This window comes from Bufo gargarizans, chromosome 2 (genome assembly GCF_014858855.1).
Source record: "Bufo gargarizans isolate SCDJY-AF-19 chromosome 2, ASM1485885v1, whole genome shotgun sequence".
Lineage (NCBI taxonomy): Eukaryota > Metazoa > Chordata > Amphibia > Anura > Bufonidae > Bufo > Bufo gargarizans.
In genome coordinates, this window is record NC_058081.1 from 651,605,681 (window position 1) to 651,749,859 (window position 144,179).

Sequence of the window (144,179 nt, forward strand, 5' to 3'; positions counted from 1 at the left end):
ACCTGGAGCTTCGCAAGCACCATCAGCGACCACATCCACTTCCGTGTCCCAGCGTAGGGTCCAAATGTCCTTACCCCAGGCCTTTGAACGCAAGCGGAAATCCCCAGCCACCTACCCACAGGTCATAGCACTAAATGTATAGATTTCCAAATTACTGGCCTTGGAAATTTTGCCATAGTGAACACTGAGGCCTTCCGCAGCCTGATGTCGGCGGCCGTCCCTCGTTACACAGTCTCCAGCAGCCACTATTTTTCAAGGTGTGCCGTGCCCGCCTTACACCGACATGTGTCCCTTAACATCACACGTGCCCTGACCAACGCAGTTACTGGGAAGGTCCACTTAACCAGGGACACATTGACAAGTGCATTCGGCCAAGGACGCTACATTTCCATGACGGCACACTGGGTGAACGTTGTGGAAGCCAGAAGTGAGTCGTACCATGGGATGGCACAGGTGCTACCGACGCCAAGGATTGCGGGCCCTACGTCGATCAGGGTTTCCGCCAGCACCTACGTTAGTGGCTCCAACCCCCACTTCTCCTCCTCCTCCACTTCCACCTCCGAATTATTCGCGTGCTGCACCCGTAAGACATCAGTCAGTAGCTGGAAGCAGTGTAGCACTGCAGTGGGGAAGCAGCAACAGGCTGTGCTGAAACTGATCTGCTTAGGTGACAAACAGCACACCGCCGCAGTAATGTGGTAGGGGATAAGGGACCAAACTGAGCTGTGGCTCTCACCACTCAACCTACAACCAGACGTGGTTGTGTGTGATAATGGCCGTAACTTGGTTGCGGCTTTGGAGTTCAGAAAGCTCACACACATCCCACGCCTAGCCAAAGTCTTAAACTTAGTGGTTCAGCGGTTTCTCAAAACCTACCCCAATTTTCCTGAGCTACTGGTGAAGGTGTGCCCATATCCGCAACTCATCGACAGCTTCCACCGGCCTGTCAACGCTGCAGCAGCGTTGGAAATTGCCAGCTCACCGGCTGTTGTATGACGTGAGCACACGCTGGAACTCTACGTTCCACATGTTGGCCAGGCTTTGTGAGCAGCAGAGGGCAGTAGTGGAATACCAGCTGCAACATGGTCGTCGCCTTTCCAGTCAGCTTCCACTATTCACAAGTGATAAGAGGGCATGGATGTCTGACCTCTGTGAGGTTTTTAAGAAACTTTGATGAATCAACACAGATGGAAAGCGGCGATAACGATATCAGCGTCACCATCCCACTGCTGTGTCTACTCAAACGCTCACTACTCACAATTAAGGACGACGCTTTGCATGTGGAAGAGGTGGAAATGGGGGAAGACAGTACACAGGGTAATAGCCAGACCACCCCCCGTTCGTCTTCTCAGCGCGAATTAGAAGATGTAGAGGAGGAGGAGCAGGAGACGGTTGCCTCCGCTACAGAGGGTAGTACCCTTGGACGTTTAATTCCATCTGTTCTGCGTGGTGGGCAGAAGAGGAGGAAGAGGATGAGGAGATTGAGAGTGGTCCTCCTGATGAGGACAGCGAAGTCTTGTCTGTTGGGACTCTGGCACACATGGCTGACTTTATGTTAGGCTGCCTTTCCCGTGACACTCGCGTTGTACGCATTTTGGCCAACATTGATTACTGGTTGTTCACCCTTCTCGACCCCCGCTACAAAGAGAACTTCTCATCTCTCATTCCTGTGGCGGAGAGGATGAGCAAAATGGTGCAATACCAGAAGGTCCTTGTGGAAAAATTGCTCCAAAAATTTCCAGCTGACAACGCTGGCAGCAGAGTCTGTAGTTCCTTGGGCAACCGAGGAGGGGAGACGGGAACACACAGCAGTTCCTACAGAGGCAGGGCAACACTCTCCAAGGCATGGGACAGTTTCATAACACCCGGCCAGCACTCTCACCCTGATGCGTGGCCTAGTGTCACAAGGAGGGAAAAATTTTGGAAGATGGTGAAGGAGTACGTAGCAGACCGTGTCAGCGTCCTCAATGATCCCTTCTGTGAGTAACAACTACTGGGTGTCCAAGCTGGACACATGGCATGAACTGGTGCTATACGCCTTTGAGGTCCTGGCCTGCCCTGCTGCCAGCGTTTTGTCTGAGCGGGTATCCGCCTGTCAACTGAAAATGCTGACAGGTTGACTCTTATCAAAATGAACAAGGCCTGGATGGCCCCCGACTTCTCAACTCCACCAGAGGAAAGCGGCTGAACATAAAGGCACTCTAAATGTGGCTTTTATGGTGTATTGAATACACTGTATTCCCATGCACCCCTTCCACCACTAAAAAGGGTATATGGTTCGATCTTAATTTTCTCATCCTCCTCCTCCTCCATCATATCAACATGCGTATTAGGCTACCCTCGCTCCTAATGTTTTAGAGGGTCAGCTCAGCAGCAGGCCCTCACCCATAATGTTTTAGAGGATCACCAGCAGGCCCTTGCCCATAATGTCTTAGAGGGTCACAAACAGGCCCTCGCCCATAATGTTTTTGGGGGTCACCAGCAGGCCCTCGCCCCTAATATTTTAGATGGTCAGTTCAGCAGGCCCTCGCTCCAATAGTTTTTCAGGGTCACCAGCAGGCCATTAATAATAATGTTTCAAGGGCTGTGTATGATGCCCTCCTTTATGTGTAATAAAGGGTGTATTGGAGTGCCGGTTACTTGTAATTTTTGGCAGCCCTTTCACTTAGTGCATAGGCTTTATGAGTGTAGGAGTCCCACTACCTGAACTATTGTACCACAATGTGAATGAGGCCCTCCTTTATGTGATATATACAGGTTGTATCGGAGGGCCTCTAATAATTTTTGGCAGCACTTGCACTTTATATACAAGTAAATATACAGGAAAGAATGTTTCATAACAATTTTTCCTCTAAAATCGATTTTATCTTTGGTTTTGTGCGCATTATTGTCAGTCTGTAAAAGTAGCGTACTACTCGGACAACATCGTTCCCAGCAGCGACCTGGGAGTCCAAGATGCATCCAGACATCCTCCCCATGCTGTTCCTGAACCATTTCACTGGTGTTTCCATCAATTTCTAACCTTTTCCTATGAACCAGACACCCTCCCCTCTTCAGAGCAGGGGGTGCCTGGTTTAATGCTCGGGTTCTCCCATTGACTTCCATTGTGCTCGGGTGCACAGTAGAGCACCTGAGCATCTCAAGGTGTTCTACTCGAGAACCCGAGCACTTTGGTGCTCGACCAACACTAGAGGTCATGTTTTTCCACAAACAAATGGGGGGCTTCTCAGTCACTAACTTTATAAAGTGTTATACAGCAGCACGACTTTCACAACTCCTCCTTGTCCATGGTCCCTAGAATCCTCTATGCTCACGACATGTCATGGCCTGCACTATTTTGGGGTTCAAGTTCAATTCCCGCTGACCTTAGGTCTAAGGCCCTTCTATCCTTTCATACCTTACAACTATGGCGGTCAGTAAATTTCAAGGCTGAACTCCAATCACAATCTACTCCCCTTACCCCTTTATTGGATAACTCGGACTTCCCACCAGGTATGGATTCGGGGGCTTACTCCTGGTGGTCTGCCAATCGTTTGACCCATTTACATGATCTTCTCACTGATAGGAAATTGCTCTCAGCCTTACAGTTGAGATCTAAACACTCTCCTCCTTGATCGGATGAATATAGATTAATGCAGGTACTCTCCTTTTGGCAGACCATGACACGGGCCTCCCTAGCCATTATATCTACCCCTTTTGAACGTTTCCTTTTATACTCTTTTGAGAGTGTAGGATTGGTCCCTCGCCTGTATAGTTGGCTGAATACTCCACCAGATGAACGCAAGTTGCCGTTCATGTCTAAGTGGGAGGAGGACATCCATTGCTCACTGCCCCTATGTAAATGGCGTGCATGTTGTGAGGCTATTTGCTGAGGTATCTGGCAAGTCTCCTTAAGGTCCTGCATAGAACTTACCTGGTGCCCACCAAAGATTATACCGTATCTACCCATCGGTCTTGCTCTTGCTTCCGTGGCTGTGATTCCATAGGATATGTATCATACCTGGTGAGCATGCCCTATAGTCAGCACCTTCTGGACACTTATATGTTCAGTTGTCTTAGATGTTCTGGGCACTACTTTCCATAAAAGTCAATCTGCATATCTACTCGGGGACAGACCGCTAAGGCTAAAGTATGCACCGTTTACATTGGCCCAATTTCTTCTATTAGCGCCACGCATACACATTGCTGCCGAATGGCGTACTGATAGGTCAATTTATCTGAAGTCCTACAGCGCATGGATAGAATCGGCATATATGAAAATATTGCAGCTATTGAAGGTGACACGGTTGACTCCTATATGAATCTCTGTCCTCCTCTCACAGGCTGCCTCATGTGACTTTATGAGGATTTGTGGTGCGGGTCCCCTTTACTGTTTTTATTTCTTATATACTGTATGCTGTGGGTGATATGAGGTCACCTCCCTGCTGCCCTATTTGCTCGGTAGATCTAATGATGCCCCACTTCCCATGGGATATCCTTCTTTTCCCATTTTTTTCTTGTTTTGATAATTGTTCAGTTATGATTTCGGCTGTGGATTCAAGTGACCATTAGTCGCCCCCTGTGTGGGGCTTATTTTGTGGTGTAGTCTTTGTTTTTTTTCTTCTCAGATTTGTTCAATTTTCAAATAAAATTTATTTGAAACTAAGAGAGAAGACATGAGACATGTCAATAAAACTAGAACAGTCAAACCCCATTAATCTGGCACACTGAACCGCCCAGTAGGTATAGCTGACTACATTTCACAGAATGCGGCACGTCATTTACATCACTTCCGGAACCGGAAGTACCGACTCCGCCAAACAGGTGATCCATGTGGACTGTTAAGGGGAAGGGTCCGGTGACTTATGTGGGTATTTAAACCTTACCTGGGAACTCATGCAACACGCCCCCTGGAAGAAGCTGAAGGGCGAAACGCGTGTCGGGGAAGTGGCGGTGGTGCATCAGTGCTGCGGTCTCTACTCTAGCTTATTACTTAGGTTCTTGTTTGCCTCTCTACTATGATTTGTATATAATCTCTGTGTAATAGCCATTGACTCACTACACTGTGGGGCTCTGCTCCGAATGGAATGATTGCCTGCACAGTGGTTTATGTGAGTGGTATGGGTGAGGTTACAGGGACGTACCTTATGTATTGCGTATTTGTATACATGCGTATCTCCCCCTTTTCTTACGATTTCCCCCCCTGTCTGGACATGTTATCCTATTGCCGTTTGTGCAGGCTATCGGCTTATATAGTGGAATTGTGAGGCTTCAGGGGGATATTGAACCGATTGCGTATTTGCACGTATAAGAATATTTTTTTATCTCCTCTGTATTTGACCGAACTGCTGCTGTTCCATCGCCTACTGCTACATTGGTATCCATTGTTATTTATATTATGTATTGTCATTTTAATACATGTATTTGAAATAAAGACGTTGTTCAATATTTAATAGTGGTGTGGTATAGCTGACTACATACAGCCTGAAGATACCGCAGAGGATCTCATTGTTTTTCTTTTTTACTTTGCCAAAATTTGCCAAATTCCTGACTGCACTGTCTACAGATCGTATGCTCAAGGTTCCATGCTTGTGCCCGTTCGTCTACCAAACCAATGGTCCACATCCAGTAGTCTGCCATTTTTTATAAACTTCCATCTAGGTGGACCCCAACGCGCTTCAGTCCTGACACTTCTAAACTTCTTGCACAGATCATCGGAGTAGACTGCACGGAATGGACAGTGGCCGTCCGACCTTCCACCAGTGTCCAGTTACAGGAACAGTCAGACCATCCATTGGGGCCATTCTTCTCTTATGCTGGATTACAAAGAATTCCAGAATGTGGGATCCAGATTATGGGAACTTTACTGCACCAATATTTTTACCTTTTGCTAAGGATTTTTTTTTTTTAAAGTAGTTTATTTTTCAAAGTTTACATCACAATACAAGGTCGTTTCTTTGACTTCTGACTCTGTAAACTATTGATCTCTCTCTGCAGAGCGTTTATTTTGTCATGAAACCCTGCATTCATCATCATTTCTTGCTCCTAAAATTGAATACAAAAAAGAGATGAGACAAGGAAGAAATGTATCAAAACACCTGCAAAATTCTAAAGCTGTTGACTACTGTATACTTGAGCAGCAAGACACCACCAGTAAGACTCGAAGTGTCAGCAACTGCTACTCAGACGGAACTGATGCACAACCCCCGAGAGATGGCACAAGAACAATACCACTTAATAAACTGTAGGCATTTTATGGTGTTGACCAGTTTTGGGTCATGCTCCACCAAGAAACATTTAATGTCCGCGGGCAGCTCTACAATACTCTACCTTAAGCTTCTGCTTGATCAGCAGTTCGTTTTGCTGCATCATCATCTTCCTCTCTCGTTCCATGTTGTCCATGACCATTTGTTTATGCTGCTCGAAGCTCCTGTTCTGGTCGTCCATGCGTTCTTGCAGATTTCTGTTATTTTGCTCCATAATTTCTCTCTCCCTCTCTGCATTTTCCACTTGAGCCCGTTCCTCTAAAATAGTGAGTACATACCGATAAGTATTAATAGATAAATATCAGAGGGTCCCCACCGGTGGAACCCAAGAAACTCAATATCAGTTGGTTTATCCGGTACAGGGAACCCCACCAATCCTAATAAAGAGGGTCGATTCATCAATGTGGCCCCTTTTTAGTTTTTTTCTGCACAGTTTCTTACTACACACTTGTCAGAGTTTTGCAGCGTATAGTTAGGGTCATAATGTTTTCCCTTTTCTAAGCACAGAGGTCCAGAGACCTCAATGGGTCAAATATCGGGGGCCAGGACATTACAGGTTTCAGAAGCTGCCCGTCTCTCACCTGCTAGCTGTCTCTCTTTCTCAGTCAGGGTGTTGTCTGCTTGGATGATGGAAGCTTCAACGTCCTTCTTCTCAGAGACGTACTCCTGGATCACTTCCAGAGCCTGTGGTTACAAAAAGTGAAAATGCTTAAGAGGACGGGGGGGGGGGGGGGGGGGGGATTTTACCTGAATAATGCAGTTGTAGTTTGACTATTTTTAAGGGAATCGTATTTCAGATATCCAAAATGGTAGTGAAGGGGACGCTCCAGCCCAATCGGAATTTCACATTGTAATTATGTATTTGCTAATTGTTTAGGATTCCTACGACATCGCTGTTTGGAAGGTCAATGGATGTGATTCTTATTTTGCCTTCATCTGTTTTGTGAACCTGTTACCTTTATGCCTTTTCCAGGTGTTACGTTGTAAGCTTCCATAACCTTAACCTTCTCCATTAAATACAATTTGTGTCCCCCAGGTATGGAATATCTTCCGGCCAATATGTCATCCTCCATAGTCAGACTCAGCAGTCGGAGAAGTTTCCTGCAGAAATCTCTTGAAGCCGTTTCATTCTTTGTGGAATATTCATTCATTTTGTTATCAATCAGTTCCTGTTAGAAAAAAGTGAAATCTTATTTTTTTTTTCAAATACTCTGCAATCATCATCGGAACCACCAGTATTGTGCAGGACTGTGCTGGAGCAGGTGGTGAGAAAAATCTATTAGATCTTCTCAAACTTCGGGGTGAATACAAAAGATCTGCAATAATTTGGAAACTTTGGAAACTTTTTGATCAGTGATTGTGAAATTGATTTTGATTGCATCATGGGAACTTGTTGACAGAGTGAATCCCCATATTGTCCCATGCTAATGTAGAGTAGTCACTGTCTTAGGGCCCCCAGACACATTAGGCTATTGTCAGACGAACTCACATGGAACCTGTCAGCCGATGCCAGTGTGTATGTGCATAGAGAAGTCCGGAGATGGACCTGTCAGCAGATCTGAGTGTGTATGTGCATGGAGAACTCTGGAGAGGGAGCTGTCAGCAGATCTGAGTGTGTCTGTGCATGGAAAAGTCCAAAGAGGGAGCTGTCAGCAGATCTGAGTATGAATGTGCATGGAGAAGTCCAGAGATGGACCTGTCAGCAGATCTGAATGTGTATGTGCATGGAGAAGACCGGAGAGGGAGTTGCCAGCCGATCAGAGTGTGTATGTGCACGGAGAAGTCCAAAGCGGGAGCTGTCAGCAGATCTGAGTGTGTCTGTGCATGGAGAAGTCCAAAGCGGGAGCTGTCAGCAGATCTGAGTGTGTCTGTGCATGGAGAAGTCCAAAGAAGGAGCTGTCAGCAGATCTGAGTATGAATGTGCATGGAGAAGTCCAGAGATGGACCTGTCAGCAGATCTGAATGTGTCTGTGCATGGAGAAGTCCGGAGAGGGAGCTGTCAGCAGATCTGAGTATGTATGTGCATGGAGAAGTCCAAAGAGGGAGCTGTCAGCAGATCTGAATGTGTATGTGCATAGAGAAGTCCGGAGAGGGAGCTGTCAGCCTCTCCACCTTTACAGTGACCATGGACTACAATTTTGGGGACATTTGGATCTGGGACTGACCTTCAACTTGTGTTGATATTTCTGGTCCTTATCATTCAGTGATCGTCCCAGGAAGACTTTGATGGCCTCTTTCTCACATTCCATGTGTAGGTTCAGGAATTCTTGCTGTGTCTCTGTTGGGAACTCCAGGACATGGTTGTCCATCTCACATTCATATTTGGACAGTGCGTCTTGTAAAGCTCCTGTGTTTTCAATCTCGGACAAAGCCAGAACCGCATTCTCCATGCAGGGGACTGTTCCGCTCTGAATTGCCTTCACATAGGAGTCAGCGAGAACCGCTAACACTGGAACATACAAGTAAAGATCCAACATGGAGCATTGTACGACCATCATCCCTGAGCTGTTAACGGCAGTCAGAGATTTGCTTTACAACAGTTACATGGACTATAGGAACCTGCAGACTTCTATGGGAGAGTGTTGTGGGCATGCTCCTTGACGTGCAGAGGTCATTGTGCAGGGAGGGGAGGAGATGAGCTGTGATCATTTGTTTTCAAATGGTGGACCCTGAGTTATATAGGTGTGATCTGCTATTGTATTCCTGCCTGTGATGATAATGAGATGACTGCTAAGAAATTATCTCTACAGTTACTGTCAGTCTATTATGGGGGTCAGTGTAAAAACGGAAAGATTTCAGGACTTTTTATATAGATTGGATAGTAATATGAACAATAGAACAAATCATTGCATAAAAACGTGATTCAAACAATAAGGTAAACATTGTCACGCCTCGCCCCGTCAAGTGGAGAAGATGCGGCAGTTGCAGAGAGAGCAGAGCCTCTAGGTGTAACGGCAACGCCCCCATTGCTCCTAGAGGCTCATTTGCATACATTAAAACATAATTTTTCTCCGCAATGCGGGCAAATATGAACATGAGACCAACACAGACGCCTTCAGCTGCCAAGTGCTATGGTAGAGGTCAGCCAGTGTCAGAGGGACAATTCTGCTGACAGATGACCATTAATGGAGGGCGTGCATACTTATTCCTCACTATGTGACTTACTTCTCCCGGTGACTTCCATTCCTCCAGCCAGTGTCTTCACGCGGCTCTCGGTGATCATGTAACTGTAGAATTTTGTTGCCTGATCCACAAATTCCTCATCCAATTCACTTTCTTCTAGTTCTTCCAGAACCTGAAGTTTTTTCTTTGACGCCGGTCGGTCAAATACGAAACATTTGTGCGTGTGGAAGAAATGTAGAATGCACTCACGGGGTAAATTATAGTTCTTGGCTTCCTTGTCAGTACCTTGAAGAGAGAAGTTATCAGTGTTACTATACAGTAAGTGAACGCCGCTCTGCTCAGGGGTGAACCGGCCGAAAAGCTTGTCGAGATTTCTCAATGGGGCTTCCTAATTGTTGGCAGCTGCAGGTACCAGTATGCACCATACATTGGACACCGGGGTTGTCACAGTAGAGCTGACACTTGGTACCAATCAGGACCACATGATTGGAAGTTTATATCAGACTGAGGACCACGTCACCATCACTTGGCTCTTGAGTCTAGATCTTATAACTTGGTTCCGGGATCTGCTATCAGTATCTCATCACGTGGGGTCTCACGGCTGTAGACACCCCCGATCACTAGAATGAAGGGGCAGTGATGCTATCGGGTTTTTGTTGGCTTTTCTAGACTTTTATCAGAGGCCACATGGAGAGTCCATGGCCTCCATATTCTGCTGCCATTTTGATCTTGTGATTGGCCAGCGGGTTACAGGGGTCTGACCCCCACAAATATTACATTGATGCCATCTCCAGGCAATATGGCATCAGCGTCATACGTGGGAAATGCCATGTCTTAGCTTATTCTTTATCCCTAGAACTGATCATGGACTGTATCCTCCCCTTCACCACCCCCATCCTCTATACCGCTATATTACATTTCACCTGACTATATTAGCATTACACAAAGATAAACTTTACTTTATATTTTTACAATTTTAAGTACAAAAACAAACAATATTTTTGTTCTACTGCAGCCTGAACATTGGGGGGGGGGGGGGGGGGGGAGTCCTACTGCAGCCAGTTGCACGAAGAGGAGGAGGAGGTGGAGGAGGACATTTTTTGATACATTTATCATTTTTAATCCCATAATGAGACAAAATAGGATTTAAGGAAAGGAGAAGATGAAGGAAGCACTTGGAAGCAGCAGAAGGATAATTTCTTCATATTTTTTCAGTAATGAAGTTCTTAATTTCAAGACAAAACAATTACATGAAAAGTCCAATTGTACAGCAGTCGGTGAGACTTCATCTCTACCGTATCACTAATTTGATTCGGCCCCTGATGAGTTGCCACATATCGTAATATAGTGATGAACATGAAGGGAACATAGACAGGACGTGTCATCGTCTACTCTACTCTCATCAGGAATTCCTGCTTTATCTACAGCATTTAGTCCTTAGGAAAGGGAGAAGTGTGAGAGCGGAGCAGTGATAATAGAGTCTTGATGACCAAGAGTTTCTTTCAAGTTGAGCTCAAGTGTTTCTTTATTTTAACAAATTACAAATTATACAAATTATTTTTAACTAGAGGTTCTCCAGTCCCATAATAACATTTTGTCTGCCTAGACTGCCCCAAAAATGCCATATTTTTTCCCATATTCCTGTTTTTCATCTCAGCACTTTCCTTCCCCTGTTCTGAGCATCATGGTAGGACTAACCAGGCCCAGCATGCTTTACTCTCAATGTTTCTGAGGGATTGCGCCACTGTTCCCTCCCATCTTCATGTGATTTAGGTGAAGCAAGGCATGCTGGGATTGGTTAGAAAACCCAACAGGAAGCTGAAGAAAACAAGAAGTAAAACAGGGCAAGATCCTGCCAGGATGCAGTGATGTGGAGAACAGGGGAAGGAAAGAGCTGGCATGAGAAACAGGAAGATGAGGCAAAATTATGCAGTGTTTTGGGAACTCTATTCTTATTTTTTATTCTAAATGTGGCAGAAATCAATAAGAATCCAATCTTTGGATCAGTGAAGTACTAAAGAAGAAGTCATGAGAGTCAACCTGCAGCTGGAACTTCACATCCAGACACATTACCTAGACATGAGAAGTCCACCCCCACCCTGGTCCGGCACCCCGAGCCCTCACACCTATCAAAACTTACAGAAATTATTGTCAACAAATGCTTAAAATGAGAAATGTTACCTCTCCTCATCTGCAGAGATGTCATCAGATACTCGTCTTCTGTGATGGGTTTACCGTCCTTCTCCAGTATTAGAGTGAAGTCTCGAACGCACCAGGTGAATGACGGGAAGAATCTCTTATATTCGCCGGTGTCGTCTTTTGCTCCGGAGGACGACTTCAGCTTAATCAGTTTTGTCAGTTCGGTCACATAACTGGGAGATTGTATTGTTAAGGAAAAGATCAAAGGACGTGCCCATGCCACCCAGAGCACCATAAGCTCTGCTGGCCATGGAGGCCAAAGCTTGAAGCTTTAGGAGCCATGAGGAAAGTTCCCTGGCATAACCTCAGTCAGACTACTAATTGAAGTGCAGGTTACAGAAGAAGCTGAGTTATACAGCCAGCCTGTCAGTACAGCAGAGTTAGAGAGAAACAGATATAGCAGAGTGGAGTTTGCCTGCCAGTTTCATGCTAAAGCCTGCTGGAACTAAGACAAAGCCTGTAAACCATTTTGGAGAACGTTTATGCAAAGTAAAGCTGCCATTGAACTTCATCTCAAGGTCTGGACTCCAAATATTATTTTATCCCTCAATTATTCCCCCTATTTAGTGCTTTGGAGCCAAAGCCTGGGGTCCAGCCGTATCTAGGTAGGAGCACCGTGACACACATAAAGAGACGTCTTAGGCCACAACATACCACTCGGCATTTCCTAACACCTGGGATGCACGCAATATAGAGAGGGCCCCGGGGGAAGGCGCCTGTTGAAATATAAATATATATATATATAGATATATATACACATATATACACCATCAGGTCTTCTAGGTAGTCATTTTGAAAGAACTTGGCAGGGAAGTTTTTCCTAACATCTTGGAGAACAGATCTTCTGTGGATCTAGGCTTCCTCAGATCCTTCTCAGCATTGAGGACACCATTAATCCTAAATTCCCAATGCTATTTGCTGAAACCTTAGTGCAGCAGATGAAAGACACATCAGAATGAGATTGACCCGGTGGGATGTAGAAGATATATACTGCGCCTCACTGTAGGAAAAGTAGGATCTGTCAGATAATAAGCTGAAATAAAAAGACATTTCTTTACAACTTGTGGGAATTCTTGGAATCTACTAGCTGGAACTGAATGGACCCCATCTAAACCACCAGTGGATGGATGAAGGCATACTGCTGTAAAGATGTCAGGGGGTGCTGCCCCCGGGGACCTGGAAACAGAAGTGACCTAATAGTATTGTAAGGCCATTGGAGGATGGGAGGTCTTGAGGCTTTTTTGGCATCTCTTGTGGGTTTGCTATGCAAAGGTGTAATTACAGCACATTACACTGCGTGGTCTTAGAGTCTATGTGGCACCAACAGGGAATTAACCACCGAAATGGCACGCTCAGTTGCATTCTACCAGTTTGAATTTCCACTAATTTCTATGTGAAGATTTGTCTTTTCAGGTGGAAATAGAGCAATAAGTCGGCAGATAACATTTAGGTGTAACCTGAATATTTGGGATTCTTTTGTAGAGTTTCTCTCTCCATGCCTGTTGAGTAGATGGACCCATGTGATGTGAGAGCCGTCATTAACCTTCTGCTCGCCCCTCCCTTCTAGAGCAGTAAACTGAGGCAGAGACAGTGCAGCTCCATCCCCCTCCTCCCCCAAACTCTTCTCTCCTGTTACTATTTCACATCATTTATATTTCTCTGTGACTGAAGAGGTTTCTGAACATTTGGGGAACCACAGCCTAATAGAAGGTGAGGAAGATGACCTCCCCGAATAAGGTTCAGATATCCACATGGATTGCAGATAAATACAGTAAATGGAATGATAAAATCTAATAAAACTTATTACCAAGGGAATTAACTACATAGTGGCAGACTATGCGACTGCTATGGGGCCCAGGGCAAGAGGGGCCCAGTCTTAGTTGGGATTATCTTCTCTTCTACTGGAGGTGAAAACTTGGTCAGGACTCTTCAATCTAAAGGAACAACTTTTAGCAAATGAAGCAGTGGAAAAATGAAAAGGGTTTAGGCAGAAACCCTCCAGTCCTGTGTGGGGGCCCTGGTTTGATCCTTGCTATGGGGCCCTTACTTCTCTATGTACGCCTCTGATTAGTCCTAAATGAATGTGCATTAAGGATACTGTAGCTGCTCCATAGATTGTTGGTCAATGGTCCCCAAGCTATTAAACACGAAGGCACTGCTCAGCAGCACCGCCAAGGAGAAGATCCAAGCGTCGTTCTTACAGTCTCCCTGTCGTACAAGAAAATAATTTTAATGCAATTTCTCAAATCACCAAGAATTACCGATTGTAGATTTCTAATGTACATAAGCCTTATGCTGTGACGTCATTGCTCGAGCAGCAGAGGATTGAGAGAGTAAGTAAATCCTGGACATGGCTCCTCACTTTCCTGGTATTCAGCCCTGACTTCATTTTCACTCCTAGCACAATCCCAGCGATAGTTACAGTGAGGAACAGAAGTATTTAAACACCCTGCAATTTTGCAAGTTCTCCCTTTTAGAAATCACGGAGGGGCCTAAAATTCACATTGTAGGTGCATTCCCGCTCTGAGAGACAAAATTTAAAAAAAATTCAGGAAATCACATTGTATGATTTAAAATAATATATATTTGTCTTGCACTGCTGAACATAAGTATTTGAACACCTGAGAAAATCCATGTTAATATTTGGTCCAGAAGCCTTTGTTTGCAATTCCAGAGGTCAGACGTCTTCTGCAGTTCTTGACCAGGTTTGCACACAAGGCGGCAGGGATTTTGGCCCAGTCCTCCACACAGATCTCCTCTAGATCTGCCAGGTTTCTGGGCTGTTGCTGAGCAACACAGAGTTTCAGCTCCCTCCAAAGATCTTCTATTGGATTTAGTTCTGAAAACTGGCTAGGCCGCTCCAGAACCTTGATATGCTTCTTACAGAGCCACTCCTTGGTTATCCTGGCTGTGTGCTTCGGGTCGTTGTCATGTTGGAAGACCCAGCCATGACCCATCTTCAATGCTCTGACGGAAGGTGGTTGCTCAAAATCTCACAATAAATGGCCCCATTAATCCTCTCCTTAATACAGTGCAGTCGTCCTGTCCCCTTTGCAAAAAAGCACCCCCAAAGCATGATGTTACCCCCCCCCCCCATGCTTCACAGTAGGGATGGTGTTCTTGAGATGCAACTCATCTTCTTTTTTCTCCAAACATGACGAGTGAAGTTTAGACCAAAAGGTTCTACTTTGGTCTCATCTGACCACATGACTTTCTCCCCGGCCTCCTCTGGATCATCCATATGGTCATTGGCAAACTTCAGACGGGCCTGGACATGTGATGACTTGAGCAGGGGAACCTTCCGTGCAATGCATGATTTGAAACCATGACGTCGTAGTGTTCTACCGACAGTGACCTTTGAAGCTGTGGTCCCAGCTCTCTTCATGTCATTGACAAGCTCCTTTGTTGTAGTTCTGGGCTGATTCCTCACCATTCATATCATCAGTGATACCCCATGAGGTGAGATCTTGCATGGAGCCCCAGTCAGAGGGAGACTGACAGTCGTCTTTAGCCTCTTTCATTTTCTAACAATTGCTCCAACAGTTATTTTCACCAAGCTGCTTGGCAATTGCCCCGTAGCCCTTTCCAACCTTGTGGAGGTCCACAATTTTGTCTCTGGTGTCTTTTGACAGCTCTTTGGTCTTGCCCATTGTAGTAGTTAGCGTCTGACTGAGTGTGGGGTGGACAGGGGTCTTCAAAGAGCTCAGACAGGTGCTACTAAGTTAGATTAATGAGTGGAGTAGAGGTGGACTTTTTAAAGGCACAGTAACAGGTCTTCGAGAGCCAGAATTCTTGCTGTCTCTCAGGTGTTCAAATACTTATGTTCAGCAGTGCAAGACAAAAAAAGTTTGCCAATGACCATCTGGATGATCCAGGAGCGGCATGGGAGAAAGTCATGTGGTCAGATGAGACCAAAGTAGAACTTTTTGGTCTAAACTTCAATCGTCGTGTTTGGAGGAAAAAGAAGGATGAGTTGCATACCAAGAACCCCATCCCTACTGTGAAGCATGGGGGGGGGTAACATCAAGCTTTGGGGGTGCTTTTCTGCGAAGGGGACAGGACGACTGCACTGCATTAAGGAGAGGATGAATGGGGCCATTTATTGTGAGATTTTGAGCAGTGGGAGAACTTCTGTTCCTCACTGTATTTCAGGGAAAGCTTTAACTGACGACTGTTCTGATGCCCGTAAAAGACACAAAGGAGGCCATACACATTAGACTAATGGTGGCAAAACCTGCCAATATCGGTGGGTCAGGCTAATGGGTATGAGATGTTTTACAGAAATTTCAACAGATATTGGGGAAAGAAGGATCACACCTGCTGAATTTCAACAAGCAATCCTTTGTTCTCAAGGGAGATGAGCAGCCAGAAGTTCCTGTTAGTCCCTTATTTCCCTCTCCCCAGTGAGAAGGCATGCACGTTCGACTGTCCAGACCAAGTCTGCATGTGTATTGGAGGGGGACTGAAGGAAATAAGTGTTTGGCTGATGACTATTGAAGACGTAGGGCCACCTTAAAGGGGTTGTCTAGTAATTTCAAGTTATCTTTTATTCAATATAGAGGATAACTATTAGATCAGTGGGAGTCCTACAGCTGGGACCTTCACCGATCATGAGAACGGGGGGCCAAAATGTATGGAGCATCAGGTCGAGCATGCACACTGCCGATACATTCATCTCGATGGGACCTGCCAGAAATAACCAAGTGGAGTAACCACCGACAATCCCATAGAGATGAATGGAGCTGCAGTGTGCATGCTCAACCCTGCAGGTAAGCGGCCCTTGTTCTCATGATCGGTGGGGGTCCTAGCAGTAGGATACCCAATGATCAAATAGGTATCCCCGATCCTGTGGACAGGATATAACTTGAAATACTGGAGTATCCCTTTACGTGAATGAAGCTGGGAGAGAAATTTAATAAAGAGTACAAAAAAAGTTTTTCTCCATGGACTGTGTCTCATCTCGGCGTTCAGCTCTATTCACTTAAATGGGGATAAGCTGCAATACCAGACACAAACTAAGGATAAGAGGGGCGCTGTTCTTAGAAAAAAGCAAGCTCATGAGTAATCCACACTACAGAGAGCCCTACATATCTGTCCGATTGGTGTAACCCACCTTCTCCACATCGCCCAGTCCCTCTGTATCCAGTAGAATAAGGGTTTGTCCAGGGTTTTGAGGGTGAGGAACGCACCACATCCAGATCCCTTTGGTCTTTGACTGGATGCTGGATCCCAGAGCAAAACCTGGAAAGATTCACAAATAAACTCAAATAAGACAGAAATCTGAAGCTTTAAAATTGACCAGGTCTAGGACAGTGAAGGGGTTAATGTGAGTATGACTGGTGGTATAGTTGTGGCTCCTCAAGGCCGATCAGCTCTAACATGACGTGGGAACTCTTCACTTTACTCAGAGGAGTGGTGGCGAGGCTCTGCCCTGCTGCTGTGGGTGATGGGAGGATGTCCATGGAGGAGGACAAGCGCCTGGGGTGGGAACCAGACCCACATTTACATGGAGGTATCAATAAGACCTTCTTGCTGTTTCACTGCTGCTGCCCAAAACATTGACCCAGTGGGCCGCAAAAGACATGTACTGTCCTTGCCGGTAACAGCTGCTCCTGGTGGTGATGGTGGGGTGCACCTTGCAGCACACCGAGGCCCACATTCCTTCCTACTTTAGAGTACAGGCAAATAACGGCAGCTAGGTATCTTCTATCGAGACTAAGCGCCATCAGCTCCCAAATTCACTGCTAGCAACTTGGCCAGGTGGAGTTCAGCTTGTGAGTGCAACAATGTCCAGAGTGCGTTATATTATATGTTGTGTCAGAATTAACCTCTTTCTAGAATAATATTCATTTGTCTTCTTTGGCCTTGAGATAGTCTGCAGATGCTCTGCAGACTATCTAGTCATGATTCTGTGAAGCGCGCCAGGTCTGGGTGTGCAGTCAAAGAGTGAATAAACAGAAAACATAGATAAGAATAAGCGGAGTTTACGGGCTCATCCCTCTTCTGTACCAATCAATGTGAATGTCAAATGTTATGTTTCTGGTTTATGAAGGTCGGCTTGTATCCGCCGCCTTATCTGTAAGTGTTATATAATCTGACACACGGGTTCATTAAAGTGGAATGATCTTGTTGGACACATACGTGATAATCAGTGGAACCTGATTAAGGTTCGATAACAAGATTGCACATGAGCAGATTGCATTGTCAGCTTGGAACTGGTTATACCATTGGATGTACTACAACTCCCATTCTACACTTTAGTAAAGAGACATTCATGTTCTACAACTGGCCTGGTTACAGATTCTGGCACCATTACCCTACACCTCCTGCCCTGAACCCGTACACACCAAGGGCGCCCCGACTACTATCAGGCAGGAGCCCCAACATCAGGGTGTCACAAGGGAAGAAAGGGTGCACCCTCCGATTACTGCCCAACCATAGGGAGACTCAGTGTGAGGAATGGCACTGTGAATGATTATTACAGCCAGAGCCACTACCACTCCCATCCTCCAGGGCTTATCTCACCCTTATTGCAATGCTCACATATAAACTGTAGAAGACACAGATTACACTAACCGCCCCGATTCTGTCCCTAATGAGAAAACCCCAACTTCTAAGTCACAATCCCAGGACCTTCTAATGGAGACATGGCGGACACATCCGATTACATCAGAGGCGGAGCTCAGAATGGCGCATGTGCTTCAGGGTTAGCATAGAGCCTGAAAGACCGGCCAGTATCCTCCCTCCTGATTGGGTGTTAGGCTGACTGCAAGGCATTGTGGGCCTCCTTCCGGGTCATGTGATCCCCCATCTTCATCCTTCCTGCCCGATTTCCCTCAATACTGAATTTTAAACGTAAAATGGCGAGCACCTTTTTGCATGATTTGCATTCATTTGGAAGAAGAATTTGGGTGAAATTCGTGATGAAACTGATCAGTTTTGAATGGATTTACTCATCTCTACGACAAATCCACAGAAAGAATCTCACGGAGATAAAAGGTCCAGAGACAATGTGTCTTTTTCTTACTTGATACAATAAAGTATATGATTCTGACTCTCTGCAGTCACCACTGGGGGGCGCTAACTACATATGGATTTGTGCAGCTAGTACTGAAGTCACGAGGATTGCGTACATGCAGTGACCCCCTCTAGTGGCGGCCCTGACCCCCCGTTATTTGGGTTACAATCCACTCTTCATATAACGCTCCTTCTCTAATACTCTACAGATATTATATCACATGTGACGGGTTCTGGGCGTAGCATTTATAACTCACCGCTCCGTTTCCCGGCCAGTTTGTTCATCAGATAGGATTTCCCCGTCCGGTATTTTCCTACGATTGCGATAACCACCACCGGCTGCGAGATTTCCAGAAGGATCTTCTCGGCATCTTTATTAATGACCAGCGTATTCCCGTTAACATTCTCTATCAGACAGATAGGCTGCGGCATCGAAAGCACCGGCGGCATCGTCAGCAGCGGGCGTGTCCTTCAGAGCCACAGAAGAGAGACATAAGATATATATACGGTATATACACAGAGGGGCGTGAAAGTTTGTGAACCCTTCAGAATTTTCTATATTTCTGTATAAATGTGACATTGAAACGACATCAGATTTTCACATAAAATTACAAGAAGAACCAAATCAAAGAAATGAGTCACAGATATAAGACCCGGAGGAAAATGCTCCAATATCTAATGTCTGTGAGTGGTAAAGTATGTGAACCCCTGCTGTCAGGACCTGGTGGGACCCTTGATTAGGACATTGGCTAGTGGGAATTTTATCCCATTCCTCCATACAGAACAGCTTCAGCTCTGCTATGTTGGTGGTCTCCTCCATGATCTGCTCGCTTCAGCTCCTTCCACAACATTCCTGTTGGATTAAGGTCAGGACCAGGGCCCCATGCCAAGAATCTGAGTGACCCATCGCACCCCTTAGGGTACGTGCACATCTGCTGCAGAGGTTCCAGCCGAAGCCTCTGTGGCAGATTTTGGCAAAAACAAAGTGCAAAACACCGCTGCAGGTGGGATCTCGAATGACCCCATTATTGTGAATGGGATCCGGACGGTGTCAGCAGTGTTTGGCATATGCTGGATCTGGTGATTCTGGTAATCTGCTGGTGGCTGGAACAGAATACCAAAATCTGATCGCAAGTGATTACCAAGCCTTCCCCATGAACTGTGCCCGCTGCTGCTACTTCTTATATAATGTGCCATCCTTCCCCATGGACTGTGCCCGCTGCTGCTACTTCCTATATAATGTGCCATCCTTCCCCCATGCACTGTGCCCGCTGCTGCTACTTCCTATATAATGTGCCATCCTTCCCCCATGCACTGTGCCTGCTGCTGCTGCTACTTCTTATATAGTTGTCACCCTTCCCCATGAACTGTGCCCGCTGCTGCTACTTCCTATATAATGTGCCATCCTTCCCCCATGCACTGTGCCTGCTGCTGCTACTTATATAGTTGTCACCCTTCCCCATGAACTATGCCTGCTGCTGCTACTTCTTATATAGTTGTCACCCTTCCCCATGGACTGTGCCCGCTGCTGCTACTTCTTATATAGTTGTCACCCTTCCCCATGAACTATGCCTGCTGCTGCTACTTCTTATATAGTTGTCACCCTTCCCCATGGACTGTGCCCGCTGCTGCTACTTCCTATATAATGTGCCATCCTTCCCCCATGGACTGTGCCTGCTGCTGCTACTTCTTATATAGTTGTCACCCTTCCCCATGAACTATGCCTGCTGCTGCTACTTCTTATATAGTTGTCACCCTTCCCCATGGACTGTGCCCGCTGCTGCTACTTCTTATATAATGTGCCATCCTTCCCCCATGGACTGTGCCCGCTGCTGCTTCACCTCCTCCCCAATGCTGACTTACTGGTTGTGCTTCTGGCAGAGCGCGGTCAGGGCCAGGGGCAGATCTTCACGGAGCTGGACTGGAGTCTGGACTGGTGACGCTGCTGGATCAGGTTAGGTCCGGTCTGGTCAGTCAGGTCACAGTGCAACGCGTCCTGGCAGAGGAACAGGACAGGGACATTTTACAGAGTGCAGACACAGAAAACAATAGCATTTAATCCAGTCACTGATGTTTCTCTGACTGCTGCAGAACCTCCTAATACACACCTCAGCTGCTGCAGAACCTCCTAATACACACCTCGGCTGCTGCAGAACCTCCTAATACACACCTCAGCTGCTGCAGATCATAATACACACCTCAGCTGCTGCAGAACCTCCTAATACACACCTCAGCTGCTGCAGCTCATAATACACACCTCAGCTGCTGCAGCTCATAATACACACCTCAGCTGCTGCAGCTCATAATACACACCTCAGCTGCTGCAGAACATCATAATGATGCTAGAGAACATATAAGGCTTTGGTCACATCTGTGTTGGGGCCTCATTCGCACATCAGGTCATGAATGCTGGACACGATTTTATAGCCTGGCAGATGGAAACTATCAGACCATATCATGGTCAGCGGGATCCGTCAGGTGTTGTTGTCCATGAAGCACCAGAACCAGAACTATAATAGTGACAAGTGAACTACAACTCTCATCATCACCAGATTGTTGTTATTGGAAATTAGGGGGCAACAAAGGGAGAGGTAAAAGTGGAGAGAACTACAACTCCCAGCATGACCAGGCTGTTATTATTGGATACAAGTGGATATTACACACAGAGTATAAGGCCGGGTTCACATCACCGTTTAGTTTTCCGTCCGTCTGATCCATCAGAAGAACAGAAAAATAAAGAAAAAACAGATCCTGTATTTCAAGCATCAGTTCTGCATATTCATCATCCGTTTGAGTCTGAGATCCGGTATTTTAGATGGAAAAAAGCCCTGCACGCAAAATGGAAAACTAAACGGTGATGTGAAACCAAAGAAAACTACAATTCCCAGCATGTCCAGATTATTAGATGGCATCATCCAGATTTATTAGGTGAGAGCTTTAAAAGGAAATAACTATAACCCCCAGTATGGCCAGACTTATTATGGTGCATCAGTATACATTAAGAGGAGAGAACTACAATGCCCAGCATTACCAGACTGTACTAGGGCAAAAATTGAAATTACATGGAGAGGGATACAATAGGACAGAACTACAACGCCCAGCATTACCAGACTGTACTAGGGCAAAAATTGAAATTACATAGAAAGGGATATAATAGGACAGAACTACAACTCCCAGCTTTTATAACACGTTATATGGGCTATCCCAGGACACCACTAACCTCTCCTCCAGGCACAACACAGAAGCTCCGCCCCCTCACAGAAACATCCCATAGGTCTTTCATTAGGGCTCTGCACTGGTCACATGGCTGATGACATCACCAAAGGTCCTTCTCTACTTCTTAGATTCTATTTTAACAGATAGTAGCTATATAAGTGTAATTAGTGGGCGGGGCCTATTCTCCACTGCGGGCCTCCTTCTCCCGGGGGCCCCATAGCAGCTGCGTGGTCTGCCTCTATTGTAGGTACGCCACTGGTCAGGACGGTGACTCAGACATTGCAGGACTCTCTCTTTCTTTTCTTTACCCATTCTTTGGTAGAACGAGCCGTGAGCTCAGGGTTGTCCTGCTGTATGGCCCACGTTCTCCTGAGATTCAGCTCATGGACAGATCTCCTGACATTTTCCTTTAGAATTTGCTGGTATAATTCAGAATTTATTGTCCCATCAGTGACGACAAGCCATCCTGGCCCAGATGCTGCAGAACAGGCCCAGGCCAAGATCCTACCAGCACTGTGTGTCAGGGATTAGGTCTTTATGCTGGAGGCCCGATTTTCCTTTCTCCAAACATAGCATTTCTCATTTACACCAGAAACTTCTATTTTGGCCTCATCCGTCCACAGAACATTCCTCCAATACTCTTCTGGCTTTGCCTGGATGAGCTTTAGCAAACTGCAGATGAGCAGCAATATTCTTTTTGGAGAGCAGCGGCTTTCTCCTTGAAGTCCTGCCATGCTCACCATTGTTGACTGTCCTCCTGATGGTGGAATTATGGGCATTAATACTAGCTAACGTGAGAAAGGCCTTTAGTTGCTTAGAGGTTACCTTGAGCTCCTTTGTGACCTCAAAGATTATTACGTGTCCTACTCTTGGCGTGATGTTTGCTGGTCAACCACTCCAAGTGGGGTAATAATGGTCTGAAATTCCCTCCATTTGTGCACAATCTGTCTGTGGAGTGGTGGAGTCCAGACTCCTTAGAGAGGGTTTTGTCACCACTTTCAGCCTGATGAGCATCTTCTGAGGTCTTCAGAAATCTCCTTTGTTTGTGCCATGTCCAACCATGTTGTGACGATCAGACTTTGATAGATCCCTGTTCTTTACATAAAACAGGTTACCCACTCCCACCTGATTGTCCTCCCACCTCACTGACACATCATCTTCTAATCCTGAGGGTTCACATGCTTTTACCGCTCACAGACATGTGATATCGGAGCATTTTCCTCCAGGTCTAATATTTTTGATTCCTTTGTTTGATTTGGTTCTTTATGTACTTTTAGGACAGTAGCTTTAGGTCAAGCACCACTTTATAACTGCGCACATGCAGATGAGGTCTGGTATGTAAATCACACTCACTAGAGCCACCAGTTGTCACAGGTGAAGGGAAAACACCAAATACACACCACAACGAATAGACAACAATCTAAACCTCATAAGCTAAGGAAGAGGGATGGTGACCTCCTAGTAATCCCTAGGCCTTTCCCTAACTCCTGCCAGTATGAGCAGATCCTGATGGTGGAAATACTCATACACCGGAAACCTAAAGCCCTGCTAAAACTGACAAGCCCTATGATAGGTAGCAGGGAATGAGAGGAACCTGCGTCTCCCTGAGGCCTAGAAACAACACACACCAGATAATAAGAAACAGCGAAGGCAACAAGTACTTAGCTTAGAGATGTATGGAGAAGCAGGAGATCCAAGACAAACAAGCTTTAGCAACTCCAAGCAGAAACTATCAACCGCATGGTCAGCAGTGTGAGGTGGATCTAAATAGAGCCTCATCACTGATAACGAGCGGCAGCTGAGGAGAGGTGAGATCCTGCCAAATAACATACATAGAGAGACCTGTCAGATAGCCTCACGTGCAGCAAGTCTATCCGATCTTCTCACCTCTCACAGGAGGGACTGTGACACCAGTTCCTGTTCTATTCCTCCCCCATGCTTTTCACTGCAGCTTTGTTTGTTCGTGTTAGTTGCTGTGTCTAGCACAATCCTCAGGCAGTAAATTAATTACTTCTCCAATACTGATATATAACATAAAGCTACACCCCTTAACCCTTAGTATACTAGAGGTTTTTTTGTTTTCATTTTTCTTCCCTATTTTCCTTGAGCCATAACTATTATATATTTCCGGTCACATAGCTGTATGAGGGCTTATTTTTTGCGGGACAGGTTGTACTTTCTAATGCCACCATTAATTATGCCATAAAATGTAGTGGGAAGTGGAAAAGAAATTACCAAATAGGGTGGAATTGAAAAAAAAATGCAATTCCTCCACCATTTTACGGGTTTTGTTCCCACGTCGTTTCGTTTACGGCAAAACTGACCCACGCCCTTCATTCTCTGGGTCGATTACAACGATACGCCATATGTGCAATTTCTTTATGTCTAAATAGTGTAAAAATAAATTTCAACTTTGATGCATTTTTTTTTTTTTACATCACCATATTCTGACCCCCATAACTTTTTTAGACTTATGTCTACTGAGCTGTTTAGGGGGTCATTTTATGCGGCACAATCTGTATTTTTTACTTATACCATTTTGGAGTGTGCGTGACTTTTTGATCACATCTTATAAAAAAAATTTGGGTAAGAGAAGCAATGAAAAAATGCAAAATCGGCTATTTTGACCTTTTTTTCCGTTACGTCATTCGTCGTATTGGATTTTTTTTAGTATGGCCATTTTTGGTCGCAATGATACCCATGATGTTTATATTTATTGTTATTTAGGTATTAATTTTTTAATTAGACGGAAAGGGGGGTGATTTAAACTTTTAGATTTTTTTATATATGATTAACTTTTTATATTGTTTGCAATGAATTTGTGGCTCATATATGAGCCTATAAATTATGTTTTTTTATTTTTCATTTTGTTCTATCATGGATTTTTTAAAATACCATTGAAATTCAATATTGCTCATTTCTTATCCTGGCCTGCCATCTGGTGGCCAAAATAAGAATTGCAGCATGAACACTTTCAGCCTTGTTAGCGAGGCTCAAAGTGTTCAGCGCAACTACCGATGCCCCAATTGGCCACACGGGACCACGGTAGCAAGCTTAGAAGCGCAAGCTTCCGGGTTTTTGCGCATTTAGATGCTGTGATCACACTTGGTCACGGCATCTAAAGCATTTAATTACCGCTATCGACATTATTGCCGGTCACGGTAATTAGCTGCATGTCTCTGCTGTTTGAAACAGCAGAGATCTGCCGGCCATGGCGCCCGCGGCGCATGCGAGCAGGTGCCATGTTTACACATCGATCCAGCACCATTCATGTACGGCGCTGGTAGCAAAGGGGTTAAAGGAACTTTCTGGGATTTCACATTGATTGGCTATCCTCAGGGCCACATCTCGCCAGTGGTCATCCAATTCTTGGCCCCCCGGCCATACTTCAGCCTATTGCACACGACCGTATGGCTTTTATGTATTTAGCTGTCCGCAAAAAACGGATCCGCAAAAAATATGGATGATGTCTGTGTGCATTCCGTTTTTTTGTGGAACGGAACAGCTGGCCCCTGACAATAATATGACATGTTCTATCTTTGAACGGAACGGAAAAACGGAAATGGAAGGCATATGGAGTACCTTCAGTTTTTTTTGCAGATCCATTTAAATGAATGGTTCCTTATACGGTCCGTATACGGAACGCAAAAAACGCAACGCAAACAGAAAAAAAGACCTAAGTCTGTGACATCACGTTTATCAGTCACATTTGCATTCAAGTCAATGGGCCTGGGCTGCAATACCGAGCACGGCCACTACACGGTGCAGGGCGCTGTCGTGTCTGGTATTGACGGGGGGGGGGGGGGGGGGGGGCACCTCCGCTGATCTTCATATTGATTTCCTGTTCTGTGAATGGCCCATCAGAGTCTTGGACAACCCCTTTAAGGAGGTCGTCCAGGGCGCAGCGACCACACACGGGTCTCATAGAATGGATTACAATTGGACAGTGAAAATTAACATTTTTTCCATATAATCTGGAGCTTTAGCCCAAAATTAGTGATTTTCACAGGGATTAATAGTAGAGAAAGCGGCTCCTGGTACCGAGTAATCTACAAGCGTCATGGAAGCTTCGAGGACGCAGGAGGATGACCCCCCATACTGCCCGCGCCGGGGGAGGGACGCACAGCATTGTAGTAAACACTCCAGTGAGGATGATAGGAGTGATCATCTCCTTCCCACACACCGATCAGGGTACAATACACAGAATAAGGGCTCATGCACAAGAACGTATTTTCTTTCCGTGTCCGTTCCATTTTTTTTGCGGACTGTATGCGTTCCACAAAAAAATATAACATGTCCTATTATTATCCGCATTACGGAGAAGGACGGGACTGTTCTATTAGGGGCCGGCTGCTCCGTTCCGCAAAATACGGATTTTTTGTGTATCCGTTTTTTGCGGACTGTAAAATACATACAGTCGTGTGAATGTAGCCTAATCCAGTGAAATATAATGGAAAGGTCACCGATAACTAGACATTCACTGACGGAGGGGGAAGTGACGATCTGCAGGGGGGGTGACGATCTGCAGGAAATGTGCGGCATCTAGATGTAGAGAACACTGCTGCACCTAGCCAAAAAGAGGGAAGGGGTGTGAAGGGTGCAGACAGCCTGCGTAACTGTCATCTACGGGGTTAATAATCCTGCCTCATGCTTACAAGTGGGTCCTGGGCCCCCTGACAACTCCCCTGACAACATCAGCACATACCTGGTGACTTACCTCGGTGATATTGCTCTGCGGGGGGGAAGAGAAGCCCCTTACCGTGCAGCACAGATCTGTCCGTCCGTCCGCTCCTCCTGTTTCTTCTGCCTTTTATAGAGGCTCAAAAATGAAAGTGAAAGTGACAGAAGAGGCTGAGATGGAAATTCCTGGAACTGCCGTGTTTCCCGTCAGCTGCGCACGTTACACAAGGGGGGGGGGGGGAGGTTAGTGTATCTTTCTTATATTTGCACATTGACATATTGCTGCTCTGTGGTAACCGGAGGGCGCGGCTGTAACGCGTTGTCCATGAACCGTCCTTGTCCGCGGCTCCTTCCAGACACAGACACAGAAGTCTATCACACCTATCGATAGCGCCCCTATACCCAGGGCGTAGCTAAAGGCTCATGGGCCCCGGTGCAAGAGCTCAGCTTGGGCCCCCCTTCCCTCAGTGCTTTGTGTGTCTTCTTATGCAGCACAAGTGTCTTTGGGCCCCTCAGGCTCCTGGGCCCGGTAGCGACTGCTACCTCTGCACCCCCTATAGCTACGCCCCTGCCTATACCAGTCCTTAGAAGGACTTTTGTGGCCCTATTAGCCAGCGTTTGGTGGCCCTAACAGCCTGTCCCTGCTCCACACAGCAGCCTCTCCGGATCGGGTTCTGTTATAGGGTGGGGGTGGGGGGTGTCCATGTGCTGAAACATCTCCATCCTGTACCACCTGATGGATGTGTCATGGAGCAAGGTTTGGCGCTATGCAAAAAAATATTGCGCAGGCGAATATCGCCATATGTTCGCATGTTCGGCGAATCGCTAACGAGCAAAATTCGCAGCGAAACGACCGCCGGGCGAACCACAAGGCCATCTCTACTAGGAGCCAGCGGTGGCCTGTGGAGACACCAGTAATGGGAACAGAGCTCCCCTCAGGGTCAGACTGGCCCCTCAGTGTTCCAGAGGATCCTCCAGGGGCCCCGGGCCCCTGGAGATCTCACCTGCACCAGGGTCTGTCAGCCTTTACTGGGGGGGGGGACCCTGAGAATAGTTTCCTCTGGCGGCCGAAGGAAGCCCCGTCCGACCCCAGTAGTCACAGCAGTGACCCTTCCCCCCAGTCATCGCAGCCATCTCCCCCGCCTCCCGCTCTGTACCCCTCAATGTACCCTCACAGGATTGGTCACTTCTATGGACGGCTCTGCAGTGATCACTTCTATGGACGGCTCTGTAGTGATCACTTCTATGGACGGCTCTGTAGTGATCACTTCTATGGATGGCTCTGTAGTGATCACTTCTATGGATGGCTCTGTAGTGATCACTTCTATGGACGGCTCTGTAGTGATCACTTCTATGGATGGCTCTCTAGTGATCACTTCTATGGATGGCTCTGTAGTGATCACTTCTATGGACGTCTCTGTGGTAGTCACTTCTATGGATGGCTCTGTAGTAGGGATGAGCGAACTCGAACTGTATAGTTCGGGTTCGTACCGAATTTTGGGGTGTCCGTGACACGGACCCGAACCCGGACATTTTCGTAAAAGTCCGGGTTCGGGTTCGGTGTTCGTCGCTTTCTTGGCGCTTTTTGAAAGGCTGCAAAGCAGCCAATCAACAAGCGTCATACTACTTGCCCCAAGAGGCCGTCACAGCCATGCCTACTATTGGCATGGCTGTGATTGGCCAGAGCCAGGGGCGTATCTATCACGAGGCAAACAAGGCATTTGCCTGGGGCGGCACTTGCCAATGGGGCGGCAAAATGCCTTGTTTGCCTAGTTAGTTTTTCCCCTTGCTTTGTCCGATGCTTGCCGATCCTTCACTATGCCGCTGCGAGCGGCAGCCTCGCCGGCGCCGCATAGTGAAGGAGTGACTTACTACTTACTTCCTCCTCCCTGTGTTTCCGGAATTTTCACCTACCCTGCCTTGCTACCCACATCACTTCTAGTAGTGACGTGAGAGGTGCGTCTCTCCCCTCGGCTCTGTTTCCTGGCTCTTACACTTCAGGAAGAGTCGGGCTGGAACGCACATGCATTCCACATATGACTGGAACCAGCATCCGGATGTGGTCTAACCGGAAGTGCCGCTTTGGAACGCAAATGCGTTCCACGAAGGTCCGGCACCGGAAGTGCCGACCTCTACAGCTCGTTTTTGGAACGCAGATGCGCTCCACCTGCACTTGACTTCCTCAGGCGTCCCTCATGGCTTCAACACTACAGGACCAGGTCCAGGCAGAGGAACAAATGTGAGTGAGACGAGAGAGTTAAAAAGCAAATAGTGCACGTGCACAGTGAGACTCATAAATAAATGTGGTATGTGTGTCAGACTGTCTATGGTGGCCCTGACCTCTCCTTGAGGCTGCCCCATACAGACTGTATGGGGCAGCCTCAAGGAGAGGCCAGGGCCACCATAGACAGTCTGACACACATACCACATTTATTTATGACACAGTGCAGAGTGCACTATTTGCTTGTGGCAGCCCCCATACAGTTTAGTGTCTCCTTGTTGCTGCCCCGGTCCCCGCCCCCCATACAGTATAACGTCTCCTTATGTCTGCCCCCATACAGTATGTATAATGTCTCCTTGTGGCTGCCCCTGCCCCCATACAGTATAACGTCTCGTTGAGGCTGCCCCATACAGTATAACGTCTCGTTGAGGCTGCCCCATACAGTATAACGTCTCCTTGTGGCTGCCCCCATACAGTATAACGTCTCGTTGAGGCTGCCCCCATACAGTATAACGTCTCGTTGAGGCTGCCCCCATACAGTATAACGTCTCGTTGAGGCTGCCCCCATACAGTATAACGTCTCGTTGAGGCTGCCCCCATACAGTATAACGTCCCCTTGTGTTTTTTTCTTTTAAACGGGTATTTATTGCGATATATATATCGTTATCGTGATAAATTTCTTAATATGGTTATGCAAAACAGGAAAGGGTGGAGCCTAAAGAGGAAGGGTGGGGTTTACAGAGGAAGGGGTTTGGCCGTGACAGGAAGGGGTGGGTCAAATTTATATTAGGGGGGGTGCCCGAGTTTAGTCTCGCCTAGGGCAGCACAAAACCAAGATACACCACTGGCCAGAGCACCATGTGACCCAGCCTCTATTTAAGCTGGAGTCACATAGCGCCGCCCGTCACTCTGCTCTGATTAGCGTAGGGAGAGGTTGCGGCTGCGACAGTAGGGCGAGATTAGGCAGATTAACTCCTCCAAAGGACTTCACTTGATTAATCGATCGATCTGCAGCTGTGCATCATTGAGCTGCTGAAATTCAAATGCTCACTCACTGTTTTTAGGCTGCCCAGACCGTTTGTCAGTCACTTTTTTCTAGGGTGATCGGCGGCCATTTTGTGTCTTGTGCGGTGCTGCGACCAAGTGCATCCAAGCTGCGACCAAGTGCATTTAACCCTCAATGGTGTGGTTGTTTTTTGGCTAAAGCCTACATCAGGGTGAAGCTGTCACACCAAGTGCATTTAACCAGCAATAGTCTGTTCATTTTTTGGCCATATACTACATCAGGGGCAAGCTGCGCCCGTCACCAAGTGCATTTAACCCTCAGTAGTGTGGTTGGTCAAGCTATCACACCAAGTGCATTTAACCAGCAATAGTGTGGTTATTTTTTGGCCATATCCCAGTCTAATTCTGTCACTAAATCCATACCGGTCACCCAGCGCCTAAATACTAGGCCTCAAATTTATATCCCGCTGAATTTGAATTCAATACATTGGGCCAAATAATATTTTTCTTATTGTGGTGAACGGTAACAATGAGGAAAACATCTAGTAAGGGACGCGGACGCGGACATTGTCGTGGTGGTGTTAGTGGACCCTCTGGTGCTGGGAGAGGACGTGGCCGTTCTGCCACATCCACACGTCCTAGTGTACCAACTACCTCAGGTCCCAGTAGCCGCCAGAATTTACAGCGATATATGGTGGGGCCCAATGCCGTTCTAAGGATGGTAAGGCCTGAGCAGGTACAGGCATTAGTCAATTGGGTGGCCGACAGTGGATCCAGCACGTTCACATTATCTCCCACCCAGTCTTCTGCAGAAAGCGCACAGATGGCGCCTGAAAACCAAGCCCATCAGTCTGTCACATCACCCCCATGCATATCAGGGAAACTGTCTCAGCCTCAAGTTATGCAGCAGTCTCTTATGCTGTTTGAAGACTCCGCTGGCAGGGTTTCCCAAGGGCATCCACCTAGCCCTTCCCCAGCGGTGAAAGACATAGAATGCACTGACGCACAACCACTAATGTTTCCTGATGATGAGGACATGGGAATACCACCTCAGCACGTCTCTGATGATGACGAAACACAGGTGCCAACTGCTGCGTCTTTCTGCAGTGTGCAGACTGAACAGGAGGTCAGGGATCAAGACTGGGTGGAAGACGATGCAGGGGACGATGAGGTCCTAGACCCCACATGGAATGAAGGTCGTGCCACTGACTTTCACAGTTCGGAGGAAGAGGCAGTGGTGAGACCGAGCCAACAGCGTAGCAAAAGAGGGAGCAGTGGGCAAAAGCAGAACACCCGCCGCCAAGAGACTCCGCCTGCTACTGACCGCCGCCATCTGGGACCGAGCACCCCAAAGGCAGCTTCAAGGAGTTCCCTGGCATGGCACTTCTTCAAACAATGTGCTGACGACAAGACCCGAGTGGTTTGCACGCTGTGCCATCAGAGCCTGAAGCGAGGCATTAACGTTCTGAACCTGAGCACAACCTGCATGACCAGGCACCTGCATGCGAGACACGGGCTGCAGTGGAGTAACCACCTTAAAACCAAGGAGGTCACTCAGGCTCCCCCTGCTCCCTCTTCTGCTGCTGCCGCCTCGGCCTCTTCTGCTGCTGCCGCCTCGGCCTCTTCTGCTGCTGCCGCCTCTTCTGCTGCTGCCGCCTCGGCCTCTTCTGCTGCTGCCGCCTCGGCCTCTTCTGCTGCTGCCGCCTCGGCCTCTTCTGCTGCTGCCGGCTCGGCCTCTTCCTCTGCCTCTGGAGGAACGTTGGCACCTGCCGCCCAGCAAACAGGGGATGTACCACCAACACCACCACCACCACCTCCGTCACCAAGCGTCTCAACCATGTCACACGCCAGCGTTCAGCTCTCCATCTCACAAACATTTGATAGAAAGCGTAAATTCCCACCTAGCCACCCTCGATCCCTGGCCCTGAATGCCAGCATTTCTAAACTACTGGCCTATGAAATGCTGTCACTCAGGCTGGTGGACACAGACAGCTTCAAACAGCTCATGTCGCTTGCTGTCCCACAGTATGTTGTTCCCAGCCGCCACTACTTCTCCAAGAGAGCCGTGCCTTCCCTGCACAACCAAGTATCCGATAAAATCAAGTGTGCACTGCGCAACGCCATCTGTGGCAAGGTCCACCTAACCACAGATACGTGGACCAGTAAGCACGGCCAGGGACGCTATATCTCCCTAACTGCACACTGGGTAAATGTAGTGGCAGCTGGGCCCCAGGCGGAGAGCTGTTTGGCGCACGTCCTTCCGCCGCCAAGGATCGCAGGGCAACATTCTTTGCCTCCTGTTGCCACCTCCTCCTTCTCGGCTTCCTCCTCCTCTTCTTCCACCTGCTCATCCAGTCAGCCACACACCTTCACCACCAACTTCAGCACAGCCCGGGGTAAACGTCAGCAGGCCATTCTGAAACTCATATGTTTGGGGGACAGGCCCCACACCGCACAGGAGTTGTGGCGGGGTATAGAACAACAGACCGACGAGTGGTTGCTGCCGGTGAGCCTCAAGCCCGGCCTGGTGGTGTGTGATAATGGGCGAAATCTCGTTGCAGCTCTGGGACTAGCCAGTTTGACGCACATCCCTTGCCTGGCGCATGTGCTGAATTTGGTGGTGCAGAAGTTCATTCACAACTACCCTGACATGTCAGAGCTGCTGCATAAAGTGCGGGCCGTCTGTTCGCGCTTCCGGCGTTCACATCCTGCTGCTGCTCGCCTGTCTGCGCTACAGCGTAACTTCGGCCTTCCCGCTCACCGCCTCACATGCGACGTGCCCACCAGGTGGAACTCCACCTTGCACATGCTGGACAGACTGTGCGAGCAGCAGCAGGCCATAGTGGAGTTTCAGCTGCAGCACGCACGGGTCAGTCGCACTACAGAACAGCACCACTTCACCACCAATGACTGGGCCTCCATGCGAGACCTGTGTGCCCTGTTGCGCTGTTTCGAGTACTCCACCAACATGGCCAGTGGCGATGACGCCGTTATCAGCGTTACAATACCACTTCTATGTCTCCTTGAGAAAACACTTAGGGCGATGATGGAAGAGGAGGTGGCCCAGGAGGAGGAGGAGGAGGAGGAAGAGGGGTCATTTTTAGCACTTTCAGGCCAGTCTCTTCGAAGTGACTCAGAGGGAGATTTTTGGCAACAGCAGAGGCCAGGTACAAATGTGGCCAGCCAGGGCCCACTACTGGAGACCGAGGAGGACGAGGATGAGGAGGAGGTGGAGGAGGATGAGGATGAAGCATGGTCACAGCGGGGTGGCACCCAACGCAGCTCGGGCCCATCACTGGTGCGTGGCTGGGGGGAAAGGCAGGACGATGACGATACGCCTCCCACAGAGGACAGCTTGTCCTTACCTCTGGGCAGCCTGGCACACATGAGCGACTACATGCTGCAGTGCCTGCGCAACGACAGCAGAGTTGCCCACATTTTAACCTGTGCGGACTACTGGGTTGCCACCCTGCTGGATCCACGCTACAAAGACAATGTGCCCACCTTACTTCCTTCACTGGAGCGTGATAGGAAGATGCGCGAGTACAAGCGCACGTTGGTAGACGCGCTACTGAGAGCATTCCCAAATGTCACAGGGGAACAAGTGGAAGCCCAAGGCCAAGGCAGAGGTGGAGCAAGAGGTCGCCAAGGCAGCTGTGTCACGGCCAGCTCCTCTGAGGGCAGGGTTAGCATGGCAGAGATGTGGAAAACTTTTGTCAACACGCCACAGCTAACTGCACCACCACCTGATACGCAACGTGTTAGTAGGAGGCAACATTTCACTAACATGGTGGAACAGTACGTGTGCACACCCCTCCACGTACTGACTGATGGTTCGGCCCCATTCAACTTCTGGGTCTCTAAATTGTCCACGTGGCCAGAGCTAGCCTTTTATGCCTTGGAGGTGCCCGCCTGCCCGGCGGCCAGCGTTTTGTCTGAACGTGTATTCAGCACGGCAGGGGGCGTCATTACAGACAAACGCAGCCGCCTGTCTACAGCCAATGTGGACAAGCTGACGTTCATAAAAATGAACCAGGCATGGATCCCACAGGACCTGTCCGTCCCTTGTGCAGATTAGACATTAACTACCTCCCCTTAACCATATATTATTGGACTCCAGGGCACTTCCTCATTCAATCCTATTTTTATTTTCATTTTACCATTATATTGCGAGGCTACCCAAAGTTGAATGAACCTCTCCTCTGGCTGGGTGCCGGGGCCTAAATTTATGACAATGGACTGTTGCAGTGGTGGCTGACGTGAAGCCTGATTCTCTGCTATGACATGCAGACTGATTCTCTGCTGACATGAAGACAGATCCTCTGTTACGGGACCTCTCTCCTCTGCCTGGGTGCTGGGCCTAAATATCTGACAATGGACTGTTCCAGTGGTGGGTGACGGGAAGCCAGATTCTCTGCTATGAGACCTCTCTCCAATTGATTTTGGTTAATTTTTATTTATTGAATTTTTATTTTAATTCATTTCCCTATCCACATTTGTTTGCAGGGGATTTACCTACATGTTGCTGCCTTTTGCAGCCCTCTAGCCCTTTCCTGGGCTGTTTTACAGCCGTTTTAGTGCCAAAAAGTTCGGATCCCCATTGACTTCAATGGGGTTCGGGTTCGGGACGAAGTTCGGATCGGGTTCGGATCCCGAACCCGAACATTTCCGGGAAGTTCGGCCGAACTTCTCGAACCCGAACAGCCAGGTGTTCGCTCAACTCTACTCTGTAGTAGTCACTTCTATGAACGTCTCTGTAGTAGTCACTTCTATGGACAGCTCTGTAGTAGTCACCTCTATGGATGGCTCTGTAGTAGTCACTTCTATGGACAGCTCTGTAGTAGTCACTTCTATGGACGTCTCTGTAGTGATCACTTCTATGGACAGCTCTGTAGTAGTCACTTCTATGGACGTCTCTGTAGTAGTCACTTCTATGGATTGCTCTGTAGTAGTCACTTCTATGGACGGCTCTGTGGTCCTCACTTCTATGGATGGCTCTGTAGTAGTCACTTCTATGGACGGCTCTGTAGTAGTCACTTCTATGGACAGCTCTGTAGTAGTCACCTCTATGGACGGCTCTGTGGTCCTCACTTCTATGGACGGCTCTGTAGTCCTCACGTCTATGGACGGCTCTGTAGTATATACTTGTATAGGAAGGAGCCGTCCCACAGAAATGAGGGTCCAGGGTTTTACCGTATAGGAAAAGTTATTGGAGAGTCACCAGACATGGAATTAGTGTTAGTTATGGGAAAGTAGGACAAAGGTGAAAGTTTATAGGATATGACTTGGGGGATGGAAACAGGATGAACTCAAGGGTAAAGTTGTGACTGAGCCGAGGACGTGCAAGGACGGCACATTAACATCTTCAGTAAATATCTAACACTAGCAGAAGGACGCGGCTTCGCACCGTTATATTTAATATATTTAATGTTTGTGTGTCATTAAAAGATATGAACAGTGTCCACTATAACAGTGACCTCTACAGCACCCGCCCCTTAAAACTGACCCCCCCCCCCACAGTGCCCTGTCCCTTAAAATGGGACCTTCACAGCAGCCCACCCCCTTAACTTTGACCCTCACAGCAGCCTGCCCCTTTAACAGTGAGTTCCATATCACCCCACCCCCTTAACAGTGACCTCCACAGGGGCCCGCCCCCTTAACACTGACCATAGGTTACAGTTCCCCCTAATCAACCTCCACAATTGCCGGCCCCCAGAGACCTCCAGAGCGACTGCCCCTTTAATAGTGGCCTCTACAGTCCCCTTCCTTCCTTAACAGTGGCCTCTACAGCTATCTGCCCTTTAACCAGGGCCGGCTCTATCATAAGGCAGCCCAAGCGGCTGCTTGAGGGCGCAGAGAAGGGGGGTGGCAAACAATTAACTTGTTAACTTACACTTGCCCCGCTAAGCCTGTGTGCCAAGCAGCCCATTTTTTTTAAGTAGCTGGCTATACAGCTTTCATAGCTATGTGGGTAAGTGCTTTGCCTCTGATACAGAAGGTCATGGGTTCGAATCCCAGCAGGCTAAATAAGAACACGAGCACCAAATCTTCAACACTAGAGGCTGGTGGGAACACAGGAAGAGGCTGCATCGCATCGCTGACATGGAGGTAAGTATAAAAGTGTTTATGTTTTTTTTTTTTTTATACCGGACTGTTACTTTACTGGGTAGGGGGGGGGCTACTGGCACATGGAGGGGGGAGGAGAGAGGCACTTGATACTGGCACATTAGGGGGCAGGGGGAGAGGATGGCACTATGATATTAGCACATGGGGGGCAAGAAATGGACATGAATCATGAGGGGCAGAAATGTGAAATGATGGGGGGGGGGGGGGGGAATGGAGATTCGCTTGTGTTGACAAAAATCCTTGCACCGACCCTGCCTTTAACACTGACCTCCACAGTGGACCGTTCCCTTAACTGTGACCTCCACAGCAGCCTGCCCTGTTCTAGGCCGGATAGTCTGGCTTTCAGACTCTCTGTCCTCCCTCCGGTGCAGGACCTGGACGGACACAGGGATGTCCTTTTGAACAGCTCACTCTCAGACAGCAGCACAGTGCAGTCTGAGTGTGAGCTGCAGGGAGAAGGTCTCCCTCCCTCCCTTGACCCCTGCAGCTGACAGAAGTAGATTTTTACCTTCATTTTCTCAATCCCCGTCGGCTGCTGATTGGGAGGGGGCGTGGCTTAGCGGGACATGGGAGCGGGGTTTTTAAGTCCGTCTTTTGAGGGAGGCCTGAATGGCCACTTTTAGTATATATATCATAAAATACATCCAAAAAGACGGGTCCCAACAGGACCGATAAAGCCGTAGTACAGCAATTGAAGTGTAACTGTCATTTCACTACCAAAAATGAAATTGCTAACAGATGTGATGCTGAGGGGACGATATTCATGAAGCTGCATTTTTCAGCTAATTTTACCTTTTCTGACTGTCTGTATTCAGCCCTTAGCAACCATATTTCTCTGTGCCTCTATTTCAGCAACTTTCTAAGATGGCCTCTGCTGCACTTCCTGCGATGATCTTTGCCCTTCCTTGAGGCCGTCCTGTAGTTCCCTCACTTCCCATAAACCCTTGCTCTCCTCACATGAACTAGCAGAACCAATCAGAACGCAGATAACTTCCCACAGTACCCAGAGCAGTGTGTATCCTCACATACAGCTAACCAGAGACAGGCCCTGCAATTACATTACATCAGTAAGCATTTCTTTTAACCTCTTAATAGCCAGCTGTCCCTCATTCTCTACCAGACTGACGGGGGGGGGATAGAAATATGGGCTTTGTATTGTCCAAGCTTTCAGACAATACCAGAATGACATAAATCTGTTCAGTACAGGGGAAGAAAGCAATGATAGAAATCAGGACGCTGTGAATGAAGCTGAAAGTAAAAGCAAAAGCAGATTTTACCCGCGATTATTCCCGACTCTATTTCTAACAGTGGTTTCTCCTCTGTTGCTTGGACTAGAGCGGTCATTCTGGTCTTGTATGAAAGCCTGGACTGTCAGCTTTCAAACACGACTGGGTATGCGCAGCTATTGGGTAAGCTATCCCTCAGGCTCCTCCCTATGTTCTCGCCCCTAGAACTCCCATTATGTTCATCGGGAAGACAAAGTGATATACAGATGTGTTCCACGTCAGATACACGTGGCGCGCGCACACACATGCGGCAAACTGAGTAACCGCATTAGAGAAGCGAAGCGCGGGATCGCATAGTACGCGATGAGATCCCGCGATATCTCGCTGGACGGGCATGCAGGAAGTGCAGACGTGTTGCGATCACATGATGTACTCACCTGATCGCATCAAGGATGGCCGTGCGTTCCATCAACATCAGGTGTGGAACGCAGGATTCTTGATGGCAGGGCATGCTGTAAGTGGGGGAAATATACAAATTAACCCCATAACCACCACATCCTATAATGATCACATAAAGTGATGGTCATACTATATCCCTAGATTACATAGACAGGGGCAGCGAAAAACAGGAAATGAATAATCCCACATCCAAAAGGGACAATATGCCAGATATAACTGACTGCTGACCCGCTGTGAGAGATAGAACGCCATCTTGTATATCCTATATCTATCTGAACCAGAGTTCAATTAGAGGTTATTACAATTTTAAACAAGTGTCATCTCTCTGCAGGCACGCTGGGCGGGGATTCAGCAGACAACTCCCCCCTCCCCCCCCCCCCTCCCCCCCTCCTGTTCTATTTGTATAAAGGCTAGCTTCTGCTGCTCTAAGTTTAAGATCCTCTTTCTGCTAAAGAGGTTTCATTTCTTCTGTCTTTTGTGGTTTATGTGTCGCACGGCTGTTGGTCGTCTACCAATAATCATGGTATAAGATTGTCTGCTAAAAATTCTATAAAAAATTCAATTACCCCTGCGTCTAGGATTATGGGTTCCGAATTCAAATAGCGTAATGTGCACAGAGAAGGCTGATACACACAATAGTTGTAATCAGTAATCTCTCAGTGCAGGGGCCGCCGGATATTTATGACTGGCGGCCCGCACTGCCGCACCGCCCACACTGTGGTGAGCGGGCGCGCGCCACCATCAGGGACATGTGGGCCGGCGCAGTGAGATGACGTCACTGCGCCAGCCCGTGCGTCCCTGCATGATCTCCCGCCTGTAACACTTTCCATTCCGGACAGCGCAATAGTAATCGCGCTGCCGGAATGCATAATTATCTCCAGCAGCGCTTGAGATAATTGATACAAAGGACTCTGATTCTATTGAATCGGAGTTCTTTAAAGCATACAGGACGACTGGACCCTTGTCCGGTCATTCTGATGCAATTAACCAGATGGCATCAGTGCGAATGCTTGGGGCACATTCACACTGATACCTTGGGTTTTAGGTGACATTTTTCCTATAAGGGGATAAGGGAACATCATATATAATATATATGTGCCTCTATTTCTGGGTTGAAATACAATTCCCAACTTAGCAATTCTCTAAATCAGTGGTTTCTGCTGTATCAGGCCAAGTGTAAATCTATTCATTAAAGGGTATATTAGATTCAAGGTGCACATTGGGTCATTCAGAATAACTTCACACACCCGCTACTGTGCATATCCCAGTCTAATTCTGTCAGTAAACCCATACCTGTCACCCAGCGCCTAAATACTAGGCCTCAATTTTATATTCATCTAAATCTGTCGTTACTACTGTGCCTGTATTAGGCCTCATGCACACGACCGTTGTGTGCATCCGTGGCCGTTGTGCCGTTTTCCGTTTTTTTTTCGCGGACCCATTGACTTTCAATGGGTCCGTGGAAAAATCGGAGAATGCACCGTTTGGCAGCCGCATCCGTGATCCGTTTTTCCTGGCCGTGAAAAAAATAGGACCTGTCCTATTTTTTTCATGGCCAACGGTTCACGGACCCATTCAAGTCAATGGGTCCATGAAAAAACGCGGATGCACACAAGATTGTCATCCGCGTCCGTGATCCGTGTCCGTGATCCGTGTCCGTTTTTTCCTATCATTTCAATGGCAAACTTGACTTAGATTTTTTTTTCATTTTTCATGTCCGTGGATCCTCCAAAAATCAAGGAAGACCCACGGACGAAAAAACGGTCACGGATCACGGACCTTAAAAAAAAACGGTCGTGTGCATGAGGCCTTAGTGTAATACGGTACCTAAATAGATGCCAGATAGTGTTAGGTGTCTGTAAAAAAAGGCCTGAATTTGAATACAATACATTGGGCCAAATAATATTTTTCTTATTGTGGTGAACGGTAACAATGAGGAAAACATCTAGTAAGGGACGCGGACGTGGACATGGTCGTGGTGGTGTTAGTGGACCCTCTGGTGCTGGGAGAGGACGTGGCCGTTCTGCCACAGCCACACGTCCTAGTGTACCAACTACCTCAGGTCCCAGTAGCCGCCAGAATTTACAGCGATATATGGTGGGGCCCAATGCCGTTCTAAGGATGGTAAGGCCTGAGCAGGTACAGGCATTAGTCAATTGGGTGGCCGACAGTGGATCCAGCACGTTCACATTATCTCCCACCCAGTCTTCTGCAGAAAGCGCACAGATGGCGCCTGAAAACCAACCCCATCAGTCTGTCACATCACCCCCATGCATATCAGGGAAACTGTCTGAGCCTCAAGTTATGCAGCAGTCTCTTATGCTGTTTGAAGACTCCGCTGGCAGGGTTTCCCAAGGGCATCCACCCAGCCCTTCCCCAGCGGTGAAAGATATAGAATGCACTGACGCACAACCACTTATGTTTCCTGATGATGAGGACATGGGAATACCACCTCAGCACGTCTCTGATGATGACGAAACACAGGTGCCAACTGCTGCGTCTTTCTGCAGTGTGCAGACTGAACAGGAGGTCAGGGATCAAGACTGGGTGGAAGACGATGCAGGGGACGATGAGGTCCTAGACCCCACATGGAATGAAGGTCGTGCCACTGACTTTCACAGTTCGGAGGAAGAGGCAGTGGTGAAACCGAGCCAACAGCGTAGCAAAAGAGGGAGCAGTGGGCAAAAGCAGAACACCCGCCGCCAAGAGACTCCGCCTGCTACTGACCGCCGCCATCTGGGACCGAGCACCACAAAGGCAGCTTCAAGGAGTTCCCTGGCATGGCACTTCTTCAAACAATGTGCTGACGACAAGACCCGAGTGGTTTGCACGCTGTGCCATCAGAGCCTGAAGCGAGGCATTAACGTTCTGAACCTGAGCACAACCTGCATGACCAGGCACCTGCATGCAAAGCATGAACTGCAGTGGAGTAAACACCTTAAAACCAAGGAAGTCACTCAGGCTCCCCCTGCTACCTCTTCTGCTGCTGCCGCCTCGGCCTCTTCTGCTGCTGCCGCCTCGGCCTCTTCTGCTGCTCCCCCTGCTACCTCTTCTGCTGCCGCCGCCTCGGCCTCTTCTGCTGCTGCCGCCTCGGCCTCTTCTGCTGCTGCCGCCTCGGCCTCTTCTGCTGCTGCCGCCTCGGCCTCTTCTGCTGCTGCCGCCTCGGCTTCTTCTGCTGCTGCCGCCTCGGCCTCTTCTGCTGCTGCCGCCTCGGCCTCTTCTGCTGCTGCCGCCTCGGCCTCTTCCTCCGCCTCTGGAGGAACGTTGGCACCTGCCGCCCAGCAAACAGGGGATGTACCACCAACACCACCACCTCCGTCACCAAGCATCTCAACCATGTCACACGCCAGCGTTCAGCTCTCCATCTCACAAACATTTGAGAGAAAGCGTAAATTCCCACCTAGCCACCCTCGATCCCTGGCCCTGAATGCCAGCATTTCTAAACTACTGGCCTATGAAATGCTGTCATTTAGGCTGGTGGACACAGACAGCTTCAAACAGCTCATGTCGCTTGCTGTCCCACAGTATGTTGTTCCCAGCCGCCACTACTTCTCCAAGAGAGCCGTGCCTTCCCTGCACAACCAAGTATCCGATAAAATCAAGTGTGCACTGCGCAACGCCATCTGTGGCAAGGTCCACCTAACCACAGATACGTGGACCAGTAAGCACGGCCAGGGACGCTATATCTCCCTAACTGCACACTGGGTAAATGTAGTGGCGGCTGGGCCCCAGGCGGAGAGCTGTTTGGCGCACGTCCTTCCGCCGCCAAGGATCGCAGGGCAACATTCTTTGCCTCCTGTTGCCACCTCCTCCTTCTCGGACTGCTGGTACCAAAATGAGGATGGGGCAAGGGAAAACTAGGAAAAGGAAGCCACCGGCCCCCTATTAACTTTGAACAAATAAAACTCGGACAACTTAGTTTATAAACCAAACTTTTACTGGGTGATGATCGGCCACAGCAAATTGTTTCCTTATTACAAAAACGGTATCAAAACCCCACCTCCTCCACGAATCACTTCTCCGATGCGGTATACCACCCTGGGTCCCCAGGGCGTACGTTCGCCAATAACTGTTTACCACGATCTTCCTTTCCAAATTCCGCCACGGAGGAGGACCGTGTCTCACACGGGATTCCGACCACCACCCAGCAAACTAAAAGCTTGTTCAATGCCATCCTGCAAACCCGACAAAAAGATATCCAGACCTATATCTGTGAGATGTACCCCATCCGGCCTCATCAGAGGTCTATTATCGCCCTCTAACTGCCAATGCCGGACCACTATTCCTCCCTTTGAACGCACAAATCGGGACATTCGGGCATTCAATGTCCTCCTGCATTTCTCCATAGCCTCCCCGTCCCTGGCGCCGTGCCAAACTATTCTCGGCACAACTTCCGACCATACAATCACTAGCTCCGGGAAGAACGCCGGGAAGCGCTCCAAATCAGACCTCATCAAAGCCATTAGCTCCAACATTCTCTGGGAACACAGGTCATTTCCCCCCGCATGTAATACCAGTATAACCGGCCCCACCGATCTACGCCCAATCTCCACCACTTCTGGCAACACTTGCGCCCATCTCAGCCCCCGAAGACCTCTCCATTGCACATCTACTTCCCTGAATCCCAGGCTGCGACCTCCAGGCCTGCATTCCGCCCTCTGCGCTGCCCAGAATATGTAGGAGTGCCCCACCAACCAAATCACCGGACGACCGACTCCTGCGAAGAAAAGAATCAGTAAAAAACACCATAAGTCAAACACATCATATATATATATTATCCATTCTTTATATTATTTTTTTTATTTTTTTTTATTTTAACTAACTCACCAACAAATCCGGCCTTACATATCGCGCAAAGCAGGACGACCTCCACCGCCCAATTCGCATAACTTCCGATTCCGGCAATCCTGCCCTAGCCGCCTCCGTCGCCGCACCTATCCTAAAGGAGTGAGTACCGAATTCCCCCGGATCCAACCCCAACTGCTCCAAGCATTTACGCAACACTGAGGCGAACTGAAATTTCGTCAAGGGAAACCCGTCGGCATGAACGAAAAAATTCCTCCCACTCCCCCTTACAGCCATGTACTCCGAAACCAATCTAACAGGGCACGCCCCGCTATCAACCGGGTGGATAGGCAACCATACTCCATTACCGAACTGATCGGTCTTTGAACGACGAACCCGGACCCGCAACGCATTATTGTTCAAAATCACATCCGACCATAACAAACCTCCCGGCCGCGAGCTGGAAGGGGCAACCACTTCCCCCACCCGTAACGCTGCAAAAAAGGCCACGCTAAAACACGCCGCCACCAAAGCCCTCTCAAACCCTGAAGAACACACGACTCGACACACCTCTACCAATCTTCCCAGCAAGCTAAACGAAATTGGCCGTCTACTCTCCCGCACCACATATTCCTTCTGCCACCCTTTCAACGCCTGCCTGATCAAGAAATTCTTCGTCACATCAGGCAATCCCTGCAGCTTGAGATAAAAACCCACACCGGCCAATTTACGCCGGGCAACTGGAGCAGAAACCCCTTGACCCCGTAACCATAACAGCCACTCTATCGTAACCTCCAGACACACTCCCCCCCCCTGCCGACACTTCCCTATTACCTTTCACCGTCAACCACTCAGCCCAGGCCTTACCATGCGCCTGCCAGGTGGCAGGAGTCACCGAAGAGCTGACCAACGGCATCAATTGTTGAGCACCAGACGCCACAGGAAATCCGGGAACACTCGACCATCCCTGTCCGCCTCCGGAAGAAGATCCCGAAAAACCTGCCAACGGAACCGAGAAAGAGCGTCAGCGATCCTGTTATCCACCCCCGGAACATGGCGCGCCCTAAAATAAATATTGCGCTCCAAGCACCTTAGCACCAAATGCCGAAGCAATGCAAGGACCGGTAACGATGAAGAAGACAACCTATTAATACATTGAACCGTACCCAAATTATCCGACCAAAAGCACACATGACGATTCTCCAGCCTGTCACCCCAAATCTCAACCGCAACCACAATAGGGAACAACTCTAGCAACGTTAGGTTACTTACCAACCCCAAATCTCTCCACTCATCCGGCCACGGAGATGCACACCATTCCTTACCCAAAACCGTACCAAATCCATAAGGAGCCAGCCGCATCTGACCACAGCTCAAGCTCGCAACTAGATATTTCCTGCGAAATATAACACGTGTGGCCATTGTAAGAACATAAAAATTCACGCCACACTACCAAATCAGCCTTGAACGACTTGGTCAGTCGAATGCGATGCCGCGGGGACACCACTCCCCGTGTTGCCAAAGACAACCGCCGCGAAAAAACACGCCCCATAGGCATAACCCGGCAAGCAAAGCACAACAAACCCAAAAGCGACTGCAACTGCTTAAGAGTCACCTTCCTCACCACCAAAAACCCCTCAATCAAAGACTTCAACCCAACTAACTTCTCCTGCGGTAAACGAAAGACCATGGCCACCGAATCTATTTCAATACCTAAAAAAGACAACCGCGTCACCGGACCCTCCGTCTTCTCAGCTGATATGGGGACCCCAAACCGCTCCATCAATGACAAAAAGGCGGATAACAGAGCCTGACAGCCCCCCCCCCACCCTCGGGCGCCACAAACAAGAAGTCATCGAGGTAGTGAATCACCGACGAACAACCAGACTCAAAACGCACCACCCACTCCAAAAACGAACTAAACAACTCGAAGTAGTGACACGAAATGGAACAGCCCATAGGCAAACAGGTATCGTAATAGAAGAAACCCTCAAAACAGCCCCCAAGCAAATGGAAACAATCCGGATGAATAGGCAGGAGCCTAAACGCCGATTCCACGTCCGATTTTGCCAACAGAGCCCCTTTCCCAGCTTCCCGTACCAACGCCACCGCCCGATCAAACGATACATACGACACTGATGCCTCCTCCGGAAGTATAGCATCGTTCACAGATGCGCCCTTCGGATGAGACAAATGATGTATCAGTCCGAAATTTACCCGGTTCCTTCTTCGGAACGACCCCCCACGGTGAAACCCGCAAATTAGAAAAAGGGGGTTGCACGAAGGGACCCATAATCCTACCCGCTGCCACTTCCTTCTGCAGCTTATCCCTGAGAACCTCCGGATATTCCCTAGCCGATTTGAGATTTTCGGAAAACAAAGGGGACCTATTGAGAACAAACGGTATGAAAAAACCTTCCGAAAAACCCTTCCGCAAAATGTCCGCCGCCCCCTTATTGGGGTACCGGTCTAACCAAGGGGCCATCCTTACCACGCTGACCGGGGTCCTTCTGTTCAAATGGGGGGTCTACCTCTCCCCTGGGATCTAAGGCACCGACCCGCGGGATGGGGGCCCCCGCATGCTGAACATTCATGCCTGTACCTACACAACCCCGCGTATTACAGTGCCCCTCGTTGTACAACCAACAAGCCCCCGGGCATCTAACGGCCACTGGCGCCTGGGCGACTGAGGCCACGGCTCCAGCGGCCGCCCCTGGAAAGGAAGGCGGCCGAGTACGCCGTCATCAAACGTAGCCAGACATCCGTGGCTTTCACACCCCAACCCATTCCCGGCTGCAAAGCAAGACGCCTCCGAAATTCTTCATCATACTTCCACCAAGCACTACCCCCATGCGCTTTGTACGCACTATAAATAGTGTCCATATAAATAAACAGTTCAGAGCACCGCTCCGGGTGCCGCTGACCCATCACACACCCCAAAACCGCAAACGCCTGTAACCAATTATTCATCGTCTAGCCACCTTCATCCGTTTGTCATAAGGCTTGTCCACAAAACGCTTCTCCTTATCCACTCCATGCTGGTCCACCGACACCAGGGACCATATGTCCACATATTGGTGGGACCAGATCTTCTCCCTCACCGAATCCTCTAAATGAGCCCCCAAAGGACTAACGCCACAGAAACAGGAATCCTTATGGATCCCAGCCAAAACCACTGAAGGCTTCGTCACCTGACCAGAAGCCGTCCACAGGCGTCTCCGCCACTCCCGCCGGAACCGCAGAAGGGCCAGTGGGAACAGGCAACCTATCTAACAAAGATTGCAATAACGACTCCACACTCACATTAACACCTCCCCCTCCCCATGCCCCCGCATAATGACACTCACCAGAAGCCGGAACCGCCGGCGGAGCTATTGCAGGTACAGGCACCGCATCTCTGTGTACTGCCACCGAAGCCAGGCTAGGTGCCCTGGAACTCTCACCAATCGCTAGTCGTCTACGCCCGGACCGCGGTGTACAATCAGACTCTTCCGAGGCTCCCGAGGATCCCTCCGAAGATGACAGGGAACGCCACCGGGAAGATCTGGACCGCCTACTGAACCGGGATGACCTGGATCGCCGACTGGAACGCCGCCGTCTGCGGCTGCGCCTCCCCTGACGCCTATCCTCTCTGGCGGGGGTGGGGGACAAAGATCTCTCCCTGCCTCTGCTCCGGCCCACCAAAGAAGCCGCTGTAGGAGGGGTGGGATGAGGTTGTAAAAGCGGGGAAGGGGTACCAGTGCCCAGAACTGCAGCACCAACCCCCAAAGAAGCACCCCCACTAGGAAGGGCCGGGCTGACCTCCGCACCACCCATACAAGAGGGAGCTAAGGAAAGGACCTGGTGCAGGTAAGGGGGGAGGAAGGGGGGGGGGAGCCTGTGATGGCGGCGGGGTAATGGGGCGGTCATCCGCCGAAAGCGCGCCAGAGTGAGTAGCCCCCCATGACCGCCAATGCGCTCGCCTGCCACGCCGAGACTCCTATATCCCGGGGTGAGGGGGGCGGAAGGGGAGGAGCTACACTGCGGCCTACTTCCGGTTCCAATCCCCGGCCTGGCATCACAGCAGCCGCGTGAAGCGGCCGAACCGGAACGGCCAGAAGACACTTGCCGCAATCTCGCAGGAGGACGGCGACTACGCGCCGAGCGCCGCAGACCCCGATCCCTCCCAGCGTGACACTCACCCAGCGGCGTCTCTGGAGGAACCGGAGGAGCAGAAGCAGGAGGAGCGGAGGCAGAGGAAGGATCAAAGCTGCGCAAAAAGGAGCGCAGCCATCCTTCCCCCTCCGCCTGAAAACGCGCCAAGAGAGAAGCGCGCAGCGCCTCATCACCCGCGGACATCCTGGAGAGTCAAACCGGAGGTAACCACTTACCAACTCGGCTTACCCTGTCAAGAGGAAGTGACAACCACTGTCCTCCTCTATATAAACCTGCCTTACCTCTCCTACCACCGTCTCCTCCTCCATACCCTCTCCACCTTAACCCCTTATCTCCCTCTTCACTACTATAACCTAGGGGCCTATTCCTCAACCCCAAGCCAGGGAAACTAAGGGAGGGGGAGGGGGGACCAACAGTCCCTCATCACCCTCCATACCCAGTCGGGTGCTCTCCAGCTTCCTCCTCCTCTTCTTCCACCTGCTCATCCAGTCAGCCACACACCTTCACCACCAACTTCAGCACAGCCCGGGGTAAACGTCAGCAGGCCATTCTGAAACTCATATGTTTGGGGGACAGGCCCCACACCGCACAGGAGTTGTGGCGGGGTATAGAACAACAGACCGACGAGTGGTTGCTGCCGGTGAGCCTCAAGCCCGGCCTGGTGGTGTGTGATAATGGGCGAAATCTCGTTGCAGCTCTGGGACTAGCCGGTTTGACGCACATCCCTTGCCTGGCGCATGTGCTGAATTTGGTGGTGCAGAAGTTCATTCACAACTACCCCGACATGTCAGAGCTGCTGCATAAAGTGCGGGCCGTCTGTTCGCGCTTCCGGCGTTCACATCCTGCTGCTGCTCGCCTGTCTGCGCTACAGCGTAACTTCGGCCTTCCCGCTCACCGCCTCATATGCGACGTGCCCACCAGGTGGAACTCCACCTTGCACATGCTGGACAGACTGTGCGAGCAGCAGCAGGCCATAGTGGAGTTTCAGCTGCAGCACGCACGGGTCAGTCGCACTGCGGAACAGCACCACTTCACCACCAATGACTGGGCCTCCATGCGAGACCTGTGTGCCCTGTTGCGCTGTTTCGAGTACTCCACCAACATGGCCAGTGGCGATGACGCCGTTATCAGCGTTACAATACCACTTCTATGTCTCCTTGAGAAAACACTTAGGGCGATGATGGAAGAGGAGGTGGCCCAGGAGGAGGAGGAGGAGGAGGGAGAGGGGTCATTTTTAGCACTTTCAGGCCAGTCTCAGAAACTTCTGGGTCTCTAAATTGTCCACGTGGCCAGAGCTAGCCTTTTATGCCTTGGAGGTGCTGGCCTGCCCGGCGGCCAGCGTTTTGTCTGAACGTGTATTCAGCACGGCAGGGGGCGTCATTACAGACAAACGCAGCCGCCTATCTACAGCCAATGTGGACAAGCTGACGTTCATAAAAATGAACCAGGCATGGATCCCACAGGACCTGTCCATCCCTTGTCCAGATTAGACATTAACTACCTCCCCTTAACCATATATTATTGTACTCCAGGGCACTTCCTCATTCAATCCTATTTTTATTTTCATTTTACCATTATATTGCGAGGCTACCCAAAGTTGAATGAACCTCTCCTCTGTCTGGGTGCCGGGGCCTAAATATATGCCAATGGCCTGTTCCAGTGGTGGGTGACGTGAAGCCTCATTCTCTGCTATGACATGCAGACTGATTCTCTGCTGACATGAAGCCAGATTCTCTGTTACGGGACCTCTCTCCTCTGCCTGGGTGCTGGGCCTAAATATATGCCAATGGACTGTTCCAGTGGTGGGTGACATGAAGCCTGATTCTCTGCTATGGGACCTCTCTCCAACTGATATTGGTTAATTTTAATTTATTTTATTTTTATTCATTTCCCTATCCACATTTGTTTGCAGGGGATTTACCTACATGTTGCTGCCTTTTGCAGCCCTCTAGCCCTTTCCTGGGCTGTTTTACAGCCGTTTTAGTGCCAAAAAGTTCGGGTCCCCATTGACTTGAATGGGGTTCAGGTTCGGGACGAAGTTCGGGTCGGGTTCGGATCCCGAACCCGAACATTTCCGGGAAGTTCGGCCAAACTTCTCGAACCCGAACATCCAGGTGTTCGCTCAACTCTAGTCAGGGACTGTCACCCAGTTGCGCCCCGTCACCTAGGGCGGGTGGTGCAAGTAGGCAGGGACAGGAGACTAAGTGGCAGCTAAGGGGGTGCACCTCCGCTCTATCTTTATACCTGTGACGCTACCCCGTGACAACGGCTTTATTGGTCATGATGGGACCTGTGTTACTAGATGTATTTTATGAAATATATATATATTAAAAGTTACGTTTTAGGAAGTTGCCTTCAGTGATATGTCTGTCAGAGATTATTTTCAGTGTTTTTTTTAAGGAGGTACAGACTCCTCAGCGCGCAGCAGGAGTCCGGGAGGAATGGCTGCTGTAATATAACTGCACCCAGCTGCTATAACTTCACCAGCGGTGGATCTGCCCCCGGTAATCTGGAATATCATATCAGTAGGGGCTTGAAATCACATTTTGTCCATATTTTTAGGGCGCAGGCAGAAGAGGTGTCCATATTTTATATCTGCCAGTTGGATGGGGAGGTAAAGTAACGCAGATAATCAAGCGCCACCCCGAGGGCTGAGCCAGAACGAAAGGGGTTGTCCTCTCCCTTTTACTGAGGGGTGATAAGAATATGGGACCATGGACCATAGTTTCGTTGACACGCGTTGGACAGATTGGACTGTGTACATCTCCGGGACAGCAAAGGACTTTTACTGCGCCACATGCTATTAGACTTTTTTTTCCAGTCAGGGGCGGACTGGCCATAGAACCAACAGGGAAATTTCATGGTGGGCCGATGACCAGGGCACCATCCGAGCCCCCATCATAGCCGCTGGCCAGGTACATGATCTGATGCTTTTCTGCACCTGGCCAATAGCCACGGAGGCCTCCTGAACTCTACTGTATCGCCGTCCTCAGGAGAGTGATCCAGGTGAATACTCTGGCAAGTATAGCAGTATTTTGTGCTGCACTGTGGTATTTTTCCAGGGCCACTTTAAGTTCCCAGTCCGCCCCTGTGTCCAGTCCTTTTTGTATTTGTAATGGCTCATCGCCACGGCCGAAGTTTTGGTCCACATCAATCTGCATTTTTTGTAGATCAGATGTAGACCCTTTCAGCACTCCTGTGTGCCCTCCGCATCTGTAAGTACGTGACGGGGAGTCTCGTGATTTGCGAACCACAAAAACGGATACAGCCGTGTGCAGGAGGCCTAATGGAGATGCTAGTGTCTTTGCTGTTTTGAGGTGCATGTGCTCTTTACTCTCTTTTTGGGATCCTTTAGAAATGAACCTCCGAGTTTTCCTTAGGCATTTCTTAGTTACATAAATAATCTGGCTCATATGATATTCCAGATAAGGTAGAGTTCTGAATGCCTCTAAGCCGCCTTCTGCCGAGCGGTTCCTCTATCTTAGGGCACTTCATGAATTCTAATGGGATCAAGTGATTTACCCATGTGACGAAGTCCAAACAGTGTTGGCATCTTAAGACGGATGGTAATTGGGTCACAAACAGAATGGTTACCCCCACCAAAAGGTAAAACAAATATTGCGGCACCCGGAGGCCTCTATTTCCATATAGATAAGGACAATCACGTAACAGACGATGTATGATACAAGATGGCCCAATGCTTATTGCACCCTAGACCCATGATAAGGTGAAAGAAACACAGAGAGGCGGCCAAAAAAAAAAGTTCAGATATGCAAACAGTAGTAAAAGTAACATGATGACACAATGCAATGAAAGAGTACATAACCAACGAAGAATATGAATTATGTTGCATAAAATGCTCCCTAAAAAAGTGAGGAATAAACCTAATAACGCAGCATGAAGGCTAGGAATAAAGTATGCAGGACACAAAGATGGCCAGCGAGGAAGACCCACAAGTATTGTCCCATAAAGCGAGGCTTTATCAGGGGTGCACTTACAGATGGATGGTGGACAGCTCATGTAATGTGAGGATGGAGCCCTGGGCATCATGTTACTGGTGGCTGTTTGAGCAGCAGAAGAAGCTCAGTGAAGATGCCGAAAGCTCTGCCCCTCATGGGTGGAGCCAGTGGGCTGAGATCTTCGGGGTTTCTGTGGGTGTATTCCTGCAGGAACTGAGTAAGTCTGGGAGAGGTTCCAGCGCATCACTGTAGAGTCCAGAGAGAAAGGGGGTTCAGCGACTTGAAGAGAGAAGCTGCAGTGTAAACGAGAGAAGCTTACCGGCTCATCGCTGTAAAGCCAGAGGAGGCTGCCCTGTGAGGCTGAACCGTATTGAGAGAAACTGTGGGCAAGTCAAGTACAGTGACCCACATTGCATAGAGCCGCCAACATCAGTAGGACCACACATTAAGTTCTGCTGTATATACTGTGAAAGCATTTCTGATCCTGTACTAGAGTGCAACCACCAAGCTTCAATGCCTCTTGTGAGTAAGGCTACTTCAATATCTGTGGCCGGCTGTTCTAGCAGAAAATGGCGGGTATCGGCTGGGCAAGAACCACTGCACGCATATTTGCCGGGTAGCGGCCGGATCTCTGCCAGACTCCATTATAGTCAGAGTAGACCTGCGGGCAGGTGGCTTTTTCCAGCAATGTCGGATGCGGAGAACTCTGGCAGGCTGTTCTCTGCCGGAGAGCTCTGCCACAGATGTGAAGCTGGCCTAAAGTTCACATGTTACTCCGGTGTCTCCTGCCTATTTCTTGCTGTGCCGTTCCTCTGCGGGGCGATCACCACCAAACCCCTCGACTTAGAATGACCAACCCTTAAACGGTCTTACTACACAAGAACACAAACATGTGAGGCCCAATGTTCCCTCCAGCGCTCGACTGTCGCTGGCTGTTCTATCTTTTTCATTCCTGAATTTTCTTCAGCAGTTCATTCAGTTTGTTGATGAGACAAAATCAATCGGGATTGTTGCGCCTTAAAAAAATGATCAAAAATTAAAACCATATAATAAAGCCTGAAGCAGCTAATCAGGTTATGTCTTTGTTCTCCTGTTCACACACAGTGGGATAATACAATCAGTGGCTTGGACAGACACCTAGAGTGCAAGGCTCCAGAGGAGAGCATGGCCGGCCAAACATTTACACTTTTTCTAATTTTTTTTCTGTAAATTGCTGCAAAAATTGTGACAAAACTGGTTTGTGCACAATCCCTGGTGCAAATGTTTGCAGCAATAACAGAAGGACTTGCAAGTATACGGTCACATGACTCCACAGAGGGGGAGATCTTGTGCTGCTATGTAAGGGCATTGAATTATTTTACGGGGGCTGCATTTAAGGGTTCAGTTCTGGGGTCTGTATTAGAGATGAGTGAATTTCTAAAAATTCATTTAGCTTCTGATTTGGAGAGTTGCTTTAAAAAAAATTCTATTGGGATCCGAATTGATTCTACCGGAATCAAATATGCTCCAATTGTCCTGAAAAGGAATGAAAGGAATGAAACTTTCTGGTGGTAGCCTCAGACTGTTCAATCAGTGCTTTTTCATAAAACAATTTTTATCTATTTCTGTGTTTCACAAATAAGTTTTCCCCTGTTTTTACTACATTTTTGGTGGTAGCCTCAAACTTTTCAATCAGCGCTTTTTCATAATAACATTTTTTTAATCTATTGCCGTGCTTGTGTCCCCACAATATGCTTCTCTGGAAAAGAGACATGTAGGCTAGTCTCCTTTCTAAAAGGAAAATAAAACTGAGTGTCTCATGCCAGGAGACCAGCTTTTTCTGGGTAACTATCCTTTAACACATCAAAGCAAAGAAAACTTGCTTGGGTGCCTGAGAGACCTTGGTTGGGGCTATTTCACCTTATGGAGAGCACTGAGTACCCACGAGGAGTATCGTAATCCAGTCAATACTCTTCTAGGTTACTTGGAAAAATTAGAGAAAATTAGCTAATCTTACATCTGCTAGCATCAGATAGGCTTAGCTAACTTGAAAGCTAATTTGATATCTTTCCCAGAAATCCAGAGGAGCATCATCTGGCCTACAATACTCTTTCTCTCTCTCTCTCATTCTGGTCCTATGAAACCAGAGAGTATTATACATCAATTTTCAAGATAATTGGAGCACGGTTGATTCCTGTAGAATCAATTTGGATCCAAATTGAATTTTTTTAAATTTTTCTCTTCCTCTCTGATGCCTGTTACCTGTACTTGAGCTACTGACTGATTTTCCTGAGCCATCCTCCTTCTGTTCTGCTCCATCCTTCCTGTCAGGGAGGTTATAAACTGCTGATGATTGGCGCTCTGCGTGATCATGGACTGCTGCAGGTCCCTGTTCTGCTGCTCCGCAGATTGCCTCTGCTGTTCTGCCCGCAGGGCCTGGTTATGGGACTCTGGATGACGAGAGAGAAGAATTATAAAGTGATTTCTGCATCTTTAAAAAATGCCCAGTTTCAAACTCCATATAAAGTTGAGTACTCTATTACCTGCATATTGCAGAGGGGTAACACATCATACACCATTTGATATTAACCACAGCCCCCAGTCTACCTGCTAACCGCTGATCTGCCTGAGTGATCTTCTCCTCTGCCTGGAGGATGGCAGCTTCAATGTTCTGGTTTTCATGTATGAAATCTTCCAGACCCTCCCGAGACTTCATAAGGGGAAAAAAACATAAAAAACATAAAAGTTACTAATCTGTAAGTAGAAAGCAATAGAGACAGTGATACACAAACAGATACATAAAGAGACGCATAAAATAATTGAAGTGTGTGGGGATTGGCTCTGGTAGACAGGGTGTGCGGACACAGTACAGAGGCAAATTACCAGTTGTTAAATCAAACTTCCGTGTTTATTCACACATAAAGCAAAAACACTATCACTTTGCAGTCTTGGTGTTAGTTCACACACAATGGAAAGTCCACATAGCAAAAATCACCTTGTTGGCAGTTCTGCCTCCAGCAGTCCATAGCAGACTTTTAGGGGGCCTGTTTCCCTTACAGACGGGTCTCAGCCTCCAGCACGGCACAAGCCTCAGATCCCAGCACACAGACCTCCTGAGCTCCACTGTCAGACGGAGGTAATCCTCCTCACCTGGCTGTGCTGGCTGGTTTTTAGGCCTGGCAAAACCCAGCCTGGAACATGGGGAGTAGTCACCCACCCAGCACTTTGACTACTCCCAGTAAGAGCCGTCCCGGATCAGCTATACAGCCATACTAAGTAACTGCTGCTAACACATAAAAACTGGCTCTTACTTCGTTTATTATCCTTCAAGAAAGCCTCATATCCTCCAGGTCTGGAGTAACGTCCCTGATACAGTCCATTCTTCACGGTCAGGAGGAAAGTCTGGACATATTTCTTACAGACGTCTCTGGATGAATCTTTATTTATTTTCATAAATTCTTTCTTTTTGTTGTTCACCTGATTCTGCAGGTGAAATAAGGAGGGAATTACAGCTGTGATGGGAATGTCCAGAGCAAATGACCCTCTTATGTGCGACAGAACCTTCTTATAACAAATCAAGGCAGTGGTTAATACCGCATAGCACATGGCATGAATAGGGCGCCGTTCAGCATATCGGCAGCCTGACTGTCCTCCAATGTGGGCAGCCAACCGGGAAGGGGAGTAAGACTTATCATCTCTTCCTAATGTGACCTTTGTGGTTTTGTAGACTTCCTACTGTTGGTTGGTAGCTTGAATCCGCATGCTGCAATATCAGTTATTACTAGTAGATTGTGCTGCTACAGCAAATGCCTGGAGGACATGATCGGGGAGGTGACAGCAGGACATAGAGTCAGTGAGTGGCGTGGAAGCTACGTGCGATGTAATGGTCCTCCTGTTATTCTGTAGAGAGGCGAGTTGGGCCCAAGAGACCCCCACCTCCCCCCAACAGGCCTGATAAAGGGGGAGACTTAGAGGAGCCCCTACAAGTGCTGCAGTGAAACACATTACCAGTGAAATAGTTGTAGAAGGCCCCAACCCACTGCCTGTGAAATGCATAGAAAGATACTCTTATACTATGGCACAATGCCAGGACATTGGGTTGCAGCACAGCAGGCCTGAGAACGTGGTGACTATCATGTGGCCTGGGACTGAATGTTGTGCAGCATTGGGTGAAGTGCACATTTCTTTAGTCTTGTTAAATCTTCGAAAAATAGTGACATAGCATTCACAAGTACCTATGGAGACACAGGGTGGACATATACAAGGGTGCTGGTGCAAAAAAAGCTTAAAATGACTAGGTTGGGCAGGCTGTGGCAGGGAGTGGACTCTAGGAGTCCCACAGTGGATCTGCAGGACAGGCAAAAGCCAACAGTCCCCTTGGTCACAGATTGACTCTGGTAGACCACCGCTAAGCTTTCTGATTAGCACTGACTCTGTGTTGACCACCCTGTGGTCTGGAATGATGTGTACATTGCACACTCATAGACATGGTAAAATCTTCTAAAGGTAGCTTGCATAGCAGCTATGAGGTCTGATGGAGGGACAGAGCACAACTATGAAAGCTGGCAAGTGCAAAAAGCTTGAAACATGTAGGTGGGTCAGGCTGTGGGAGGGCATAGTCACTAGGGCACTGCAGGGCAGGTGAACGCTGACAATCTTTGGGTGCAGCCTGACTCTGGTGGACCTGTTGGGACATCTCACAGTCCTTGTTCCCAGTCAAGGACTGTTCAGACGTTGTTCATGCTAATGAGTTTGCTCTGCAACCATCAAGCGTACTGAATGCAACCATTCAGCATATTGTGCCACTGTTATGAAGAAAACTAAAGTTTGTTCATCTGTAAAAAGGTAATTTCAGCAAGAGAGCTCCCCTTCAAACTGTCCTTAAGCGTCTGCAATCGGAGGAGACAAGGGTCAGCCATGTTATACTAATACCCATGGTCAGCCAATGCTCCATTGAGAGGCTGGAAGGAATAGAGGACTGGGTTCCCTAGTTTTGGAAATCAGTGGAAAGGTGATCAATGCCTTTGGCTGGAATAAACTTTTACAGCTACATGAAGGCTGGACATCTGACCTTCAGCTCTTGTAGATGTGTCTGGTCCTGGTCTTTCACTGATCGTCCCGTGAAGACTTGGTCCCGTAATGGCTTTCCTCAAACATTTCATGTGCAGGTTCAGGAACTCGAGCTCTGTTTCATTTGGAAACCTCGGGACATGTTTGTCCTTCTCATGTTGATATTTGGACAGTGCGTCTTGTAAAGATTCCGCATTTTCAATTTCCGCCAGAACCGCATTATCCATGCAGGGAATCTCTCCTCTCTGAATGGTGTCCACGTACTAGGATGTAAGATCACCGAGCACTGGAGAAACAGCAGAAAACTGTAGAAATCAGCCATGTCCACAAAAAAATAAAAGAGGTATGTCTTTTGTAATGTAACGATGAAAAATTTCGCTACATCTGAAATTTGGAATTATTGGCCAAAAACAGCATACAAACATATAAGAAAACATATTTCTAGAAAACTCCTCCTACAAGATACATGACCCCTGCTCCCATAGATAACCATTACCTTGACCCCTATACCCCTAGATAACCTCTACCTTGACCCGTGTACACACATAGGTAACCACTCCCTGGATCCCTGGAGCCATAGGTAACCTCTACCTTGACCCCTGTACCCATAGGTAACCACTACTTTGACCCCTGCACACATACAGTACAGAGCAAAAGTTTGGACACACCTTCTCATTTAAAGAGTTTTCTTTATTTTCATGACTATGAAAATTGTAGATTCACACTGAAGGCATCAAAACTATGAATTAACACATGTGGAATTATATACATAACAAACAAGTGTGAAACAACTGAAAATATGTCATATTCTAGGTTCTTCAAAGTAGCCACCTTTTGCTTTGATTACTGCTTTGCACACTCTTGGCATTCTCTTGATGAGCTTCAAGAGGTAGTCACCTGAAATGGTCTTCCAACAGTCTTGAAGGAGTTTCCAGAGATGCTTAGCACTTGTTGGCCCTTTTGCCTTCACTCTGCGGTCCAGCTCACCCCAAACCATCTCGATTGGGTTCAGGTCCGGTGACTGTGGAGGCGCAGCACCCCATCACTCTCCTTTATGGTCAAATAGCCCTTACACAGCCTGGAGGTGTTTGGGGTCATTGTCCTGTTGAGAAATAAATGATGGTCCAACTAAACGCAAACCGGATGGAATAGCATGCCGCTGCAAGATGCTGTGGTAGCCATGCTGGTTCAGTATGCCTTCAATTTTGAATAAATCCCCAACAGTGTCACCAGCAAAGCCCCCCCCCCCCCCACACCATCACACCTCCTCCTCCATGCTTCACGGTGGGAACCAGGCATGTAGAGTCCATCCGTTCACCTTTTCTGCGTCGCACAAAGACACGGTGGTTGGAACCAAAGATCTCAAATTTGGACTCATCAGACCAAAGCACAGATTTCCACTGGTCTAATGTCCATTCCTTGTGTTCTTTAGCCCAAACAAGTCTCTTCTGCTTGTTGCCTGTCCTTAGCAGTGGTTTCCTAGCAGATATTCTACCATGAAGGCCTGATTCACACAGTCTCCTCTTAACAGTTGTTCTACAGGGAGTGCAGAATTATTAGGCAAATGAGTATTTTGACCACATCATCCTCTTTATGCATGTTGTCTTACTCCAAGCTGTATAGGCTCGAAAGCCTACTACCAATTAAGCATATTAGGTGATGTGCATCTCTGTAATGAGAAGGGATGTGGTCTAATGACATCAACACCCTATATCAGGTGTGCATAATTATTAGGCAACTTCCTTTCCTTTGGCAAAATGGGTCAAAAGAAGGACTTGACAGGCTCAGAAAAGTCAAAAATAGTGAGATATCTTGCAGAGGGATGCAGCACTCTTAAAATTGCAAAGCTTCTGAAGCGTGATCATCGAACAATCAAGCGTTTCATTCAAAATAGTCAACAGGGTCGCAAGAAGCGTGTGGAAAAACCAAGGCGCAAAATAACTGCCCATGAACTGAGAAAAGTCAAGCGTGCAGCTGCCAAGATGCCACTTGCCACCAGTTTGGCCATATTTCAGAGCTGCAACATCACTGGAGTGCCCAAAAGCACAAGGTGTGCAATACTCAGAGACATGGCCAAGGTAAGAAAGGCTGAAAGACGACCACCACTGAACAAGACACACAAGCTGAAACGTCAAGACTGGGCCAAGAAATATCTCAAGACTGATTTTTCTAAGGTTTTATGGACTGATGAAATGAGAGTGAGTCTTGATGGGCCAGATGGATGGGCCCGTGGCTGGATTGGTAAAGGGCAGAGAGCTCCAGTCCGACTCAGACGCCAGCAAGGTGGAGGTGGAGTACTGGTTTGGGCTGGTATCATCAAAGATGAGCTTGTGGGGCCTTTTCGGGTTGAGGATGGAGTCAAGCTCAACTCCCAGTCCTACTGCCAGTTTCTGGAAGACACCTTCTTCAAGCAGTGGTACAGGAAGAAGTCTGCATCCTTCAAGAAAAACATGATTTTCATGCAGGACAATGCTCCATCACACGCGTCCAAGTACTCCACAGCGTGGCTGGCAAGAAAGGGTATAAAAGAAGAAAATCTAATGACATGGCCTCCTTGCTCACCTGATCTGAACCCCATTGAGAACCTGTGGTCCATCATCAAATGTGAGATTTACAAGGAGGGAAAACAGTCCACCTCTCTGAACAGTGTCTGGGAGGCTGTGGTTGCTGCTGCACGCAATGTTGATGGTGAACAGATCAAAACACTGACAGAATCCATGGATGGCAGGCTTTTGAGTGTCCTTGCAAAGAAAGGTGGCTATATTGGTCACTGATTTGTTTTTGTTTTGTTTTTGAATGTCAGAAATGTATATTTGTGAATGTTGAGATGTTATATTGGTTTCACTGGTAAAAATAAATAATTGAAATGGGTATATATTTGTTTTTTGTTAAGTTGCCTAATAATTATGCACAGTAATAGTCACCTGCACACACAGATATCCCCTTAAAATAGCTAAAACTAAAAAAATAAAAAAATAAAAACTACTTCCAAAAATATTCAGCTTTGATATTAATGAGTTTTTTGGGTTCATTGAGAACATGGTTGTTGTTCAATAATAAAATTAATCCTCAAAAATACAACTTGCCTAATAATTCTGCACTCCCTGTAGAGATGTGTCTGCTGCTAGAACTCTGGGTGGCATTGACCTGGTCTCTAATCTGAGCTGCTGTTAACCTGCGATTTCTGAGGCTGGTGACTCGGATGAACTTATCCTCCGCAGCAGAGGTGACTCTTGGTCTTCCTTTCCTGGGGCGGTCCGCATGTGAGCCAGTTTCTTTGTAGCGCTTGATGGTTTTTGTGACTGCACTTGGGGACACTTTCAAAGTTTTCCCAATTTTTCGGACTGACTGACCTTCATTTCTTAAAGTAATGATGGCCACTCGTTTTTCTTTACTTAGCTGCTTTTTTCTTGCCATAATACAAATTCTAACAGTCTATTCAGTAGGACAATCAGCTGTGTATCCACCTGACTTCTCCACAACGCAACTGATGGTCCCAACCCCATTTATAAGGCAAGAAATCCCACTTATTACACCTGACAGGGCACACCTGTGAAGTGAAGACCATTTCAGGTGACTACCTCTTGAAGCTCATCAAGAGAATGCCAAGAGTGTGCAAAGCAGTAATCAAAGCAAAAGGTGGCTACTTTGAAGAACCTAGAATATGACATATTTTCAGTTGTTTCACACTTTTTTGTTATGTATATAATTCCACATGTGTTAATTCATAGTTTTGATGCCTTCAGTGCGAATCTACAATTTTCATAGTCATGAAAATAAAGAAAACTCTTTGAATGAGAAGGTGCGTCCAAACTTTTGGTCTGTACTGTAGGTCACCACAACTTTGACCCCTGCTCCAATAGATAACCTCTACCTTGACCCCTGCACCCATAGGTAACCATGATCTTGACCCCTGCACCCATAGGTAACCTCTACCATGACCTCTGCACCCATAGGCAACCTCTACCTCTAGGTACTGAGCCTCCATAGTGATTACCGGTCTTGAGCTCTAGACCCATCATCAGATATTCATCTTCCGTTATCTCCTTGCCGTCTCGCTCCAGCGATAGGGTGAAGTCTCGGACGCACCAGGTAAATGATGGAAGGAACCTCTCGTGTTCCGCAGTCTCATCTTTGGTGTCGGTGGACTTCAGCTTTATCACCTCTGTTAGTTCAGTTACGTAGCTGGAAGATTATCTGGATAAGGATATAGGTCGCCATATTGATATCAAGCATTTATTGAAAGAGGAGCTCTCACCTCTCCTGATGTGTCTGTATCAGTAAATAATTATATTCCACATCAAATTATAATTCAAGATCATCTATTCTTATGACTCTTTGTTAGGATAGTCCTCTAGTATTCCTGCTAGAAGTTTATGAATGAATGCACAACTGTGTGTTACCAGCTGTGGTTGCTTTGGTAAGATAGTGCCAGACTGTGCAGGGACACACCCAGAGTGGTAACACCCAGCTGTACCTTCATTCATAAACCTCTATCAGGAATACACTCACTGGGTACTGTATGTAATATCTGGTCATCTGTAGCCGGCATCTAGAAGTCCCCATTGCAGGCGTCCACATCTCCCCGTGTGGTGAAGGATACTGTAACCGCTCGATCGCCTGCTGATCGATGGTCCCGATACTGTTATATATACCAGAGCGCTGCTCAGCAGCACAGACAGGCAGAAGATCCAGGCATCATTTTTGGAGTCTCCCTGCAGTAGAGAAAGTATTGAGGGTATTATATACCAGTTACTACAGTGCAATGTCGTATTACATACCAGTTACTGCAGTGCAATGTCACATTACATACCAGTTACTACAGTGGAATGTCATATTACATACCAGTACATACAATGTTGTGTTGTGTTACATACCAGTTACCATTCAGATGAATAGTCTTGCCTGTAATACATGGACGTCCCGAGTCCACCAGAGCGGCGTGGCTGGTGGCTATCCAGTATGACTCACATAGGAGAGGTCCAAACTGGAGAGCCTCCCCTCGATGACACTGACATACAGTTGTGTTCAAAATAATAGCAGTGTTTAAAAAAGTGAATAAAGCTCCAAATCCTTCTAATGGCTTCTATCTCCATCCACACAGATGCATCGGGAACACGGCACCTTCTATTCCAAATCAAAACATGAAGAAAAATATATAAAATTTGTGTTGTTCCTCTAAAAAAATTGCAGAAAAGTGAATATTAAACTGTTCAAAAATAGCAGTGTTTGTATTTTTCTTTACAAACTCAAACATTCACTCTATAAACTGAGTAATGTCTGAGTATTTCCTTTCCTCTGAATCCCGTCACTGATACTCCGTTGTATAACCGCTGTCTCTGAGACCTGCTGGACGTCTGTGCTGCTCGGAGTCACCACCTTCTGCCCCTGTGACCAGGTTCTCCAGCCCCGGATGATGGGACTACATTCCACAGTTCTTCTTTATTTCTTGGTTTTGCCCCAGAAACTGCATTTTTGATGTCACCCACAAGTTTTCTATTAGATTAAGATCCGGGGATCGGGCCGGCCGCTCCGTAACGTCAATCTTGTTGGTCTGGAACCAAGATGTTGCCCGTTTACTGGTGTGTTTGGGGTCGTTGTCTTGTTGGACACCCATTCCAAGGGCATTTCCTCTTCAACATAAGACAGCATGACCTCTTCCAGTATTCTGATGGATTCACACTGATCCATGATCCCTGGTCTGCGATAAATAGGCCCCACACCGTAGTATGAGACACATCCCCATATCATGATGCTTGGCCATCATGCTTCACTGTCTTCAGTGTACGGGGGCTGAATTCAGTGTTCGGGGGTCATCTGACAAACTGTCTCCGGCCACTAGACCCAAAAAGAACCATCTTACTTCCATCAGTCCACAGAATGTCTCTTCAGGCCGTCAATGTGCTCTTCAGCCCACGTCTTGTTTCCAACAGTGGGACTTTGCGGGGGCTTCTTCTTGCAGATCGCTCGGCCTCACATCGGCGTCTTCTCATTGTAACAGGACTCACAGGGAACTTCACACCTTCTTTCATCTTCCTGGAGCTGATTGTTGGCTAAGTCCTTGCCATTTTGTTTATTCTTCTATCCATTCGAATAGTAGTTTTTCGCTTTCTTCTACGTCTTTCAGGTTTTGGTTGCCATTTTAAAGCATTTGCGATCATTTTAGCTGAGCAGCCTATCATTTTCTGCACTTCTTTATATGTGTTCCCCTCTCCAATCAACTTTTTAATCAAGGTACGCTGTTCTTCTGAACAATGTCTGGAACGACCCTTTTCCAATAATTGCCACCTGTTTTTCAAAGAATGAATGTTCTCACTCATTGAACTCCACACTGCTATCATTTTGAACATGCCCCTTTCAATAAGTGATTGAATTACAGAGAATCAGCAGCATACGTGTCATGACTGTTGGGTGTGTTGGGTTTCTATTACTCTACTACACCTGACAGTAAATTATTTGCCATGTAGAAATATCATTTATTGGGGGTGTGATGACGTGAACCCATGTCGCCCCCTCCCGTCTCGCCCGCTGTTCTGTGAATCCGACAACACCTGTAACGCGCTCTTCTGGCGGGTGATTAAGCCGTGACCTGCTTGAACCTAAATGCCGAGATGGTGTGACTCTCCTCTCGTCTGGCCTGCCTTACTTTCCCTTGTTTGTGCCATCCTCCTGTACCCTCTGGTCCGCTGCCTCCTGAGATACTGATCCTGCCGACCCTGTTGGGCTTGTGCCCCCTTCCCTCTGCTGCTTCCCTACCTCCTCGTGTTCTGTGGCTTCCTCCTCCTTCCCTAGTTGTTGTGGAACTCCTGGTCCTGTCTGAAGTGAGAACAGAGCGAGTGAAGTTGCCGGAGCCCTGTGTGGTAAGCTCCATGCTTTGTGGATGTCTACTGCTCTCCAGTGGTTGGATCGGGAGGTGACGAAGAATATTTGAAAAAGGAAAATTCCTTCCTGAGGGACTGCTCCCTTCCCTGTGATCTTCTTGGAACTGGTGAGATTAACCCTTACTGGAATCCTGCTTTTGTTTACTGTTCTTTTTAATAAGGAAACAAGTGGAAAAGGGGAGAAAGCAGCAAAGGAGTAAGGTTAAAAAGGGGAGGAAAAAAAAAAAGGAAAAGAAAATGGCACCAGAGCAAAATCGGCGTTCTACTGACCTGTCAAAAACAGCATGCAGACACTGTAAAAATCGATCACTACTTTAAATCCCCTAATGTAAATACCAGAACTGCATTGAAAAGGGAAGCAAGTAGTTAATCCGAATTTTTTTTTTACTGGTTGGGGTCCAGAAGAGGTAGCGACAGTTATTGATCAATTTCAGGAGGATGAGGGAGAACGGATGGATGATTTTGAGAACCCTGTTGTGGAAATTTCACCACTAGAAGAGATTCTAGCTGCGGTCAAAAGACATCACTATTTAGCTGGGGTCAGTCCGGTCCGATATCTCCTTAATAGGAGACGATATAACAAAAATAAGGGACAGAGTTACTGTCATAGAAAAGTCAGCCGGCTTTCTGGAGTGTGATGTAAAATCACTAAAATCTGACTCTGCCACTTTAAGAACAGAATATAATCAACTACACAAAAAAACTGGTGGACTTGGAAGACAGGTCAAGACGATGCAACGTGAGAACCGTGGGTCCACTTGAGGGCGCAGAGGAAAATAATTCTGCTGGAATACTACAGTCGATAATATTAGAAAATTTTAGAAGGGAACATTTTTCTTCCATTTTTCTTGTTGAGAGGGCACATCGTATTCCCGGGGAAAACCTAATTCCTGGAAACCAACCACTGGTACTCCTGGCAAAAATTCTTGTTTCCCGGGACATGATTTCAAAAAGGGCCAGGGAGTGCTCCCCAATAATATACAACGGGAGTAAACAATTTTTTTTTTCCAGACTTCTCAAAAGAGATCCAAGAAAAGAGACGCAATTTTTTTGCTGTCAAAAGGCTAAGGACATCAAGTATTCCTTTTTGTATCCAGCTAAACGCCGTATAATTTTCAATGGGGCAACTCATTTTTTTGACACTCCGGCCTTAGCCATGGAATGGCTAGATCGGAACAATGTTTAAATTTAGTGGCGTATCTTTCCTTTTTCTGTATGAGCGGGATGGTGGGGAGGGGGAGGGAAGGTCTAAGTAAGAGGTCTGCTTCTGGATAGTAGTGGATCATGGGGTTTGTAGGATGGGGTCGGTGGGTTGCGAATTGCGATGTGTCTCTGGGTCGGTGGAGGGATTGGAGTGGAGAAGGGGGGACTATTTATTCTAATGGAAGTTATTATTTTTCATGTCGGTTAGAGTGCTAACCTGGAATGTCTTGGAGATAAACCTAAAAGACAAGCTGTATTCGATCTTGCTCTGAGACATCTACCAGCTGTGATTTGTCTGCTAGAGAAGCATTTTACTAAGGAGGTGGCTCGACGAATCACTAGCGGGTGGGTCGCACAGGCATTCCAGTCAACATTTAGTAGCTACTCCGTTTTCTTTCATAGAAGGATTGATTTTGCCTGCGTGGCGTCCTCTACGGATACTCGGGGAAGATTTGTTTTTCTCTATGGAAAACAGTTTCTTTTATTTATATTCCCCCTCGATTTTTCTTTTTATGTATTGAAAATCCTATTGACCTTTATGGAGAAATGGCCAGAATGTCCCACCTTGGTCTGTGGAGACTTTAACTGTGTCATGAATCCTGGGACAGACAGGATTGGCATGGAACCCCAGATTACTATTACTAAACAGGAGTCTCCATTGGCGCGATTTTGTAGTGAAGCTGGTTTCATAGATCTTTGGGATCTGCTGGGCCGAGGTAGACGTGTCTTCTCCTGTGTAAGCAGATCCGGGAGATGTATGTCTAGAATCGACTTAGCTTTGATAAATAGAAAATATACGGATCTTGCTAAGCGAATTAGATATGAAGCTAGAGCCTTTTCGGACCACGTACCCTAACAGTAGAATTATGTATCAACCCAGACATGATTACCAAGATAGTACCCTTTAGACTGAACCCACACTGGTTGACAATTCTAGAGAATCATGACTTGATCAAAAAGGAGCTTGCCTATTTTTGGAAAGTCAATAACAACTCAGCTAAAATCCAGGTTAAATGGGACACATTTAAAGCTTTTATGAGAGGAGTATTTTTCAGCAATATCCACAATGTAAGGAAGAGATATGGGGAAAGAGAAAAGATCTTGAAAGAAGCAAGTATACAATATGCTAATGAGTCTGCCTTTATGTAAAGTCCTGTCTAAAGCCCACAGTCTGTGAAGATGTAAGTGAGGGACATGGACATGTGGAGTCTCTGTGGGTAGAGATACATGGAGCTAAAACAATAATAAATTACTAATAGGAGTTTACTATAAACCACCTAATATCCCGGAGTCCACAGAAAATCTACTACTGAACGAGATAGACGAGGCGGCAAATCATAATGAGGTGGTTATTATGAGGGAACTCCGCAGATATAGACTGGGAAACTGGGACCTGTACATCTCATAAAGGAAACAGGTTCTTAGCAATAACCAAAGACAATGACCTCTCCCAACTGGTTCAGGACCCGACTAGAGGGACGGCCATACTGGACTGGACTAACCAATAGACCTGACAGAACAACAGACGTGCAGGTCGGGGGACACTGGGGAAATAGTGACCAGAAAGTAATAACCTTCCAATTATCATTCAAAAGAGCGTTTCTTCAGGGAGGAACAAAAATACCAAACTTCAAAAAAGATAGATTTAGCCAACTAAGAGAGGGCATAGACCTAACTAACTGGGACAAAGTCCTCACAAATAAAAATACAGCCACAGAATGGGATATTTTTAAAAGCATCCTAAAATCTAATTGTGAGAGGTACATACTGTATGGGAATAAAGGGTTAAGGAACAAGAAGAAACCAATGTGGATAAACAGAACTGTAAAGAAAGCAATAAATGACAAAAAGAAAGCATATAAATCACTAAAACAGGAGGGTAGCACGGAAGCACTGAAAAACTATAAGGAAAAAAGTAGAATATGTAAAAAACTAATAAAAGCCGTCAAACTAGAGACCGAGAGATTAATTGCCAAAGAGAGCAAAACTAACCCTAAAATGTTTTTCAATTATATAAATGGTAAAAAGTATAAATCTGAAGGTGTCGGCCTCTACAGAGTGATGAGGGGGGAGTTGCAGAGAGCGACGAGGAGAAAGCAAAGCTGTTAAATATTTTTTCTCCACTGTATTCACTGAGGAAAATAAATTGTCAGATGAAATGCAGAATGTAAAAGTAAATTCCCCATTAAAAGTGTCCTGTCTGACCCAGGAAGAAGTACATCAGCGACTTAAAAAGATTAAAATAGACAAATCGCGAGGGCCAGATGGCACACACCCCCGTATCCTAAGGGAATTAAGTAATAAGGGTCTGGTCCTGGCGATTTGTCTATTTTAATCTTTTTAAGTCACTGATGTACTTCTTCCTGGGTCAGACAGGACACTTTTAATATGGAATTTACTTTTACATTCTGCATTTCATCTGACAGTTTATTTTCCTCAGTGAATACATTGGAGAAAAAAATAGCTAGACCCTTATTTCTGATATTTGCGGACTCTACACTGACGGAAATGTCCCACAGGATTGGCGCATGGCAAATGTGGTGCCAATATTCAAAAAGGGTCCAAAAACAGAGCCTGGAAACTATAGGCCGGTAAGTGTAACATCCGTTGTGGGTAAACTGTTTGAAGGTTTTCTGAGAGATGCTATGGAAATAAGCAAATACCGCCATATCAGCATGGCTTCGTGAGGGATCGCTCATGTCAGACTAATGTAATCATTTTCTATGAGGAGGTAAGTTCTAGACTTGACAGCGGCGAATCAATGGATGTCGTGTATCTGGACTTCTCCAAAGCATTTGACACTGTACCACATAAAAGGTTAGTATATAAAATGAGAATGCTCGGACTGGGAGAAAACGTCTGTAAGTGGGTAAGTAACTGGCTCAATGATAGAAAACAGAGGGTGGTTATTAACGGTACACACTCAGATTGGGTCACTGTCACTAGTGGGGTACCTCAGGGGTCAGTACTGGAGGGGTCACTGTCACTAGTGGGGTACCTCAGGGGTCAGTACTGGAGGGGTCTCTGTCACTAGTGGGGTACCACAGGGGTCAGTACTGGAGGGGTCTCTGTCACTAGTGGGGTACCACAGGGGTCAGTACTGGAGGGGTCACCCACTGTCACTAGTGGGGTACCACAGGGGTCAGTACTGGAGGGGTCACTGTCACTAGTGGGGTACCTCAGGGGTCAGTACTGGAGGGGTCACTGTCACTAGTGGGGTACCTCAGGGGTCAGTACTGGAGGGGTCACAGTCACTAGTGGGGTACCTCAGGGGTCAGTACTGGAGGGGTCACTGTCACTAGTGGGGTACCTCAGGGGTCAGTACTGGAGGGGTCACTGTCACTAGTGGGGTACATCAGGGGTCAGTACTGAAGGGGTCACTGTCACTAGTGGGGTACCTCAGGGGTCAGTACTGGAGGGGTCACTGTCACTAGTGGGGTACCTCAGGGGTCAGTACTGGAGGGGTCACTGTCACTAGTGGGGTACCTCAGGGGTCAGTACTGGAGGGGTAACTGTCACTAGTGGGGTACCTCAGGGGTCAGTATTGGGCCCTATTCTCTTCAATATATTTATTAATGATCTTGTAGAAGGCTTGCAGTGTAATATATTAATTTTTGCAGATGACACTAAACTGTGTAAAGTAATTAACACTGAAGAGGACAGTATACTGTATATATACTACAGAGGACAGTATACTGTATATATACTACAGAGCACAGTATACAGTGTATATATACTACAGAGGACAGTATACTGTATATACTACAGAGGACAGGATACTGTATATACTACAGAGGACAGGATACTGTATATACTACAGAGGACAGTATACTGTATATACACTACAGAGGACAGTATACTGTATATATACTACAGAGGACAGTATACTGTATATATACTACAGAGGACAGTATACTGTATATACTACAGAGGACAGTATACTGTATATATATATACTACAGAGGACAGTATACTGTATATACACTACAGAGGACAGTATACTGTATATATACTACAGAGGACAGTATACTGTATATATATACTACAGAGGACAGTATACTGTATATATATATATACTACAGAGGACAGTATACTGTATATACACTACAGAGGACAGTATACTGTATATATACTACAGAGGACAGTATACTGTATATATATACTACAGAGGACAGTATACTGTATATATACTACAAAGGACAGTATACTGCTACAGAGGGATCTGGATAGATTAGAGAAGCTATAGAAACCAGTGTCAGGCAGCTGCTGCCAAGGCCAATAAGATAATGGGTTGCATCAGAAGGGGCATAGATGGCGGTGATGAGAACATAGTCCTACCACTTTACAAATCACTGGTCAGACCACACATGGAGGACTGTGTACAGTTCTGGGCTCCTGTGAACAAGGCAGACATAGCAGAGCTGGAGAGGGTCCAGAGGAGGGCAACTAAAGTAATAACTGGGATGGTGGACTACAAGACCCAGAAAGATTATCAACATTAGGGTTATTTACTTTATAAAAAAGACGACTGAGGGGAGATCTAATTACTATGTATAAATGTATCAGGGGTCAGTACAGAGATCACTCCCATCATCTATTTATCCCCAGGACTGTGACTGTGACGAGGGGACATCCTCTGCGTCTGCAGGAAAGAAGGTTTGTACACAAACATAGAAGAGGATTCTTTACGGTAAGAGCAGTGAGACTATGGACTCTGTACTGTAAGAGCAGTGAGACTATGGACTCTGTACTGTAAGAGCAGTGAGACTATGGACTCTTTACTGTAAGAGCAGTGAGATTATGGACTCTATACTGTAAGAGCAGTGAGACTATGGTTTCTTTACTGTAAGAGCAGTGAGACTATGGACTCTATACTGTAAGAGCAATGAGACTATGGACTCTTTACGGTAAGAGCAGTGAGACTATGGACTCTATACTGTAAGAGCAGTGAGACTATGGACTCTATACTGTAAGAGCAGTGAGACTATGGACTCTTTACTGTAAGAGCAGTGAGACTATGGACTCTTTACTGTAAGAGCAGTGAGACTATGGACTCTATACTGTAAGAGCAGTGAGACTATGGACTCTATACTGTAAGAGCAGTGAGACTATAGACTCTGTACTGTAAGAGCAGTGAGACTATGGACTCTGTACTGTAAGAGCAGTGAGACTATGGACTCTATACTGTAAGAGCAGTGAGACTATGGACTCTGTACTGTAAGAGCAGTGAGACTATGGACTCTATACTGTAAGAGCAGTGAGACTATGGACTCTATACTGTAAGAGCAGTGAGACTATGGACTCTGTACTGTAAGAGCAGTGAGACTATGGACTCTATACTGTAAGAGCAGTGAGACTATGGACTCTATACTAGAAGAGCAGTGAGACTATGGACTCTATACTGTAAGAGCAGTGAGACTATGGACTCTATACTGTAAGAGCAGTGAGACTATGGACTCTATACTGTAAGAGCAGTGAGACTATGGACTCTATACTGTAAGAGCAGTGAGACTATGGACTCTATACTGTAAGAGCAGTGAGACTATGGACTCTTTACTGTAAGAGCAGTGAGACTATGGACTCTATACTGTAAGAGCAGTGAGACTATGGACTCTATACTGTAAGAGCAGTGAGACTATGGACTCTTTACTGTAAGAGCAGTGAGACTATGGACTCTATACTGTAAGAGCAGTGAGACTATGGACTCTATACTGTAAGAGCAGTGAGACTATGGACTCTTTACTGTAAGAGCAGTGAGACTATGGACTCTATACTGTAAGAGCAGTGAGACTATGGACTCTATACTGTAAGAGCAGTGAGACTATGGACTCTTTACTGTAAGAGCAGTGAGACTATGGACTCTTTACTGTAAGAGCAGTGAGACTATGGACTCTTTACTGTAAGAGCAGTGAGACTATGGACTCTGTACTGTAAGAGCAGTGAGACTATGGACTCTTTACTGTAAGAGCAGTGAGACTATGGACTCTATACTGTAAGAGCAGTGAGACTATGGACTCTTTACTGTAAGAACAGTGAGACTATGGACTCTATACTGTAAGAGCAGTGAGACTATAGACTCTATACTGTAAGAGCAGTGAGACTATAGACTCTATACTGTAAGAGCAGTGAGACTATGGACTCTTTACTGTAAGAGCAGTGAGACTATGGACTCTTTACTGTAAGAGCAGTGAGACTATGGACTCTATACTGTAAGAGCAGTGAGACTATGGACTCTTTACTGTAAGAGCAGTGAGACTATGGACTCTTTACTGTAAGAGCAGTGAGACTATGGACTCTTTACTGTAAGAGCAGTGAGACTATGGACTCTGTACTGTAAGAGCAGTGAGACTATGGACTCTTTACTGTAAGAGCAGTGAGACTATGGACTCTATACTGTAAGAGCAGTGAGACTATGGACTCTTTACTGTAAGAGCAGTGAGAGTATGGACTCTATACTGTAAGAGCAGTGAGACTATGGACTCTTTACTGTAAGAGCAGTGAAACTATGGACTCTTTACTGTAAGAGCAGTGAGACTATGGACTCTTTACTGTAAGAGCAGTGAGACTATAGACTCTTTACTGTAAGAGCAGTGAGACTATAGACTCTACTGTAAGAGCAGTGAGACTGACTTACTGTAAGAGCAGTGAGACTATGGACTCTTTACTGTAAGAGCAGTGAGACTATGGACTCTATACTGTAAGAGCAGTGAGACTATGGACTCTTTACTGTAAGAGCAGTGAGACTATGGACTCTATACTGTAAGAATAACACAACCGTAAAGTCGGTCACACTGTGATATTGTCTGAAATGCTAGACCCTTTAGATCCAAAAAATTATATTAACATTATTGGGTAGCTTATTTAAGTTAAGACTTAACATTTAATATGATATTTGAAATAAAATAATAGGCCCTTAAGTATTGAACACACAATTATTGTAACCACTGGTCACACTAATCTCCTAATAGATGGCGGAGGTGGGAGAGGACCGTATATAGGGATAGCAGTATGTTGACAGACAGGATGAGGGGTATTTAGATAGAGAAATACAATGCTGGGACGAAACCCTAATACGTCCCTTCAGTCTGTTAAATTGAACCTGGCTGATGCTCTAACCCTAATGTCGCCCTCCCTAAATGTGGACTGCCCAGCTTTGCCCAAAAGACAGAATAACGGTCATATTAATGAACGGCCAAATTGGGTTACAAAGGGGACATAAGGACTGGTTTAATACGTGCAGTGAGTATGGTCCAATATGGATCTCCTAAAAATAAAGGGCACCCTTGACGCGATACTCAATTTAAATCACGCACGTATTAATCAATATAGGTAAATATACCTGAGTACATTCGTTCTCGTCCTATTAAACAAAGTGGCGTATGCTGGACGGCCCCTTCACATCGCTCAAAAATAAGAGCGTTAAAATGCCTCCGATGGGGGACCCCACCTGTATAGATGTGTTTGTCAATCAGGTTTGTCGGGACCTATCTAACCTCACCTCTCATCATGGTGGCTTCAATTGTAGTAAAAATGAATATAAAGCATTGCTAGAACTAGAGAAAAAACACAACCTAACAATCAAACCCTCGGATAAAGGGGGGAATATAGTTTTGATGGAAACTATTGACTATAAAAATATGTGCCAGACTTTGCTTAACGATAAAGACACTTATGAGAGGTTGAGTGGAGACCCTACAGTGAAGTATCAGAGGGATCTCATTGAAATATTGCGACAAGCTAAGACGGAAAACCTTATTTCAGGGGAGGAGTTTGACTATCTATACAAAAAGCACCCTACTATAGCCACCTTCTATAGCTTACCTAAAGTCCACAAGGGTGGCTCTCCTGTAAAGGGACGCCCGATCGTTTCGGGTGTAAATAGCTTGACCCAAAACCTGGGTATCTATCTGGACCAAGTTTTAGCGCCCTTTGTTAAAACACTGCCCTCATACCTGAGGGATACTAGCGACCTCCTTGGCCGTCTGGAGGGGATCACGTTGGAGGAGGGTGCCTCCTTGGCATCAATTGATGTGGAGGCTCTCTACTCCTCCATACCCCATTACTTGGGTATGAGGGCAGTGGAATCATTCCTCTCGACTAGAGGACAACAGTTCTACCCCCATAATGTCTTTACCTTGCAGTTACTCAACTTTGTCCTCACAAGGAATTATTTCCTGTTTGACGGGGTCCTCTACCACCAGCTCAGGGGCACAGCGATGGGGAGTTCTTGTGCCCCGTCGTATGCCAACTTGTTCCTGGGCTGGTGGGAGAGGACACTGGTCTTCAGCGATGTACCCAGTAGACATGTCCCATGCATTGTCACATGGGCTAGATTTATTGACGATGTCTTTGTGGTGTGGAAGGGTAAAGAAAAAGATTTTTTTGACTTCGTTAAGGAATTGAATATCAATAGCGTCAATATGAGATTTACCTCAGTTTTTGAAAACAACCACTTGCCCTTCCTTGATATTCTAATCACAAGGGGTAAGAACGACGAGATACAAACGGACATTTTCAGGAAGCCCGCTTCCACGAATGCACTTCTACATTGGACAAGCCACCATCCTTTTCCCCTAAAAAGGGGTATCCCAGTGGGGCAGTACTTGCGAATTAGAAGGAACTGCTCCACTTGGGAGGCCTTTAAACAACAGGCAGATGACCTGAGAGGTCGCTTTCGGGAAAGGGGCTATCCTGATACAGTCTTGAAGTCGGCCTTTAGGAGGGCTTGTGAAAGCAAGAGGGATGATCTACTCTATCCTAAACCTAAAAAAACTGAGGATAGTCAGATACGCCTTATAGGCACATTTGATGACGCTTCGGAAGAAGTCAAACAGGTCCTAAAAAAACACTGGGATGTCCTTCTCCTGGACCCGGACATCAAGGAGGCGGTGCCTGAAAGAGTACAGATCGCTTATCGTAGGGGTCTGAGCCTAAGAGACCGCCTGGTACACAGCCACTACGTTGAGACACGTGACCAAAAAGGGTCATGGCTCCAACGCCCAATCGGTTGTTTTCGGTGTAGTGGCTGTGTGGCATGTCGACACATTACACAGGGACGGTCTTTCTGTGCCAACGTCACGGGTAAAACTTACCAAATTAAACAGTTCATCAACTGCCGCACGAAGGGAGTTATATACAGGGCCCACTGTATATGCGGTTTAGAGTATATAGGGAAAACGACCCGCGAACTACGACGAAGGGTGGGTGAGCACCTTGGTGACGTTAGGAATGACAGGGACACTCCCCTGGCAAAACATGTCAACTCGGTGCATGGGGGAGATGCGTCGGACTTGAAATTTATGGGAATTGAGGCCATTGCAAGGCCAAAAAGGGGAGGTGACTGGGATCGGAGAATTTTGCAGAGAGAGACATGGTGGATCTTCCATCTCCAAACTGTGACCCCTACAGGTCTAAATGAGCAATTGTCATTTAGCTGCTATATAGAGTCCTAAAGTGCCTCCTGAGAAATTCTTCTTTTTCCCCCATAGTTGGGGACCGATCCCAGTCGCCACCCTGGACATAATAATATTTATAGTGTTATGGAGCAAAACACTTTACTGCCCCAAACTATATTTCTGTAAAGGGCCACTTGATAAAGAGCATGATTTTAAAGGCCGATTTGAGCCGCTGTGAATGGAGATCAGTTATATTTAGGAAACCGTCTTATAAACTCCAACTCTCCAGTGGGATAACTGCAGAACTATGCAGACCACGGGTTCATTTGTTGAACTAGTATTAGCAGAGGATTTGCAAATTTGCCCATTGACTTTACTCTGCACTACTAGCCATCCGTCTCATATATGCGCAGTAGAGAACGCTTGGCCGTTGACACATACCAGGTGGACGTGGCCGGCGGCTGGGTGGACCAAACTCTCTCGGACTACGGCTCTTTTGTGAGGACCGTAGGCTCCGAGGGTCTCCTGGCAACGATAAACAAGCCTCTGCATTTTGCGTCTCAGGAAGAAGTTCGGTCACGTGACGAAAGCTCGAGACAGCTGACACGTGACGCGATGATGACGCTGCGTGACGGTGAGTGGGTGTGCGATGGGGGCGGTACCACGCGGCTATTTAAATGACCCGCGAATATGGCGCTACTGCCACTGCCACACGCGGGACGCCGGGGAACACCCTCGCCCATCGTTGTCTGGAATCAGTCGACATTCAGGACTGGACAGATAAGTTTACTAGTGCTGGGATACCTGTATACTAAAGGGATCCAGCACCATTTAATCTATAACATTGTGGAGACCTTGTTAACCTCTGGTATTAATACTAGCACTGGGAGATCTGCTACAAAGTTTTTGTGATACATCTTGTGACCTAAATTTTGGTTGAAACACTATTGCCGCTGGACTGGAGTTTCACGAGGGCATAGAGTGTATGGGACTTTTCTCCGGGTATTGGTCCGGATTGTGAAATATGGATACATGTGCACGGAAATAATTGTTTAACTTGACATCATCCCATATTGTATGATTAGAAGATTAAGTGAATCTCTTAATGCTATTTAGAGCCAATCCCATGCTCTTTTGGACGTGCCTTTTCACAGTGCAATATAAGCCTCGTGACTCCACCCCTGTGACTGGAGATATAGACCTTAAACAAAAAGGAACTCCTGCAATTTGATGTTTTTTGTTTTTTCTTTTTTGTCCCCTGATGAATCTGACATCACTGAGGAAACGCGTCGGGACACCTCAAAAACACTTTTTAGGGTGTATATATTTGTGTATATTTATACCGTCCAGCATACGCCACTTTGTTTAATAGGACGAGAACGAATGTACTCAGGTATATTTACCTATATTGATTAATACGTGCGTGATTTAAATTGAGTATCGCGTCAAGGGTGCCCTTTATTTTTAGGAGATCCATATTGGACCATACTCACTGCACGTATTAAACCAGTCCTTATGTCCCCTTTGTAACCCAATTTGGCCGTTCATTAATATGACCGTTATTCTGTCTTTTGGGCAAAGCTGGGCAGTCCACATTTAGGGAGGGCGACATTAGGGTTAGAGCATCAGCCAGGTTCAATTTAACAGACTGAAGGGACGTATTAGGGTTTCGTCCCAGCATTGTATTTCTCTATCTAAATACCCCTCATCCTGTCTGTCAACATACTGCTATCCCTATATACGGTCCTCTCCCACCTCCGCCATCTATTAGGAGATTAGTGTGACCAGTGGTTACAATAATTGTGTGTTCAATACTTAAGGGCCTATTATTTTATTTCAAATATCATATTAAATGTTAAGTCTTAACTTAAATAAGCTACCCAATAATGTTAATATAATTTTTTGGATCTAAAGGGTCTAGCATTTCAGACAATATCACAGTGTGACCGACTTTACGGTTGTGTTATTATTGGTTGTTGTAACTTGGAGTATGGCCGGATTCCTCACTACTGGTGTTGATAAATCACAACTGCTCTCTGAGGCTAGCGAGGTCTTTTCAGAAAAGACCTTGATACAGAGCAAATACGCACCTTCCTTTAAAACTGCTTTCAAGGACCTTACGAAATTGTATAAGGAACAGATTTCCTCTTGGTGGGAGATTCAATCTATTGAAAACTACTTGAAAAACAAAATTGTACCTAGAGGCTTAAGAATTACCCTAACTCCAGCAGCTAGATGCAGATCTGCCTCCTTAACTAGCAAGTGGGAGGATGAGGCTACCAAAAGTTCTCTCAGATTTATGCAACTGCTGCTGGAAGAAGAAAAAGTCAACCTGGTGAAACTAGAGAGTAGTCTAAAAGAACAGATTGAATTAACACAAAAATTTGGGGGAGAAACTGAATTTGCCAATAAAGAGTTACAACTCAAAAATATCATTGACAAATTTCAGTTTCATCTCAAGGAGCGAAAGCATCGCCAGTTTAATAGAGACCTGCAGGATTTTCGGGAGAATCGTGTATATTCTACACTGGATCGCAATAAGTCACAGATAAAACGCCCGGAAACGGACATCTCGTCCAGTGACACTGAGGCTTCAGAGAGTGAAAGAGAGGCCGGACAGACCTTTAGAGGAAGGGGTAGGGGCCAAAGAAGATCACAAAACTCTAGGGGCAAGGGGGAGAGAAATAACCAAAGGGGTAGACAGGAGAGAGGAGGGTCTGATTTTTTAGATATACCATACCCCCTACGCAATCGGTTTCAAAAATCACCACCCCAAACCAACAGACCGACGGGCAACGTAACCAAATAATTAATCTCTCGACCCAACAACTCCTAGATACAGAAATGGGCCTGTTAAGTAAAGGCCTATCTTTTGTCCCTACCTCTAGTTTTAACCTCTTCAACTGGACTCGGGACATCCACCTCTTTGCTAGGAAACTTAGGTGGAGGAAACACTTTGCGCTGGTCGCAAAGCGAGAAAGCAAAGAGATGGGTGTCCCTCTAGATATCCTCCAAGATGTCCGCTTACTATACAGCCTGAGCGACAGCACACCACAGGAAGGCAGGGGCCCCTTCACATCGCTCAAAAATAAGAGCGTTAAAATGCCTCCGATGGGGGACCCCACCTGTATAGATGTGTTTGTCAATCAGGTTTGTCGGGACCTATCTAACCTCACCTCTCATCATGGTGGCTTCAATTGTAGTAAAAATGAATATAAAGCATTGCTAGAACTAGAGAAAAAACACAACCTAACAATCAAACCCTCGGATAAAGGGGGGAATATAGTTTTGATGGAAACTATCGACTATAAAAATATGTGCCAGACTTTGCTTAACGATAAAGACACTTATGAGAGGTTGAGTGGAGACCCTACAGTGAAGTATCAGAGGGATCTCATTGAAATATTGCGACAAGCTAAGACGGAAAACCTTATTTCAGGGGAGGAGTTTGACTATCTATACAAAAAGCACCCTACTATAGCCACCTTCTATAGCTTACCTAAAGTCCACAAGGGTGGCTCTCCTGTAAAGGGACGCCCGATCGTTTCGGGTGTAAATAGCTTGACCCAAAACCTGGGTATCTATCTGGACCAAGTTTTAGCGCCCTTTGTTAAAACACTGCCCTCATACCTGAGGGATACTAGCGACCTCCTTGGCCGTCTGGAGGGGATCACGTTGGAGGAGGGTGCCTCCTTGGCATCAATTGATGTGGAGGCTCTCTACTCCTCCATACCCCATGACTTATTTCCTGTTTGACGGGGTCCTCTACCACCAGCTCAGGGGCACAGCGATGGGGAGTTCTTGTGCCCCGTCGTATGCCAACTTGTTCCTGGGCTGGTGGGAGAGGACACTGGTCTTCAGCGATGTACCCAGTAGACATGTCCCATGCATTGTCACATGGGCTAGATTTATTGACGATGTCTTTGTGGTGTGGAAGGGTAAAGAAAATGATTTTTTTGACTTCGTTAAGGAATTGAATATCAATAGCGTCAATATGAGATTTACCTCAGTTTTTGAAAACAACCACTTGCCCTTCCTTGATATTCTAATCACAAGGGGTAAGAACGACGAGATACAAACGGACATTTTCAGGAAGCCCACTTCCACGAATGCACTTCTACATTGGACAAGCCACCATCCTTTTCCCCTAAAAAGGGGTATCCCAGTGGGGCAGTACTTGCGAATTAGAAGGAACTGCTCCACTTGGGAGGTCTTTAAACAACAGGCAGATGACCTGAGAGGTCGCTTTCGGGAAAGGGGCTATCCTGATACAGTCTTGAAGTCGGCCTTTAGGAGGGCTTGTGAAAGCAAGAGGGATGATCTACTCTATCCTAAACCTAAAAAAACTGAGGATAGTCAGATACGCCTTATAGGCACATTTGATGACGCTTCGGAAGAAGTCAAACAGGTCCTAAAAAAACACTGGGATGTCCTTCTCCTGGACCCGGACATCAAGGAGGCGGTGCCTGAAAGAGTACAGATCACTTATCGTAGGGGTCTGAGCCTAAGAGACCGCCTGGTACACAGCCACTACGTTGAGACACGTGACCAAAAAGGGTCATGGCTCCAACGCCCAATCGGTTGTTTTCGGTGTAGTGGCTGTGTGGCATGTCGACACATTACACAGGGACGGTCTTTCTGTGCCAACGTCACGGGTAAAACTTACCAAATTAAACAGTTCATCAACTGCCGCACGAAGGGAGTTATATACAGGGCCCACTGTATATGCGGTTTAGAGTATATAGGGAAAACGACCCGCGAACTACGACGAAGGGTGGGTGAGCACCTTGGTGACGTTAGGAATGACAGGGACACTCCCCTGGCAAAACATGTCAACTCGGTGCATGGGGGAGATGCGTCGGACTTGAAATTTATGGGAATTGAGGCCATTGCAAGGCCAAAAAGGGGAGGTGACTGGGATCGGAGAATTTTGCAGAGAGAGACATGGTGGATCTTCCATCTCCAAACTGTGACCCCTACAGGTCTAAATGAGCAATTGTCATTTAGCTGCTATATAGAGTCCTAAAGTGCCTCCTGAGAAATTCTTCTTTTTCCCCCATAGTTGGGGACCGATCCCAGTCGCCACCCTGGACATAATAATATTTATAGTGTTATGGAGCAAAACACTTTACTGCCCCAAACTATATTTCTGTAAAGGGCCACTTGATAAAGAGCATGATTTTAAAGGCCAATTTGAGCCGCTGTGAATGGAGATCAGTTATATTTAGGAAACCGTCTTATAAACTCCAACTCTCCAGTGGGATAACTGCAGAACTATGCAGACCACTGGTTCATTTGTTGAACTAGTATTAGCAGAGGATTTGCAAATTTGCCCATTGACTTTACTCTGCACTACTAGCCATCCGTCTCATATATGCGCAGTAGAGAACGCTTGGCCGTTGACACATACCAGGTGGACGTGGCCGGCGGCTGGGTGGACCAAACTCTCTCGGACTACGGCTCTTTTGTGAGGACCGTAGGCTCCGAGGGTCTCCTGGCAACGATAAACAAGCCTCTGCATTTTGCGTCTCAGGAAGAAGTTCGGTCACGTGACGAAAGCTCGAGACAGCTGACACGTGACGCGATGATGACGCTGCGTGACGGTGAGTGGGTGTGCGATGGGGGCGGTACCACGCGGCTATTTAAATGACCCGCGAATATGGCGCTACTGCCACTGCCACACGCGGGACGCCGGGGAACACCCTCGCCCATCGTTGTCTGGAATCAGTCGACATTCAGGACTGGACAGATAAGTTTACTAGTGCTGGGATACCTGTATACTAAAGGGATCCAGCACCATTAATCTATAACATTGTGGAGACCTTGTTAACCTCTGGTATTAATACTAGCACTGGGAGATCTGCTACAAAGTTTTTGTGATACATCTTGTGACCTAAATTTTGGTTGAAACACTATTGCCGCTGGACTGGAGTTTCACGAGGGCATAGAGTGTATGGGACTTTTCTCCGGGTATTGGTCCGGATTGTGAAATATGGATACATGTGCACGGAAATAATTGTTTAACTTGACATCATCCCATATTGTATGATTAGAAGATTAAGTGAATCTCTTAATGCTATTTAGAGCCAATCCCATGCTCTTTTTGACGTGCCTTTTCACAGTGCAATATAAGCCTCGTGACTCCACCCCTGTGACTGGAGATATAGACCTTAAACAAAAAGGAACTCCTGCAATTTGATGTTTTTTGTTTTTTCTTTTTTGTCCCCTGATGAATCTGACATCACTGAGGAAACGCGTCGGGACACCTCAAAAACACTTTTTAGGGTGTATATATTTGTGTATATTTATACCGTCCAGCATACGCCACTTTGTTTAATAGGACGAGAACGAATGTACTCAGGTATATTTACCTATATTGATTAATACGTGCGTGATTTAAATTGAGTATCGCGTCAAGGGTGCCCTTATTTTTAGGAGATCCATATTGGACCATACTCACTGCACGTATTAAACCAGTCCTTATGTCCCCTTTGTAAACCAATTTGGCCGTTCATTAATATGACCGTTATTCTGTCTTTTGGGCAAAGCTGGGCAGTCCACATTTAGGGAGGGCGACATTAGGGTTAGAGCATCAGCCAGGTTCAATTTAACAGACTGAAGGGACGTATTAGGGTTTCGTCCCAGCATTGTATTTCTCTATCTAAATACCCCTCATCCTGTCTGTCAACATACTGCTATCCCTATATACGGTCCTCTCCCACCTCCGCCATCTATTAGGAGATTAGTGTGACCAGTGGTTACAATAATTGTGTGTTCAATACTTAAGGGCCTATTATTTTATTTCAAATATCATATTAAATGTTAAGTCTTAACTTAAATAAGCTACCCAATAATGTTAATATAATTTTTGGGATCTAAAGGGTCTAGCATTTCAGACAATATCACAGTGTGACCGACTTTACGGTTGTGTTATTATTGGTTGTTGTAACTTGGAGTATGGCCGGATTCCTCACTACTGGTGTTGATAAATCACAACTGCTCTCTGAGGCTAGCGAGGTCTTTTCAGAAAAGACCTTGATACAGAGCAAATACGCACCTTCCTTTAAAATTGCTTTCAAGGACCTTACGAAATTGTATAAGGAACAGATTTCCTCTTGGTGGGAGATTCAATCTATTGAAAACTACTTGAAAAACAAAATTGTACCTAGAGGCTTAAGAATTACCCTAACTCCAGCAGCTAGATGCAGATCTGCCTCCTTAACTAGCAAGTGGGAGGATGAGGCTACCAAAAGTTCTCTCAGATTTATGCAACTGCTGCTGGAAGAAGAAAAAGTCAACCTGGTGAAACTAGAGAGTAGTCTAAAAGAACAGATTGAATTAACACAAAAATTTGGGGGAGAAACTGAATTTGCCAATAAAGAGTTACAACTCAAAAATATCATTGACAAATTTCAGTTTCATCTCAAGGAGCGAAAGCATCGCCAGTTTAATAGAGACCTGCAGGATTTTCGGGAGAATCGTGTATATTCTACACTGGATCGCAATAAGTCACAGATAAAACGCCCGGAAACGGACATCTCGTCCAGTGACACTGAGGCTTCAGAGAGTGAAAGAGAGGCCGGACAGACCTTTAGAGGAAGGGGTAGGGGCCAAAGAAGATCACAAAACTCTAGGGGCAAGGGGGAGAGAAATAACCAAAGGGGTAGACAGGAGAGAGGAGGGTCTGATTTTTTAGATATACCATACCCCCTACGCAATCGGTTTCAAAAATCACCACCCCAAACCAACAGACCGACGGGCAACGTAACCAAATAATTAATCTCTCGACCCAACAACTCCTAGATACAGAAATGGGCCTGTTAAGTAAAGGCCTATCTTTTGTCCCTACCTCTAGTTTTAACCTCTTCAACTGGACTCGGGACATCCACCTCTTTGCTAGGAAACTTAGGTGGAGGAAACACTTTGCGCTGGTCGCAAAGCGAGAAAGCAAAGAGATGGGTGTCCCTCTAGATATCCTCCAAGATGTCCGCTTACTATACAGCCTGAGCGACAGCACACCACAGGAAGGCAGGGGCCCCTTCACATCGCTCAAAAATAAGAGCGTTAAAATGCCTCCGATGGGGGACCCCACCTGTATAGATGTGTTTGTCAATCAGGTTTGTCGGGACCTATCTAACCTCACCTCTCATCATGGTGGCTTCAATTGTAGTAAAAATGAATATAAAGCATTGCTAGAACTAGAGAAAAAACACAACCTAACAATCAAACCCTCGGATAAAGGGGGGAATATAGTTTTGATGGAAACTATCGACTATAAAAATATGTGCCAGACTTTGCTTAACGATAAAGACACTTATGAGAGGTTGAGTGGAGACCCTACAGTGAAGTATCAGAGGGATCTCATTGAAATATTGCGACAAGCTAAGACGGAAAACCTTATTTCAGGGGAGGAGTTTGACTATCTATACAAAAAGCACCCTACTATAGCCACCTTCTATAGCTTACCTAAAGTCCACAAGGGTGGCTCTCCTGTAAAGGGACGCCCGATCGTTTCGGGTGTAAATAGCTTGACCCAAAACCTGGGTATCTATCTGGACCAAGTTTTAGCGCCCTTTGTTAAAACACTGCCCTCATACCTGAGGGATACTAGCGACCTCCTTGGCCGTCTGGAGGGGATCACGTTGGAGGAGGGTGCCTCCTTGGCATCAATTGATGTGGAGGCTCTCTACTCCTCCATACCCCATGACTTATTTCCTGTTTGACGGGGTCCTCTACCACCAGCTCAGGGGCACAGCGATGGGGAGTTCTTGTGCCCCGTCGTATGCCAACTTGTTCCTGGGCTGGTGGGAGAGGACACTGGTCTTCAGCGATGTACCCAGTAGACATGTCCCATGCATTGTCACATGGGCTAGATTTATTGACGATGTCTTTGTGGTGTGGAAGGGTAAAGAAAATGATTTTTTTGACTTCGTTAAGGAATTGAATATCAATATCGTCAATATGAGATTTACCTCAGTTTTTGAAAACAACCACTTGCCCTTCCTTGATATTCTAATCACAAGGGGTAAGAACGACGAGATACAAACGGACATTTTCAGGAAGCCCACTTCCACGAATGCACTTCTACATTGGACAAGCCACCATCCTTTTCCCCTAAAAAGGGGTATCCCAGTGGGGCAGTACTTGCGAATTAGAAGGAACTGCTCCACTTGGGAGGTCTTTAAACAACAGGCAGATGACCTGAGAGGTCGCTTTCGGGAAAGGGGCTATCCTGATACAGTCTTGAAGTCGGCCTTTAGGAGGGCTTGTGAAAGCAAGAGGGATGATCTACTCTATCCTAAACCTAAAAAAACTGAGGATAGTCAGATACGCCTTATAGGCACATTTGATGACGCTTCGGAAGAAGTCAAACAGGTCCTAAAAAAACACTGGGATGTCCTTCTCCTGGACCCGGACATCAAGGAGGCGGTGCCTGAAAGAGTACAGATCACTTATCGTAGGGGTCTGAGCCTAAGAGACCGCCTGGTACACAGCCACTACGTTGAGACACGTGACCAAAAAGGGTCATGGCTCCAACGCCCAATCGGTTGTTTTCGGTGTAGTGGCTGTGTGGCATGTCGACACATTACACAGGGACGGTCTTTCTGTGCCAACGTCACGGGTAAAACTTACCAAATTAAACAGTTCATCAACTGCCGCACGAAGGGAGTTATATACAGGGCCCACTGTATATGCGGTTTAGAGTATATAGGGAAAACGACCCGCGAACTACGACGAAGGGTGGGTGAGCCCCTTGGTGACGTTAGGAATGACAGGGACACTCCCCTGGCAAAACATGTCAACTCGGTGCATGGGGGAGATGCGTCGGACTTGAAATTTATGGGAATTGAGGCCATTGCAAGGCCAAAAAGGGGAGGTGACTGGGATCGGAGAATTTTGCAGAGAGAGACATGGTGGATCTTCCATCTCCAAACTGTGACCCCTACAGGTCTAAATGAGCAATTGTCATTTAGCTGCTATATAGAGTCCTAAAGTGCCTCCTGAGAAATTCTTCTTTTTCCCCCATAGTTGGGGACCGATCCCAGTCGCCACCCTGGACATAATAATATTTATAGTGTTATGGAGCAAAACACTTTACTGCCCCAAACTATATTTCTGTAAAGGGCCACTTGATAAAGAGCATGATTTTAAAGGCCGATTTGAGCCGCTGTGAATGGAGATCAGTTATATTTAGGAAACCGTCTTATAAACTCCAACTCTCCAGTGGGATAACTGCAGAACTATGCAGACCACGGGTTCATTTGTTCAACTAGTATTAGCAGAGGATTTGCAAATTTGCCCATTGACTTTACTCTGCACTACTAGCCATCCGTCTCATATATGCGCAGTAGAGAACGCTTGGCCGTTGACACATACCAGGTGGACGTGGCCGGCGGCTGGGTGGACCAAACTCTCTCGGACTACGGCTCTTTTGTGAGGACCGTAGGCTCCGAGGGTCTCCTGGCAACGATAAACAAGCCTCTGCATTTTGCGTCTCAGGAAGAAGTTCGGTCACGTGACGAAAGCTCGAGACAGCTGACACGTGACGCGATGATGACGCTGCGTGACGGTGAGTGGGTGTGCGATGGGGGCGGTACCACGCGGCTATTTAAATGACCCGCGAATATGGCGCTACTGCCACTGCCACACGCGGGACGCCGGGGAACACCCTCGCCCATCGTTGTCTGGAATCAGTCGACATTCAGGACTGGACAGATAAGTTTACTAGTGCTGGGATACCTGTATACTAAAGGGATCCAGCACCATTTAATCTATAACATTGTGGAGACCTTGTTAACCTCTGGTATTAATACTAGCACTGGGAGATCTGCTACAAAGTTTTTGTGATACATCTTGTGACCTAAATTTTGGTTGAAACACTATTGCCGCTGGACTGGAGTTTCACGAGGGCATAGAGTGTATGGGACTTTTCTCCGGGTATTGGTCCGGATTGTGAAATATGGATACATGTGCACGGAAATAATTGTTTAACTTGACATCATCCCATATTGTATGATTAGAAGATTAAGTGAATCTCTTAATGCTATTTAGAGCCAATCCCATGCTCTTTTTGACGTGCTTTTTCACAGTGCAATATAAGCCTCGTGACTCCACCCCTGTGACTGGAGATATAGACCTTAAACAAAAAGGAACTCCTGCAATTTGATGTTTTTTGTTTTTTCTTTTTTGTCCCCTGATGAATCTGACATCACTGAGGAAACGCGTCGGGACACCTCAAAAACACTTTTTAGGGTGTATATATTTGTGTATATTTATACCGTCCAGCATACGCCACTTTGTTTAATAGGACGAGAACGAATGTACTCAGGTATATTTACCTATATTGATTAATACGTGCGTGATTTAAATTGAGTATCGCGTCAAGGGTGCCCTTTATTTTTAGGAGATCCATATTGGACCATACTCACTGCACGTATTAAACCAGTCCTTATGTCCCCTTTGTAACCCAATTTGGCCGTTCATTAATATGACCGTTATTCTGTCTTTTGGGCAAAGCTGGGCAGTCCACATTTAGGGAGGGCGACATTAGGGTCAGAGCATCAGCCAGGTTTAATTCAATAGACTGAAGGGACGTATTAGGGTTTCGTCCCAGCATTGTATTTCTCTATCTAAATACCCCTCATCCTGTCTGTCAACATACTGCTATCCCTATATACGGTCCTCTCCCACCTCCGCCATCTATTAGGAGATTAGTGTGACCAGTGGTTACAATAATTGTGTGTTCAATACTTAAGGGCCTATTATTTTATTTCAAATATCATATTAAATGTTAAGTCTTAACTTAAATAAGCTACCCAATAATGTTAATATAATTTTTTGGATCTAAAGGGTCTAGCATTTCAGACAATATCACAGTGTGACCGACTTTACGGTTGTGTTATTATTGGTTGTTGTAACTTGGAGTATGGCCGGATTCCTCACTACTGGTGTTGATAAATCACAACTGCTCTCTGAGGCTAGCGAGGTCTTTTCAGAAAAGACCTTGATACAGAGCAAATACGCACCTTCCTTTAAAACTGCTTTCAAGGACCTTACGAAATTGTATAAGGAACAGATTTCCTCTTGGTGGGAGATTCAATCTATTGAAAACTACTTGAAAAACAAAATTGTACCTAGAGGCTTAAGAATTACCCTAACTCCAGCAGCTAGATGCAGATCTGCCTCCTTAACTAGCAAGTGGGAGGATGAGGCTACCAAAAGTTCTCTCAGATTTATGCAACTGCTGCTGGAAGAAGAAAAAGTCAACCTGGTGAAACTAGAGAGTAGTCTAAAAGAACAGATTGAATTAACACAAAAATTTGGGGGAGAAACTGAATTTGCCAATAAAGAGTTACAACTCAAAAATATCATTGACAAATTTCAGTTTCATCTCAAGGAGCGAAAGCATCGCCAGTTTAATAGAGACCTGCAGGATTTTCGGGAGAATCGTGTATATTCTACACTGGATCGCAATAAGTCACAGATAAAACGCCCGGAAACGGACATCTCGTCCAGTGACACTGAGGCTTCAGAGAGTGAAAGAGAGGCCGGACAGACCTTTAGAGGAAGGGGTAGGGGCCAAAGAAGATCACAAAACTCTAGGGGCAAGGGAGAGAGAAATAACCAAAGGGGTAGACAGGAGAGAGGAGGGTCTGATTTTTTAGATATACCATACCCCCTACGCAATCGGTTTCAAAAATCACCACCCCAAACCAACAGACCGACGGGCAACGTAACCAAATAATTAATCTCTCGACCCAACAACTCCTAGATACAGAAATGGGCCTGTTAAGTAAAGGCCTATCTTTTGTCCCTACCTCTAGTTTTAACCTCTTCAACTGGACTCGGGACATCCACCTCTTTGCTAGGAAACTTAGGTGGAGGAAACACTTTGCGCTGGTCGCAAAGCGAGAAAGCAAAGAGATGGGTGTCCCTCTAGATATCCTCCAAGATGTCCGCTTACTATACAGCCTGAGCGACAGCAGACCACAGGAAGGCAGGGGCCCCTTCACATCGCTCAAAAATAAGAGCGTTAAAATGCCTCCGATGGGGGACCCCACCTGTATAGATGTGTTTGTCAATCAGGTTTGTCGGGACCTATCTAACCTCACCTCTCATCATGGTGGCTTCAATTGTAGTAAAAATGAATATAAAGCATTGCTAGAACTAGAGAAAAAACACAACCTAACAATCAAACCCTCGGATAAAGGGGGGAATATAGTTTTGATGGAAACTATCGACTATAAAAATATGTGCCAGACTTTGCTTAACGATAAAGACACTTATGAGAGGTTGAGTGGAGACCCTACAGTGAAGTATCAGAGGGATCTCATTGAAATATTGCGACAAGCTAAGACGGAAAACCTTATTTCAGGGGAGGAGTTTGACTATCTATACAAAAAGCACCCTACTATAGCCACCTTCTATAGCTTACCTAAAGTCCACAAGGGTGGCTCTCCTGTAAAGGGACGCCCGATCGTTTCGGGTGTAAATAGCTTAACCCAAAACCTGGGTATCTATCTGGACCAAGTTTTAGCGCCCTTTGTTAAAACACTGCCCTCATACCTGAGGGATACTAGCGACCTCCTTGGCCGTCTGGAGGGGATCACGTTGGAGGAGGGTGCCTCCTTGGCATCAATTGATGTGGAGGCTCTCTACTCCTCCATACCCCATGACTTGGGTATGAGGGCAGTGGAATCATTCCTCTCGACTAGAGGACAACAGTTCTACCCCCATAATGTCTTTACCTTGCAGTTACTCAACTTTGTCCTCACAAGGAATTATTTCCTGTTTGACGGGGTCCTCTACCACCAGCTCAGGGGCACAGCGATGGGGAGTTCTTGTGCCCCGTCGTATGCCAACTTGTTCCTGGGCTGGTGGGAGAGGACACTGGTCTTCAGCGATGTACCCAGTAGACATGTCCCATGCATTGTCACATGGGCTAGATTTATTGACGATGTCTTTGTGGTGTGGAAGGGTAAAGAAAATGATTTTTTTGACTTCGTTAAGGAATTGAATATCAATAGCGTCAATATGAGATTTACCTCAGTTTTTGAAAACAACCACTTGCCCTTCCTTGATATTCTAATCACAAGGGGTAAGAACGACGAGATACAAACGGACATTTTCAGGAAGCCCACTTCCACGAATGCACTTCTACATTGGACAAGCCACCATCCTTTTCCCCTAAAAAGGGGTATCCCAGTGGGGCAGTACTTGCGAATTAGAAGGAACTGCTCCACTTGGGAGGCCTTTAAACAACAGGCAGATGACCTGAGAGGTCGCTTTCGGGAAAGGGGCTATCCTGATACAGTCTTGAAGTCGGCCTTTAGGAGGGCTTGTGAAAGCAAGAGGGATGATCTACTCTATCCTAAACCTAAAAAAACTGAGGATAGTCAGATACGCCTTATAGGCACATTTGATGACGCTTCGGAAGAAGTCAAACAGGTCCTAAAAAAACACTGGGATGTCCTTCTCCTGGACCCGGACATCAAGGAGGCGGTGCCTGAAAGAGTACAGATCACTTATCGTAGGGGTCTGAGCCTAAGAGACCGCCTGGTACACAGCCACTACGTTGAGACACGTGACCAAAAAGGGTCATAGCTCCAACGCCCAATCGGTTGTTTTCGGTGTAGTGGCTGTGTGGCATGTCGACACATTACACAGGGACGGTCTTTCTGTGCCAACGTCACGGGTAAAACTTACCAAATTAAACAGTTCATCAACTGCCGCACGAAGGGAGTTATATACAGGGCCCACTGTATATGCGGTTTAGAGTATATAGGGAAAACGACCCGCGAACTACGACGAAGGGTGGATGAGCACCTTGGTGACGTTAGGAATGACAGGGACACTCCCCTGGCAAAACATGTCAACTCGGTGCATGGGGGAGATGCGTCGGACTTGAAATTTATGGGAATTGAGGCCATTGCAAGGCCAAAAAGGGGAGGTGACTGGGATCGGAGAATTTTGCAGAGAGAGACATGGTGGATCTTCCATCTCCAAACTGTGACCCCTACAGGTCTAAATGAGCAATTGTCATTTAGCTGCTATATAGAGTCCTAAAGTGCCTCCTGAGAAATTCTTCTTTTTCCCCCATAGTTGGGGACCGATCCCAGTCGTCACCCTGGACATAATAATATTTATAGTGTTATGGAGCAAAACACTTTACTGCCCCAAACTATATTTCTGTAAAGGGCCACTTGATAAAGAGCATGATTTTAAAGGCCGATTTGAGCCGCTGTGAATGGAGATCAGTTATATTTAGGAAACCGTCTTATAAACTCCAACTCTCCAGTGGGATAACTGCAGAACTATGCAGACCACGGGTTCATTTGTTGAACTAGTATTAGCAGAGGATTTGCAAATTTGCCCATTGACTTTACTCTGCACTACTAGCCATCCGTCTCATATATGCGCAGTAGAGAACGCTTGGCCGTTGACACATACCAGGTGGACGTGGCCGGCGGCTGGGTGGACCAAACTCTCTCGGACTACGGCTCTTTTGTGAGGACCGTAGGCTCCGAGGGTCTCCTGGCAACGATAAACAAGCCTCTGCATTTTGCGTCTCAGGAAGAAGTTCAGTCACGTGACGAAAGCTCGAGACAGCTGACTTGTGACGCGATGATGACACTGCGTGACGGTGAGTGGGTGTGCGATGGGGGCGGTACCACGCGGCTATTTAAATGACCCGCGAATATGGCGCTACTGCCACTGCCACACGCGGGACGCCGGGGAACACCCTCGCCCATCGTTGTCTGGAATCAGTCGACATTCAGGACTGGACAGATAAGTTTACTAGTGCTGGGATACCTGTATACTAAAGGGATCCAGCACCATTTAATCTATAACATTGTGTCAACATACTGCTATCCCTATATACGGTCCTCTCCCACCTCCGCCATCTATTAGGAGATTAGTGTGACCAGTGGTTACAATAATTGTGTGTTCAATACTTAAGGGCCTATTATTTTATTTCAAATATCATATTAAATGTTAAGTCTTAACTTAAATAAGCTACCCAATAATGTTTCTATACTGTAAGAGCAGTGAGACTATGGACTCTGTACTGTAAGAGCAGTGAGACTATGGACTCTGTACTGTAAGAGCAGTGAGACTATGGGCTCTTTACTGTAAGAGCAGTGAGACTATGGACTCTATACTGTAAGAGCAGTGAGACTATGGACTCTGTACTGTAAGAGCAGTGAGACTATGGACTCTATACTGTAAGAGCAGTGAGACTATGGACTACTTACTGTAAGAGCAGTGAGACTATGGACTCTATACTGTAAGAGCAGTGAGACTATGGACTCTATACTGTAAGAGCAGTGAGACTATGGACTCTATACTGTAAGAGCAGTGAGACTATGGACTCTATACTGTAAGAGCAGTGAGACTATGGACTCTATACTGTAAGAGCAGTGAGACTATGGACTCTATACTGTAAGAGCAGTGAGACTATGGACTCTTTACGGTAAGAGCAGTGAGACTATGGACTCTACTGTAAGAGCAGTGAGACTATGGACTCTATACTGTAAGAGCAGTGAGACTATGGACTCTTTACTGTAAGAGCAGTGAGACTATGGACTCTTTACTGTAAGAGCAGTGAGACAATGGACTCTTTACTGTAAGAGCAGTGAGACTATGGACTCTTTACTGTAAGAGCAGTGAGACTATGGACTCTACTGTAAGAGCAGTGAGACTATGGACTCTTTACTGTAAGAGCAGTGAGACTATGGACTCTTTACTGTAAGAGCAGTGAGACTATGGACTCTTTACTGTAAGAGCAGTGAGACTATGGACTCTTTACTGTAAGAGCAGTGAGACTATGGACTACTTACTGTAAGAGCAGTGAGACTATGGACTCTTTACTGTAAGAGCAGTGAGACTATAGACTCTATACTGTAAGAGCAGTGAGACTATGGACTCTTTACTGTAAGAGCAGTGAGACTATGGACTCTTTACTGTAAGAGCAGTGAGACTATGGACTCTATACTGTAAGAGCAGTGAGACTATGGACTCTTTACTGTAAGAGCAGTGAGACTATGGACTCTTTACTGTAAGAGCAGTGAGACTATGGACTCTTTACTGTAAGAGCAGTGAGACTATGGACTCTTACTGTAAGAGCAGTGAGACTATGGACTCTTTACTGTATGAGCAGTGAGACTATGGACTTTTTACTGTAAGAGCAGTGAGACTATGGACTCTATACTGTAAGAGCAGTGAGACTATGGACTCTTTACTGTATGAGCAGTGAGACTATGGACTCTTTACTGTAAGAGCAGTGAGACTATGGACTACTTACTGTAAGAGCAGTGAGACTATGGACTCTTTACTGTAAGAGCAGTGAGACTATAGACTCTATACTGTAAGAGCAGTGAGACTATGGACTCTTTACTGTAAGAGCAGTGAGACTATGGACTCTTTACTGTAAGAGCAGTGAGACTATGGACTCTATACTGTAAGAGCAGTGAGACTATGGACTCTTTACTGTAAGAGCAGTGAGACTATGGACTCTTTACTGTAAGAGCAGTGAGACTATGGACTCTTTACTGTAAGAGCAGTGAGACTATGGACTCTTTACTGTAAGAGCAGTGAGACTATGGACTCTTTACTGTATGAGCAGTGAGATTATGGACTTTTTACTGTAAGAGCAGTGAGACTATGGACTCTATACTGTAAGAGCAGTGAGACTATGGACTCTTTACTGTATGAGCAGTGAGACTATGGACTCTTTACTGTATGAGCAGTGAGACTATGGGCTCAGAGTCCTCTCTACAAATGCTCGCAGTTTAGGTAAAAAAATCTATGAACTTGGGTCAATAATGGCATCTGAGAATGTAGATTTAGTGGCTGTTACGGAGACATGGTTTAATGAAAGAAATGACTGGGACATAACCATACCAGGGTACTCTTTATACAGAAGAGACAGAGAAGGCAAGAAAGGAGGAGGAGTGGCCCTGTATGTGAAAGATAGCATTAAATCTAACCTAATACAAGTTGGTGAGGCCAACATAGAGTCAGTTTGGGTTACGTTGCAGTTTGCTAATCATGCAGTAACTCATGTAGGTGTGATATATAGACCACCTGATCAAGTTAAAGAACTAGATGATCTACTAGTCGAAGAAATAGCTAAAATGACAATGAAAGGAGAAGTTATCATTATGGGAGATTTCAATCTTCCAGATATAAACTGGAAAACCAAAATAGCAAGTTCTACCAGGAGTACAGATATTCTAAATTCCCTACTGGGGTTATCCCTACAACAAATGGTTGAGGAGCCAACCCGGAGGGAGGCCATTTTGGATTTGATATTCACAAATGGGGATTCGGTATATGATGTCATTGTAGGCGAAACCTTGGGATCTAGTGATCACCAGTCAGTGTGGTTTAATATAAGAACTGTGAAAGAGTCCCACCACACAAAAACAAAAGTTTTAGATTTTAGAAAAACAGACTTTTCAAAAATGAAATTAGTCATAAATGAGTCCTTATCAGACTGGAACGGATTACATGGAGTCCAGGAGAAATGGGACTACTTAAAAGGTGCATTATTGAAGGCAACAGAAAATTGCATTAGACTTGTCAGTAAAAGCAAAAAAAGGAAGAGACCGCTGTGGTACTCAGCAGAAGTGGCCCAAATCATTAAAAACAAAAAGCTAGCATTTTGTAATTATAAAAAAACCCAGAGCAATGAAGATAAGGAAATCTACAAGATTAGGCAGAAAGAGGCCAAGCAAGTTATAAGAACTTCTAAAGCTCAGGCAGAAGAAAAACTAGCTCAGTCTATGAAAAAAGGGGATAAGACATTCTTCAGATATATAAATGAAAAAAGGAAATTAAAACAAGGAATAACTAAATTAAAAATAAAGGACGGAAGGTATGTAGAAGAGAATAAAGGGCTAGCCGACTGCCTTAATGAATACTTCTGTTCAGTTTTTACAAAAGAAAAAGAAGGAGAAGGACCTCCACTAGAAAGGATGACTATTAAATCGTTTGATGCATGTGTCTTTACAGAGGAAGATGTTCTAAGTTTGCTGTCTAAAGTGAAGACAAATAAGTCACAGGGGCCTGATGAGATACACCCAAAATTATTAAAAGAGCTTAGTGGTGAGCTGGCAAAACCGTTAACAGATTTATTTAACCAATCATTAGTAACAGGAGTCGTCCCGGAAGATTGGAAATTGGCAAATGTCGTGCCCATTCACAGGAAAGGTAGTAGGGAGGAATCGAGCAACTATAGACCAGTGAGTCTGACATCAATAGTAGGCAAATTAATGGAAACCCTATTAAAGGATAGGATTGTGGAACATCTAAAATCCCATGGATTGCAAGATGAAAAACAGCATGGGTTTACTTCAGGGAGATCATGTCAAACAAATCTTATAGATTTTTTTGACTGGGTGACTAAAATAATAGACGGTGGAGGTGCAGTAGACATCGCATATCTAGATTTTAGTAAGGCTTTTGACACTGTCCCACATAGAAGACTTATCAATAAACTGCAGTCATTGAGCATGGACTCCCATATTGTTGAGTGGATTAGGCAGTGGCTGAGTGACAGACAACAGAGGGTTGTAGTCAATGGAGAACATTCAAAACAAGGTCATGTTACCAGTGGGGTTCCACAGGGATCTGTACTGGGACCAATTTTGTTTAATATCTTCATAAGTGATATTGCAAAAGGCCTCGATGGTAAGGTTTGTCTTTTTGCTGATGACACAAAGATATGTAACAGGGTTGATGTTCCTGGAGGGAAACGCCAAATGGAAAAGGACTTAGGAAAACTAGAAGAATGGTCAGAACTCTGGCAACTGGAATTTAATGTGGATAAGTGCAAGATAATGCACCTGGGGCGTAAAAACCCAAGGGCAGAATATAGAATATTCGACACAGTCCTGACCTCAGTATCTGAGGAAAGGGATTTAGGAGTAATTATTTCAGAAGACTTAAAGGTGGGAAGACAATGTAATAAAGCAGCACGAAATGCAAGCAGAATGCTTGGATGTATAGGGAGAGGCATAAGCAGTAGAAAGAGTGAAGTGCTTATGCCGCTGTACAGAACACTGGTGAGACCTCACTTGGAGTATTGTGCGCAGTACTGGAGGCCATATCTCCAGAAGGATATAGATACTCTAGAGAGAGTTCAGAGAAGAGCTACTAAACTGGTACATGGATTGCAGGATAAAACTTACCAGGAAAGGTTAAAAGACCTTAATATGTAGAGCTTGGAAGAAAGAAGAGACAGAGGGGATATGATAGAAACTGCTAAATACATAAAGGGAATCAACTCGGTAAAGGAGGAGAGCATATTTAAAAGAAGAAAAACTACCACAAGAGGACACAGTTTTAAATTAGAGGGGCAAAGGTTTAAAAGTAATATAAGGAAGTATTACTTTACTGAGAGAGTAGTGGATGCATGGAATAGCCTTCCTGCAGAAGTGGTAGCTGCAAATACAGTGGAGGAGTTTAAGCATGCATGGGATAGGCATAAGGCCATCCTTCATATAATATAGAGCCGGGGACTATTCATAGTATTCAGTATATTGGGCAGACTAGATGGGCCAAATGGTTCTTATCTGCCGACACATTCTATGTTTCTATGTTTCTATGTTTCTATACTGTAAGAGCAGTGAGACTATGGACTCTATACTGTAAGAGCAGTGAGACTATGGACTCTTTACTGTATGAGCAGTGAGACTATGGACTCTTTACTGTAAGAGCAGTGAGACTATGGACTTTTTACTGTCAGAGCAGTGAGACTATGGACTCTATACTGTAAGAGCAGTGAGACTATGGACTCTTTACTGTATGAGCAGTGAGACTATGGACTCTATACTGTAAGAGCAGTGAGACTATGGACTCTTTACTGTAAGAGCAGTGAGACTATGGACTCTTTACTGTAAGAACAGTGAGACTATGGACTCTTTACTGTAAGAGCAGTGAGACTATGGACTCTTTACTGTAAGAGCAGTGAGACTATAGACTCTATACTGTAAGAGCAGTGAGACTATGGACTCTGTACTGTAGGAGCAGTGAGACTATGGACTCTTTACTGTAAGAGCAGTGAGACTATGGACTCTATACTGTAAGAGCAGTGAGACTATGGACTCTTTACTGTATGAGCAGTGAGACTATGGACTCTATACTGTAAGAGCAGTGAGACTATGGACTCTATACTGTAAGAGCAGTGAGACTATGGACTCTATACTGTAAGAGCAGTGAGACTATGGACTCTTTACTGTATGAGCAGTGAGACTATGGACTCTATACTGTAAGAGCAGTGAGACTATGGACTCTATACTGTAAGAGCAGGGAGACTATGGACTCTTTACTGTAAGAGCAGTGAGACTATGGACTCTATACTGTAAGAGCAGTGAGACTATGGACTCTATACTGTAAGAGCAATGAGACTATGGACTCTATACTGTAAGAGCAGTGAGACTATGGACTCTATACTGTAAGAGCAGTGAGACTATGGACTCTATACTGTAAGAGCAGTGAGACTATGGACTCTATACTGTAAGAGCAGTGAGACTGTGGACTCTATACTGTAAGAGCAGTGAGACTATGGACTCTATACTGTAAGAGCAGTGAGACTATGGACTCTATACTGTAAGAGCAGTGAGACTATGGACTCTTACTGTATGAGCAGTGAGACTATGGACTCTATACTGTAAGAGCAGTGAGACTATGGACTCTATACTGTAAGAGCAGTGAGACTATGGACTCTATACTGTAAGAGCAGGGAGACTATGGACTCTTTACTGTAAGAGCAGTGAGACTATGGACTCTATACTGTAAGAGCAGTGAGACTATGGACTCTTTACTGTAAGAGCAGTGAGACTATGGACTCTTTACTGTAAGAGCAGTGAGACTATGGACTCTTTACTGTAAGAGCAGTGAGACTATGGACTCTATACTGTAAGAGCAGTGAGACTATGGACTCTATACTGTAAGAGCAGTGAGACTATGGAACTCTTTACTGTAAGAGCAGTGAGACTATGGACTCTATACTGTAAGAGCAGTGAGACTATGGACTCTATACTGTAAGAGCAGTGAGACTATGGACTCTATACTGTAAGAGCAGTGAGACTATGGACTCTTTACTGTAAGAGCAGTGAGACTATGGACTCTATACTGTAAGAGCAGTGAGACTATGGACTCTTTACTGTAAGAGCAGTGAGACTATGGACTCTTTACTGTAAGAGCAGTGAGACTATGGACTCTATACTGTAAGAGCAGTGAGACTATGGACTCTTTACTGTAAGAGCAGTGAGACTATGGACTCTTTACTGTAAGAGCAGTGAGACTATGGACTCTTACTGTAAGAGCAGTGAGACTATGGACTCTATTACTGTAAGAGCAGTGAGACTATGGACTCTTACTGTAAGAGCAGTGAGACTATGGACTCTTTACTGTAAGAGCAGTGAGACTATGGACTCTATACTGTAAGAGCAGTGAGACTATGGACTCTTTACTGTAAGAGCAGTGAGACTATGGACTCTTACTGTAAGAGCAGTGAGACTATGGACTCTATACTGTAAGAGCAGTGAGACTATGGACTCTTTACTGTAAGAGCAGTGAGACTATGGACTCTATACTGTAGAGCAGTGAGACTATGGACTCTTTACTGTAAGAGCAGTGAGACTATGGACTCTATACTGTAAGAGCAGTGAGACTATGGACTCTATACTGTAAGAGCAGTGAGACTATGGACTCTATACTGTAAGAGCAGTGAGACTATGGACTCTATACTGTAAGAGCAGTGAGACTATGGACTCTATACTGTAAGAGCAGTGAGACTATGGACTCTATACTGTAAGAGCAGTGAGACTATGGACTCTTTACTGTAAGAGCAGTGAGGACTATGGACTCTATACTGTAAGAGCAGTGAGACTATGGACTCTTTACTGTAAGAGCAGTGAGACTATGGACTCTTATTACTGTAAGAGCAGTGAGGACTATGGACTCTATACTGTAAGAGCAGTGAGACTATGGACTCTTTACTGTAAGAGCAGTGAGACTATGGACTCTATACTGTAAGAGCAGTGAGACTATGGACTCTTTACTGTAAGAGCAGTGAGACTATGGACTCTTACTGTAAGAGCAGTGAGACTATGGACTCTTTACTGTAAGAGCAGTGAGACTATGGACTCTTTACTGTAAGAGCAGTGAGACTATGGACTCTTTACTGTAAGAGCAGTGAGACTATGGACTCTTTACTGTAAGAGCAGTGAGACTATGGACTCTTACTGTAAGAGCAGTGAGACTATGGACTCTAAACTGTAAGAGCAGTGAGACTATGGACTCTTTACTGTAAGAGCAGTGAGACTATGGACTCTTTACTGTAAGAGCAGTGAGACTATGGACTCTTTACTGTAAGAGCAGTGAGACTATGGACTCTTACTGTAAGAGCAGTGAGACTATGGACTCTTTACTGTAAGAGCAGTGAGACTATGGACTCTTTACTGTAAGAGCAGTGAGACTATGGACTCTTACTGTAAGAGCAGTGAGACTATGGACTCTTTACTGTAAGAGCAGTGAGACTATGGACTCTTTACTGTAAGAGCAGTGAGACTATGGACTCTTTACTGTAAGAGCAGTGAGACTATGGACTCTTTACTGTAAGAGCAGTGAGACTATGGACTCTATACTGTAAGAGCAGTGAGACTATGGACTCTTTACTGTAAGAGCAGTGAGACTATGGACTCTTTACTGTAAGAGCAGTGAGACTATGGACTCTATACTGTAAGAGCAGTGAGACTATGGACTCTATACTGTAAGAGCAGTGAGACTATGGACTCTTACTGTAAGAGCAGTGAGACTATGGACTCTATACTGTAAGAGCAGTGAGACTATGGACTCTTTACTGTAAGAGCAGTGAGACTATGGACTCTATACTGTAAGAGCAGTGAGACTATGGACTCTTTACTGTAAGAGCAGTGAGGACTATGGACTCTATACTGTAAGAGCAGTGAGACTATGGACTCTTTACTGTAAGAGCAGTGAGACTATGGACTCTTTACTGTAAGAGCAGTGAGACTATGGACTCTTTACTGTAAGAGCAGTGAGACTATGGGACTCTATACTGTAAGAGCAGTGAGACTATGGACTCTTTACTGTAAGAGCAGTGAGACTATGGACTCTATACTGTAAGAGCAGTGAGACTATGGACTCTTTACTGTAAGAGCAGTGAGACTATGGACTCTTTACTGTAAGAGCAGTGAGACTATGGACTCTTTACTGTAAGAGCAGTGAGACTATGGACTCTTTACTGTAAGAGCAGTGAGACTATGGACTCTTTACTGTAAGAGCAGTGAGACTATGGACTCTTTACTGTAAGAGCAGTGAGACTATGGACTCTTTACTGTAAGAGCAGTGAGACTATGGACTCTTTACTGTAAGAGCAGTGAGACTATGGACTCTTTACTGTAAGAGCAGTGAGACTATGGACTCTATACTGTAAGAGCAGTGAGACTATGGACTCTATACTGTAAGAGCAGTGAGACTATGGACTCTTTACTGTAAGAGCAGTGAGACTATGGACTCTATACTGTAAGAGCAGTGAGACTATGGACTCTATACTGTAAGAGCAGTGAGACTATGGACTCTTTACTGTAAGAGCAGTGAGACTATGGACTCTTATACTGTAAGAGCAGTGAGACTATGGACTCTTACTGTAAGAGCAGTGAGACTATGGACTCTTTACTGTAAGAGCAGTGAGACTATGGACTCTTTACTGTAAGAGCAGTGAGACTATGGACTCTTTACTGTAAGAGCAGTGAGACTATGGACTCTTTACTGTAAGAGCAGTGAGACTATGGACTCTTTACTGTAAGAGCAGTGAGACTATGGACTCTATACTGTAAGAGCAGTGAGACTATGGACTCTATACTGTAAGAGCAGTGAGACTATGGACTCTAATACTGTAAGAGCAGTGAGACTATGGACTCTTTACTGTAAGAGCAGTGAGACTATGGACTCTTTACTGTAAGAGCAGTGAGACTATGGACTCTTTACTGTAAGAGCAGTGAGACTATGGACTCTTTACTGTAAGAGCAGTGAGACTATGGACTCTTTACTGTAAGAGCAGTGAGACTATGGACTCTTTACTGTAAGAGCAGTGAGACTATGGACTCTTTACTGTAAGAGCAGTGAGACTATGGACTCTTTACTGTAAGAGCAGTGAGACTATGGACTCTTTACTGTAAGAGCAGTGAGACTATGGACTCTTTACTGTAAGAGCAGTGAGACTATGGACTCTTTACTGTAAGAGCAAGAGCAGTGAGACTATGGACTCTGTACTGTAAGAGCAGTGAGACTATGGACTCTATACTGTAAGAGCAGTGAGACTATGGACTCTTTACTGTAAGAGCAGTGAGACTATGGACTCTATACTGTAAGAGCAGTGAGACTATGGACTCTTTACTGTAAGAGCAGTGAGACTATGGACTCTTTACGGTAAGAGCAGTGAGACTATGGAACCCTCTGCCTGAGGAGGTGGTGATGGTGAGTTCACTATAAGAGTTCAGGAGGGGCCTGGATGTATTTCTGGAGCGTAATAATATTACAGGCTATAGCTACTAGAGAGGTGTCGCTGATCCAGGGAGTTATTCTGATGTCTGATTGGAGTTGGGATGGAATTTTTCCCCCCTTAAGTGGAGAAAATTGGCTTCTACCTCACAGGCATTTTCTGCCTTCCTCTGGATCAGCTTGCAGGATAACAGGCTGAAGTGGATGGACAAATGTCTTTTTCCGGCCTTATATACTATGTTACTATGTTAGTTTGCCAATAATAAAACAAAGGAAAATAGAAGAGCTATGCAAAAAATTAATCAGTACTATTCAGATTTTTTACTTACTTTACTCTTTTTTAGGGGGCAAAAATATTTCTCCGAAGTAGGGAGACCAGGAAAATTATTAGTAAGTGTAATATCTAACCAGGCTTCCAAAAAAGAAATATCAAGGATACAGATACCACAGGGTGGAATTATTGACAAGCCAGATCAGCTAAAGATGAAATTTTTGTAAGTTTTTTTCAGAGCTCTATCAATGCGATAACACCATTGCGAGAGAAAGAACCGATGCATAATTGGACTCTATTAGTCTCCCTACGATCTCAGAGGAACAAAGGGAAGCCCTTCAGAGAGAGATATCTCTCCAGGAGCTAGAAGAGGCCCTTAGGGCAAGTTTAAGGAATTCCTCTGCAGGTTTAGATGGTTTTCCATATGAGCTGTATAGGAAATATGGGGAACTTATCTTGATACGATTACTTCAAGTCTTCATTGAATCTTGTGGGGACAGTAAACTTTCTGAATCGATGACAGAAGCGGTTATTATACTAATCCCTAAAAAAGGAAATGACCCCTTAGAGATGGAGTCCTACAGACCAATATCCCTCCTAAATACTGATATAAAACTAATAGCAAAAGTGCTCTCTACAAGACTTTCTAGAGTCATAGCCACAATTATCCACCCTGATCAAACAAGGGCACTCATCATAATCTTCATAGACTGTTTGCTAATATGCAGGTAGTGGGCGAGGGGTCTCACTCCATCCTGTCGCTGGACGCAACAAAGGCCTTCGACAGGGTGGAATGGGACTTTTTGTGGAAAACTATGGCAAGGTTGGGCTTTGAAGATCGGTTTATTGGTATGATTCGGCTTTTATATGATTCTCCTGTGGCAAGACTAAATATTAACGGTAGTCTAACCTCAACTTTATCACTGTCCAGGGGGACCAGTCGGGGATGTCCTCTCTTCCCACTCTTATTTGATATATACATTAAACCCTTTGGCTGCTAGTGTGAGGCAAGACAACTTAATCAAAGGATTCGGGGTAACAGGAGTGGAGGATCGTATCTCTCTATATGCGGATGACGTACTATTCTTTATAGACTATACTAATAAGACTCTTCCAAGAATTATTCAGGTAATCAATACGTTTGCGAAGGTTTCTGGATTCGATATTAACTGGGCAGAAACTACTTTGATGTTACTAGATAAATTTGGTCTTTCTGCTCAGGGGTCTTTAAGTATGATTACCGTTTCTGAATCTATTGTGTATCTAGGTGTGAAGATCTCCCCTAAAATAGAAGAGTTCACGCAGTTAAACATCTCTCCTGTAATTACTAAAATAAGAGCTAAGATCGCGGTCAGGAACAGACTTCCCATATCTAGAGCCGATAGAACTTCCCTAGTTAAAATGGTTATCTTGCTCCAACTCCTATATGTCATTCGAAACTCACCTATTTGGATCGAAGATATGTTTTTTAGATTGATGGAGAGACTTATTATTGATTTACTCTGGGGAAGGAAGCGAGTAAGGTTAAAGTTGGAGTATCTTTATAAACCAATGGAGTTGGGAGGTTTAAACCTCCCATATTTCAAGGGATATTTCATCGCTGCGCAACTGTGGTTGTGGAATGAGTGGGAAAAAAATCCTCTCTGTATTACCTTAGTAAACATCTCATTATACGATAATATATTTACCTTGTTGGAATCCGGACAGTTAATGACGGGAGATTATAACTATAGGATGAGTAGAACACCTTTCTCTAAGGCCTGGGCCACGATTAGAAAATGGTTGGGGATTAAGGGATCTTTACTATGCACCCCCCCTCTGGTACAACTATCACTTGAAGGAAGTGCTAGAAATTTCTGGAGATTACTTTTGGAAAAAAAATTATATTTTATTTTTAACACAAGTGGTGGAAAAGGGAGACATTCTCCCTCTATCTCTGATAGTACAAAGAGGGAATATGGAGGGTTAAGTTGGTTTAGGTATTTTCAATTACGATCAGCACTGTCAAATGTTAAGGATAAATTAGGATTGATAATTGATTCATGTACACTAATTGAAGATATGATGAGTAGTTCACGTGGTAATATGACCATTTCTTACTTTTATAAATTATTAAGTAAGTCGCTGTTTGGGAGCTTAGTCTCCCCTGGCCAAAAAGCCTGGAAGGCCGACTTCCTTAACAGCGCTACACTAGACTGGGGAAATATATTTGGCAATTTAAGGTTTGCATCTCACTGAATCTCACTGAATGCAAACGTAAAATTGGCGTCTGGCAGAAGCTACCAACGGGCCAGGCGGACAGAATTACCTTAATTAAAATGTTTTTGCTTCCCCAGATTTTATATATTTTGGCGGCCTGTCCAGTTCGGATACAGGATTGTTTCTTTTACTTCTTGGAACGACTGCTGAATGATTTAATCTGGGGAAGAAAAAGGGTAAAACTCAAACAAAAATATCTTTGGTTAGCGGAAGAGGATAGAGGACTATCTGTCCCCTTTTTTCCGGGATATTATTTAGCCTCCCAAATGCAGTGGATAAAGTCAGGGGGAAATAATATAAAAGAATACTTGGAACAGGGCTTTAGTGGCCCAAAATATAGTATATTCAGCATACTGGAGACGGGATTCATGAAAAATAAAGGGAAAAAATGCCAAATATGCCGAATGGTGGACTTGTCCTGTGTTTTATCATCAGAGACGTGCTGAGGTGGTATTCCCATGTCCTTTCTTCAAAACCAAGAAAGGAGGGGCCTGAGCCCTTTCTTGGTTTTAAGGTGTTTACTCCACTGCAGTCCCGTGTCTCGCATGCAGGTGCCTGGTCATGCAGGTTGTGCTCAGGTTCAGAACGTTAATGCCTCGCTTCAGGCTCTGATGGCACAGCGTGCAAACCACTCGGGTCTTGTCGTCAGCACATTGTTTGAAGAAGTGCCATGCCAGGGAACTCCTTGAAGCTGCCTTTGGGGTGCTCGGTCCCAGATGGCGGCGGTCAGTAGCAGGCGGAGTCTCTTGGCGGCGGGTGTTCTGCTTTTGCCCACTGCTCCCTCTTTTGCTACGCTGTTGGCTCGGTCTCACCACTGCCTCTTCCTCCGAACTGTGAAAGTCAGTGGCACGAGCTTCATTCCATGTGGGGTCTAGGACCTCATCGTCCCCTGCATCGTCTTCCACCCAGTCTTCCTCCCTGACCTCCTGTTCAGTCTGCACACTGCAGAAAGACGCAGCAGTTGGCACCTGTGTTTCGTCATCATCAGAGACATGCTGAGGTGGTATTCCCATGTCCTCATCATCAGGAAACATAAGTGGTTGTGCGTCAGTGCATTCTATGTCTTCCACCGCTGGGGAAGGGCTGGGTGGATGCCCTTGGGAAACCCTGCCAGCGGAGTCTTCAAACAGCATAAGAGACTGCTGCATAACTTGAGGCTGAGACAGTTTCCCTGGTATGCATGGGGGTGATGTGACAGACTGATGGGGTTGGTTTTCAGGCGCCATCTGTGCGCTTTCTGCAGAAGACTGGGTGGGAGATAATGTGAACGTGCTGGATCCACTGTCGGCCACCCAATTGACTAATGCCTGTACCTGCTCAGGCCTTACCATCCTTAGAACGGCATTGGGCCCCACCATATATCGCTGTAAATTCTGGCGGCTACTGGGACCTGAGGTAATTGGTACACTAGGACGTGTGGCTGTGGCAGAACGGCCACGTCCTCTCCCAGCACCAGGGGGTCCACTAACACCACCACGACCATGACCGCGTCCGCTTCCCTTACTAGATGTTTGCCTCATTGTTAGCGTTTACAAAGCAAAGTAAAAAGTGGTTACGCCAAGTGGGTAGGATAGGGGGAGGCACAACCACACTAGCAGTTAGCACTGGCAATCAATGCGGTGTATACGGCTAGGGAGGACACACGGTCGGTGGTGCTCAGCTGAACATAGCAGGTAAGGTGCACATGGAACCAGTGTAGAGGAGAAAATAGACAGCGGCACTCACCCGTGTGTTGAAATAGCGGTTGCTTTTTTTTCCAAAATAGCATAGGCAGGGGGCGGACAATTCTGAAGCACGCATTGAACAGCGGCGGCCGTTTCACGCTACATGCGCTTCCTCAGGCTGCGCATCGCTCCTTTTAATTACTGGTGCAGACCGTTGTCATGGAGATTAACAAGCCGGTCTGCGTCTACATAAAAGGGTGACTCAAAAACATATAAAAACAAGATACAAGTGAACATCATAGACCATAAGTAGTGTGCACAAAGCATACGTGTATTGATGAGTCTATTACTAAAGGAAGGGGCTGAGATCATTTCTATCATTTAATCCGAGTGCCCCAGGGCTTGTGTACGTAGGATTCGTCTAGCTTCTCTCTGCAGGAGGAGGCGATGTCTGTCCCCCCGCTGCAGAGGAGTAGATGCAATCTCTAAACCAGAGAAGGAAATGCAGTTTATATCACCATCATGGGCTTTTCTAACGTGGTCTATCAATCTTGGACAGCCTTTCCCTGTCTTAATGGAATTAAAATGCTCCCTGACTCGTTCAAAGAGACACCTAATGGTCTTCCCAATGTAAAATCGCCCGCAGGTGCACAGCAGTAAATATACCACGTATGTGCTCCAGCAGTTGATGAAAGTGTTGACTTTGTTGAATCCCAGCAAATTCAATACATTTTTTCTGGGAATTATAGGTGCATAGAGAACACCTATAGTTGCCACATCTATAGTTGCCCTTTGGTAGGTTACTTCTGAGCCAATTCTTACTCTTGTCAGGTTGAAACCTACTCCTAACAAGTTTATCTTTAACAATGTGGCTCCTTCTGAAAGAGATCAATGGTTCCTGTCCTGTGAGCTCATTCAGAGTTGCATCTCTCCGCCATAGGGCTGTATTGAAAGGAGAATGCAAATCTGATGCCCTTGGTGCCTGTCTTGCTCTTATCCCCTCTATGACTACCGCTCTTCAAAAGACTATCCTGTGAAAAATTCTCTTCTACTCTCTTCATGTCTCTATTAAGTGGTTCTTCAGGGTAGCCTCTCTTCAGTAGTCGCTGTTTCAAATCAAATGCCTTTCTATGGTACCCGCTGTCTTTGCTGTTAATACGCCTCAATCTAATAAATTGTCCGTAAGGTACGGCTTTTTTGACACACTGTGGATGGAAGCTGTCGTGGTGGAGCAAGGAGTTGGTCGCCGTGGGCTTACGAAAGCCCTCCGTGACCAACTCATCACCTTCCACCAGGACAGCCACATCCAGGAATTTCAACCTGGTCCCTCCAAAATTCAGGGTGAAGGTCATTCCCATGTCATTTTTCTTGAGAAAACTAACAAACTCGCTGCACTCCTTTTCTGTACCCTCCCAGACTATGAACACGTAATCCACAAAACGTAGATACGTTTTTAATTTAGAAACAAACGGATCTGTGGTAGAATAAATATACCTGTCCTCTAGTCTGGCAAGGTACATATTAGCAAATGTGCAGGAGACGGGGGTCCCCATGGCCGTACCCAACCTTTGCCTGTACCACTCTTCCCCAAATTGAAACACATTATTGGTTAAAATAAACTCCAGTGCCTCACCAACAAAATCACAGTAGAGCCGGCTTTTACCCAGGTCCGCCACGATGTCAAGGACTGCCTCCACACCCGCATCATGAGGGATGCGGGTGTAGAGGCTCTCCACATCGAGTGACACCAATTGGTAACCTTTCTGCCAGTGCAGTTCCCTAAGGGTCAATAAAAAATCGTTGGTGTCACTGAGATATGCTGGGGCACTTGTGAGGGCAGGTCTCAAGAGCCAGTCTACATATTTAGACAAAGGCTCAGTCACTGAGCCAATCCCCACGACGATGGGACGTCCCGGGGGATGGCTCAGTGACTTGTGCACTTTAGGGAGAAAGTACCAAGATGGCTTCAATGGGGACGAGGGGACAAGTTTGTCCAACATATTCCTAGCGAGGAAGCCAACCTCCACATATCTGCTAACAAGGGACTTCAACAATTGCTGGATACTGGCCAGAGGGTCCCCCCGTATCCTCTCATATACGCGAGTGTCCCCTAGTTGTCTAACGGCTTCACTTAAGTAGTATTCCCTGGACATGAGGACCACATTGCCCCCCTTGTCCGCCGGTTTCACAATTATGTCATCCTGGGAGCGGAGCCAATACAAGGCTTTTTGCTCATCCGGATTAATATTAGATTGAGCAGTGGAGTAAATCACTGCTCGTATGTCTCTCATTACTTGATGCTGAAATATGTCAATGCTACTGCCGGCGGGCATCGGGGGGCAAAAAGTGGATCTGACTCCACCCTTGAATGTATCCACAGAAGTGTCAGAGGAGGACTCCTCAGTAAAATCCATTCCAGTGAGAAATTCAAGACAGGCTAGTTCTTCTTTATTGAATTTAGTGGATATTTGAAAAGCTGCGGAATCAGGGCACAGTGGTGATTCACCCTGAGTGGTAGCTGCCTTGTGTGGGGTGTCCCTAAACAGCTTGTGTAGGTGTAGCTTACGGGTAGCTTTAAATAAGTCCACTTCAAAAGTGACGGGGTTAAATTGCTCTGTCAGGCCATAACCAAGTCCTTTACTCAAAACCTTTATGCAACCAGGTGGCAGCAGACGGTCAGTTAAGTTGATCACCAAGTTGTCATCAGGTGATAGGGAAGTCTCTATTTCGTCCAGGACACCTGTTTCTTCTCCCTTTCCGATTTTCTGACCCCTGTTCTTCTTGTTGGTCTTCCTCCGTCCCCTTCTGGTCTTTTTCCTAAAGGGTCGCTGGAGTTCCCTACAGCATCAGTTGATACTTGATTGGGATCATCTGAGGTACTGGAGTCAGAATCCGTCATCCAGTAGTCTTTTGTTATTTTTTGAACTTTCTACCAGTGTTCCAGTCGAAAATACGGCCAGATTCATAGTCCTGTTTGTCTCTCAGTTAAAAAGTGGTTAAGTCTGTTAAAAATAATTAACCGCCAATAAAAACCCTGATGCAGGGTATTGCACTCAAATTTTTCTTTTAAACTCTATATGACAGCGGTATTTGTGGCCTAAATTTCACAGTCACTTATGCACGTCTAAGCCCAGATGTGCAGTATATCAGAGGGTTTTTTCACCCCAGTAAGCACAAAGCCGTATTTCTGGCCTAAATGTGATACTCACTTATGCACCTATAATCCTAGATGTGCAGTATATGAAACAGATGGTTTTTTTTGGCCCCAGTATGAGAAAGACGTATTTCTGGCCTAAATTTCACAGTCACTTATGCAGCGATAATCCTAGATGTGCACTATACGAAAAAAAAGTTTTTTTTTAACCCCAGTGTCTCAAAGCAGTATTTCTGGACTTGCAGACATGCAGATAGCCTGTGCTGGTGCACTATCGTTGCATAAAATGGCTGCCGATCATGTATTGATATTGACTAATTGAAGAAAAAAAAGTTTGTTTTCAGCAGTAGTCGGCTCAGGGAGGCTTAAAAAAATTGTGCACTGCACCCACAAAACACTTTTTCTGTAGATCGCTGAGTACATAAACTAGTTCTTGATAAGATTTCTCCCTGATCTCTCCCTCACAGCAGCTGCAACCTCTCCCTACACTAATCCGAGCAGAGTGACGGCGGCGCTACATGACTCCAGCTTATATAGAGGCTGGGTCACATGCTGCACTGGCCAATCACAGCCATGCCAATAGTAGGCATGGCTGTGATGGCCTTTTGGGGCAAGTAGTATGACGCTTGTTGATTGGCTGATGCGCAGCCTTTCAAAAAGCGCCATTAAAATCGCCGAACACCGAACCCGAACTTTTACGTAAATGTTCGGGTTCAGGTCCGGGTGCCGAAAACCCTAAAGTTCGGTACGAACCAGAACTTTCCAGTTCGGGTTCGCTCAACTCTAAGCACCGAACATTAGGGAATGGAAGAACCTATTGGCAAGAATTGAGAGATATGAGGAATATGTGGTACATCCTGAATGTGTGTCATCTCTGTCCCGGGGAGGGGTGAGAGGGTGGCGAGAGATTGGAGCGACCACTGGTGAAGTTTACTGAGATGACCATCATGAAGGGGGTGGGGGGTGGGAGATGGGTGATAAGTTTTGATAGTTAGTAGGTGATCCAAGTCAATCTGAATTTGGAGCTGAATAGGGAGTATTTGAATTCTCCTAAAACAGTACAGATTATTCACTAGATTTGTATGTTTTTGTTTGTTCAAAGTGATATAATTTTTTATATCTGTTATGTGGGCAGACCATGTATTGTTGTACTCGGAATCAATACTGCTAAATTATATTTTAATTTTGTATTGTAAGGAAAAAATGTAATAAAAAAAAGAAAAAAGTTTTGCATCTCATAACTTTAATAACGTAGTAGTCGAATTTAATATTATACACAGATCAGAACCCAAGGTCCTAACGTCTCTGGAGCCCAGCCGCTCCCGTTCTGAAGGAACCCTGCACCGCCCGCATCCCAAAGTCCCCTCCTAGCTCCCTCAACGTCACTCAGAGGACTCGGCAAGAGCGCATGTACGCCTAACATAAGTGTCCCCCCAGTCATCCACCCTGTACTGGCATCAGCCTCAGAGAACAGACGGCGCATGCGCCATCTGGGTGACAGAGTCCCTATAAAGGGACCAAACTGATATTCACTAAGCAGACTCTGGAGCTCGCCTTCTCCACGTCTCCCAGTCCTTCTGTGTCCAGCAGAACCAGAACATGTCCAGGTTTCTGAGGGTGAGGATTCGGAACACACCACATCCAGATCCCTTTAGTCTTGGACTGGATACTGGATCCTAGCGGAAAACCTGGAAGGAGTTATTGGACAGATATGGCCGGGGGAGGTCATCCTCATCAGTACTGTGTGGCAATACTGATCATGTAGGAGGACAACACTCTGCAGATAAAGGACGGAGAGGGAAATGTGTAAAGGGAAAACAGAGAGAGACAGACTGGAGGGAATAACGAGAGGTGAAAAGGAGACGGGGAAGAGGGAATGAAAAAAAAACTGGGGAGAAGAGCTGCAGTGCGTACTACCCCACGGCCTTGGATGTAGATATGTCTCAGCGAGTCTGTGGTTCGTAGCCATTTCTCGCTGCACGCACATCTAACCATCTGTTTAGCTTTTACAGCGCATGCGCATGCTTTCTCTTTACACATTTGCCTCACCACGCAAGCATCTGAGATACTTCCCTAATATGTGTGCCTGTTCTTTGGAGGGCCACCAACCTCGTCCAGTCTGGGAACTTAAAGTGGCCCTGGAAAAAATACTAAAAGTGGCCCCGTTTTGTAGTCTGGTCCAAATTGATGGAAGGTGGGGGTTGTTACTCCAGAGTTGTTACTATTGTATAGTCACTTATATTGTTCTTTTACTGCTTTTATTGTTTAGACTGCAGCGGGTGTAAATCTCTCCTGGTGTCACGACTGTGACTGATCCAGACAGGTCTGGGAGGAGAAGGTCGCAGCGACTTGCTACTCGCGATAGCTTGTGAGTTTGCTCCGTGGTTCAGGGTATGTCATCTGGGTTTTGCCTTGTGAACCTTTTTGTCCTGACTGGGAGTTTGTAGGCATCCTTCTCAGGTGAGTCCTGTCTGCCACTCCCAGCTACTATATTAGTTTCAGTTTCACTTGCAGTCATTGCCAGATATAGTCCTTACTTCCAGTGCTATTCTGACCTTTGAAGGAGATCGTTTGACGGTATTGCTGTGGAGCTCTTGTCTGGCGTGGACTGTCGTTATTGGGATCACCTTCTCTGCTCGTGACTGAATAAGTCTATCTCTGCTATAGATTGTTTGTTTGTTGCTGTCTTCCCCTGTTGTTCTCCTAGACATGAGTGATGGCGACTAGTGCTCCCATCTGCCTTTCCCCAGTCTAGTCTTGCTAGGGTGACTGGGGGTTTAGGCATCCTGCTCGCCGCACGGGTTCACACCCCGTCTAGGGTATCAGGGCAGACAGGTGCCAGCTTAGGGTTAGTCAGGGGTGGCCGTTCTATCTCCCATCCATAGATAAGGGTCCCCCTTCCCCTCCGTCTGGTACGACACGACTGCTGCTGGGATAGCGGTCGTGACACCTGGTCATGTGATTATAGGGAGGACACCCGAGGCACCTACCCTGAGGTTCCACCACCAAAGGGGAAGATGATCTTGTGGACATCACTCAATGTCCCTTGAAGACTGCAGTGGGAACTGCGCTGTAATAGCCGGGCCTCTGCTATGACTGCTGGGACAAGAGCGACCTCCAGTCCCAGCAGTTTAACTACTTAAATGCAATAGTTAATAGCGACTGTGGCATCTAAGAGGTTGACGGAAAAGGTCTCTCTCTCTCTGCCCATTGGCCAATGTTTTGAATATTTATAATATGAAGTGGGGAGCCTAACAAAGCCCCCCCCCCCCCCGCTGTGCCATAGGTATCAGGTTATTAGGTGTACCAGAGGTATGCCCTCATAGGTTGCCTGTCAGTGTTACACTGACAGAGTAGAATGCTTTCTGAATAATAAGTATTCCAAGGTACAGTATGAGATCATCACAACTTCAAGTTCCCTAGTGGGAATAAAAGTTTAAAAAGTTTATAAAAAAAAAAGTCCCACCAATCAATAAGTAAGCAAACCTCTTTTCATTAAAAAAATCACTGTTTAAAAATTTAAAAAAATGGAAGCAAATGTAATGACCCGCAGGATAAAGTTATTGTGTGGTGTTAAAAAAAACAATGGTGAATTTGGCTGTTTCCCCTATTTCTTTGTAAAGAATTCTGAAAATGATTCATTAAAGGGGTTTTCTCATCTCAGACATTGGGGGCATATCGCTAGGATATGCCCCTATTGTCTGATCGGTGCGAGTCCCACCCCTGGGACCTGCACCTATATCAATAACGGAGCCTGCAAAGTGGTGGAGGGTGCCCTCCATTCATTTCAATGGGGCCACTGAAAAAAGCGGAGAGCTGGCTCGGCTATTTCCGTCGGGCCCATAGAAGTGAATGGGAGCAGTATAGGTGCAGGTCCCATCTCCAGAATGGGGCCCCCCATATGAAGGACGCACACCACACAGCCCCCGCAGTAGCAGTAGGTTGGGGAAGGGGGGAGTTGCTTTAGAGGTTGAGTTGCACAAGAAAGAGGCCAAAGATATTTGAGCAGCAAACTCTGCAAATGTTGGGAGAAGTTGTAATGGTGGTCTGGGCTGGGTGGATGATAAATTACCCCAAACAGAGAAGATGTCACCTGTGAGTCACTCCTCTGACCAGTGACAATACTCTGCAGACCACCTGTATGGACCCTGGATCTGACCAATGTATGGCCACTTTAAGGTGATATGATTGGATATTTTGGTCTTTGCATAGAGTCTTGGTACATGATATGCAACATGAGCAATTGCCGGTCTCTACAGGGGCTTGTCGAATGCATGTGTGCTCCACCATTTTGCATGCAGCCCAGCACATGGACCAGTCTCTGTAGGGGCGGTGTACAGACTGGTTAGTCCGGTACATGTGCAGAGCTGCAGGAAGGTCCATCTTATACCGCGTTCTATAAGGGCTGATGAGTGTAGAAACGCCTGCGCAGTCCTGTTCACACATTACACGGAGATCCGAACACGGAGCAAGGTCATATAAAATGTATTTCTATACAGCTTAAAGGGGTCGTCCATGATTTTTTCTTTAATACCCCCCCCCCCCCCCAGCAGGACCTGTGATGGGAACGATGATTTAACCACATAATAAATAAAAACCGCACAGTAAATTCCTGCTGGAGGCGACTCCTCTCTCGTCTCTGTCACATTTCTCTTATTGCATTTTCCTTCAGGGTGAATATATATATGGCAAAGACCAAAAACGAAAGGAGATTTCATGATCCTCGGTCGGTATGTAATAACTATTTCATGAGACACTAAAGAAGCAACAAGGGTCAGATGTAGCAGAGCTCAGTGTGTCGCTAAATACAGTTCATATTGTGCAGCCTGCAGCCTGTAATAGGGTTACACATAAACATGAATCACATGCCCCACAATCAGGTTCCAACCCAGGCTCTGATGGAGAGAAGTACTGGACTCCTCCACGTTCCACCTCCAGGAGCCATTATATGACGTCTTGTTCCACATCCATAGGCATTGATATTGACTTGTTCTACCCTTTGTTCCTCTGGGCAGGCTTTCTACAAGATTTTTGAGGTTGCCTCTAGGACCCTCAAATTCTAGAAGAGCATTTCTGAGGTCAGACCCTCGCAGTCTCCATTCTGGTGTTGGATGGGGTTGAGGTCAGGACTCTGTGCGGCTGGTCAGAGTCTTCCAAACTCCCCCAACCATTGTTTTATGGACCTTGCTTTGTACGCCGTTACACAGTCGTGGAGGAACAGAGAAGGGCTTCCCCCAAACTGTTCCCACAAAGTTGGAAGCACACAGTTGTCCACAATTTCTTGTCTGCTGAAGCATTAAGATTTCCCTTCACTGGAACTAAGATGCCGAGGCCGACCACTGAAACCCTCCCCCCATAGCATTACTGTCACGGCTGAGGATGGGGAAAACCCTCAGCCGTGCGATGCCCAAAGATGTTAAGCGCTGCTTGGCCAGGACGACAGAATTAGGGAGCAGGTCACCTCCTATCGCGTCCCAAATCTGACCCTGACTCCTAACCATATGAGCCAACCCTGAAGGTGGGAGGGCCCATACACCGTATGCCTTGGGGTCCCTGCTAGCCCTCAGGATTGCCCTGGAACAAGGAGTAGGGTAAGACGACCTGTTCTTTCTAGGCACGGAGGAACAGGAGTCTCACTAGCCAAGCTGCAAAGGGAAGAGAACATAAACAGCCTATGGATATGGCAGGAGGATGAAAAGCACTTCCACACCTACCTGCCACAGACACACAGACTGGATCCCGTGCAATACAAGCTAGTGTCCACACCAAAACACCAATGGACACAGCACACACACAAACACACAGGAACCCAGATCCATAGGTGCATAACATAACAAGGGAAAACATCAAGTGGACATCAACATAAACCTAAGAATCACAATTTGTTTATGACCACAAGTGTGGCCCCCACTGGCAGATGGAAATACCAGGAGGGTGTCTCCAGCAAAGCATGGCTGAAGCACCCTCTCAGCTTCTGATCTCCAACAAGGCTTTATAGCCCAAAGTGGCCACACCCACGCGGACACACCCAGTGCTCACAGCCTAGGAAGGGAATTAACCCTTCACACCTGACAAGGGAAGACAGCAACTAAAAGGGGAAGTGAACACACAAACAACCCCGTGCACACCAAACATGGGAAGTGCACACCAATCACACAAGTTGCCAGAGACAACCGCCTGCTATGACAGCGAGCAGCCTAGCAAGCAGCTCCAGCTGCTCTACTGCCACATACCAAATGTTGCCAGCGGCAACCACAAGTGAGGCAACAAACTAGTGGCCCTCACCTGTGATTGAACGAGCAACCAAAACCGCAGGCCGTGACAATTACCCCTCATCCACCAGACTTTGCAGCTGCACAATGCAGTCTGTAACTTTACGTGGTCTCCACTTTGTGGCAGAGTTTTCGTGGTTCCTTCAACTTTACAATAATAACGCTCAAAGGTGATGGTGGAATATCTAGGAGAGGAGACATTTCAGGAAGTGACTTGTGGTAGCAATGGCATCCTATTACAGGGACACATAGGAATTCAGTGAGCTCTTTACAACAAGCCATTCTGTCACCATTGTCTGTAAAGGCAACTGCACGGCTAGACGCTGGATGTTATACACTGTGGTAATGGTAGACTGCATGGCTAGACGCTGGATGTTATACACCTGTGGTAATGGTAGACTGCATGGCTGGAGGCTGGATATTATACAGTGTGGTAATGGCAGACTGCATGGCTAGACGCTGAATGTTATACACCTGTGGTAATGGTAGACTGCATGGCTAGAGGCTGGATGTTATACACTGTGGTAATGGTAGACTGCATGGCTAGAGGCTGGATGTTATACACTGTGGTAATGGTAGACTGCATGGCTAGACGCTGGATGTTATACACTGTGGTAATGGCAGACTGCATGGCTAGAGGCTGGATGTTATACACCTGTGGTAATGGTAGACTGCATGGCTAGAGGCTGGATGTTATACACCTGTGGTAATGGCAGACTGCATGGCTAGAGACTGGATGTTATACAATGTGGTAATGGCAGACTGCATGGCCAGAGGCTGGATGTTATACACCTGTGGTAAAGGTAGACTGCATGGCTAGAGGTGGGATGTTATACACCTGTGGTAATGGTAGACTGCATGGCTAGAGGCTGGATGTTATACACCTGTGGTAATGGTAGACTACATGGCTAGAGGCTGGATGTTATACACCTGTGGTAATGGTAGACTGCATGGCTAGAGGCTGGATGTTATACACTGTGGTAATGGTAGACTGCATGGCTAGGGGCTGGATGTTATATACTGTGGTAATGGCAGACTGCATGGCTAGAGGCTGGATGTTATACACTGTGGCAATGGCAGACTGCATGGCTAGAGGCTGGATGTTATACACTGTGTTAATGGTAGACTGCATGGCTAGGGGCTGGATGTTATACACCTGTGGTAATGGTAGACTGCATGGCTAGAGGCTGGATGTTATATACTGTGGTAATGGTAGACTGCATGGCTAGGGGCTGGATGTTATACACTGTGGTAATGGTAGATTGCATGGCTAGGGGCTGGATATTATACACTGTGGTAATGGTAGACTGCATGGCTAGAGGCTGGATGTTATACACCTGTGGTAACGGTAGACTGCATGGCTAGAGGCTGGATGTTATACACCTGTGGTAATGGTAGATTGCATGGCTAGGGGCTGGATGTTATATACTATGGTAATGGCAGACTGCACGGCTAGAGGCTGGATATTATACACTGTGGTAATGGCAGACTGCACGGCTAGAGGCTGGATGTTATACATTGTGGTAATGGTAGACTGCATGGCTAGATGCTGGATGTTATACACTGTGGTAATAACAGACTGCACGGCTAGAGGCTGGATATTATACACTGTGGTAATGGTAGACTGCACGGCTAGAGGCTGGATGTTATACATTGTGGTAATGGTAGACTGCATGGCTAGATGCTGGATGTTATACACTGTGGTAATGGCAGACTGCACGGCTAGAGGCTGGATATTATACACTGTGGTAATGGTAGACTGCACGGCTAGAGGCTGGATATTATACACTGTGGTAATGGCAGACTGCACGGACAGAGGCTGGATATTATACACTGTGGTAATGGCAGACTGAACGGACAGAGGCTGGATATTATACACTGTGGTAATGGCAGACTGCACGGCTAGAGGCTGGATGTAACAGACTTGGGGCAATGCTGCTGAAGTAAACACCTGAAGTCAATGAGGAAGACAAGTTGCACCCAGTACAATATCACAATCTGCTAGCAATACTCTTGATATGCTGCATTTCAAATCACAACCACTGGGTGGCAGCACAAAGACACATATAGGATAGACATCTCCTGGCTATGGATGAACAAATCTATTCTAACAAACCAACTTGTCTCAGAATTCTTCACCTGTGAGGGGTTGTCCCCACAGGTGAAGAAGCACCCACCTATCTGCTGAGTGACAGGACCGGACATCTCACCCAGTCTTAACATGCTTGAAGCAGCGGCACAGGCACAGAAGTAAAAATTGGAGCCGTAATGAGCATCTACAGGCAGCAGTGAAGATGGTGGAGGGTCCTGGCACATTTGGGGCTGCATTTCAGTAAATGGAGTTGGGGATTTGATCAGGATTAATGGTGTCCTCAATGCTGAGAAATGCAGGCAGATACTTCTCCATCAAGTAATACCATCAGGGAGGCGTCTGACTGGCTCCAAATATATTCGGCAGCAGAACAACAGCCCCAAACGTTCAGCCAATGTCAGTAAGAAGTATCTTCAGAGTAAAGAAGTACAAGGAGTTCTGGAAGTGATGATTTGGTCCCAGAGATCCCTGATCTCAGCATCATCCAGTCTGTCTGGGATTACATGAAGAGACAGAAGGATCTGAGCAAGCCTACCTCCACAGAAGATCTGGGCTTAGCTCTCCAAGATGTCTGGAACAACCTCTCTGCCGAGTTCCTTCAGAAACTGCGTGTCAGTGGACCTAGAACTGATGCTGAAGGCAGAGGGCGGTCACCTCAAATACTGACTGGATTCACATTTCTCGTTTTGTAAATTATAATAATGAACTATTAACATCTCTATTCTTGAAGCCATTCTTAGAGTGCAGCATTTTTCCTTCTTACAGCACCAAGAAGGAAAAGCCGTGGAGTTATGGCAATCACAGGATGGATCGACATGTTAATGATATGATAAAAAATGGAAACAAAATATTCAAATGATCTGGATCTATTCAGTATGAGCGCCTTGGCTGCTACCAATGAGGTCATTAATGGTTGTCTGAGGAAAGTTCTGCCATGCTGAATGCACTTGGGCACGCCAATCATCAAGATCTGCTGCTGTGTATCTGCATTTCTATAAGTTTACAGTATTTTATTTTTAATTGGTATGAAGGCGAGGGCAGATTTAACACAAATGAAAAACATAGGTTATGTTAGGTAAAGTGGCAGCAACTGAACGGGCCATGTCCAGTCTCGGTGCCCAGGGCGGCATGATCTGTACATACACCCCTGCCTGCACCCCCAACTCAAGCCTTGCTACTTCTCCTCACCATGTGCAGGAGGCATTCTTACTATCTGATGCTACCACCTGCTGGTCAAAAGTATCACGGATGAAGATGGAGGAGGATGAAGCCGTTGGTCACTCATTGTCCATCACCGTAGTACATTACAGCATGAAGACTGTGTGTGTGGGGGGGGGGGGGGGTGTTTCCTGTTACTCAGTAAAGTAACATGACATCATGACAAATGGAGGCGGCATGTAAAGAGAGATGAAACCCTCAACACCAAAGACATAAAGTTAACTGCATGTCCTATGTTGTCAATAAATTAAATGCCGGCACCAGTACTGTGCACCGAGATACAGTATCACCCACCATGTGCACTACTGTGAGGTTACCACTATGGCCTAACAAGAGATGGCCTTACTTCTCGGCACATCTATGCTTGATGTTACAAACACACTGGGTGGCACAATACACTTGATGGTTGCAGGTTACACTATTTGGTATAAAACTTACACTTGAAAGATAAAATAATTAACTCTTTACTCATTGTTTTGTGGTCCTCTACTGGAGTCAGAAGACCATGTGACACTCCAGTGGTGCACCGAATGTCAGGTTGGGTCCAAATTGCTGGCAACTTTCGCCCATCCAGTACTGCTGTGGGTTCTGGGAGGCTACCCCTTGTCACGGCCTACCTCATCTAGGTGTTTGTCATTGGGTGGCACCAGTCACTTCATATAGGTGGTCTATCCTGTGCCTTAGTGGGTCCTCATGACCATTAGTCCACCTTCAGCAGATTACTCCCAACCACACTCGGTGGCAAACCCAAAACAATAGAAATATGGTCCCAGTCCACAATGTGTTCACCTGTCTCATCCTATGTCCAGTACTTTCTCACAAAAGAGATTTAAGGATTGTTTACCCTCATCCTATATGAAGTGGAGAAGTCCCCTGCATGGAGAATGCGGTTCTGGCTCTGGCCAAGATTGAAAACACAGGAGCTTTACAAGATGTACTGTCCAAATATGAACATGAGATGGACAACCATGTCCTGAGGTTCCCAACGTAGATCCCAGCAAGAATTCCTGAACCTGAAATAGGCCATCAAAGTCTTCCTGGGGCAATCACTGAATGATGAGGACCAGATGTCAAAGTCAACTGAAGTTTCTAAAAAAGTTTTCCTCCCAAGCTGCTTCATTAAAAATCCTAGAACTCCAGGCTCCAGCATTGAGGACTGGTGGTAGCAGATAAGAAAATCACATCTCAGTCATCTGAAGTGAACTGCAGCAAAAAGTTTCCTGCACTGAATTCTAAAAACAAATACAATCACCAATCAAAAACTTTCCAAGGTTGGAACTTTACTGCAAATTGTCTGCATTTACTACAAAGCTGGAGATTTTCTCCTCACCTATGTTATTCCGCCATAGTCTGGCTAAAAATAGACGGTGATGGAAATTCTTCTTCCGATGATCAGGTTGCAATAAATGAAATTGTTTTACGCTTTTTTTCTAACCGAAAATAATGGATAATAAAATGAAGGTATAGTCTACGAAGAACCGTCTCATCATCTCTGCAGGAAACATCTCCGAAGACCAAGCGCCGCTATGGGGAACCAGATGAAAGGAGAATATTCCTGGAGAACATTCTGTACGTGGAGAAAGAAAAATATAAATACAGCTTCCGTGATAATCGGATTATCACGGAAGCTGGATTTCCATTTTTCTTTTTCCTGTGGACTTCTGATTGCTCCTGGCAGTATCCGTGCTTCCATAAATGGTGCAGGTGAGCTCGGCTATTTTTTTTTTCATTATTTTTTTTCATTCCACACGTGGAAGTCACAAAAAGTGTTTAAAGGGGCTATTGAGGACCTATCCTCAGGATAGGTGATCAATATCAGATCGGTGGGGTCCAACACTCAGCACCCCTGCCAATCTGATAATGATGACCTATCTGGAGGATAGATCATCATTATCATTTACTGGACAAGCCCTTCAATTTAGTGGTGGAAGGTTATAGAGGCTTAGACCAAAAATCATGGAAAGGGTAAGAAGGTGTCACCAAAAATAAATCTAAATGATGACACTGTAAAAATAGATTGAAAGGGATCTTTGGACTTTCCTGACCACATGCCGATTCAGGTATGTCCTTCTCTTCATCTGACATTCTAGCTTGTTTCTGGAAGAACCCAGTAAAGAACATACATGCCAGCAAGCACACAGCCACACGATCAGTCAGGACAAAGTCTACTCTATACATCCAGAGGTGGTAACTGAACCTATCTGACATGGATGGCACATGCTAGTGATATGCACCCATGTCGGAGATGGGCCAACCCCTTTTACCAATAGGAGTAATGACTCTGCCCCCAAGATTTTTGTAGGAACCACGAAGAATAGGTAATTCAGCAATACTACATTCCTTTCAAAGAGGACATGTGAAGAAGGAACTCTACAGAACGGCTTTGGTTTTGGTCCACTCCACTATTTCTCTAGGAGTCGTAGGGGTCACAGGTTCTCTTTGAATCCAAATGAAAGGCAGAAGTGACTATTGATCCCGGGCAATATTGACTGTTATATAATACCCGATCACTGGGCGCTCAGAGATCCCCGAAGGCTGTTTGCACAGAAGATACCGCTCTCTGAAAGGCTGCAGAGATAAAGAGTTTTATGACAGCTGTCCTACAGCAATCAGAGTCATACAGAGCACAGCCCGGGAGAGAGAAGGTAAGATCCAGATGTCTAGAAGGTAACCATATGATATAGCTTCTGCAATGTATATATCCTTTGAAGGTCTATCAAATATTGTGTTTGGTGTTGTTAACATCTTGTATGGATTGTGCACATTTATCCACCTCCAAGACTCCTCCATCCGCTCTGCTGCAGCGGCCCACCGCTCTGCTAACCTCCAAGTCTTCATATGCATCCTCTAACCTCAGCCCCTTAGACAAGTAGATAGCCTCCCCTCACAGCCAGTCCTATATATGGCTTGTATCCTCCTCCGTCTTGTCTCTACCCCAACTTCTTGAGGTCGTGAGGATGTTCTGGATTGTTCTTTCCTGCTATATTTAGGTCTTCCTGTTTTTCCCCTATTGGTACATTTATGTGTTAGTATAATGCTTGTAGTTATACATTTCTGCGCTCTGGGTTTACTACTTACAGCAGGGTTCAGCAACCTTCAGCACCCCAGCTGCTGTAAAACTACAACTCCCAGCATGCACATTTGGTCAGTGGTTCTTGTAACTCCCATAGAAGTGAAGGAAGCATTCTGAGAAATGTAATATCAGGAGAGCTGGAGATTGCTGATCCCTGACCTACAGTATAGAGCACAAGTGCCATATAGTGGCCCTGTGCTGGGCTCCTGCTTATACACAGGAGCCAAGCTGAACAAGCAGAGCTTGTCTCCTGTGCTGCACAATAGGGGTGTTCACACAGGACTCACAGGGCCGGGGGGTTACTGTCATGGGGCCTCTGCTACCTAAAAGGGTCCGTAGGCCTTCCCCAAATCCCCCACCCTCCCATTATGATATGACGCTGCCAGACCGTGGGGAGATTTATCAACAGTGATGTAAGGGAAAACTGGCCTAGTAGCCCCTAGCAACCAATCAGATTTAACCTTTCATTTTCCATAGGAGCTCTGAAAAATGAAAGCTGGAATCTGATTGGTTGCTATGGGCACCTAGGCCAGTATTGAGTTGCACAAGCTTTGGTAAATCTCCCCCATTGTACTCTGCACTGCTGCAGGGTGAAGCTGCAGAAGGTCATCATAACCCCCATCATCAGCATCCCTGGACCCACATATCTACAGCGTACGCAGGGTCTGGCGCCCGGACCATTGTTTACATTGGGAAACGAAGGAACGGGCCCAGGAGGCTGCATGAAAGCAGCCAATCCATATACAGCCTGTACCCCCCCTCTGTCCCTTCAGGCTGTGAGGGATCAGAGGGTGGTCATGGTGGACACTGAGCTGAGTCTAGTAATCAGCTGACATGTAGATATTGAAATCTGCTCCTGCTCTGTCCACTTCACAGACTATGGGCGATAACATCCCCTTCATCTTCCTGGAGATCGTCCTGGCTCTCATCATAGTCACTTTGAACCTGTTGGTCTGCGCCACGGTCTACCTGCATAAGGAGCTGCGGACGGAGACCAACTTCCTGATTGTCAGCTTGGCGGCTGCAGACATCGGCGTTGGCGTTCTGGCGATTCCCTTCTCCATCGTCCTCAGCATGGAGTACATCCTCTGCTTCTACACCTGTATATTCATCACCTGCTTCCCGCTGGTTACCACCCAGTTCTCCATCCTGCTCCTTCTGCTCATCGCCATCAATGCCCATCTGAAGATCAGAATTCCAAACAGGTAAGCGCTTCCCCCCTCACTCCAATAGTTCCAATAATCACTATATTAGGGATGATACCTAAGGAGGCACGAGCCAATCAATTCAACTCAGGGCACTCAGAGCAGTGACGCGGCTCCGAAGCTCAAATTCGGCTTCAAGAACAACAACTGAGCTTCTGCCGCACCCAAAAGTGTAGGGACGCACGTGCAGTCACTGCTCCCAAAGCAGAATTTGAGCTTCGGCTCCTGCTCGGAGCAGGGCCCAGATTTTCAGATAGATGTCCCACCCTGTCAATCAGCAGGCAGATGGGCACTTCTTCACCTGTGGGGACAGCCCCTCAAATGTGAACAGCTCCTGCTAATGAGGCAATTGATTTTTTAGAATCGATTTGCTCATCCCTATATCTTAGGCTTAGGTATTCCGTAGAGTGATCGCCCACATTTGACAATTCCATTCATAATAATAAGCTGATCTTGTCTCATTGCTGAGTAACCTGCTGAGGAATCCGGTTTCCCTACAGCACCCCTACAGGAGGAATGAAGCATTACATGGCCTGTCTGAGTAAAGTATGGACGTCTGGTCCTCTACAACCATAAACCTACTTTTAGTTACTCTCTAGCTAAGAGATGAGTTTCCTCAATGGGGACCCCCCCTAGTAAAGTTTTTTTTTAGGTTCCAGCAAGTTGTCTCTACAGAACAATTACAGTGTAATTAAGGTTAGTTTCTGGGACCTGCTGGGTCCATTTATATGAAGATGGATTCTTAACCAGACTACCCCTATGTATTCTTAAAAGTAGCTCCAAACATTAAATGAAGATGTGAGATGTAGGCCACATAAGTAGGCCATTGGATAAGTGCTTAGTAAGGGAATGATGAGCTACTAGAGAAGGTCCCTCCATGGAACCCCTTCAGAAGCTAAAGGTGAGGGATCCAACAAGCACCATCAATAGTGAGTACACTCCTTACCCTGTCAGTAATGGCTGATCACTTTGGCTTAAAGGGCTTGTCTCAGCTTAAGAACTAACATACAGTATATCTGGAGGTCCATTTGCTGGATTTCCATCTGGTTGCATCAGGAAAGCATTCAGCTTCATCTCAGGTTCTCTACCTGACTGGTAGAGTCAGGAAAGAATTTGACCCCTTCATTTCAGGTTCCTTTTCTAGAGGTTGACCCATTATAGTTGGCGGGTAAATATCTGACCTACTGAAAAACCTGTCCAAAGCTTATAGGAGACAAAGTGGCATGAGGCTTACCTGCCACCACTTCACTCTTGAAATCAAAGAGGTTCATCCTTACATATCAGTCATTAAGTCGGTCACCATTACCACCAGAACCCGTACAGAGAATCAAGGTCGCCCGACTGATGCTTGACTCTTCTCTTACAGCTACATGGTGTACATAACAAACAGACGGTTAGTCCTGGCAGTTCTCCTGTGCCTATTCCTTTCTTGTCTAATTGGCTTCGCTCCAATGATGGGATGGAACCGGTTCCAGCAATATGTGGGTACCAACACATCTCAAGTTGCTTCTGAAAGATCTGCCATTGCTTTTGAGAGGTCCATTATGATCTATCCAGCACCTTCCCAACCACGAGACCTTTCCAAGGCTTTTTTCAGCCACAAAGACCACGCTAATATTAGCAATATCCACGGAGACCATCTGGGCTGCTGTTCCCTCACTGCTGTGTTCAGTCCCGAGTACCTCGTTTACTTTGTGTTTTTTGGCTGTACCCTACTGCCCTTACTCATTATGTTGACCATTTACGGTGACATCTTCCGAGTGGTTCGAAGCCATCTGAGGTCTTCGAAGAAGCGTGAAGTCCACATGGCATGGACTCTTCTGCTCCTAGTCGGCGTTTTCTGCTTATGTTGGATTCCACTCAACACAGTGAACAGCATCATACTATTATGTAGATCTTGCACACCCACAATCTACCTCATCCGCCTGGCTGTGCTCTTCTCACACATGAACTCTTTTGCAAACCCCTTGGTCTATGCTTTGAGGAAAAAAGACTTTGGTGTGGCCCTCAGATCCGTGGCTCTGCGTCTTGTACACTGTTGTCCATCACCCAAAGTCTTGTCTCGAAATCACAAGGTTCATCCACAAGATGTATGACGTTCCGGCATTCTTAGATTGACTGAAGCACTGCCTGGTGGTCCCGTAATCAGGTCGTGTAACCAGACCGAATGTTTTCCATGCAGCCATAAGAAAAGCTGATGGCTCACCTACTTAAAGCCACTGAGTGTGCATCAATTTTCATGGCAGCCCTACTGCCAAAAGCCATGTTAGATTTTGCTAACGTGCCCTTATAGGACAATGGTGAAACAGCTATTTCTATGGATTTCTAGTATACTGAGCAGAGAGGGCCTCATAGGGATGATTACAACCCCTAGTGCTAGTTTTTGGCCCTCCACAAAATTTCTATGCACTTGGGCTGATTAGCCAAGGAGGCCAGCAGAGGTTCTTGCCACCACAAAGCAAAGGGGATGGGACCAACCATGGCCGGGGCCCTTCTTTCTCCAAGGGACCCATAACAACTCTCTGGAATATTTCAGTTTCCATTGTCCTATATCTTCTGACACTGGTCACGGCCAGGATCGCAGGAGCATCGCAGTGTAGTAGTGATCCCATAGAAATGAATGGGGCTGCAGAGAAAGTCGCACGTGTGCTACGCCTGCGACCCCAAATTCACAAAAAGTCCAACTCTGCTGGATCTTTTGCGATTCAGGGGTCACAGTCACGACGTCATGGGATCTATAAGATCACCGCTACATTGCGATGCCCCTGCGATCCTGGCTGTTGCGCGACCAGTGTAGCCATGCCTGGGTTTTGCAGGGTGAAAAACAAAATCAGAGCCACCCCTATCAGTGGATGGGGTCTGGTATTGCATCTCAGCTTTACTGATGTCAATGGGGCTGAGCTGTAATACCATAGACAACCTGAGGACAGGCGTGGTGCTGTTTCTGGAAGAAAGCAGCCGTTCTATTCCTGCACATCCGCTTTAAGAGTTTAATAAATGCTCCTTCAGTTTGGGTCAGGCTGAGCTTTGCAGCCCTTTTTTTCAGGTGACATATTACGTTGCTCAGTCTCCTGCATTATATTACCATCCAGTGCTAATAACGCCAGATTATCAGACGCCGGATTAAAGGCAGTTCAGTGCAGAGATAAAAGACATTTCACAGAATATGCAATTTATTGTATTGTAGAAGCCGGGAGGCAACATCACCAGTCTGACAACCCTTGTGCTAATGGCCTCATATCTCGGAGTCAGCGCATACACGACCAGGGCAGAGGTAATCCACAGCAGATTGTTGCCGGGTCAGTATGGATTTAAAGATCCTCTGCAGTTCACGCACCATTAAATCTGCAAGATACTATACCGTGTAAAATATCAGCGCCAATCCCCCCCCCCAACACTAATAGCTGATAAGACTATAATACAGCCTGGAATCATCTGAGGATCCAGCGATGAGATATAGCGACACGGAGAGTATGGTGCCCACGTATACCACATATGGGGCTACTAAAGGGTCAGCTTTCCTACAGAAACAGAGTCTGGTATTGCAGCTCTGCTCTATTCAAGTAACCAGTGGAGCCCCATTATTCTGATCTCCAGAGTACCCACCGGGTGCAGCACAGACAGCAGCTGGAGGGGCCCGGAGTGACTCCATAAGGTCCTGGTAGGTTCTCACAGGGATCTGGAGCCATGCTGGAGGGGGCGTGGGGGAGGATCTATAGAGCGAAAACGACTATTGAGGTGGTCTCAAAGCTGCTGGATGGGGAAATGGGGGAGGATCCATAGAGCAAACATGACCATCGAGGTGGTCTCAGCGTTGCTGGAGCGGGCGTGGGGGAAACCATAGATCGAATATGACCATCCAGGTGGTCCCTTCAACTGCTGGAGGGAGCATGGGGGGGGATCCATAAAGCGAATATGACCATCAAGGTGGTTCCACAGCTGCTGGAGGGGGCGTCAGGAAAGATCCATAGAGCGAATACGACCATCAAGGTGGTTCCACAGCTGCTGGAGGGAGCATGAGGGGGGGATCCATAGAGCGAATATGACCATCAAGGTGGTTCCACGGCTGCTGGAGGGGAGTCTAGGAGGATCCATAAAGAGAACACAACCACCGAAGTGGTCCCACAGATGCTGGAGATTGTGTTCATCCAGCAGTGGCTGCAGGGTGTTTGAACTCTGATGTTTCTCTCCTGACACGCCAACAACCATCCGTTCCATGCAGCAGAAAATGAGACTCCTCAGAGAGGACGCACCTTTACTAATCACCGGAAGTCCAATTCTGATACAGCTGCGAAAACTGTGGTGTCCTCTAAACTGCCGTTTTGGACACATGTCTGGTCGACCCCTGGTTCATTTTGGTGGTGGGCTGCTCCACTGTATCGTGTCAGTCGATCATCGAGCACCTTTGAAGCTGACGTTCACCTCTCACATCCATAACATGTGCTCTGGACTCTGCAGTTTCCACATTGCTGATTCACAATGGGGCCACTTCACAGTGCACAAGCTTAAAAATACCGCCACACAGGGCATGAATGCCAATAATCCTCCCTTCCTGCAACTCTAATAAATCTCCCCTGTACCCAAGACAGAAACGAGGGATATGTGTGCAGACAGCCTATCACACATCCTATATAAACACTAAGGCATATGTGTACAGATAGCCTATCACATCCCTTATATACCCACCGAGGGATATGTGTACAGACAGCCTATCACATCCCCTGTATACCCACCGAGGGATATGTGTACAGACAGCCTATCACACCTTATATATCCATGAGGGATATGTGTGCAGACAGCCTATCACACACTGTCATGCATGAGGTAAAAGAGTAAACACCACACCAACAACCAGGGGGAAAGGGAAAAGCCACTAGGGCTGAAAACTAGGGAAGGGAAAGGATCACCACCTAAAAAACCCTACTCCTAGCCCTGACTCCTAACCGTATGGGCACCCCCTGAAGGTAGAGATGCCTATACACAGGAACCTGGAAGCCAGGAGACCCTGAGGAGCCCTAAAGATATTGGCAGGCCTGAGACAACCCATTCCTTCCCAAATGAAGGAACAAGCGTCTCCCTGAGGCCTAGCAATAACAACCAAGGGGAAAAGACTAAATACAAACAAGCGAGACACTTAACTTCTGTTGTAGAAAGATAAGCAGGAACACAGGGAGAACCACACTCCAGCTTTTTCCAAAATCAAATGAAGCAATCTACCACATAGTCAGAAGGGTGCGTCAGACCATAAAGGGTAGAAGTGATGACCACCGAGCAACAGCTGAGACAAGGGAAGTGGTCATTAACTCTATCAACACTGAATAAAGAGAAATCAAGGAGGCTGTTAGATTCCTCAAAGCTCAACCAGTCTCCTTAATTAGTGATGAATGAACATCGGCCGGGACAGTGCACGAACGTGATCAAATGTTCGCGAACCACAAGTTCATGGCTGGCCCCATTCACTTTAATGGCAGTCAAACCTGAAAAACCTTCAGCTCATATTTGCAGCCACCAAATACTTATAATCAGGGGACATTTTTATGCGTCTTAAAGGGAAATTCTCTGAAATGGGCCATATTGGAGCCTAGAAAAATTCTATTTTAGTACAGTATAACAAAATAATAGCCTAGACAGGTGCACTCTGCGGTCTTACTAAACCCTCAAACTGATTTTAAAATTGAGAGATTAGCCAACATGTACTACAGTGTAGGACATGTCTGAGCCCGGGCACGGCGCCAAGGTTTCTCAAGTAGCCCGGGACCCAACACTCTCCTACCTGAGCCGTATGGGCAATAAAACAGTGGGGTTGCGCGGAAACGCTAAAAAGGACCACAGAGAGGCGCCAGAATCCCTAGTATCTAGGATTGTGATGGTATATAACATTATGTTGTTAGGTATACATAAGTGGGGTGGCAATACTTACACACTCACCGGATATTATTGTTCTTAGGGTTAATTAATATATGGTAGGCAAATATAAAATCGAAGTTTAAAATCTAAATTTTAGTGACTCACTTCACCCAGGAGGGTAATGTGGGATAAAGCTCAAGACACCCACATCACACCTCCTGCGCCTGGATCGCCAGTAGAGTCTCAGAAACGAACAATGATCACTCAGGAGTCCTTATTCTTTCTTTTATTCCTTTATTCTAAAGCCAGGGTGGGGGAGTGAGCAGCTCGACGCGTTTCGGGGCCTCTTAGTGGGTCCCCTTCATCAGGAGCATATATAGTCATAACACAATACAATGGGGTTTAAATAGCAGTTGAAAAAGAAAAAAGACCGCCAAAAACAGCTTGAAATTCCGTCACTTCCGATGTCTGCATGCGTTCCACAGTGGAACGCACCGGAAGTGACGTCCTATTTGCCTCTAGGTTGTCGGTTTTACAGATAGTGGATAAATATAAAAGTACAAAAAAAAGGTTGGTTTGGAATACATGCAGGGCCGGTTAAGATGACTGAAATATGGATGCAGAATAATGTAGATAAACACAGATTTGATCTTGTTAACAGCTCTAAACCATAGAAATATAATCCTGATCATGTGACTAGGGAGCCAATCATGTTACTCCACTCCTACCCCTCCTCTTTAAAGATATTTTTGTACAAAATCCGTATTTTTTCATAAAATCTGCATCCTTAGGCTCCTATTACCATGGGACCCCCCTTTTTTTTGCATCTTTCGCCTATTGAAACAGATACTCCCGGCTAGAGGCGAACTTCCGGTTCGGGTGCGCTCCAAGCTGGAGCGCACCGGAAGTCCGAGATGCGTTCCACCGCGAGCGCACCAGAGAGAGGGACACTATCCTACAGAAATACCCGGGAGCGGTGAGGACATGTTACCAAACCCCCCACCGGCCCTGCATGTATTCCAAACCAACCATTTTTTTGTACTTTTATGTTTATCCACTATCTGTAAAACCGACAACCTAGAGGCAAATAGGACGTCACTTCCGGTGCGTTCCACTGTGGAACGCATGCAGGTCTTTTTTCTTTTTCATCTGCTATTTAAACCCCATTGTATTGTGTTATGACTATATATGCTCCTGATGAAGGGGACCCACTAAGAGGCCCCGAAACGCGTCGAGCTGCTCACTCCCCCACCCTGGCTTTAGAATAAAGGAATAAAAGAAAGAATAAGGACTCCTGAGTGATCATTGTTCGTTTCTGAGACTCTACTGGCGATCCAGGCGCAGGAGGTGTGATGTGGGTGTCTTGAGCTTTATCCCACATTACCCTCCTGGGTGAAGTGAGTCACTAAAATTTTGATTTTAAACTTCGATTTTATATTTGCCTACCATATATTAATTAACCCTAAGAACAATAATATCCGGTGAGTGTGTAAGTATTGCCACCCCACTTATGTATACCTAACAACATAATGTTATATACCATCACAATCCTAGATACTAGGGATTCTGGCGCCTCTCTGTGGTCCTTTTAAGCGTTTCCACGCAACCCCACTGTTTTCTTTCCAATCACCCACCTTGAGGGCATCAGGGTGGGTTGAGACCATTGGCAGCCTGCACTTCTCTGTTCCACTATTGTCAATTGACTTATATATTTTTTCCAATATTCAGGTGTAATCGAATCACGCTTATTCTGCCCCACCTTTGGCGCCCTGCGAAGTTATCCCTGGACCATCGTTCTGAAGGCCCAGTGACTAACCCTCTTTTTTCTTCCCCTGTCTCTGCCATATGGGCAATACCAGGAGCCAGTGGGCAAATTACAGGAGCATGAGGCCGACTCACAAACAGCTCACCTGTTAACTCCAGCATGTAACCATGCTTGCAATGGGAGGAGGAAGGAGTCTGCGAGTCCCACTCAAGACTGACTGATATGGCCCAGGCCTCACAGGTGCAGCTAAATGTGGCCTGTAGATGGAAAACAGGCACATTTAAATTGGAGTTTATACACCTCCAAACAATTCTATATATACAAACTGAAAAGAATAACGGGAGTACAGGCCTTAAAAATTAGGCATTCACCTGACATAAAAGAAATTCTGATTATGTGGCTCAAGGTACATTATGCGTTCAATGGATAAAAATTTTACTGTAGGCCACTGGACTACAGGCCCCAAACATTAGGCATTCACCGGACAGAAAAGATCAAGTGATTATGTGGCCGGAGGTATATTACATGGTCAATGGATATCAATTTTCCTGCAGGCCAGTACAAATACAGGTCAAATACATATGTTTAAAAGAACTAAAAATATAAAAAAATAAATAAATATATGAAATTCGATAACACGTGGTCACTGGTGTTGAATTCCTCCGAGGCCGCAACAATTATTCATTCAGCGTACAGAAAAGAACAAGTAAGTATGTGGCTGGAGGTAGATTACAGGGTCATTGGATATCAATTTTCCAGCAGGCCAGTGGACTACATGCCCCAAAAATTATGTATTCAGCGTACAGAAAATAACAAGTAAGTAGCTGAGGTAACGCAGCAAAACCGCAAACAAATGCTGCACTACCCAACTGCACTATACAGAAAGTATATACAGTCATGTGAAAAAATTAGGACACCCTTTGAAAGCATGTGGTTTTTTGTAACATTTTTAATAAAAGGTTATTTCATCTCCGTTTCAACAATACAGAGAGATTAAAGTAATCCAACTAAACAAAGAAAACTGAAGAAAAGTCTTTTCAAGATCTTCTGTAAATGTCATTCTACAAAAATGCCTATTCTAACTGAGGAAAAAGATAGGACACCCTCACATGTATTCCCTCTTAAATTGGCTCAGATCTCACACAGGTATATCACACCAGGTGCACATAATTAGTAGATCGTTACTCTGCATGTTGAATGAGGCTTGCCCTATTTAAACCTCAGACATTTAGTTTGGTGTGCTCCTGACTGTTGAAGTGAGAGTGAGCACCATGGTGAGAGCAAAAGAGCTGTCAGAGGACTTCAGAAAAAAGATTGTAGCAGCCTATGAGTCTGGGAAGGGATTTAAAAAGATCTCAAAAGATTTTGAAATCAGCCATTCCACTGTCCGGAAGATAGTCTACAAGTGGAGGGCTTTCAAAACAACTGCCAACATGCCCAGGACTGGTCGCCCCAGCAAGTTCACCCCAAGAGCAGACCGCAAGATGCTAAAAGAGGTCTCCAAAAACCCTAAAGTGTCATCTCGAGAACTACAGCAGGCTCTGGCTACTGTTGATGTAGAAGTACATGCCTCTACAATCAGAAAGAGACTGTACAAGTTTAACTTGCATGGGAGGTGTGCAAGGAGGAAACCTTTGCTTTCCAAGAGAAACATCGAGGCCAGACTGACATTTGCCAAAGATAAAGTTGACAAAGACCAGGACTTCTGGAATAATGTTCTTTGGACAGATGAGTCCAAAATTGAATTATTTGGACACAACAGCAGAGGACATGTTTGGCGTAAACCAAACACAGCATTCCAAGAAAAGAACCTCATACCAACTGTGAAGCATGGAGTTGGAAGTGTCATGGTTTGGGGCTGCTTTGCTGCAGCAGGACCTGGTCAGCTCACCATCATAGAATCCACGATGAATTCTACTGTGTATCAGAAGGTGCTTGAAGAACATGTGAGACCATCAGTTAGAAAATTAAAGCTGAAGCGGAACTGGACCATGCAACATGACAATGACCCAAAACATACTAGTAAATCAACCAAAGATTGGCTGAAAAAGAAGAAATGGAGAGTCCTGGAATGGCCAAGTCAAAGTCCAGATTTGAATCCCATTGAGATGCTGTGGGGTGACTTGAAAAGGGCTGTACGTGCAAGAAACCCCTCAAACATCTCACAGCTGAAAAAGTTCTGCATTGAGGAGTGGGGTAAAATTTCCTCAGACCGATGTCGAAGACTGGTAGATGGCTACAAGAACCGTCTCACTGCAGTTATTTCAGCCAAAGGAGGTAACACTCGCTATTAGGGGCAAGGGTGTCCTATCTTTTTCCTCAGTTAGAATAGGCATTTTTGCAGAATGACATTTACAGAAGATCTTGAAAAGACTTTTCTTCAGTTTTCTTTGTTTAGTTGGATTACTTTAATCTCTCTGTATTGTTGAAACGGAGATGAAATAACCTTCTATTAAAAATGTTACAAAAAACCACATGCTTTCAAAGGGTGTCCTAATTTTTTCACATGACTGTAATTGGTATATAACACCTTGCCTTAATCCGTTTTTTTTTTGGGGGGGGGGCAACTCGTATATCACACCAGTAGAAATTATTTGTTCCAATGTCATTTGTCACTAATTGTAGCTGATAGTGATGATCGAGCACCAAAGTGCTCGGGTGCTCTTGCCGAACACATTGGGATGCTCGGTGGCTCTACCCTGCACAATGGAAGTCAATGGGAGAACCCGAGCATTAAACCAGGGACCCCCTGCTGTGAAGAGGGGATAGTGTCTGGTTCATAGGAAAAGGTCAGAAAGTGACAGAAACACCACCGAAATGGATCAGGAACAGCATGGGGACGATGTCTGGATGCATCTTGGACTCCCAGGTCGCTACTGGGAACCATGTTGTCCGAGTTGTACGCTACTTTTACATACTGAGAAAAATACGCACAAAACCCCACCAAAAATCGATTTTACAGGAAAAATTGTTAGGAAACATTCTTTCCTGTATATTCAATTGTATATAAAGTGCAAGCGCTGCCAAAAATTACAAACAAGAGGCACTCCGATACATCCTGTATATCACATAAAGGAGGGCCTCATTCACATTGTGGTACAATTGTTCATGTAGTGGGACTCCTACACTCATAAAGCCTATGCACTAAGGGAAAGGGCTGCCAAAAATTACAAGGAACCGGCACACCAAAACACCCTTTGTTACACATAAAGGAGGGCATCATACACACCCTTGAAAAATTATGATTGATGGCCTGCTGGTGACCCTCAAAAACTTTTGGAGAAAAGGCCTGCTGAACTGACCATCTAAAACATTAGGGGCGAGGGCCTGCTGCCGCATTGGTGACTCTAGATAACGTCTGGGCGATTGCACGTCCCTGTGACGGCGACGATCCATTCAGATGTCTGCCCTATCAACTTTTGATGTTCTTTTCTGCGCCTACCATGGTGATGACGGGTAACGGGGAATCAGGGTTTGATGCTGGAGAGGGAGCCGGAGAAAGGGCTACCACATCCAAGGGAGGTCAATGTGAACCACCCAGAGAGAGTAGGTCAAGTCAATAAAGCACAAGCATCCAAGGAAAGCAGCAGACGCATGGCAATAACCCACTCCCGACTCGGGGAGGTAGAGACGATAAATAACAATACAGCACTCCTAAGCGGCCCTGTTATTGGAAAAAGTACACTTTCCGTTAACGAGGATCTATTGGAGGGCAAGTCTGGTGCCAGCTACCAACTTGCTCCCGGCCTCCACAACGTTCACCCAGTGTACCATCATGATGAGGATTGTGTTGAACAGACTCTTGGCTACTGAGACTGGACTTGTAGGTAAGGGTGTGCTGCCGCTTTGTTGACTCTAGATAACTTCCAGGCGATCGCATGTCCCTGTGACAGCAACGATCCATTTGGATATCTGCCCTATCAACTTTGAAGCAATTTTTCAACAAGGACCTTCTGGTATAGCACCGTTTTGCTTGTCCTCTCCACCAGAGGAATGAGAGATGAGAAGTTCTCTTTGTAGCGGGGGTCGAGAAGGGTCAACAACCAGTAATCCATGTTGTCTAAAATGCATATAACGCATGGGTAATGGGAAAGGCAGCCTAACATGAAGTCAGCCATTTGTACCAGAGTACCAACAGACAAGACTTTGATGTCATCAGAAGGTGAGCTGACCCTGTAAAACATTATATGCGAGGGCCTGAAGTTGAGCTGACCCTGTAAAAGATTGTAGGTGAGGGCCTTCAGGTGAGCTGACCCTGTAAAACATTATATGCGAGGGCCTGCAGGTGAGCTGACCCTGTAAAACATTATATGAGAGGGCCTGCAGTTGAGCTGACCCTGTAAAACATTATATGCGAGGGCCTGCAGTTGAGCTGACCCTGTAAAACATTATATGAGAGGGCCTGCAGTTGAGCTGACCCTGTTAAACATTATATGCGAGGGCCTGCAGTTGAGCTGACCCTGTAAAAGATTGTATGCAAGGGCCTGCAGTTGAGCTGACCCTGTAAAACATTATATGCGAGGGCTTGCAGTTGAGCTGACCCTGTAAAACATTATATGCGAGGACCTGTAGTTGAGCTGATCCTGTAAAACATTGTATGCAAGGGCCTGCAGTTGAGCTGACCCTGTAAAACATATGTGAGGGCCTGCAGTTGAGCTGACCCTGTAAAAAATGATATGCAAGGGCATTATATGCGACGAATAAGCATGCTGATATGATGAAAGAGGAGGAGGAGGATAAGAAAAAGAAGATTTAATCATATACCCTTGTTTGTGGTGGAAGGGGTGCATGGGAATACAGTGTATTCAGTACATTAAACAACACATTTAAAGGGCCTTTGTTCATCCGCTTTCCTCTGGTGGAGTCGAGAAGTCAGGGGCAGTCCAGGCCTTGTTCATTTTTATAAGAGTCAACCTGTCAGCATTTTCAGTTGACAGGCGGATGCGCTTATCTGTTATAATGCCACCAGCAGCGCTAAATACCGGCTCAGACAAAACGTTGGCGGTGGGGCAGGCCAGCACCTCCAAGGCGTAGAGCGCCAGTTCGTGCCACATGTCCAGCTTGGACACCCAGTAGTTATAAGGCACAGAGGGATCATTGAGGATGCTGACACGGTCTGCTATGTACTCCTTCACCATCTTCCAAAACTTTTCCCTCCTTGTGACACTAGGCCGCGCATTAGGGTGAGGGTGCTGGAGGGTTTTAAGAAACTACCAGGCCTTGGAGAGTGTTGCCCTGCCTCTGTTGGAACTGCCATGTGTTCCCCTTGTTTCCCCTCCTCAGTTGGCCAAGGAAGTACAGACTCTGCGCCAGCGTTGTCAGATGGAAATTTTTGGAGCAATTTTCCAACAAGGATCTGCTGGTATTGCACCATTTTGCTTGTCCTCTCCACCTGAGGAATGAGAGATGAGAAGTTCTCTTTTTTCGGGGGTCGAGAAGGGTGAACACCCAGTAATCCACATTGTCTAAAATGCGTATAACGCGCGGGTCGCGGGAAAGGCAGCCTAACATGAAGTCAGCCATGTGTGCCAGAGTACCAACAGGCAAGACTTTGCTGTCGTCATCAGGAGGATCACTCTCAATCTCCTCATCCTCTTCCTCCTCTTCTGCCCACCCATGCTGAACAGATGGAATTAAACTTCCATGGGTACTACTCTCTGTAGCGGAGGCAACCGTCTCCTGCTCATCCTCCTCTTCATCGTCCAATTCGCACTGAGAAGACGGACGGGGGGTGGTCTGGCTATCACCTTGTGTAATGTCTTCTTCCCCCATTTCCACCTCTCCCACATGCAAAGCGTCGTCCTTAATTTTGAGCAGTGAGCATTTGAGTAGACACAGAAGTGGGATGGTGACGCTGATAATAACGTTATTGCCGCTCATCATCTGTGTTGATTCCTCAAAGTTTCTTAAAACCTCACAGAAGCTGACTGGAAAGGCGACTACCATGTTGCAGCTGGTATTCCACTACTGCCCTCTGCTGCTCACAAAGCCTGGCCAACATGTGGAACGTGGAGTTCCAGCACGTGCTCATGTCACACAACAGTCGGTGAGCTGGCAATTTCAAGCACTGCTGCAGCATTGACAGACCGGCTGAAGCTGTTGATGACTTGCAAAAAAGGGCACACACGCGGCGCACCTTCACCAGTAGCTCGGGCAAATTGGGGTAGGTTTTGAGAAACCACTGAACCACTAAGTTTAAGACGTGGGCAAGGCATGGGATGTGTCTAAGGTTGCCGAGCTCCAAAGCCGCCACCAAGTTTCGGCCATTATCAGACACAACCATGCCTGGTCCTAGGTTGAGTGGCGAGAACCACAGCTCAGTCTGGTCTCTTATCCTCTGCCACAGCTCTGCGGCGGTGTGCTGTTTGTCACCTAAGCATATCACCTTCAGCACGGCCTGTTGACGCTTCCCCACTGCAGTGCTACACTGCTTCCAAGAAGATAATGCTGCAAGAAGATAATTCTGAGGTGGAAATGGAGGAGGAGCCAAGTGGGGGTTGGAGCCACTAACATAGGTCGTGGAGGAAACCCTGATGGAATTAGGGACTGCAATCCTTCGCATCGGTAGCACCTGTGCCATCCCAGGGTACGACTCGCTCCCGGCCTCCACAATGTTCACCCAGTGTGCCGTCAGGGAAATGTAGCATCCCTGGCCAAATGCACTTGTCCATGTGTCCGTTGTTAAGTGGACCTTCTCCAGTAACTGCGTTGGTCAGGGCACGTGTGACGTTTCGTGACACATGTTGGTGTAAGGCGGGCATGGTACACCTCGAAAAATAGTGGCGGCTGGGGACAGAGTACCGCAGGACGGCCGCTGACATCAGGCTGCAGAAGGCCTCAGTGTCCACAAGCCTAAATGGCAACATTTCCAGGACCAGTAATTTTCAAAGGTGAGCATTTAGTGCTATTGCCTGTGGGTGGGTGGGTGGGTGGCTGGGTTTTGCGCTTGCGTTCAGATGCCTGGGGTAATGACATTTGGACGCTGCACTGGGACAGGGAAGTGGATGTGGTCGCTGATGGTGCTTGCGAAGGTCCAAGTGCAGGGCGGGAGGCATCTGGCCGTGCACCTTCGACAGGGGATTGGCCAGCACGTACCTTAGCGGAAGAGGAGGCAGTGGTGTGACTCGCAGGCACAGATTGTGGACCCAGGTGTTCCTCCCACTTATTACGGTGCTTGGATGCCATGTGACGGATCATGCTGGTGGTGGTGAGGTCGCTAGTGTTCACACCCCGGCTCATTTTGGTGTGGCACAGGTTGCAAACTACTATTCTTTTGTCGTCCGCACTTTCCTCAAAAAAGCGCCATACTGCGGAACACCTATACCTTGGCAAGGGAGATTTACGCAAGGGCGTGCTCCGTGGAACAGTTGCAGGCCTGTTTGGTGTGTCCCGCCTTCTCCCTTTTGCCACCCCACTGCCTCTTCCAGCCTGTTGCGGTGCTGCAGATCCCTCCCCCTCTGTACTGCTGTCCTCTCTCTGCTTTCCACCTTCCCAAGTTGGGTCAATGATCTCATCGTCCACCACCTCCTCTTCCACTTCCTCGCTCTGATCATCTTATTGATTTCTTGACCTAACCACAACCTCAGTGATTGACAACTGTGTCTCATCCTCTTCATCAACCTCTTGAGACAGTAATTGCAGGTGACTCATTGGCAACTGTGTCTCATCATCATGCACCTTATTAAACACTAATTGCCGTTCCCCACCGTCATGTTCTTGTGACTGTAGATGCTCAAGATGTATGAAAATAAGACGGGATGTCCAGCTTTCCAAAAAAGACGTTGTTCTTTATTCCAAAATAACACAGGATAAAAGACAATCCAACACGGCAAGCAGGTCTACATGTTTCGGATGCTCTAATACTGATCCTTATTCATGATGTAGATGCTCAAGAGGTTGGGAATCAGGGCACAAGATCTCATGTCCCTCTTCAAGCGGGCTTGTCGAGAGGGCCAAATCAAGTAATGGCAATGAAAAGAGCTCTTCGAAATTTCCAAGTGTGGGATCACTTGTTGACCAGACTCTTGGCTACTGAGACTGGACTTGGAAGACAGGGTGGTGCTTAACCGACTGGAAGCATTATCTGCTGCAATCCAACCGACCACCTGGTTGCACTGGTCTGACTTCGAGAGCATTGTCCTGCGTCGCCCTGTAAACTGGGACATGAAGCTAGGTATCATGGATGATTGTTTTTCTTGTGCTCTGGCAGTAGGCACAGTTTCAACGCGCCCAGGGCCAAGGCCTCTGCGTGAACCATCAGCATCACGACCACTTCCCCGTCCCTTACTGCTCGCCTTCTTCATGTTAAATGTTATATGCACACTTGACACACAAGATGTGGCACGGATGTCACAGTTCACAGCAAGCACAGTACATGGAAAAAGTACGTAAAAGTATGGAAAAAGGAAAATAGATTTCAGTTATATTTATCCAATTTCTGGCTCTGACACACAGAAGGTATTGGACAGATGTCACTAGTCACTGCAGACACCCTCTATATGAAAAGTATTAAAAATGCAGGGAAAAATAACTGTACTGTAGCTATAAAATACTGCCAGCCTGCCACCCCACACAATAGTCCTTAAAAGGACTATTGGGTCTTTGAAATGTTTTTCAACTGAATTGATTTTGATCACTCTACCTACACTCTCTGTCCCTTCCGAAGCGCAGCTCTTCCTGACTACAAATGAGCCGAACATGCGTCATCAGGTGCTATATAGCGTTCCAGCCAGCCAATCACTGTAATGCCAGTAGCCAACATGGCTACTGGCATTACAGTGAGAGCAGTAATTGCACATTTATTGGCTACATAGCAACCGTGAAACGTGCGGGAAGGAGACTCGAGCATGGCGCTCGAGCACATGCGGTACTCGGCCTAGTACCGCCATGTGCCGAGCATAGCGATGCTCGAGCCGAACAGTTCGGCCGAGCATGCTCAATCAACACTAGTTGCTGAGCTAGCACAGCTAAACCGCAAACAAATGCTGAACTACCCAACTGCACTATATATAAAGTATATTATTGGTATATAACACCCTGCTCCAATCAGTTTTTTGGGAGGGCGACTAGTATATCACACCAGTAGAAATTATTTGTTCCAATAACGCTTGTCCTTCTATATACCTGCGGTATCGCAGCAGAACCGCTCACAACTGCTGCACAATACAAATGCACTATAATATACAGTCTATGTTAGAAAGTATAATATAAGTATATAACACCCTCAGTAAGGCACACCTATCGATAGCACAACATTACCAGTCCTTAAAAGGACTTTTGTGGCCCTATTAGCCAGCGTTTGGTGTCCCTAACAGCCTGTCCCTGCTCCACACATAAAAATATAAATCACAGGGAAAAAAAAAAAAAATGCACCAAACAGATATGCCACTGACTATACTGGCTAGTCATACAAGCAGATATTAAAAGCTGAGACTTTTGCCAATATATTCCTGTCAGGAACACATCGGAGCCCATCATGCACCACGTCACGGTCACTCAGCATGGCAAGGGGTCCTACCACTACGCTAACTATGGTGTGAACACAATCTGAAGGTGATGAAATCCAGCTCACAGCCAGGCTTCCACACAACCGCATAGCAGGACAACTAAGGACTGTAAGCCTCACCCATATCAGACCGTGTGATGGAGGCTACCAGGTGCAAAAGAATGTTACATGCCAGGTAAAGGCACATTCAATACATATGGAACAAGATCACAGATGTGTTCCTGACAGGAATATATTGGCAAAAGTCTCAGCTTTTAATATCTGCTTGTATGACTAGCTAGTATAGTCAGTGATATATCCGTTTGGTGCATTTTTTTTCAGTGATTTATATATTTATATATTTTCATCCGCACAATGCTCCGTTTTGTGTAGGATGCCTTTGTGGTGCATGTGGACCATGCTGGCATCCTCCATTGTACGCATTATTTGCTGGTGATGGTCGTTTGCTGCGGTCCACATGCGGTGGGACTGCTCCCCCAATGAGAAACACGCTACAGTGTTTGGGGTCTGAGCAGTTCCCCCATATTGGCCACTATATTTCTGTGATTTTGTTCCTGCTCCACACAGCAACCTCTCCCTACTCTGGCAAAAGACTGAATGTAAAATGGCGGCCAGATCGGGTTCTGTTATAAGGTCCATGTGCTGAAACGTCTCTATTGGCTGTCCTGTACCACCTGATGGATGTGTCATGGGTCAAAGTTCTTCACAACTTACGTTCGCCATACGCCATACGTTCGCCCGCATATGGCGCATAAGCGCTTTCAGATTTTCGGGTCCATCCCAGTTTAACACCGCACAGACTTTCTCGGGATCCATACGAAAACCTGAGGATGAGAGCAGGTAACCCAGGAGTTGCACTGCCTGAACTGCACATAGACACTTTTCCATCTTAGCATACAACTTATTCTCTCTTAGGATCTGTAACACCTGTCTCACATGATCCTGATGAGTCTCCATGTTTGGAGAATAAATTAGTATGTCATCAAGGTATACAACAACACAACTCCCCACCAGATGATGAAAGATGTCATTGACAAAGTGTTGAAAAACCGCAGGAGCATTGGTTAACCCTAAAGGCATAACTAAATTCTCAAAAAGACACTCGGGGGTATTATAGGCCATCTTCCATTCGTCTCCCTCCTTGATCCTTACCAGATTATATGCCCCCCTCAGATCCAATTTAGAGAACACCTTGGCACCGAATATCTGGTTAAACAAATCCGGAATCAAAGGAAGGGGGTAAGGATCACGGACGGTAATACGGCTCAGGGAAGTCCAGACATGGTCTACGGGTACCATCTTTTTTTTTACAAAGAAAAACCCATAAGCCACTGGGGATTTGGATAGTCTGATATGTCCCTTCGCCAAACTCTCGGTGATATACTCTCGCATGGCCTTTCTTTCGGTCTCCGAAAGATTATGCAACCGAGATTTGGGCAGTTTAGCTCCAGGAGCAAGATTGATGTGACAATCATACTCCCGGAGCGGGGGTAACTCCTGGTTACCACTCTCAGAAAACACATCAGAGAATTCGGAAATGAACGAGGCTACAGTTTTAGTGGTGACGCATTAAGACAGTTGTCCATGCAAAAAATCACTCCAATCGAGAATCTGTCCCGCTTGCTAGTCGATGGTAGGGTTATGTTTGCTTAACCATGGTAAGCCCAAAACCATCAGAGCAGGCAGACGCTCCAACACATAACAGGAGACAGATTCCTGATGGAAATCACCCACTCTTAAATGGATGTCATTCACCACCTGTGACAGGTATTTTGGGGTAAGAGGTGCAGAATCAATTGCAAAGACAGAAATGCCTTTCTCTAGTGCACTAGTAGTCAACCCATGAATACGAACAAACTGTCCATCAATCACGTTAACCCCAGCCCCACTGTCGATAAATACCTCGATTTCCACCGTTTTGGACTCTAGCGTCATCTCAGCAGACAGGAGAAACCGGGTACTACCAGTAAATAACAAAAGTAAGTTTTCTTGCTCCCCACCTACACCACCAATAGTTATTTGGGGATTAAACGTTTTTCTTTTGTTTTCACCTTGACACTGAATGTACGGGCAAATATTCACAAAATATCCCTTCTTACCCCAACAAAAACAGACTCCCTTCATATGACCAGAACTCTTATCAGCAGTCCCAGGAGTAGCTCCCCCAACTGCATAGGCTCCTCACAAGGCGCAACCACCCGTGTCTCTCCACCATAAGTGTCAAAGGAAGCAGTACCCTTGTTGGACAGTATGTCCTGAAGGTGAGGACCCCTAGATCTCTCCCTCAGGCATCTATCAAGATGTACAGCAAGGGACATAGCTGCTTCCAATGACTCAGGATTTTCATGAAAAGCCAACGCGTCCTGCAGCCTCTCAGTTAGACCCTGACAGAACTGGCTACGGAGACCAGGATCATTCCACTGCGTATCCGTAGCCCATCTCCTAAATTCAGAGCAATAGATCTCCACGGAGCGCTCTCTCTGCCGTAAACCACGTAACTTAGTCTCGGCCTGAGAGATCCGATCCGTGTCATTGTAAAGAAGACCCAAGGCTCTAAAAAATTAATCTACCGACTGGAGGGAGGGTGACCCGGTCGGCAGAGAAAAAGCCCACGACTGGGCGCCATCTTTAAGCAATTAAATAATAATACCCACACGTGGACACTCACCCGCAGAAGAGTATGGACGCAGCTTAAAGTACAATTTACACGATTCCCTGAACCGGATGAAATTGTCACACCTCCAGAAAATCTCTCCGGGAGAGCCACCTTTGGTTCAGGGCAGGCCTGGTACCCACCACCCGAACCAGCCGCCTGTGGGTCGCCATTTGAGACTAGACCCTCCGCGGCAGCTCTGCAGTTGAACAGCTGATAGTTCTCTGCCCCGCCGCCACCGCTGATGTTCTTCTCAGTCTGAGTCAGCTCCGTCACAGCACACAATAGCAGAGCCGCTGGCAGCAGGGAGGGGAGGGGCTCGGGAGAAGTGTAATCTGATCCTAGAGTGGAAGCTGCTTCTGCCAGCCCCTCCCCTCCCCGCCCAGCAACCAATCAGAGCTGAGTCAGTGAGTCACAGCACACAATAGCAGAGCCGCTGGCAGCAGGGAGGGGAGGGGCTCGGGAGTAGTGTAATCTGATCCTAGAGTGGAAGCTGCTTCTGCCAGCCCCTCCCCTCCCCGCCCAGCAACCAATCAGAGGTGAGTCAATGAGTCACAGCACACAATAGCAGAGCCGCTGGCAGCAGGGAGGGGAGGGGCCGGGAGGAGTGTAATCTGATCCTAGAGTGGAAGCTGCTTCTGCCAGCCCCTCCCCTCCCCGCCCATCAACCAATCAGAGCTGAGTCAGTGAGTCACAGCACACAATGGCAGAGCCGCTGGCAGCAGGGAGGGGAGGGGCTCGGGAGGAGCGTAATCTGATCCTAGAGTGGAAGCTGCTTCTGCCAGCCCCTCCCCTCCCCGCCCACTAACCAATCAGAGCTGAGGCAAGGCAAGCACTAGCAGCTCTGAGTCACTGACAAGTACAGGGAGAAAGAATCGAATGAGTCACAGGTTAAGAATCTAAAGATCCGACTTAGTGACTCATTTGATCCTTTCTTAGACTCCCTGCACAGTGTGCCCCCCCTCAACACCCCAGTATAAGAAACATTGGTGGCACAGTGTGCCCCCCCCAACACCCCAGTATAAGAAACATTGGTGGCACAGTGTGCCCCCCCCAACACCCCAGTATAAGAAACATTGGTGGCACAGTGCGCCCCCCCGCACTATGCCACCAATGTTTATTATATTGGGGGGGCACACTGCACCACCAATGTTTATCATACTGGGGTGTTGGGGGGGCACACTGCGCCACCAATGTTTATTATATTGACCTTCTACCATGTTATAAGGAATAATAATACAGTGAATAGACTTTCATCCTAGCAACCATGAGTGAAAATCGCGCCGCATCCGCACTTGCTTGCGATTTTCACGCAGCCCCATTAGCTTCTATGGGGCCTGCGTTGTGTGAAAAACTCACAACATAGAGCATGCTGCGATTTTCACGCAACGCACAAGTGATGTGTGAAAATCACCGCTCACGTGCACAGCCCCATAGAAGTGAATGGGTCCGGATTTAGTGCCGGTGCATTCCGGTATTTTGAATGCCAGATCCGGCACTAATACATTCCTATGGGAAAAAATGCTGGATCCGGCATTCAGGCAAATCTTCCGTTTTTTTCCGCCGGAGATAAAACCGTAGCATGCTGCGGTTTTATCTTTTGCCTGATCAGTCAAAATGACTGAACTTTTTTCAGTTCAGGAGCCAATGGCTACTAGGTATTTTTTTTAGTCTGGAGCACTGAAAGGGGTATTCACCACACCGACAACCAGGGGGGATGGGAAAAGCCACTAGGCCTCAAAACTAGGTTAGGGAAAGGGTCACCACCTAAAGAACCCTACTCCTAGCCCTGACTCCTAATCGTATGGGAACCCCCTGAAGGTAGAGATGCCCACACACAGGAACCTGGAAGCCCTGGAGACCCTGAGGATCCCTAAAGATATTGGCAGGGCTGAGACAACCTGTTCCTTCCCAGATGAAGGAACAAGCGTCTCCCTGAGGCCTAGCAAGAACCAAGGGGAAAAGACAAAATCCAAACAAGTGAGAACCGCACTCCAGCTTTTTCAAAAATCAAATGAAGCAATCTACCGCATAGTCAGAAGGGTGGGATAAGACTATACAGGGTAGAAGTGATGACCACTGAGCAACAGCTGAGACAAGGGAAGTGTTCATTAACTCTATCAACACTGAATCAATAGAAATCAAGGAGGCTGTTAGATTCCTCCACGCTCAACCAGTCTCCTTGATCTCCTGACATCAGTCACCTGAGGGACCGTGACACACACTTTTTTATCCACCGAGGGATATGTGTGCAGACAGCCTATCACACACCTTATATACCCACTGAAGGATAGGTGTGCAGACAGTCTATAACACACCTTATATACCCACTGAAGGATAGGTGTACAGACAGCCTATCACATACCTTAGATACCCATGAGGGATATGTGTGCAGACAGCCTATCACACCTTATATACCCACTGAAGGATAGGTGTACAGACAGCCTATCACACACCTTATATACCCACCAAGGGATATGTGTGCAGACAGCCTATCACACACCTTATATACCCACTGAAGGATAGGTGTACAGACAGCCTATCACACACCTTATATACCCACCAAGGGATATGTGTGCAGACAGCCTATCACATACCTTAGATACCCATGAGGGATATGTGTGCAGACAGCCTATCACACACCTTATATACCCACTGAAGGATAGGTGTACAGACAGCCTATCACACACCTTATATACCCACCAAGGGATATGTGTGCAGACAGCCTATCACACACCTTATATACCCACCAAGGCATATGTGTGCAGACAGTATCACACACCTTATATACCCACCAAGGGATATGTGTGCAGACAGCCTATCACATACCTTAGATACCCACCGAGGGATATGTGTGCAGACAGCCTATCACCCGTTATATACCCACCGAGGGATATGTGTGCAGACAGCCTATCACACCTTATATTCCCACCGAGGGATATGTGTGCAGACAGCCTATCACACACCTTATATACCCACCGAGGGATATGTGTGCAGACAGCCTATCACACACCTTATATACCCACCGAGGGATATGTGTGCAGACAGCCTATCACACACCTTATATACCCACCGAGGGATATGTGTGCAGACAGCCTATCACACCCCTTATATACCCACCAAGGGATATGTGTGCAGACAGCCTATCACACACCTTATATACCCACCAAGGCATATGTGTGCAGACAGTATCACACACCTTATATACCCACCAAGGGATATGTGTGCAGACAGCCTATCACATACCTTAGATACCCACCGAGGGATATGTGTGCAGACAGCCTATCACCCGTTATATACCCACCGAGGGATATGTGTGCAGACAGCCTATCACACCTTATATTCCCACCGAGGGATATGTGTGCAGACAGCCTATCACACACCTTATATACCCACCGAGGGATATGTGTGCAGACAGCCTATCACACACCTTATATACCCACCGAGGGATATGTGTGCAGACAGCGTATCGCCCCTTATATACCCACCGAGGGATATGTGTGCAGACAGCCTATCACCCGTTATATACCCACCGAGGGATATGTGTGCAGACAGCGTATCACCACTTATATACCTACCGAGGGATATGTGTGCAGACAGCCTATCACACACCTTATATACCTACCGAGGGATATGTGTGCAGACAGCCTATCACACACCTTATATACCCACCGAGGGATATGTGTGCAGACAGCGTATCGCCCCTTATATACCCACCGAGGGATATGTGTGCAGACAGCCTATCACACACCTTATATACCCACCGAGCTAGCTCAGCACACAGGACATCCTGGAAGTGGTCATAATAATGGGACTTGACCTTGTAAATGAGTTGTTTAGAAAGACTACGTGTTTTGGACTCAGACTGAGACCTTCTTCAGGCCAGAAGACAATATAACAGATGTGCTCTCCGTTTACTTCGGAGCCCCGTTCTGGAGCGGGCCCTAGAGATATGCAGAAGATGTGAGGTTGATGTGGATGACGTAGCCTTGCTCCATTGATATAGACTATTTAACCCCTTCCTAACACCCACCGTACACGGACTGCTCTGTCAGCAGGGAGTCTTCACATTGCGCCGTACGCATCTGGTGCAAACGGAAATAAAAACTTTGGGGAAAAAATGATTATTTTCTTTTCATTGTCATTTTATAGTTACGTCTATGGAGCTGTGTGGGGCTCATTTGTATTCAGGATGATTTGTAGTCTTTATTGATACCATTTTGGAGTGTGACGTTTTGATCACTTTTTATTCAAATTTTTTTTGGGGGGGTGAAAAAAAAAATGTTGAAATGGCCATTTAGATTCTTTTTTCACCGTATGGCATTAATCCGTTTATATTTTGGACACGGTGATGTGAATGATCTTTTATTTTTTGTTTTTATTAGGGGGAAGGGGGAGATTTGAATTTTCATATATTTAATTTTTTATATTTTTAAATACTTTTTTTGACACTTATTTAAAGTTTCATTAGGGGACCTAAAGGGAACCTGTCACCTAAAAAACGCCTCCCAAGCCGCCAGCGTTACCATCAAGTAGCTGCAGTATGCCTCTAAGGACCCTTTTCTTCCTCCGGTCAGATGCGACAAAATCTTGAAACGTTAATCCCCTGCAGGCACTCTGAAGTAACGGGGGCAGCGGCCTCGCCGCTTCAAGTCAGGATACCCGCGCCCCCTCTCCCTGCCCCTTCGCCTCTAAACGACAGCCGGTAGTTTTCGGCTGTT

The 144,179-nt window shown here is 46.4% G+C and overlaps 2 protein-coding genes across 2 annotated transcripts; both read right to left on the reverse strand.

The window, feature by feature from the left end:
* Positions 1 to 5,402: 5,402 nt before the first annotated feature.
* Positions 5,403 to 43,816, reverse strand: LOC122928903 (guanylate-binding protein 1-like). The gene is made up of 13 exons (XM_044282214.1): positions 43,805 to 43,816; positions 26,518 to 26,573; positions 20,448 to 20,580; positions 18,842 to 19,053; positions 16,681 to 16,808; positions 13,666 to 13,775; positions 11,550 to 11,740; positions 9,411 to 9,653; positions 8,411 to 8,694; positions 7,202 to 7,414; positions 6,827 to 6,929; positions 6,310 to 6,503; positions 5,403 to 6,024 (listed from the first exon to the last, which is right to left on the reverse strand). The coding sequence occupies exons 4-13, from the start codon at positions 19,032 to 19,034 to the stop codon at positions 5,911 to 5,913; spliced, it is 1,773 nt and encodes a 590-aa protein (XP_044138149.1). The 5' UTR covers positions 19,035 to 19,053; positions 20,448 to 20,580; positions 26,518 to 26,573; positions 43,805 to 43,816; the 3' UTR covers positions 5,403 to 5,910.
* Positions 43,817 to 55,617: 11,801 nt separating this feature from the next.
* On the reverse strand, positions 55,618 to 110,118 carry LOC122926259 (guanylate-binding protein 1-like). Its single transcript, XM_044277634.1, is given in 6 exon segments — positions 55,618 to 55,751; positions 59,463 to 59,650; positions 60,069 to 60,115; positions 60,118 to 60,180; positions 107,383 to 107,516; positions 110,076 to 110,118. Coding segments are annotated over 6 exon segments (498 nt in total). The 3' UTR covers positions 55,618 to 55,728.
* Between the last annotated feature and the right edge of the window lie 34,061 nt (positions 110,119 to 144,179).

What these genes read in the sequence shown, in the direction of transcription:
- LOC122928903 (XM_044282214.1), bottom strand. Translation starts at nt 19,034, where the DNA reads ATGCCGCCGGTGCTTTCGATGCCGCAGCCTATCTGTCTGATAGAGAAT. An exon ending in ACTGGCCGGGAAACGGAGCG is followed by an intron (nt 16,809 to 18,841) that starts GTGAGTTATAAA and finishes GAATCTTTCCAG; the next exon opens with GTTTTGCTCTGGGATCCAGC. An exon ending in GACTGGGCGATGTGGAGAAG is followed by an intron (nt 13,776 to 16,680) that starts GTGGGTTACACC and finishes CTTGTACGACAG; the next exon opens with GGAGACTGTAAGAACGACGC.